This window comes from Taudactylus pleione, unplaced genomic scaffold (assembly GCF_031769625.1).
Source record: "Taudactylus pleione unplaced genomic scaffold, aTauple2 ptg000212l, whole genome shotgun sequence".
NCBI lineage: Eukaryota > Metazoa > Chordata > Amphibia > Anura > Myobatrachidae > Taudactylus > Taudactylus pleione.
The window spans coordinates 8,171,230-8,315,408 of record NW_028284614.1 but is presented as its reverse complement, the minus strand read 5'-3'; the positions used below and the strand labels follow the sequence as shown (position 1 = coordinate 8,315,408).

Sequence of the window (144,179 nt, the reverse complement as noted above, 5' to 3'; positions counted from 1 at the left end):
CTCGTACTACCCGACGGCGGTATGTTTGTGTTAGCAGCCAATGAGAGTCAGACAGACTCTCATTGGCTGCTGCGTCCACGGTCGGAGCCGGGCTGGAGCTCACTCATGAGCTCCGCCTTCCGGCTCCCGCAGTGGGGGATGGGAGAGACATCTTGACTTCTCCCCCATAATGCAGAGCGGGAGGACAGAGGAGCGGGGATTAAGGTAAGTATAATGTTTAGTGTCTGTCTGTGTGTCTGTTTTATGTGTACGGGGTACTGTATAGGGGGGACCACTACTGGGGGCACTGTATAAGGGGGACCACTGCTGGGGGCACTGTATAAGGGGCACTGCATAGGAGGGACCACTACTGGGGGCACTGTATAAGGGGCACTGCATAGGAGGGACCACTACTGGGGGCACTGTATAAGGGGCACTGCATAGGAGGGACCACTACTGGGGGCACTGTATAAGGGGGACCACTGCTGGGGGCACTGTATAAGGGGGACCACTGCTGGGGGCACTGTATAAGGGGGACCACTGCTGGGGGCACTGTATAAGGGGCACTGCATAGGAGGGACCACTACTGGGGGCACTGTATAAGGGGCACTGCATAGGAGGGGCCACTACTGGGGGCACTGAATAAGGGGGACCACTACTGGGGGCACTGTATAAGGGGCACTGTATAGGAGGGACCACTACTGGGGGCACTGTATAAGGGGGACCACTAATGGGGGCACTGTATAAGGGGCACTGTATAGGGGGGACCACTACTGGGGGTGTACAAGATGCAGTGTGCATGCGCGAACTAGTCCATACGATCGGGAAGCGTTCGCACCCTGCACACAAGACGCCTCACTAGAATGAGTGACAGGACGAGCCGTTTGTGGGTGGTGACGGATTGGTCGATGGAAACGGGGGTGTGGTGGTGCAAGCACAGGCTTGTCTGTGCGTCTTAACGTTTCAGGCGTGTATAATTTAGATGCAGCGTCATAATACACGTCACATGGCTGAATTACACACTGCAGCACTCGCAGTGCTTGCGGTAGGGTATAGTCAGCCACAAGTGCTGCGTACGGGTCTGATGTTACATCGATGTTACCGATTGTTGAATACACTTCCTGGAGATGACGTGTTATACCAAGGGAAAGTGGGCGTCTTAAGACAGGCTGGTGGGCGTCTACATACACACCACTATCACACGCCAAGACATAGTGGGCGTGCTAATGGCTTGCCTTGCGATCGCGGGATTTGCATATTTTGGCAGCTGATGGCTGCCTGCGAACCCATCTAGCAAGCGGGTGTGAATCGGGCCCATTATTCAAAGAAGAAATGATCCTTTCAATAGAAAAATGGATGGAAAATTGCAGTTTCAAAATGTATTTTTCGTACTAACAATCAGACAAACCGTCGTCTGACTTTTTAAATATTTCAACGAAGGTCCTACTAGTGGGCAGCATGTCATGGCCCTTTAATTTAAGACACTTGATAATTACAAATGTCCTCCTATTCTATAATCTCTTGTGAAAGACGCGCACGAGAAGGTCTATAATTACCGTGGTTGTCTGAAGGAGACACGTCCTTTGCAAATACAGTAAACACTCATTATCATTCAGAACCGGTTACTGAATATTTTCTTGTGTCACTTACTCCAAGAAGATTCTATTATAGATGCACTGATATCAGTGTCTATCATTCATTTTTGTTTAAACATTCCGAACATGTTATGGACGGCTCTGATGCTGCTTCGTACATTTATGGTTTTAGGTTAATGTGAGGCAGAGATAGAGCACTTATTTTTTTGTTGTTGTTTGTAAATCTTAGGCATTATCTGTAGCATAAAAACACATGCACTTTCGTATTGCTTGGTAAGAAGGATATCTATATATATAACCTTCAAGACAGCAAGGTACAATAAAGACCTAAGGGCCTGATTCAGACCCGCTCGCGAGCGCATAGCACTCACAAGTGGGTCGATGGTCGGGCAGTGCGCACGCGTGATCCCCGGAGCGAGTGAGAACTTCACTCGCTCGGGGCTCGCAGCAAAACGGGGTGGCTGTCGATACTGATCGACAGCTCGCCCTGCTTTGTAGGCGGGTCGGGGGGGTGGCTGCACAAACGGAGGCGTTCCCGGAGGTATGCCTGCCGTTGGTGGGCGGCCCTAGTGACATTACACGTGATGTCAATAGTGAACTTCCTGCTCGCATAGCTGTGGTCACCCACAGCTATGCGAGTGGCCTGGAGGCAAATTTTTTTATTAAAAAAATCTGCCCTGATTCAGAGCGAGTGCTCACAAATAACGAGTGCCTCTGAATCAGGACCTAAGGGTCTCATTCAGACCCGCTTGCGAGCGATGTACGCTCGCAAGCGGGTCGATGGTGCCCAAGTGCGCATGCGCACGATGGAGGGAGCTCCGTCGTGCGCATGCGCGAGACCCGGCGAGCGACGGGGTGCCGTCGCTCCAGGTCTCGCACCAAAGGGGGCGTGCTGTCGATGGTGAGTGACAGTCACTAGTGATGTCAGTGGGAGTGATTTTGGCTCTGATAGAGCCAAAATCACTCCAGGGCTTGCGGCAACGAGACCCTACCGCAAGGGTCTCGTCGCAAGCCCGATGGTCGTGATGGTCTTGACCATCGCGACCGTCATCATGGACGCTCGCATAAGCTGTGGGTGGTCACACACAAAAAAAAACAAAAAACGCCCTGATTCAGAGCTGGTGCTCGTTCAGAGCGTCCGGCTGTGAATCAGGCCCTAAGTCTGTTAGGTTCAAAGTATTCTTATTCGTTCTTTCCGTGTTAATCATACTTGCCTATCCTATCAGAATGGCCAGGAGGCTCCCGGCCACCTGGAAAGGTGGACAAGTCTCCCTGGGGCTGGGGCCACCCGGCCATGGCTGCCCACTTCCCCAGTGAAGTGGGAAGGACAGACGGCCGATGACGCAATTCACGTCCCCTCATGCTGCCTCTGCTCCTCGGTCGAAAAAGCCAGTAATGTTGACATTGCATAGCAGGGGGCGGGGCTACAGTTACGCTATCGCAACATCGCGCCCCTGACCCGCCCACATCTGCCGAGCCCCACCCATTGCTGCCCCCATGTTCATATTTCTATACATTGTATCAACCTGTGTGGTTGTTAAAATATATACACATGTTTATATATATATATATGCATGTGTGTATGTATGTAAAAGTTATGTGTGTATATATATATATATATATATATACATACACACAACTTTTATCAACAGGGGCCCCCACACGTTTGTTGCCCAGGGGCCCCCACAGTCCTTAATCCGGCCATGTGGCCACCAATGTACTAGCACGGAATGATAGGGAAGCAATGAAAGAGGGGGAATGTGCAAACCGCCTGAGATGGAAACCCCCTTTAATATAAACATGCTGAAATAGTGCAAGCCAAGAGCTTCATAAAGTACAAAAAGTTAAATAGGTTCTTAAACAGTAAGTGCTGCAGCCAAAATGATTCAATTTCAAAGTCATTTTCTGTTCAGCTCTTTTTTTTCTTCCCTAGTAGGTTTCTGTGACAGCGCTGGAGATTCTTCTTCTCACAGTATTTGACAAAAGAATAATTTCTCTGAGAGTAGAAGTCGCAGTAGTGGAGTTTTGTCTGCGGGGTCACACATGGATGCCCGCAGTCTTTCCTCATCATTGGTCTGATAGCTGCCACTGTCCGAGGAACGTCCTTCTAATGGGAGGAAGATTGAATGCTGAATGAAACTTAGCATTACTCCATTGCTCCCCGCAGGCTGCCCGGCCCCCAGGGTCTGGATGAGTATATTGTAATTGCGCTCACCTGACAGACCCTAGTAGCAGCTACTGCTGCATAGGCGGGATTGAGAGGCTCTTTCATATTGTATTCATGACTGCCTGAAGTTTTCTGACAAGACCTTTACCCAGGGCCGGCCCAACCCTAATAATCCTGGTAAGCGAATATAGATTTTGGGTCCCCATAGTGGAATAAACTACTGCCAAGTCGTGACATAGGACCTCATTCAGAGTCGGACGTTGCGGCCGCATGGTCGTACGCATACGATGTTTTTCTTTCTGCGCCTGCGCACGGCTAGCAGTGCGCATGTGCGTACGAGCTCTACCGATCACAAATACTGTCAGTCGTAGGGCTTCCGACACGGAAGTGGGTTGCTAAAGTTGATTGACAGGAAAGACCGTTTGTGGGAGTATACGGGGGTGGTGGTCTGGAAACGGAGGCGTTCATTCAGCGTTTCCAGGCATTTTAGGGGAGTGCATAAATTACCTGCTTCGTACGACCAAGAATTGCAGATGCATGAAAACGTCACTCTACGAACAGGCTGATCGTCCAGGCTAAGGTAGGCAAGAAGCGTCCGTAAGCCACAACAGTACAATCGTTAATCTGATGTTCCCTGCGATGTTTCGATTTTGAACCACACAAACCAAGCAGCTAAGATTCCTGCATTGTAACTATTAACACTGCTAATTACCTTGTAACTCATTTCACTTGCGTGTGCATTAGGGAATTCGTAACCAAAATGTTTCTTTGTGCTTTTTAACCAGTTTTTTGCTGAAACAGTTTTTAAAACATCTAGCATTGTGTTTTGCATAGCAGCCTTTTCAGATACCACACTGTTTAAACCATGTATACATTGAGATAGTTAAAGATAGACATTTTTGGTATGAATTTTTTTATTTTTGTGAAATTTGCCTTTCATCACAATGTCAAGAATAATTGTTTAGGCAACATTTGTATATAATTAAAATAAAGAAAATTAAAAAAATGTAAAAAATTTTGGGTTTTAAAAAAAAAGAGCTTGAGACATTGGTGACCAGAAATATGGGGACTGGACAACCGGTGAGGGAGGAGATATCCAGGGCTACTTGCGTCGTTTGGGCCGGCTCGGAGGAAGAGGTAAGCTACGGACAGCCGACTGGCGTGTAACACGCCGACTGGCCTGGCCAGAGGTAGATGGGATTTCCTCTGGCCTAGGCATAGGGCTCTCCATACTTGCGGGGGTGGCTGTTGGGCTGCCAGAGGTGGTGGTCCTGGGAGGAAGGGAGTCTCGCTCCATCTTGGCAGGTGGGTTGGCCTGCTCCTGGGTATTGGCCAAACGATCTAGGGCCCCAGCAATGGTCTCCAGGGCCACCGCCACCCTCACCAGAGTGGTCTCCATCCTCAGAAGAACACATGTGTTATCCTGAGTTTAGGAGACCAACCTGGTGAGGAGAGGCACTGCTCGGTCTGATGTTTGCCCTGGAGTAGACTACACACGGTCCCCAGATGGAGTACTTGGATCCTCCCCTGCAGAGTCCCCATCTGTGCTGGACCCAGACCTGACCTCAGGAGCAGGCACTACCTCCTCTGAGTCTGGAATATAAAATGAAAAATGTTATTTGTTTTCCCCCCCCAAAAAAAACAGAGACGTTTCAGCTTTATACTTTTTGGCTTACAAAATTAAATTACCTTTTTGCACATGTGGAGCTTTGAAGTCGGCCATGTCAGTGTCCATAGTGGACACGCCGACTATCTCCTCTTCCGTCACACATCCCTGAGCCAACGTCTCCAACCTTGTCAAGGCCAGCTCCTCAGGGATGGGACCACCACCTGTCCCCGCAGCATGGTCCACCCTACTCCGTAGCCTCCTCTTCAGTTGGTATTTGAAATCCGTCCAGCTGTCAATGTTATTTTTGTAAAAATAAGTGTGTTTTTTAAATAAGATCAAGCTTTGGCCTTCAGTACACTCACAATATCATGATCTAGAAAGTCAGAATTATATTCCTACAGCAATCTCACCACTTACACAGTTGTTGGCGGTGTTACATTTCTGCGCCTCAGGCTCCTTCCAAACCACTGTGGGGCTGGTGGGTGGCCTCTCCCAGCCCTCATTTTCACGGATCCTGAGGCGTGTGCTAGATGCATTTTTCAATCATCTAGCACATTTTATTAGTATGCCTTTGGATACGGAAGCCCTTGATGTGGTAAAGCAGAAGTTTTATGAAATTGCAGGCTTTCCACACGTCATAGGGGTAGTGGATGGCACTCACATAGCACTTCAGCCCCCTGCATGCAGGGAACAAATATATAGGAACCGCAAACATTACCATTTCCTAAATGTAATGGTGCTATGTGATGCCTCCCTCCAGATCCTCTCCCTGAATGCTAAATTTCCAGGCTGCAGCCATGATGCGTATGTGATCCAGCATTCAGGGATTTGGCCCAAATTAAGCACACTGCAAGCTGGTGACGCGTGGATTCTTGGTAAGTAAAAATCCAGTATGTCTTTCTATTAATAGTGTAAACAGGTTCTCATGGTAAATGTATATCTTTTGGTGTCCCATTTCCATCAGGTGACAGTGGATATCCTTGCACGCCCTGGCTGCTGACTCCTTATTTGACTCCCACACCAGGGCCACAAACTCACTATAATGCAGCGTTTACTGCCACCAGGCAGGTGGTGGAGCGCTGTATCGGCCTTTTAAAGGGCCGGTTCCGATGCCTCCATCACTCTGGTGGTGCACTCATGTACTCGCCGGATATGGTTTCTCGCATTGTGGTCCTGTGTGGGATTTTACACAACATTGCAATAAGGAGTCGAGTACGCATGCAGCCAGAGGAGGCCTTGCCAGAGGAGGGCCCCCCGGAGGAAGGTGTTGTGATGCTGTCGGTGGGGGGCAAGACGCGATGATGTCGTTTCACATTTTTTAGGTATGCATATTTACATTTTTTGGAAAAGAAAAATCAATTTTGCAAAATGTATTTTAATGTGTCCCTTTTTCTTTTGTTTTCTTTACCTACCAACAAAATCACAACACTTTCCAAAACTTGGATAAAAAATGGAACCCATTGGCAATACCCTGTATGTTTTTGGACAACTAAGACATTTTGCATGGATATCCCCCAACATGTTTAGTTAATTTGCCTTTTGTTTTAGTAATTGATTTGTTTTCCAGTCCAAAATCTGTTTGTTTTTTACTATACTTGTTTAGGTTTGACTAAGCCAGATGTTTAATTTGCCAAAACCATGAGGACATTTGTTATGTGTGAATCTGTTATGGGTTTTTTTTACCATTAAAAGACTGTTGGCAACATGTTTGTTATGTAATAAATGTTTTAAATGATGCAAAAATGTTGCTTGTTTGTTGTAAAAAATTGTAAGCCATTTTGAGATGTATAATGTATGCCAACCCATAATTGAAACATAATCAACATTACTGCAAATTTTCTAAAGGTTTACTAATACATGTTTTAAGTTCTTATGCTATGGAAAGGCACCCACCTTTGTTCCAAAAAATTTTCACATGCAGAATTACACCCTTTAATGTGTGGCAAAAAAGAGGACAAATGTTGGAAATAACACAACTTTATTTTTTTTTTTATAGAAATGTCATAAAAATTGAAAACAAATAAATAAAAAATACTACACATCCTCCAAACACCCCATTAATCTTTGGAGGCAGCAGTAGGTCTGCATTAAGTAGCCCGAGGTCTTGTGCAGCTCCTCCCGAATTTCCCTCAGGATGTGGGTTAGATCTGTAGAAAATTTTAAAAAAATGCGGATTAAATACTTCATTACAATTAGAAACATTTGAACATTACACATTATTCAATGAACCAAAAAGTGTTTAAACACACTGATGTTACGGTGTGTTTGAAAGTATCAGACACACAACATTGTTAATAGGTTTCTACTTTTCTGTTGTTCAAATAATTTTAAACCATAACTATGTGGCATAAGCCAAAATCCACTATGATGATGTTACAAATAATGGGAGGTGTATTCTTAAGTCATGATGGCCATATCCTTAAAACACAATGCATGTATTCACTTTTAGAATGTTGTTGATAAACCAAAATAAAATAAGATTTGTTTGCTATAAAAAACATCACTTTGCCTAAGTACATTAGTACATTTTAAACACAGTGTACACAACATCAACAAGGGTAGGCTGGTTCCTAGCACCTTGGCAATTTTGTTGACAGGTTTTTGTACATTGTAAAATACTAATCCAAATTTAATCATTAGTTCCTCAAACTCCAGAAATATTTAAATTTTTTAAAAAAACTATATTTTTGAGGACCCCAAAACAAAAAAAGGGCCAGACAATAAACATAAGGTTGCAAGTCTGAAAAACAGCATTACTGCGCAATGATGTTAAACCCCATACAGCAAATTTTCAAAACAACAAAAAAGCACAGAAAATTAAACAAATACATGGACAACAACAACACCCCAAAAAAAACAAAAACATACCCTGAGAGTGTTCAGACACAGCAACAGATGATGCTGGCGAAGCTTCGGGTGAGGGTGAATATTCAGGAGTGGGGGGAATGGTGGAAGGGGAAATGGAGGAGGAAAGATCACAGGGAGGGGAGATTTGGGACATTTGAGATGAGTGGGCAGGGGAGGGAGGCAGACTTACTGGGGGAGTATGGTGGTGGGGAGGGAGGGCTGGGTTGAGGAGATGCAGGTGACGGCTGCTGGTTGTTAGCTTGTCTTTGGAGTCGCCGTGCCCTTCTCTGTCTCCGCTGGGCTTCTAAAATGTAAACATAAAAACCCAAACATAAAGTTTAGAATTTTGGTTACACAATACAAGTACACATTCTGTACAATAAAGACAACATGCAGGAGGGTTTTTTAACATTGACTAAAATAATTGGCAAAGGAACAAACATTTTTAACAGTCCACTAATTAATACTTTTAAACAAACGCATACTTACGTCTGCATATTTGCAAACGCAAATTCCTGAGGAACGCAGGCGCCCGGCGGCCCAGCTCCGACCAGCGACGCTCTAATTGAGCAATGTTTCGGCGAAAGCCCGCTGATCGGAGGGCTCGCCTCACCTCCGCATTTGGCGTCCCGTTTTGCCCTATTTGAAATGGGCGGCACAGCCTGGGTGATCCACCTGTCCATTATATTGACCAGGACAAGCAGCTCTCTCCTGGTAAATGCTGCGGCTCTCATGATGGCAATGGGCGTTTTTACAGAAAACATGAAATATACATGGGGTAGAAAAAATATGATTGGCTAAAATATTTACACTTTCATCAAAAACAACGCTATTGGCCAATCCTTTAATCATGTGTCCCGAAAAATAAGGTCACATTTGATTGCAATTGCACACTGCGTGTTGTAGCCAAACATAAATGATCCTAACGCAAAATGCACATGCATTTATAAAGTTAACACAATTAGCAAACGGACATTCACAGTTAGTAAACCTTACTTCGTTTTTAAGATTGTGTGAAAAAATAAAAACGGAGAAAACAAACACGAAATGAACAATAAAGTTTATTGACACATGAGAAAAAAGTCGTTTGAAAGAACAGCAAGAGTTAAACACTTAATTAGATAATTGCCAACAAGCTAATAACAAGCTGATCGATAGTCCATGTAAACATGACATGTAATCATCAAAACAGTACATACGGCCGCAAACATCAGAACATAATTAGCATACAGCGACTGACAGCGCCTGACTACGATTGACTCGATCGTTCGTTCAGATCAGTCGGTAGCTAGAGGAGGCGCAGTGCTAACGAATGGGTGTCACTTTGTTTATGATCGCCCTGCCGTACGATCGGATTTTGCGGTCGTTGGTCGTACGACCGTGCGGCCGCAACGACCGACTCTGAATGAGGTCCATAGTGTGATCACTGTCCTCAATGAGTCTCAGGCCAAGCAAAATGTACAAATCCAGGAATGTCTATTAACCTCTAGGACTAACCCTTCATGTATCCCCAGACTTCCACCCTACAGCTACTGGGCATGGTTACACCCCTTCCCTGAGCGTTATGCCCCCATCACCACACATCACGTTGGGGGCAAGACCAAGCTGCTGGGAAACTCCCAGATATCTATACTATGTAGAAGCCGTTAGGATGGAAGGTCAGTGCCCCAACAGCGGGAATGTCTAACTCGGGATGGTTGTGTGTACCAGGCACGTTTACCTTCCCTCCAATCTATGTGACCACTGGGCATACACCCCAATCTCACTGGGTATTTGCTGAATGAGCATAAACACATTTCCTTCTTTCTGGGCACACTCACCCCCGACTCTGCACCCACTACACGTACACCCCCCTACATGTATGTGCCACAGCCTAGTACCCTTCCCTCTACTAGGCATGTGCCTACTGGGCTCACTTACTGGGCGGAATTCAATTGATTCCTGCCCCCATCGCGCCCGACGGAGCTATTCAATTCTTGCTCCTGTCGGGCACGATGAGCTGCCAGTGCTACATTTCAGCTCGCAGCCCCTGGGAAATGAGAGCTGAAATGTGCGAAAAGTGACATGTTTGGGCGCCCAAACATCACTTTTCGTGATCGCGCCCAGCACTTTGGTCGGGTTTAGCTGCTTTACGCGGCTAAACTCAACCACTGTCGGCGCGATCAGCACGAAAATCTGGAACAATTGCATAGCGGCCCGCAAACTCCTGTCACTTTAGACGGGAGATGTGGGCCGCGAAAACAATTGAATTCCGCCCACTGTCCAACTGTAGTATAAAACACCCCTCCCTTACTGTGCACACTTACTGTCCAACTGTAGTATAAAACACCCCTCCCTTACTGTGCACACTTACTGTCCAACTGTAGTATAAAACACCCCTCCCTTACTGTACACACTTACTGTCCAACTGTAGTATAAAACACACCTCCCCTTACTGTACACACTTACTGTCCAACTGTGGTATAAAACACCCCTCCCTTACTGTGCACACTTACTGTCCAACTGTAGTATAAAACACCCCTCCCTTACTGTGCACACTTACTGTCCAACTGTAGTATAAAACACCCCTCCCCTTACTGTGCACACTTACTGTCCAACTGTACTATAAAACACCCCTCCCTTACTGTGCACACTTACTGTCCAACTGTAGTATAAAACACCCCTCCCTTACTGTGCACACTTACTGTCCAACTGTAGTATAAAATACCCCTCCCTTACTGTGCACACTTACTGTCCAACTGTAGTATAAAACACCCCTCCCCTTACTGGGCACACTCACTGTCCAACTGTAGTATAAAACACCCCTCCCTTACTGTGCACACTCACTGTCCAACTGTAGTATAAAACACCCCTCCCTTACTGTGCACACTCACTGTCCAACTGTAAACACCCCTCACTTACTGTGCACACTTACTGTCCAACTGTGGTATAAAACACCCCTCCCTTACTGTGCACACTTACTGTCCAACTGTAGTGTAAAACACCCCTCCCTTACTGTGCACACTTACTGTCCAACTGTAGTATAAAACACCCCTCCCTTACTGTGCACACTTACTGTCCAACTGTAGTATAAAACACCCCTCCCTTACTGTGCACACTTACTGTCCAACTGTAGTATAAAACACCCCTCCCTTACTGTGCACACTCACTGTCCAACTGTGGTATAAAACACCCCTCACTTACTGTGCACACTTACTGTCCAACTGTGGTATAAAACACCCCTCCCTTACTGTGCACACTTACTGTCCAACTGTAGTGTAAAACACCCCTCCCTTACTGTGCACACTTACTGTCCAACTGTAGTATAAAACACCCCTCCCTTACTGTGCACACTTACTGTCCAACTGTAGTATAAAACACCCCTCCCTTACTGTGCACACTTACTGTCCAACTGTAGTATAAAACACCCCTCCCTTACTGTGCACACTTACTGTCCAACTGTAGTATAAAACACCCCTCCCTTACTGTGCACACTTACTGTCCAACTGTAGTATAAAACACCCCTCCCCTTACTGTGCACACTTACTGTCCAACTGTAGTATAAAACACCCCTCCCTTACTGTGCACACTTAGGGCCCATCCATCTCACATGCAAATGCAGAAAGCTGTGTTAGACACCTCTTTGCTGCATTTGTGATCCCAACACTGCGACAGACGTTGTAGGCTGGGATCACCATTGCGACCGATGTTCACTCCTATGCTCAGGCTGTGGGAGCTTGTAAGTGGCTGTGCAAATCCGTCCATCTCTGAACACCCCTCCCTTACTGCGCTCCCTTACTGTCCACTGTGATATAAAACACCCCTCCCTTACTAGGCTCACTTACCGTCCACTGTGATATAAAACACCCCTCCCTTACTGGGCTCACTTACTGTCCATTGTGATATAAAGCACCCCTCCCTTACTGGGCTCACTTACCCTCCATTGTGATATAAAACACCCATCCCTTACTGGGTTCAATTACCATCCATTGTGATATAAAACACTGCTCCCTTACTGGGCACACTTACCCTCCATTATGATATAAAACACCTCTCCCTTACTGGGCTCACTTACCTTCCATTGTGATATAAAACACCCCTCCGTTACTGGGCTCACTTGCCACTCACTGTGATATAAAACACACCTCCCTTACTGTCCATTGTGATACAAAACACCCCTCCCTTACTGGGCTCACTTACCGTCTACTGTGATACAAAACACCGCTCCCTTACTGGGTTCACTTACCTTCCATTGTAATATAAAACACCCCTCCCTTACTGGGCACACTTACCTTCCATTGTGATATAAAACACCCCTCCCTTAAGGGATCACTTACCATCAACTGTGATATAAAGTACCCCTCCCATACTGGGTTCACTTACCGTCAAATGTGATATAAAACACCCCTCCCTTACTGGGCTCACTTGCCACTCACTGTGATATAAAACACCCCTCCCTTACTGTCCATTGTGATATAAAACACCCCTACCTTACTGCACTCACTTACTGCCCATTGTGATATAAAACACTCCTCCCTTACTGGGCTCACTTACCTTCCATTGTGATATAAAACACCCCTCCCTTACTGGGCACACTTACCTTCCATTGTGATATAAAACACTCCTCCCTTAATGGATCACTTACCATCAACTGTGATATAAAGTACCCCTCCCATACTGGGTTCACTTACCATCCAATGTGATATAAAACACCCCTCCCTTACTGTGCTCACTTACTGCCCATTGTGATATAAAGCACCCCTCCCTTATTGGGCTCACGTACCCTCCATTGTGATATAAAACACTGCTCCCTTACTGGGCTCACTTACCCTCAATTGTGATATGAAACACCCCTCCCTTACTGGGCACACTTGCCATCCACTGTGATATAAAACACACCTCCCTTACTGAGTTCACTTGCCGTTCACTGTGATATAAAACACCCCTCTCTTACTGAGCACACTTACCGTCCATTGTGATATAAAACACCCCTCCCTTACTGTCCACTGTGATATAAAACACCCCACCCTTACTGGGTTCACTTACCGTCCACTGTGATATAAAACACCTCTACCTTACTAGGCTCACTTACTGCCCATTGTGATATAAAGCACCCCTCCCTTACTGCCCATTGTGATATAAAGCACCTCTCCCTTACTGGGCTCACTTACCCTCCATTGTGATATAAAACACCCATCCCTTACTGGGTTCACTTACCATCCATTGTGATATAAAACACTGCTCCCTTACTGGGCTCACTTACCATCAATTGTGATATAAAACACCCCTCCCTTACTGGGCTCACTTACCTTCCATTGTGATATAAAACACCCCTCCCTTACTGGGCACACTTACCTTCCATTGTGATATAAAACACTCCTCCCTTAATGGATCACTTACCATCAACTGTGATATAAAGTACCCCTCCCATACTGGGTTCACTTACCATCCAATGTGATATAAAACACCCCTCCCTTACTGTGCTCACTTACTGCCCATTGTGATATAAAGCACCCCTCCCTTATTGGGCTCACGTACCCTCCATTGTGATATAAAACACTGCTCCCTTACTGGGCTCACTTACCCTCAATTGTGATATAAAACACCGCTCCCTGACTGGGCTCACTTACCCTCCATTGTGATATAAAACACCCCTCCCTTACTGGGCACACTTACCCTCCACTGTGGTATAAAACACCCCTCCCTTACTGGGCTCACTTACCTTCCATTGTGATATAAAACACACCTCCCTTACTGGGCTCACTTGCTGTTCACTGTGATATAAACACCCCTTCCTTACTGGGTTCACTTACCGTCCACTGTGATATAAAACACCTCTCCCTTACTGGGTTCATTTACCATCCATTATGATATAAAACACCCCACCCCTTACTGGGCTCACTTACCCTCCATTGTGATATAAAACGCCCCTCCCTTACTGGGCTCACTTACCATCCATTGTGATATAAAACACCCCTCCCTTACTGCGCTCACTTACCTTCCATTGTGATATAAAACACCCCTCCCTTACTGTCCATTGTGATATAAAACAACCCTCCCTTACTGGGCTCACTTACCATCCATTGTGATATAAAACACCCCTCCCTTACTGCGCTCACTTACCATCCATTGTGATATAAAACATCCCTCCCTTACTGGAGTCACTTACCATCCATTGTGATATAAAACACCTCTCCCTTACTGGGCTCAATTACCATCCATTGTGATATAAAACACCCCTCCCTTACTGGGCTCAATTACCATCCATTATGATATAAAACACCCCTCCCTTACTGGGCTCACTTACCTTCCATTGTGATATAAAACACCCCTCCCTTACTGGGCTCACTTACCATCCATTATGATATAAAACACCCCTCCCTTACTGCGCTCACTTACCATCCATTATGATATAAAACACCCCTCCCTTACTGGGCTCACTTACCCTCCATTGTGATATAAAACACCCCTCCCTTACTGTGCTCACTTAACCCACCACGACTGTGCTAGAGACAACATGTATCTTAGCTGAGATTGCTCATTCCATCGTAACTACTGGTATCATCTGAAAGCTTTCTCACTTATTTATTTTCATACATCTCCAGGATTTCATTGCCTTTCCTATGAAACAAGTGTGGAATATTGCCCACTTTTCCATGAATGATCAGAGAGTGTGAAAGTCATTTTGATTGAACCTTGTGGATGTTCTCACAATATTTGATTGGTGTAGACACGGCTGCAACTAGCTGTATGTGAGTAGTGCCGCTGCCCAGGCTGCAAAGACGAGGAGGCAGTACTATTGCCGCCCAGTGGCATCTGTTCTTTGCTTGCAAGGTGCCTGGAAGAGAACTCTGCAATTGCTTATGCAGCCGCCCCGGCTTCCTTTTGTGACTTGAAGAGGTTCACACCATGGAACAGTCCAGGTTGACAGGTTGCTATTGTGGCACAGCAGCTGGAGAGACGCTTATTGCCCACTCCTTGTCTATATTCAGTGCTTCATGTTTTTTCCTCCTATTCAGACTCTGGCGCAGGTATACGAGGGTGTAGTAAAAATGGCCGATTTTAGAAATGGAAAATGCTTGGGTATGGAAAATGTTCTACCCCATGGTAGTAATTCATTGCCGAAGGTTCGTCGTCCTAGGTCAATATCTTCAGCTCCCACAATTGCAATCAAAGTTTTGAAATTTGGTCTGGATAGGCAATCCCCCATGAGTCCCACTGTGCCGCACATCTTGTCTCACATACAGGGGCGGATTGGGCCGCCAGGAAAGCGGGATAGTTCCCGCTGGGCCGGCCCCATTAACCCCTTTGCTGGGCTGGCCAAGACTGCCGGCCAGGCTGGGCAGACACTGCCTGCCGGCAGCCGCGCTTCTGGTATTTGCGTTCTGCTATGAAACGCAAACCGGAAGCTCCCGGCTCCACCGCCAGTCTGCAGTGTCCCGCCCCTCAGCCTCCGCCGCCCGCTGTCAGCTCCCCTCTCTGTGGCATGGTCGAAGCCTGGTCGGGCCTCTCCTTCTCCTGGGACTGCGTGAGATGATGTGGACCATGTGGGGACGGGTGTGCAGTGCAGCTGTGCCTGGGACGGTGTAGGAGCCGCAGGATCGGGACAAGGTGGCAGGGGCTTTCTCAACATACTTACTCTGGCTGTCAGCGCTGAAAGAGGGGCAGCTGACGGGGACCCATGAGCTGAGGTGTCAGTGGAGTGTGGAGGTACTTCCTGTTCAGCTTCTTCCACTCCTATCCTGCCCCCTTATTCCCAACACTACTGCTACCCTGCTCCACACTACTACTCCCATCCTGCCCCTGCCACTATTACTCCAATTCAGCCCCTTGCTCTGAATTATTACTACTACTCCCTGCCTGTCCCATATTACTACTACTCCAAGCCTGCCTCTGCTCTGCCATTACTACTACTCCCATCATGGCCCCTGATCCGCACTACTACAACTCCAATCCTGCCCGCTGATCTGTGCTACTACTACTTCCATCCTGCCCCCACTTCCAACCACTACTCCCATCCTGCACCTACTTCTGACTACTACTCCCATCCTGCCCCCTGATCCGCACTACTACAACTCCAATCCTGACACCTGATCTGCACTATTACAACTCCCTTTCTGCCCCCTGATCTGTGCTACTACTACTTCCATCCAACCCCCTGCTTCCCACTACTACTACTCCCATCCTGCCCCCACTTCTGACTACTACTCCCATCCTGCCCCTGGAGGGATGTATACTGCTTATGTTGCGGAGGTCAATGTGGTGTTATTGTTTTTCCACCAGGGGCCAATGTTGTTGTTTTTTTTCCTGTGGGGGCCATTGTGTTTTATTGATTTCTGTAGGAGCCAATGGGCTTGATTCTATTAAACGCAAAGTGAATATCGCCGGGAATGAGTTCCTGGAGATATTCAATTCATCGCGCTGCTAAGCCTGACTATGGATTTCTACTTTCATCTCTCATGCGCTGGGAAGTTTAGTCGGAGAATGGTCGTTCTCGCAACTAAACACCCTGTTTAAGGCGCGAGGGTCGGGAGAACGGGCATTCCCCAACCTGACAGCGTGCGGAATTGAATAGCTCCGGAGCTCATTGCAGGCGCTATTCACTTCGCATTTAATTGAACCGAGCCCATTGTGTTTATTTTTCTGTGCGGGCCAATGTATTTTTTTGGGGGGGCCAGTGTGTGTTTTATTTTTTCCTTGTGGAGGCGAATGTGTTTTTTTTTTTTACCTGTCGGGTATCAATGTATGTATTTTTTTTTCCTGTAGGGATCAATGTGTTTTATTTTATGTAGGGGCCAATGTGTTTGTCTGTTTTTTTTTGTGGGGGCCAGTGTGTGTTTTATTTTATTTTTTATTGAGGCTGTGTTTTTATTTTTTTCCTGTAGGAGCCAGTGTGTTTTATTGTGTCCTGTGGGGGCAAATTTTTTTATTTTTATTCCCTGTCGGGGTTCAATGTGTTGTTTTTTTTCCTGAGAGGACCAATGTGTTTTTATTTTTTTTGTTATGCATTGTTTTTCATCTGTGCAAGTGTATTAGAAATGTGTTGGATGTTCAGGGTTGGCTATAGAGATGCTGAATTTCCCACATTAGAGGCCATACTCTATAGTTCCAATGGTGCGACCGATAGTGACGTCTAAAGACGCACAAAGCATGATTGCAGCGTCTTTAGACACTGACAGTGGAGGTCTCAGCCCTTGCATATTCGGACGCAGGGCTGTACACCAGGCAAGGGCATTGTAGGTAGGCAGGGGCATATTTAAGAGAGGAGGGGGCTCGTGTGCAGCCTCCGTTTGGGCCCCCTCCTCTCTGACGGCGGCACTGAGCGCTGTAGATTTTGGCTTCATGCCAGAATCTACAGCGCATGCTCGTGTCTCCGGGAATATGGCGCCTCACCTCCTCAACAGACTCCGCCCCCATTAGGGCTGCTGCCATAAATTTCCCGGGCTGGTTTTCTTTCCCAATCCGCCCCTGCTCACATAGCACGGGAAGCATTTCCGGACACAAACATTACGCATTTACAAACAGCATAGCCACAGGAATCCTCACTCACTTTAAAGATGAAGAGCAAGGAAGAATTCTTGACAATGTGCGTGTCATCGGGAGCGATGACACGAACTCGAATACTGGCTGTGTGAGAGGTGTCATCACACTGATAGAAAATCGCTTGCAGAGAAATCTTAAATGGGCAATATGCCTTCTTCATTTCAATGACTTTCCACTTCTTCACCTCTTCGCGTTACTTGATGGGCGAACAACTGGTCCTAAAAGTTTTTCAGTTCCTATACGACAGAAGCTTGCTGTGAAAAAAGATTTTGCAAAACAGATACAGAACTTCCAAATATTGACACAAGTGACCTAAGAACTGACCAAAAGTACCTCCTAGATAGGTGCAGAGCCATTTCTGCTGGCTCCGTACCCAAAGATCTTGCTAACAGAGACCCGGGAACGCTACATCCTTCCAGACGGCTGGGAATCACACTCTTCGCTTGTACATTTCCACGTGACACCCCTTCACGAAACCTGGTAGCAATTACAAATTAAATTATGAAGGTATATGCCAGGCTTTGGTTCTCTATTAAAAGAGACTGGCAAATAAGATACGCAAGCATACATACCTAGAACGCTATACATTTGTCACAAGCTCTCGGACGGATTGTGGATGCTGCCCGTATTCAGGGAATTGGCTAGACCTATTCCTGAGGCGCGGAGTCTAATGTGCCGGCGGTTTTCACCAGGGACCCTCGCAAGAAGGTATGGGCTTGGCTGCGTCCGACACACAGGTCGCGGCCCTCAGGTTAGGTTTCCCTATACAGGTGCTGGCGAACTTGGTTGGAATGCAGTAGACTTTAGCGTAGTCGACTAGCCGGGTCAGAACCAAACAGACGAGACGGTACCAGGGAGCAGACTTAACAGGTCACAGGGAATAGGCGAGGTCAGAACCAGATATCAACGCAGAACCAGGGGTCAGGAAGAATCAGAGTCACGAACAAGCCAAGGTCAGAACCAATAGTCAGGATATGCACAGGAACGCTGGCGTATGGTAATGGAGCCTATACTCTGGCACTGGAGTGCTCCCAGGAACTTCCTTATATAGGTCACAGTTCACATTAGCCGCCAATCAGCACTTGCTAAATATGTGCCTGTCTCTTTAAATATTTTAGCAGAGCGGCACGCACACTTCTAAGGAAGCCGCAGCCACCTGCACACAGCCACCGGGGAAGCAGAACAGCTGACAGCGGGGCGCCGGGGATCTCCCACCCGCTGTCCCGCGCCAGAGGGACCTGGACTCGGCAGCGCTGTGACAACAACACTCATGATACTCACCTGACCCTGCACGACGAAAGTCGATGAGGTCATCCAGACTAATGCTTACTTTTTGCATCCAAAAAATTTAATGGTCAGTATGCTGTTCGATGAACGGTCAGATAGCAAAGATTTTATTGTGACAAGAATTATGAATGCTAGAGCCCAGGAAGATGCACAAAGTGTGAGACAGTTCCAAATTCCTACACTAAATTTCAGAGCCAGAAACTATACTGAGGTAATTGACTGGGAAACAACTAAAGTAACTCCACCTCCGCTCCTCAGAGACATGTCTGAGGAAGAACTGATGTTGTCAGTCACAGACCCAGTCGCACTTTGCATCACGGGGTATATGGCAGTTTCCTTGGCACACACAGGCCGTTGAGAGGACTGTGAAGCTGGTTTCCACGGCAGCAGCTTCTGTATGTGGCTTTAGAGCAAGAGACGGCATGATCAGAAATACTCTATAATCAAGGAAATACCAAAATTGCAAACAAAATTTTATTACAAAGATGCTACAAAATAACTTACCATCTCTTTCTTCATGTATAGATGACACAACACATGTACATGTAGTACATGCACAAACATTATCTCTTGCTCCATGGTTGGTTGGGTTGGGTGAGGGGTGGGACCCAAACTGCAGCCATCTCCTCATGATGGGTCCTGGATCTTTTCTGAAAATATCTTCAGAAAATAACTAAGAGCTGCAGACCAATATTACCAGAATTCCGCTAAATTATAGTCAAATTTACGTGATTTTTTTGAGTCTTCACATGCATAATGTTTTAGTGTCCGGAAATGCTTACTGCGCTATGCGAGACAAGATGTGCAGCGCAGTGGGACCCGTAATGCGTGTATTGTAGGATTGCCTATCCGGACCAAATTTCAAAACTTTGAGACAATTATGGGAGCTGAAGATATTGACCTAGAATGACGAACCCTTCGGCAATAAATTACTACCATGGGGAAGAACATTTTCCATACCCAAGCATTTCTAAAATCGGACATTTTTACTACACCCTAATGCTCCCGATTCCTGAGCTATCTAATTGAGAAAAAAAATGGCTGCAGTATGTTTTGCAATTACCAGAGGAAAATTTAAAAAAAATAGAAATTTGGGGAACAGCCTGTACTCATAAGATATATGGGATGTAGTTATATGACCGGGCCCGCAAGGCTGCCGGTCACAATCCCGACGCCAGCTAAGGAGCTATGACAGGCGTCAAGATACCGGCGCCTGTCATAATCCCGACGCCGAAATACAGAATGCCGCGGGCCCAATCGAGGTAACTACGGGCGCCCGTTCTATTAGCCGTGGGGGGTGAGGGTTAGGTTTAGGCCACCCCGGGGGGACTTAGGGTTAGGCTAGGGTAAGGGGGGGTTAGGGTTAGGCACCCCCGGGGGGAGGTTAGGGTTAGGCACCCCCCTGGAAGGGTTAGTTTTAGGGAGCAGGGAGGGAGTGTTAGGTTTAGGCACTAACGGGGGGAGGTTAGGGTTAGGCACCCCAAAAGGCAGGTTAGGGTTAAGGGGGGAGAGGGGAGGGTTAGAGTACTTACCTCAGCCTGTCGAGATTTCAGCCTGACGGTCTCTCCTCGTCGGGATTTGAACCGGTGGCTAAACAACCGTCGGTAATACAATCCCATTCCATTAGATATATATACTGTATGTATGTATGTATGTATATATATATATATATATATATATTTATATATATACAGTCAGGTGCATAAATATTGGGACATTGACAGAATTTTCATATTTTGGCCTCTATTCACCACCACAATGGCTTTGAAATTAAACAAACAAGATGTGCTTTAACTGCAGACTTTCAGATTTAATTTGAGGGTAATTACATCCAAATCAGGTGAACGGTGTAGGAATTACAACGGTTTCTATATGTGCCTCCCACTTTTTAAGGGGCCAAAAGTAATGGGACTATCAACTCAAAAGCTATTTCATGGACAGGTGTGGGCTATTCCCTCGTTATTTCATTATCAATTAAGCAGGTAAAAGGTCTGGGGTTGATTCTAGGTGTGACATTTGCATTTGGAATCAGTTGCTGTCGACTCTCAATATGAGATCCAAAGAGCTGTCACTATCAGTGAAGCAAGCCATCATTAGGCTGAAAAATCAAAACAAACCCATCAGAGAGATAGCAAAAACATTAGGTGTGGCCAAATCAACTGTTTGGAACATTCTTAAAAAGAAAGAACGCACCGGAGAGCTCAGCAACACCAAAAGACCCGGAAGACCACGGAAAACAACTGTGGTGGAAGACAGAAGAATTATTTCCCTGGTGAAGAAAAACCCCTTCACAACAATTGACCAAATCAAGAACACTCTCCAGGAGGTATGTGTATATGTGTCAAAGTCAACAATCAAGAGAAGACTTCACAAGAGTGAATATAGAGGGTTCACCACAAGATGTAAACCATTGGTGAGCCAAAAAAACAGGAAGACCAGATTAGAGTTTGCCAAACAACATCTAAAAAAGCCATTACAGTTCTGGAACAACATCGTATGGACAGATGAGACAAAGATCAACTTGGACCAGAGTGATGGGAAGAGAAGAGTATGGAGAAAGAAAGGAACTGCTCATGATCCAAACCATACCACCTCATCAGTGAAGCATGTTGGTGGTAGTGTCATGGCGTGGGCATGTATGGCTGCCAATGCAACTGGTTCCCTTGTATTTATTGATGATGTGACTGCTGACAAAAGCAGCAGAGTGAATTCTGAAGTGTTCCAGGCAATATTATATGCTCATATTCAGTCAAATGCTTCAGAACTCATTGGACGGCGCTTCACAGTGCAGATGGACAATGACCCGAAGCATACTGCAAACGCAACCAAAGAGTTTTTTAAGGCTAAAAAGTGGAATGTTATGCAATGGCCAAGTCAATCCCCTGACCTGAATCCGATTGAGCATGCATTTCACTTAATGAAGACAAAACTGAAGGGAAAATGCCCCAAGAACAAGCAGGAACTGAAGACATTTGCAGTAGAGGCCTGGCAGAGCATCACCACGGATGAAAACCATTTTCTGGTGATGTCTATGCATTCCAGACTTCAGACTGTAATTGCATGCAAAGGATTTGCAACAAAGTATTAAAAAGTGAAAGTTAGATTTAGGATTGTTTAGTTTGTCCCATTACTTTTGGCCCCTTAAAAAGTGGGAGGCACATATAAAAAACGTTGTAATTCCTACACCGTTCACCTGATTTGGATGTAATTACCCTCAAATTAAATCTGAAAGTCTGCAGTTAAAGCACATCTTGTTTGTTTCATTTCAAAGCCATTGTGGTGGTGAATAGAGGCCAAAATATAAAAATTCTGTCAATGTCCCAATATTTATGCACCTGACTGTATATATATAAATAGGATAACAGTAGCAATGTTTATTACTGTGCCAAATAAAAATATTTTGATATTTTGAAAAGTGCTGCAAATGGCTGATATGGGTATTATTATTTTATTTTATTAAAAGTGAAAAAATTTAAAAAAGCAAACCTTTGCTCGTTTAAATACAAACCAAAACCCCCTCCCGAAAATTGCAAAACAAAGGTGAATATCATCAGGCCTGAACTTCTCTCCTGCCAATGAATAGGAAAAACCACGCAGCTGCGGGAAAAACAGAGGTTTTTCTTTATATAAATTCCTCGCCCGCAATGGACTATGCCCCTGGGCTGATACAGATATGTAAGGCAATGCCAGCGCAGCTGCCATCCCGTACCAAGCTGCTGTGCGAAATGATGCAAGTGTCGCAGATGCCAAGGATGGTATCAAGATGGCCACCTGCGGCTTTGCAAATCTAAGCATCTGCGTGCAAAGAAGCATCGGTCGCAGATCCTTCGTTAATCGGAATACTGAGCAGTTCTATGGTGACACAGAACGGCTGCGTATACTGAGACGCAGGACTCACTTTCACTGTGTATGGGATCGCAGACCAGGGGCGTTTCTAGAGAGGAGGGGGCCCATGTGCAGTCTCCGACACGGGCCCCCTCCTCTCCACGCGGCAGCGCACTGAGCTGTGCGTGGCCAGCACTGGAGTTATAAACTCTGGGCTCTAGATGGTGCCCAGAGTCTATAGTGTATGCACAGGTAACCGGGAAAATGGCCACGGCGGCTATTTTCCCTGTACTGCGCATGCACAAGCGACGGGAAAGTGGCCACCGCAGCCATTTTCCAGTCGTTTTACAGCACTGGACTCCCGCGCTGACGTGGGATTCTGGAGAGGTAAGTATTATCAGGGGCGGATTGGGCCGCTGGGACGCCGGGCTGGTTCCCGCTGGGCCGGTCTCTTTTTATATTTTTTAAGGGCCGACAGCTAACCTTCCCTTACCACCCAGTGCTGGCCAAGCTGCCGTGATCGGAGCTCAGCTCCGACCGGGCAGCCAGGGCTGGACTATAGGCGGGACGGCAACCCCGAGGCCCCCACCCTTTCCCCGACGCTTACTATAAAAATCCGGAGGACAGCGTTTAGCTGTGTCACCTCCTGTCCTTGGTCTCCTCCTCGGCGGCTCAGCTGCTATTACCTATTACCGCGCCTTGTCACAGTCCCAATCTCGCGAGAGGGGACAAATCTCGCGAGACTGGTACTGTGACAGCTCCTCAGCGGCCACGGTAACAGGTACTAACAGCTGAGCCGCCAAGGAGGAGACCAAGGACCAGAGCTGACACACCTAAACGCTGTCCTCCGGATTTTTATAGTAAGCGTCTGGGCAAGGTGTGGGGGCTTATATATATATATATACTTATATATATATATACATATAAATATATATACTGTATGTATATATATATATACTGTGTGTATATATATATCTGTGTGTATATATATACTGTGTGTGTATGTATATATATATACTGTGTATATATATATATATATATATATATATATATATCACACTGTCAAGGTGTAATTGCCTGAGATTTAAAAAAGAAAAAAAATAGCTACAGTATATATACACATGTATATATACTTTGTGTGAGTATATATATACATATATATATATATATATATATAGGGGCCCCCACAAGTTTATTGCCCACAGACCTTAATTCGGCCCTTCGGGCAGCGTTACCGCTTCTACTGCACACACTGGCAGCCACCCTTCCTTCAGTCACCCCACTTCTGACCCAGCTGCCGCGATCGGAGCTCAGCGTTAAGCCTACAGACCTAAACAAAAATTGCCAATGGGGGAGCTGCTGCGCACGCCCAGCTGCTGCAGCTCATCCATAAGCCTTTGCGGAGCCTGTCAGTCACTACTGACGGCTCCACCTCCATGATGTCTGTGTTCTGCCTCAGTGCCTTCAGGATCATCTCTGTACCATCAGTGGCAAACGCAAGATTTCTAGAGGGGGGTTTCCAAATGCTTGATTTTAGAGTGAGTATGGCCTGTCCATGAAGAGGGTGGGATTACCACTTATCCAGCTTTAATATGTGTCATATAAAGTGTATTGTGTGTCATAATTCCAGCATATACAGGACCAGCAATCACAGTAAGCCATTATATGTGGCAGTAGGGCCATCCTGCCTGTGCTGGATGTATTTATTTTAGATGTGGGCACCATTCCAGAGCATTGGAGCAAGTTCAGGAGCCTGGGGGAGCAGCAGAAGGACCTAGCACTGCCCTGGACATATATGTACATATTGGGCTCTATAGCAGCACATCCCTAACAGTGAATGTTTTCCAGATCTCCTAGTTGGTGCACAGGTGTATTTATTACTGGCTGATACATGTTAAAAGATCTACGGGTGGTGCTATTTATTTCATTTATGACACTGAGAAGAACTAGCAGCGCTAGTAAAATTCCATTATATTACTATTTCTATTATGGTCATGGTGTGGGCTGGGGAGGGTGGTTTCCAGGCAGATGGAAACCCCCCCTGCATTTGCCTATGACCATGCAAGGCACACTGGCACTGTCTCCAACAACAAGCAGATGGCATACAGAATACACAGACGGCACAGCAGCAACCTGCACACCGACAGCCTGTGACTATGACAGTAAGTATGTCTGCCTGCCTGAATATATATATATACATATATACACACACACACCTAAAGTGCCGCCCATTCACTTGCTATATACTATGTGTGTGTATATATATATATATATCTATAATATCACTACGATGATAGGTGTATTATTGGAGTGACACAGGAGTGTTGCTGAAAGTAGGTGCGTGCAGAGACGCTGAATCACGCACGTTGGAGGCCATACTTGATGGATAATCTGCACCTAGCAGATGACGCATGTGATGGTAATGTCTAAAGACAAAAGTGGGTGTCTCAGCCCTTGCACATTTGGATGCACGGCTGTGCACCATGCAAGGGGTTAGTAGTAGCTGCAACTGCATCCAATTTAGAATCAGGCTCTATAACGAGGGCGTATCCTATTCCCTCAACAGACTCCGCCGTTTTAACAGAGCCCGCCCCATCAGGGCTGCTTCCAAAAATTTCCCGGGCTGGTTTTCCATCCCAATCCGCCCGAGTATCATTATGGGTGTCGGGTGTGCAGTGCGGGGACCCCCTGGCCCGTGTTCCCCACACACCCTGCACCCATTATAGATGAGCCCGTTGCAGACGCAGGCTGTGACCCCCCCCCCCCCCCCGAAAATGGCTGCAACACGTCTGCTTTCTTCGCTGCCACTCCCCTTTACCATCTACAAATGCTCTCTGACTGTCAATCACACTGAGAGCAAATAGTCTCTGCGAGCAACTGAATAGGGTAAGTGATGTACCGTGACGCATGCGCCATGCGATCTAGACGCATGCATAGATTATAATGACTTCAGATCACCACAACCTGTGGCTGAAGGAGTCAGAGCACAGCCAAGCTGAAAACTGGTGGGCTTTGTAGCTCCACAACAGCTGGTGATCCACATGCTGCATAGACAGCATAACCCCACTACATTCCTGTCCAGCTAGCCTGCAATCATGTTACATTATATTGCACTGCGCATGCGCCCTTCTCTCCCAGACTCATCAATGGAAGAGTCGTCATAGGACGCACGCGCGCTGGATCAACCAGAGCCCTGAATGGACAGTTAGACAGTACACGCCCCCTTCCGTCTCCAGCCGTTACTGCCGGAGCATGCGCACTGGCCGCTACCTGCCGGAGCATGCGCACTGGCCGATACCTGGCCGTTGGGCCGGCACACTGTTACAAAATGGCCGCCTGAAGCCGCTTCCCGCCGTCTCTCTCGTTACCGGGTGAGCAGGAGCTGGAGATGCGGAGTGAGTGACAGGACGGCGGAGATCCAGAGCCGGGGGCGCAGGGTGACAGCGTGTGACCGAGTCTGTGCGGAGAGCGAGGTAATAGCTCGGTGGAAGTGGCGGGAGTCAGGGCCGCGGCATGGCGGGGAGAGCGGTGTCCGGTCACCGTCTGACGGGAGGGCCTCCACACTGGGGGTACAGGAGCCTCTTTACTGGCAGCTCTGATCTCCTATGCCATGTATTATAGCCTCATTATATCCAGTATGCTGGGGGTGTAGTGTCTTATACCTGTACACTGTATATTATACCCTATATGTTATGTCTATATATGGTGTATTATACCTTCATTAGATGTCTATATATGGTGTATCACACCCTCATTAGATGTCTGGATATGGTGTATCACACCCTCATTAGATGTCTGGATATGGTGTATCACACCCTCATTAGATGTCTGGATATGGTGTATCACACCCTCATTAGATGTCTGGATATGGTGTATCACACCCTCATTAGATGTCTGGATATGGTGTATCACACCCTCATTAGATGTCTGGATATGGTGTATCACACCCTCATTAGATGTCTGGATATGGTGTATCACACCCTCATTAGATGTCTGGATATGGTGTATCACACCCTCATTAGATGTCTGGATATGGTGTATCACACCCTCATTAGATCAAGCATGCTGGGGGTGTAGTGTCCTAGGCCTGCGTATTATACCCTCATATGGCGTATTATGCCCTCATTATATGGTGCATTATGCCCCCATTGTATTGTGCGTTATGCTCTCGGTATGAAATATGGTGCGAGGCCTGACAATTGAACGCCGGCAGTGAAGATCCTGTCAGGTAAGTATTTTCCATATTTGCTAAACTAACCAAAACAAACCCCCCCCAACCCTCCCTTAGTGGTTCCCAAACTTCCCCCCCCCCCCCACCCACAGCCTAAATCGAAGTTTTCTTGGGGGTTGCCTAACCCTCCTCCCCCCCCCCCCCCCCCCCCCTTCGGGAGCCCCTAACCACCTAATGTGATGTTGAACAGCATCGGGATTGCGTGCCAGAAGCTATTTAATTGTCTTCATTGTGCCCGGAAAGTCAGGCCTAAGTGGCGGGGGTGATGCTGTTGGCGCACGCAGTAAGCCTGCAGCTAGCATCGTACCACCTCGGGGGCAGAAATCCTCTAATCTGGATTTACAGTGAGGCCCAATGATTAGCTCTGGGCACTCCTTCCCCCGTTATTCAACATTACTTTCAATTGAATAACCCCCATTATGTCTGTATATGGCGTATTATACACTTACATCCGACCATGCTGCAGGTGTGTCCTATGTCTACGGCGTATTATACCCTCGTAAGTCAGTATACGGCACATTATAGCCTCATACGTCAGCATGAGGCATATTAAAGAATTTGTGGAATATCCCCAGAAGTATCTTGGATTGCTGTGATCCCTCGGTTTCTGACCTCAAAGCAGCCCCCCTTATGTTTCTATCTGAGGAACGGCTGTTAGGGGTCCCTCTCATCTTGCCCTTGATGATGCATGCGATGGCTGCACATGCGCATTGGACGCAGGGGATAAAAAGTGCTAGTGTAAGCCATCACATCACTATTCCAGCTCTTCACTGAGATAGGCTCTTATCAGAGCCCGTCTCCTGGCAAGGACATACTAAATTCACCTTCCGAGTTTAGATAACGAGTTTTCGCATTTGATTTAAAAATGCGGATTGTTATAAATCTTGCCATATCGGTATGGAATTTAATAGAAATGTATTGTGGTTACGTATAGTAGCTATTATTACAGATTGCAAATGATACTGCGTTGTAGGTGTTTTAATAATCTAAAGCTACTGTAAAAAAATAAATTTGCTGCCCTTAAGGCAGTGGTTTCTTAACTGGGTGCTGTGGTGCCTCGGGGCACTTGTGGGAGTTCCACTGGTTGGACCACTGGACCAACATATCAAATTATTTAATCAATTGATCTAAATCACTTAAGTGAACTATTTTACGCAATCCTAAAATGTCCCCCAGTCTCTATCGCTTGCCTCAGCTACTGTATCCTCCTCCTCTGGCCTCTTACCAGTGTCTCCCAACGTCAGTCCATCCTCAGCACTTATGCCCAATTTATTTTCCCCTCTACTTCTACCAACACTCCCTCTTGCCCTTCCTGATCAGCCAACAATTACCACCCCACGCTACACCTTTTTACTCACCCCCAATACTTCTCCCGTGCTGCTCCCTACCTCTAGTACACATTGCTGTATCCAATTATAGATATATATATATATCTATAGCCATCCAATTATAGACTATGGCTTCAAGACCTCAAACAAGCATTAAAGCTTATCTGTCTAATGGTGCATACACACGGTCAGATTTTTCCTTCAGATCTGAACGATAACGATTTAAAAATCGTTCATATCTGAATTAAAATCTGACATGCCTGAATGATGGACGATGAACGATGCGCGTTCCCGTTTGTCAGATAACGATATCTGACATCTGATGTGTTTGCAGTCAGACTTGGACGATTCCATTCATTTTAATGCAGTCAAAAATCGTTCAAATCGTTCAAAACTTTGGTAAAATCGTTCAAAACTTTGATAAAATTGTTCAATCGTTCATCTGACAAATCTGACCGTGTGTATGCTCCATTACACTCCTTCTGTGTTACTGTCTGTGTCTGTCTTCTCCCCTGTAGATTGTATGATCTCACTATCAGGGCACCCTTGCCTTATGCCAGCCTTCATTATCCTGTTTATCTCTTTGGACAGAAGCCATATGTCACCATCCGGCCCTCAGGGACTAGCTTTTTTTTCTTAAGCCCATGCTCCTGGGCACAGCCTGCTCGCGCTGGTACGCTTCCTGTTTTGCCCACATTCCCCCTGTGTAATATACACCTCATTACTTTATGCTCACTCGGGGCAATTAAATTCAGTGCGGTTTAAATAGCGCTGAGATTTAGTTCCCGGAGTTATACAATTGTCCCCATTGCACACTGCCCTTAAGTCAGAGAATACAGGTTAGCACGACTACACACCATGCTTAAGGCGTCCTGACTTAAGTGCCAACTGTGGTGCTGGTAACGTATGCGCTAAGCCTGAAAACAGCATTGCCGCTCTAGTTTAGTCCGATTTCTGCTCGCACCCTCCTGAATCCTCTAGTCATGATTAAGTGTGGTCAATTGAATAGCTCTGGGAACTCATTCACAGCGCTATTTAAACTTGCACTGATTTGAGTCGCACCCTGTGTGTAATATGTTCTGATTTTTGTAGTTTCTGTTCATTTTGTTAGCTTGTAGTTTTTTTAAACCAGCAATATACTGGGCTGTGGCCCTTGCGGTTCCTTAGTAATAAAAACATAGTAACAGCTGCTCTACACCCCGGAAAACGTTCAGATGTATTGTTTTCTGGCATACAGTTTCCGGTTTTGTTTTATATATATATAAATGAGATGAGCTGAATGTGGTACTATAACCATTCCTGAGCCTATGGTAAACTTACATTTGTCCTTTCTGATTCAGTGCAGGCAATATGGCTAAAAGAGTTGCCGACAAGGAGCTGACAGACCGAAACTGGGATATAGAGGAAGAGGCTGAAGATGTAAGTGTGGGGTTTAATACGTAGAGCAGACAGTTATGTAAATAGTGTCAGTACATTCTGTTTCACTTAAGCCGTGTGTACACTAGACGATATGTCGTTGGATCGGCTGACATCATCCACATCAGGCAGTGTACCCGCTATGTCGCTAACTATGCGCGACATCGCCCTTCGGACCTGCAGCTGCCGAATGATTACACTTCATAGGGAAACGGGGATTTGTTAGATGAAGAGAAGGGCTACATATTGTACTTTGGTTGGCCAGGTGCAAAGGCAGGCGTCAATGGAAACCTGCATACGTCTATAGGCCAAGAATACAGTACCTTATTAATGCCCTTGATAGCAGAAAGTCTATATACACAATGATTAGTTATAGGATAGAGGTTATATTTGCAATATAGGTTCTGTTTAACTCTGACAAAAACACACCTACTTAGACCCTTTATATTATAAAATCAATGCCGCAACATGGGAGTTTGAAGTTAGGTTCTTGTCTGCCACTAGCCAGGAACACCTTTGTTTCATACTAGTTCTCACTTTAAATGTGCATAGAGTGTTTAATACTGAAAGTTTAAGAATGCACATTAAAGACTTGAAATTAACACCAAGTTGAAAAGACAATAACCTTTTTAGTAGGGTACTTGTGTGTCCTAAAAGCTTGTAACATCTATGCAAATAGTTCACAATTAAGTTATTTATAGGCAGTATTTTCTTTCCTAAATCTCATTATGCATCTTAAGTTGTATCTAGTTACGGATTACTCTAATCAGTTTTTTTTGGGGGGGGGGGGGGGGGGGGGGGGGGGTGGTTTCCCCTCAATTCACATGTGTATGTCAGTCAGGAAGGCTGTATGTTTATGGGAAGATGGGTTCTGCCTGTTACATCCTTGTGTTCATCTCCTAGGCAGGAACGTTCTGTGTGGCAAGTCAGGATGTTTTGAAGAGCAGAGAAATTAAGAAAGCAAAAAGGAGAAACTTTGGAAGTGAGGTAACACTAAGCGTAGTTTTTGGGGTTAGCGTCTGTCGGAATGCTCACATTCCATTTAAATTGCTTGTAAGACTAAACTTCTCCTTGAAACAATGCATGTTTACAGTAGCTGGAATATTGCAAGTTATGCAACCATGAAAATACTGGTCTATGTATGTCTCTTGAATACAACTTTTTGTATTTCAGTCTGAAACTGGTGGAGCCTTTAAAGGATTTAAAGGTTTGTTGGGAGTTGGCGGAGCCGTTGCTGGTTTCGGAAATGAATCTGAAGTGAAACCGGCACATGGTGTGACCAACGGAAACGGCAGCACTTCCCTGTTCAGCTCAAAGCTGGAGATGGAAATCAAACCTTCGTTTGGTGAGTTTGCTGAAGCCTTGCTTTATAATGTGCTCGGTTAGTAAGTATCAGATGTAGCTTTGAAGTAGTTGGTTCAGAATAAGAGTAAAGGCAGATGTCAGTTGGGGAGCCCCCTACCCCAGGTCCTCCCAATCGGCACCTTGGAGCTCCAAGCCATCCATGTGATCTTTAAAACTTTGAACTCTTGAAGAGCGAGATCCATGGACAGTGCTAATGAGAGAGTGTAACCATTAAGGGTACATCGGTAGTCCCTGGATGATGAAGGTCAGATTTCTTGTTCTGCAGTGGCCACAATGGTTTTAGAAGGTTTTTTTTTTTTTGGACAGTAAGTGTAAGTAACACACGTTGGTAGGTGGACCCTTGCTTACAAAGTTGGGTTTCTCTGGTCTCCGGCATGGCTTTCAGGAAGAAATTTGTGTGCTTTAGTATAGATAGCTAGCAAAGTAGAATGATAATCACACATGTAAGCACTAGAATCAGATTGTAAAAATTTACTAAATCCATCTCTACTGCTACCTTAGTCTTGTTCATAGTGTTGTAAAGTGTTTTGTATGAGGAACCAGTGGCCAAGGCTTTTTCTCTATCTTCCGTTATAACTAAATTATACTTTATTTGCCAGGTACTCTCTTTAAAAACGGTCCAGCCTCAGTCTCTGACCGAACTGCAAACACCAATGGAGAAAGACCTTCATCTACATCTAGTTTGGGTCAAAACAGTGACTACAACAAACAACTAACATCCCTCAACTTCTCTGTGCGTGACTGGATTGTGAAACATGTGAACGCCAATCCCCTGTGTGACCTTTCACCCATCTTCAAAGACTATGAAAAGCATTTGGTCAGCATCGAGCAGAAGTATGGAGCGAGCACCGACAGCGGATCCGAGAGCGATGGCTCCAAGACGACCCCGACCATTCTCACGTTTGGCACCCCAAAATCTGAGACCAAGCCGACTTTCTCTTTTGCAAGCAAAGCGAATAGATCGGAACAGTCGGGTCAGCCTACCGCAGAGAAGAAATCTCAGCCAGCCCCCCTCTTTTCGTTTGGCCCAAAGTCAGGCTCTGGGACAGCAGCAGGGTTTTCCTTCACAACAGGGGCTGCCAGTCTCTTTGGTAAAGATTCCAATAAGGGCACTACTGGGACACTTTCACGATCTGTCCAAGCAGACTCCAGCAGCAAGAACGAGGATTCAGGTAATCTTGATTGATGTACTTGCAGCAGTCTTTCAATACAGCATTAAAGTACATATCTTCATTTGGACTTCCTCTGACATGGGTACTCACCTGAGGTAGTTAGGTGCAGTCCCTCCACTGGGAACACTTAGATACCATAAATTGTACCCTCTACAGGCATTGGGTAGCTGCAGCTTTTCAGCCTAAAGTGGCTGCTAGCTAATGACGAGCATCTTTTATCTTTAGGTCTCCAATTTGTAACTTCTCCCAGCCTGATTTCTGTAATGACTATAGAACCGTTGGGTGAAGAACAAGCATGGTTACTGTCCGCTACCCCCACCTGACTACATCTTGAAGTGGGAGCACACACATTGCTGGAAGATGTTCAAATGTGACATCTCCTCAATTTACTTATGCTTTTGCGATGCCCTTTGGCTTGTCTGAGAATTTGCATTTTAGGTCTGGGAAAATGCCTGTGGTCCCTATGGCTATTTAACCTAACTGATGTGGGTAGATCACATTTGTATCACTAGCCCAATTAAAGTTTTACCAGTCTATAGATGTTCCTGACTAAGCTGCTCTTTTGTTCACCCTGTCACGTGGACATCCCTATACTAAATGAGAGCTGTCGGTGATATTTGAGGAGGGGAATGGAGGCAGCAGGAAGCCACGGACTGAGTTATATAGTGGGGGAAGCAGTGTCCCCAACAGCACAGAGTATATCAGGAGATGAGTGATGTGTTAGTGAGGACAGGGCTGCATGTGACAGGGGCAGTGACATGTGAGCAGAGGAATGGGAGGCAGCAGGAAGCCACAGACTATAGTCTAGGTATATAGTGGAAGGAGCAGGGTCCCCACATATCTCACAGCCTAATGGGAAGTGTTTGTCAAACCTCCTGTAAAACATTCTATACAGTTGGCTCAAGGTCACACCTTTGTTTCTTAGCCTTCTGGATTTGAAGCACCCATTATACATGTTTTGTTCTGTAACATACTTTCTGAATTGTCTTAAAGTTCTGTACATGACTCGTTGTTTTTACTTTCCCAACTGTAACAGGAGGTGGAGAGGATGAGGAGGAAGAGCCACCCAAAGTGACCGTTCAAGCCGTAAAGGAAGAGGATGCTTTCTATTCTAAAAAGTTAGTTTAATATCTTGTTTCCATAGCACTAAATGAAAGGTAGATAAGATACTTGGGGAAAACCATGGGCAACACTTCCTAAATGCCATTGGTAAATATTATTCTATGTAGGTGTAGATAGTTACCTCTACTAATAACATTAGAACACTAATAGTGTTTACTTGGTGAGCAACCGTAATCTAATGCTTGTTGAATAAAAACCCCTTAACCGTAGAAATATCTAGTGAAATGGTTTCACTTTAGGTTCTAAGCTCATTAATTAGGAGATAACAGAATGTAGGGGGGCCATTGTGTTTTGGCTAGTGTGCAGAGTCTTCTCTTCGTGATGTGTTCTCCAGGTCCCTGAATCTAAGGCTGTGTACGCACTTCTAGATATGTCCAATCTGTCTGGTGAGAGAATTTATTCAGTCGTTCAGTGTTTGGGAGCAAATTTCTATTTGCTCACATACATTACCAGATTTTCCATCTCTTCAGACAGATTGGACAAATAGATGTGTGTGTATGCAGCCTTAAGTGAGTGAGACGTTCAATGTGTCTATTGTTGCTGCCTAAAGCTTGTCCTAAACACAGCGTCCGTGTACCCGATTAGCTTAACTTCTTAAATAAAAGCCTGTTGGCTTACGTTTCACCGAGGTAACTGGTTGTTTTTCCTCCTAAAGGTGTAAGCTCTTCTACAAGAAAGACAATGAATTTAAAGAGAAAGGCGTAGGCACTCTCCATCTGAAACCTGTAGGCGATCAGAAGACTCAGCTTTTGGTTCGTGCGGATACAAATCTTGGTAAGTAGCAACTTTCCTCCTCCTGGATATTACAGTGCTTGCTGCGGTATATTGCATACTATGTCACTTATGCAAGCGTTAAGATAACCAAATGTTTTGTCCCTCTGCGTTTGCTTGACCTCTGCTAGTATAGTCAGCCTATAACTTATTTTTTTCCCAAACACCCCCGGGCAGACTCTGCTGCCCTATTCTGCCTGCTCCATAGGAGCCTTCGGAGGGACCTGCCACAGCCGGCACAGGTTAGTGTCCGGGTCCCTGATCGCAGTGTTTCGGCTGCAGTAAGTAGGACCCTTTCTCTGGCTAACAGAACTGGTCTCCTACAAGTTGTGGTTGTGCCCCAAACCTAGAGTGTCAAACCCCCCTGCTATTTTGTAATTGTTCAATGAACCCAATGTCGGGCTTTGGTTATTCCACTTGTCGCTTTTTATCGGCTGAACCTGTATTGATAGTGTGTCCCTGTTGTCCGCATTAGAAAGAGAGTGGCTAGTCTGCATTATCATTAATATTCAGATGGCAATATGGGTACCCCCTCTGTGAGAAGGCGTCAGAACACTTCTGTTATCCTGTCACTGCAAGTAACGTTTGTGCTTACTGTAATATTTGTTTGTTGCAGGCAATGTCTTGTTGAACATTTTGGTTCAGCCCTCCATGCCGTGTTCAAGAACAGGGAAAAACAACGTAATGATTGTATGTGTTCCTAACCCTCCCATTGATGAGAAGAACCCGACCGTTCCAGTCACCTTGCTGATCCGAGTGAAATCCTCGGATGATGCAGACGAGCTGCACAAAATTCTCCTGGAGAAGAAGGGGGCTTAGAGACCAACATCCTTCGGGGGGTTGTTTTTTATTTTTGCCAAGTTGCTGCTTATGACTGAACTGGAGGTTTGCCATTCATTGAGTACTCTTTATTCACCCGAACACCTAAGTACAGAAAGATTGTTTTCATAAGTTTTGTCAAGAAAGGATTGAAGTGTTTAATAAAAGCTTTACGGGAAGTGGTGTACAGATTGTCTAGAATACGCGCTGCGGATAAGAACGTCCTATCACAAAGCCTTAGCTGGCCGTCGCGCAAGACGAGTTTACAGCAAAATGGACGAGGCCGGCAGAAACCATCTTGGCTAAACTTTTTTTTTTTTTTTCCCCATTGTCTGCAATTCAACCTTATTCCTAGATTTAAGTTGTTTTCCGACATGGTTTCGTTTTCTTCCTTCCTATTTTTTTTTTTTTTTAACTTTAAAATTTATCTTTTGGATAATATAACTATGTGAAAATGGACTTGTCACTTCCAGGAACGGCACTGATGTCTTAAAATGAAACTTGTTCAATTGACTGGGATGGGAATGAAAATCTATTTGCAAAGCCCAGATGTTAAACGCCCGACTAATCCTTCTACACCCTATCTTATACTGGCAGCCATCCTGAGAGTGGTGAGGGCATTCCAATAAAGGGAAGAGGGTTAGGTGTTAATGCTGCGAATTGTAAAAGGAATTATTTTAAATGTATTTTTATTTTCTTAGTGTTTGTGGCTGACAGGTGTGTTGCGATTAGGGTGGGGGGCTGAAAGTCCCAGCATGTGCTTTTATGGCGTGCATGGGCTGGCCTAGAGACATGTGATGCCTATACCGCAGATTGCCGCAGTTATATAACCAAGATTCACATGAAACCATCATAAATGGGAGCTGCGTACCTGGACATGAGTTGTGGTATATCCCCCTGTATGGTTATGGTATTTGTACTTATCAACCTTTTGTCCGTCGACATATTGCCAGTCTAAGATCTGGTGTCGTCTTGTTACGGTCTGTCTCTAGTCCTGATACCATAATGTCATTGCTATAAAACAACATATAAACCTGAATAGTGTTCAACACAGCAGATCAACAGCCGTTCTGAGCAGGAGGCTGTGCGCAAGGTGGGGGGCGGGGGGTCTGATTTGTATTTCTTCACTAATAACATACTATATTCCTACACTCCAGCTACTTAAACTTTGGGGGCAATCCTATTGGGTGTGAATTGCGAGATGTGAGTTGCGATTTTCACTTCGAATTCGCATGGTGAATTCATTGTGCAATCCAATTAGCAACTCTCACTGATCAGTCAGACTAAATTCGCAAATTTCCACTCGCACCTCCCTGAGGGTGAGAGATGGAAAGGAAAATCTTTATTTTAAGGTTAAAATGTGTGGACACTGTGCCGAACCACTTGGACACCGCCCTCCCCAGGCATTTGGAAGTTTCCAATTGGCTTATTTAGTCCAATAATTAAATTTGTTTTGGGGGGGGGAATAAAAAAAAAAATCCTCAAATTACTCCAAAATCAACTTTTTCATTAGTTTAGGCACCCCAAATTTAATTACAATTTTTTTTTTTGTTAAATTTTTTAATTTTTCAAGGTGACCTCAAAGTACCCCAAAATCTTATTTATTTATATATATATATATATATATATATATATATATATAAATAATATAAATTTTTAAATTTTTTTGTATTTTTCGTTTAATTTGTTTGAGATTAAACAGTTATAATTTTCCTGCATTTAAAAAAAAAAAAAAAAGCACAAATCAGCCATTTGACACCATTTCAAAACCTAACAGTAAGTTCCTAATAGCCACAAACAGCCGTCTATACAGTCCTGCTATCGAAATTATCCATTTTGAGGGGGTCCAGGATGGTCTCTCCATATTTTCATGCATTTCTCGTAAACCTTATTTGGCAGTCAGTTCGCACCCCTCCGCTGCGAGTAGTGCAAAAAGGCATTTTTAATTGAATTGGAGAATTCTTGGGAGCGCGCTTCGCGGTGAAGTGCGAGTTTTAAGAAACTTGCAATTCGCACCTAATGAGATTGACCCTTTTGTCTTTCTGCAATAATTTAAGCATTTGTGTGTTCTATAGGCAGGGGAGTGTCCACATTTATTTCTAAGAGCACCTCTTTTAATTTTAGATATCTAAACTGATGGCTCTCGAGCTGTTGTAGAGCTCAATGTCCCAGCATGCCCTTAGCATTGTACTCCCACAACAACGGGAAAGCCTCTGTGTTCCTGCGACTAATTCTAATCACTTAGCTCAATAATTCGCCCTAATGCAGTGTTGGCTAACCTTGACACTCCAGCTGTTATGGAACTACATAACCCAGCATGCACTGCTACAGTTTTGCTATTAGGGCATGCTAAAACTGTGGCAGGGCATGCTGGGATATATAGTTCCACAACAGCGGGAGTGTCAAGGTTAGCAAACACTGCCCTAATGTCTGTCTTGCAAGATTTATTTTTCCCCCCTATTTTTTGTCTTCCAGTCCTTCTCCTGCACTTTAGAACAATCCTGCTGTAGGACCTTTATTTTAGTATTTTAATTTGCTTAAAGCCTGTTGTAACTGATGTAATCACTGTGAGTTTGGGCTGTTTCCTGTGTGTTTGAGCTGAAATGGAATGTACTAAAGTTTGTTACTTTTGAAACTATTCTTTTAGACTCTCTTTGTGTGTGTATGAGAATATGCTCTGCTAAAAGGGGTAGGACACTGGTAAAGAGATTCCACGTAATATGCTGTCTCTCGTTTTCCAAAGCTTACTTTTTCCATTTTGTAATCCGTTAAACTGACCTAACTCGCTAGGGTGCAATATACTGAGGCTGGTAGTAATGGTAGTCAGTGGGTTACTGGAATCCTTTTGTAAAGGTAAAAAAAAAACAAATCTATATATAATTATGCCCTGCTGTACAGAGAATATGGTCACTGGAGATGAGGGATTGTAGACTATCACACCTCCCCTGTACACCAGTCTTACAGGATCACCAATGGCTGTTTGCACTCTACACTAAAATTAAAGTTATTTTGGGTTCCTAACCTCTGTCCTCATGTCACCTTAACAGTCCAGGTTTTAAGAATATCAATGCTTCATCACAGGTGACTTAATCAATACCTCAGTCAGTTTGATTGTATTATCTGTACACAAGCATGGATAGCATTAACTTTGACTGATTTTTGAGAACCGCCGCTCTTAAGCTGCATACACAACGATTTTTTGACCGATAATCGTTAAACGATATTGTTTGAAAAAATCGTTCACTTTCTGAGTCAAATGATCGATTATCGTTCATGCGCGTTCACGTTTGTAGTTCAGTCAGACTTGTCAACTGAATGATTTTCATTAAGGGAATATGCAAAAATCATTTGTAGTTCATAAAAATCGTTCATTACACTTTAAAAAATCTGACAGATAATCTGACAGAAAATCGTTGGTAACAAAATCGTTGTGTGTGTATGCACCTTAAGGAATAAAGATTTAGCAGTATATTTACTAAGCATCAGATTTTGGTAGTTTTGCCTGGGATTTAAAACGAATAGTATTGAATGCAAGTCACGTGTGTATTGCATCGAATTTTATTGCAGTTGTAAATCCTGGGGGTGGAAATTGGACATTCTGAAAACAGCTTGTTGTAAATATGATTTTGTGGAGATTAGTACAGCTGTCATTTATCTTCTCTTTCCCCTAATAACTTTCTCCCTTTAACTGTGGTGTGAGGAGTCTCTCTCTGTACCAGCTTGTGTTTATTCCCTGATGAGAGGGATGTGCTTGGAACAGACAGCTCAGACAAAGTGGTGGTGGGCACTCATAGCATAGACAGAGGAGGGGGCCGTATCCAGTCCTTTTGTGAGGGGTGCAAATGAAGCTTCCAATCCATTTAGTGCTGCCAACAAATAAGAGTAATCTGTCGGCATTTACTAATTCGGTGCAGAGATTGGTTTATCGGACGTCCTGGAAACCACTAGGGGGCAGCATAATGTAAGAAACTGATTCATTTTACATTAATACTAAAACGTTTTTCTGTGACAGGATGTGGTATTGTCTCATGCCACTCTTTACCATAGCTTTGATTTTTCCTTAGTGTTTCTGTTAAAGAAATATTTGATGCACAAGCTGCTTGTTTGAGGAGTCGGACTATATACAAGTTTCCAGTAGTGAGCCATAATTCCTACCATACACCATCTTTTCTCAGTGTCCGCTGTGTAAGTGATCTCCCTCTATAATGCTGGCTAGGAGCAGGGTCTGTACCAGATGTATGCAGGTATATACTGTCATGGGGAAAAAATTAAAAATCTATCTTTATCCACAAAATGCAGATGCACTTAGGACTCAATCCTATGAATCCTGGGAGTTGTTATCACAGCGAACTTGCAGCACAAATTACATTTGTGCTTTGATTTTTCAAAGGAAAAAATATATATATTTATATTCGTACGGATCCCCCTTAAGCAACTGAAAAGGTTGGTACACAGTTGAGAACCTCTGGTGCATCCCACCTAATGGGATGCACTTGAAGGGGTTTAAATTGCATAAATTGTCCGCTGTAAATGATGGGGGACAGACATGTGGAGATGTATTGGTATGGGAGGGGTTTAGTTTGCACATGAGAGCTAACTGGGTTTATGCTAAGATTTTACAAACTTGTATAAAAACACTGAAAAATTTAGACTGTTTGTGCCCCAAAATTCTAGGAAGACTAATTTGCTGAAAAAACGCTTGCTATCGTTTCTTCTTCAGGGTCCACAGGGAGACAATGCAGTGTAGGTGGGACTTGGAGGACTGGACACCAACAGCAAAGCTTTTCATTCCCAGGATGCTTCGGTCTTTCCCCCTATACCCAGCCCACAGCCTGAGGTTAACTCAGTTTTGTTGGTGGCCGGCAGGAGCTGGAACACCGGTTTAAGCTTATTTTTATGACTTAATTTTAGTTTTATTCTACCAATGAGCAGCAGCACGAGACCGTCCTTTGGACGCCTGCACTGCTGCTCCATTTCCCCTCCGTGGTGCCGTAACACCAGCCCTCGGCGGGGCTCTGTCATGGGGACCTAGCGAGTCTCCCTGGACTGCAGCAGGGACTCAAGGGGACAGGTAAGGCGGATCCCCGCTCACGATGTGCAGTCTTACCTTTGGTCTTAGGAGACAGACCGGAGGTGCTGATGTGGACACTGGTTCGTCCGGGACCACTAGGCCACCAGGGCATTACAAGCACTGGTGCAGGGCATATGTAAGGCCAGGGGACCCGGTGGTTAAAATCAGCATAGGGGAGAAGGCGCTCTCCCTTCGGACCCTCCCCCAGCTCGGCACCATTCCACTGCGGTCTTGCTGCTTCCTGAGATGCTCCTCCCTCACCCTCTGCCCCTCTCAAACTCACGGCAGCCATGTTCTGCAACGCTGGGTCCAGTCTCCCTGTAAACCTTTCCCAAGGGCCAGGTTATACAGCACTATAGCTCACCAGCCACTGCGGTCTGTGTAGTTGATTTTAGTGCCCACTGCAGTTATATTGTATATTCTGCATTGTATGTGACTTATGCTAGTGCTGCTATATGTTTTATTTTTCCTGTTACTGTCAGCTTATACCTTTTCCCTTTCTTTTACTATAGCCCAGGCATACTAAAGGTGAGGTACAATGAACCCCCTATACATCTCCATATATTTGTGAGGGCTATCGCATACTATATATTGCTGTTGCGCACTTCACTGTGCCATATTCCACATACAGCTAGGTTGTTCACTGCACTGTGTGAGATTGTGTTACATTATTCAAGCAGCTATGTCTGGCAGAGGCAAGACTGACAAGCAGACTGCTGCCCCCACTCTGGTATCTTGTAAGTCCTGCTTAGCAGGCTTAACTCCAGAGGACCTCATTCAGGATGGTCTTTGTGCATTGTGTTATACTGCCTGGGCCCATCCTGGTGCAGTTTGCTCAGTTTCACTCCAGGCCCCAACAACACCTGATCCTCTCCAGGTGGAATGGGCTGCCTCATCTGCTCAGATCCCAGATGATGAATCTCTCCCCGGAGGTTCGCCTGTCCTTAGCCTGGTGGCTACAGACGTCCCACTTGAACAAGAGACGCCCCTTTTAGATCCTGGACTGGGTACTCCTACCCACGGACGCAAGCCTCCTCGGGTGGCCAGCACTCCTTCCAAGGCCGCTGAACTCCAGCCGAGGCAGTGTTACCAATCAATATCCTAAAACTCCAAGCCATCTACAGACCTCTCACTCTGGTTCAGGATATCCTTCAGAGCAGGCCAGTACAAGTACAGTCTGGCAACGCCACGGCAGTGGCCTACCTCAATCACCAAGGAGACACTTGAAGTCGGGCAGCGATGGCAGAAGTGTCTCGCATTCTCACATGGACCAAACGCCATCTCCGCAGTGTTCATCCCAGGAATTCTCAATTGGAAAGCTGATTTCCTCAGCTGTCACGACGTGCATTCAAGAGAGTGGTCTCTACATCCAGAAGTCTCTCAGCTTCTGGTGAAAAAATGGGGTCTACCAACTGTGGTTCTCATGGCCTCAAGTCACAACCACAAACTTCCAGTGTATGGAGCCAGGACAAGAGACACCTTCGTGGATGCATTATCTATGAGGTGGACCGACCAGTTGGTGTACTTCTTCCCTCCATTATCCCTTCTTCCTCGAGTTCTTTGAAAGTTCAAACCGGAAGGGGGCAGGGTCCTGTTGTTAGCTCCAACTTGGCCCAGATGCCATTGGTACTCCGACCTTCTAAGTCTCACCATAGACATTTCTCTTCAACTTCCTCTACGACTAGACCTTTTGTCTCAGGGTCCCTGTCTACATTCGGACCTGGCCCGTCTGTCTTTAATGGCTTGGCTCTTGAGACATCCCTCCTAAGGTCTAAGGGATATTTTCTAGCTCTGTGGTACAAGACCATGATCCGAGCTCGTAAACTGGCCTCTGCCAGGATTTATCACTAGGTATGGCATACATATTTCCAGTGGTGTGCCCCTAGAAACTATGACCCTGAAGTTAAGGTTTCTAGAATACTTGCCTTTCTTCAGGCTGGATTGGATCTTGGACTCCGTCTAGCATCTCTGAAAGTGCACGTCTCTGCTCTGTCCATGTGGTTCCAGGGCAGAATTGCTCCTCTACCGGATGTTCACACCTTCCTGCAGGGTGTTCTACTTATACAACCTCCCTTTGTCCCTCCTGTGGCTCCATGACATTTGTCAGTGGTTCTCCACACACTTCAAGAACTTCCATTCGAACCCTTGGAATAATGGATGTCTCTTCTGGTTATAGCATCTTCAAGTAGGGTATTGGATTTAGGGGCGATTTTATGTCGCTCCCCCTTTTTAATCTTTCATCAGGACAGGGCTGTTACGCGCCTGGGCTTACTTCCCAAAGTGGTTTCTTGTTTCCACCTAAATGAGGAAATTGTGGTTCCGGCCTTTCAATCACCACGCCTCATTGGATGTGGTCCATACTATGGATTCTATAAGAAGGGATGGCCAGCTAACAAACAGACTTGGACCAGATGCATTTGAATGACTATCTCACAGGCTTACACACAGACAGGCCTTCCAGTGCCAGCTACAATATCTGCTTATTCTACTCGCTCTGGGTCCCTTGTGGGCAGCCTGGAGTGGCGCCTCTCCTGAACAATATGCAAGGCGGCCACGTGGTCTTCTGTCCACACCTTTCTTAGGTTTTATGCCATTGATACATTTGCCTCTCAGGATGCTTCATTTGGGCACCGGATTCTCCCCTCAGCACAGGAGCGTCTCCGCCCTTGAACTGCTTTGGGCCATCCCCATTGTCTCCCTGTGGATCCTGAAGAAGAAGAAAATGAGAGTTATGGTAAAACTTAACCTTGTTAACTCTTTCTTCGAAGTCCACAGGGCACCCCCCCTGACGCTCCTAGCTTCTGTGGGTTTCTTCTCTTGGTCACTTGTTTCCTTCTCTGTGTGAGATTCTTCAGTGTACCAGGCTTCTCTCCTATCCTACTCCTGCCTTGGGCTTCTTTAGAAAACTGAGTTGTCCTCAGGCTGTGGGTGGAGTATAGGGGGGGAAGAACCAAAGCAACTGCGATTGAAAAGCATTTCTGTTGGTGTCTGGTACTCTAAGTCCCACCTATACCCCCATTGTCTCCCTGTGGACCCTATGGACTTCGAAGAAAATGGAGAGTAAACAAGGTAAGTTTTACCATAACTCCTTTTTTTCACCATTAATAAAAAGTGCAAAAAACAGCATTTTTTTCACTTTAAGATCCTCCAGTACTTTCCTTATGGCTACTAACAGCTTCTATATCGTCCTGCTATCTCCATGGATATTTTGTTTTTCTTTTTTAGGTCCATATGGTTTCCACACTTTTTCATGCGCTGCTCCCAAGTCTGTTCTTGTAGAAAAGTCACATAGCAACTGCTGTAGGTACCGTGAACTGGCATTTCTAATTGCACACACCTGAAAAGTGTGAGATTCGGTCATGCAACTTATGCATGTTTCTTTTTCCTACTTTATAGCAGCCATTACACTGAGATTACATCCCTTAGTCTTAGACAGGAAGTTTTTTTTTCCCCACTTTAGGTTCCGGCCTCTTTGGGTATACAAGTTCCCTCCCCCTATCCATTCTCAGTCTTTTTTCTGTCTCTTAGTTAGGAGAGTAAAACTTTATATTGTTTTTGTAGGGCTTATCTTCTATTTGTTCCCAGTAAATGGCGATCTGGAGGAAGGTAGCACCCTGGGGAGTGGCTAAGGTTGATCTTACGGGCCCCTGAGTCACCCAATGTACCCAGCTGTCTGCCCGCTGCATGAACCGGCTGCCTGTCTGTACCTTCCCCACATGTTATGGTGGCCGGAGGTACTGGGGAGACTGAGCGTACAGAAGTGGTGCAGGGGTTGGCTAATGGTGGGCGGAAGTACCGATGAAGGGGTGGTCCCAGTAGTCTCTGCGGCATGACTGCACAGAGGTCATTGGAAAAGGATTTAAGGATAGCGCTGCGCACCAGAGGGAATGGAGCAGCTGTTTCCTTCCAATAGAACTATTTGGTTGTTGCTGATTATTTGCCTCTGACAAGCAATGGAAAAGGAGCCTTCTCCCCCAAAAGCATCAAAATAAAAAGGGTAGACAGCGCTCGTACACAAAATCATTTCATATAAAGAAATAAATCAACAAATTATAAAAACATTGAATAAAACAATTAACCAAAACCATATTTAAAAAAAAAATCAAGTTATACTAACTGGCCGGTGTAACCACTTATCTATAACAGCACCATAAAATATATATATATATATATATATATAATCCAATGTATCCAAAAAGCGGCACTCAGAGACTTGTATGTAGCAAAGAAAGGACCCCCTCCGGGGTAACTTTATTCAGTCATGGTCGACAGTCCCGGATGCTTCCCGGCGTCTGGAGCTATGACAACCAGAACACCATAGTAACATTAGTAAACAACAAAGCCGGGAAGCGCGACGTCATGTCCGGTTCATGCGGTTTTGCTCTTCCGGGTGGTGACGCGTGTTTCTGGCGGTGGATGGAGCTCTGCACACCTGATTAGAGGTATTACTGAGTGTTTTATATATTTATATTTGGTGTTTGTCTTGTTCACTTTATTGTTGTCTTGAGAAAGGGGACAAGCATCCCGAAACGTCGACCATGACTGAATAAAGTTACCCCGGAGGTAACATACAAGTCTCTGAGTGCCGCTTTTTGGATACATTGGATTATTTGTGGGGAAATATTACCCTATTGGAGGGCACCAGAGCAAGTTCATTATCTAAAAGGACTGGTGAGTGCCAGGTTCCAGCTTGCTATATATATATATATATATATATATATATTACTGGACAGACATGATACAGATCTGTATACTTTTATCCAACACTGAATGCTGAGGAAGTTAGTATCCTTTGTACACTGATTTCACTTTCACTTTGGAGCTATTTATGTCAGCACAGATCCAAAGAAAATAGTAGTATATAGCTTTTTTGTTGCTGGAATTAGTAGAAAGGCATATATGCAGTTCGTTTTTTAAGAAGCAAAGCAGTAGTCAGTGCATGAACGATGTTTCATTAGGTTTTTTTTGCCAGTAGTTCTTAAGCAAAGATTCAACAGGTATATTTACAATTCAAAGTTTTATACTCCTGTTCATTGTAGCACCGTTGTTAGTTTACGCCCATATGGTTAGTACAGCTGCAGTCCACATGCATAAAAGCTTCAATCCACATCCGTGGTCACTCAAAAGTCAACTGCTTATTATGTCCGCATTGTTAGTAGAAACCTTTCAGCCAGCATACAAAAAATACTTTAGTCCACAACTTGTGTGCGGCCAGTCGCTAGTATGGTACCGTCCTCTGACTTTCTGAGAGGCGTGTACTCGCGATTCTCCCGGGAGATATGAGCAGAAACAACCAGCTGGTTATATAAGTAGCGCAGCCCTTTAGACGATTCACCGCCTCCTTACTGCTCGCCAGCTTCCTCAGAAGTATACTGCTTTGCTTCTTAAAAAACGAACTGCATATATGCCTTTCTACCAATTCCAGCAACAAAAAAGCTATATACTACTATTTTCTTTGGATCTGTGCTGACATAAATAGCTCCAAAATGAAAGAGTGATAAGCAGTGTACACAGGATACTAACTTCCTCTGCATTCAGTGTTGGATAAAAGTATACAGATCTGTATCAATTCTTTCCAGTATTATATATATTTTATGGTGCTGCTATCGCTAAGTGGTTACGCCGGCTAGTTATCACTTGATTTTTATTTTAAATATGGTTTTGGTTAATTGTTTGACTCAATATTTTATTATAATTTGTTGATTTATTTCTTTATATTAAATTATTTTATGTTAAATTATTTTGTGTACGAGCGCTGTCTACTCATTTTATTTTGATGCTTTTGTCTTTTTAGGTTTCTTAGCATACACAGCAGCTTAACGCACAGTACCTTAATATTCAATCCTTATATTGTTCTTGTGTTGGGGACAGAGCGCCTGGTTTTCGCTTTACTTTTGTTCTCCCCCAAAAGGCTATATACGTGCTGAAAATAGGTAAATCCTCCTAGAGAGCACTTTGGTTATTTATAAATTAGTGTTAGTTAGGGTGTTTAGTAAAAGAGCTATTTCGTTCTGCAATGTGTCTCCATTGTTGGAAAGAGCTAGGAAGAAAAGCTGTAAGAACAAGCATCTTAAGAGTATAAAGCCTTTACTAGTATCCAGAATGCTAAAGTTCTGCAATGATTGTCAGAAAGATTCCTCTCATTTGGCTAGCCAGTCTAAACAATCACAAGTCCATTTACCTCTTTCATATCGCAAATGCTGGGTCGCACCTAGGATTTGTACACAAGTCCATCCCGGCTGAGACCCCTTTCAGACTGGCGGCCTGACCCGGCAATAATGCCGGTTCGATGACATCACTGCTGAGCCGGTGCTTGGCGATGCGATAATCTCTAAGCGCCAGCTCCTCCTATGCAGTGAATGCGGCCCGTGTTGTCTCGTGCCGAGTTACCTGTTCCCACTCCACCGCCAGCCCGGCTGAACTAGTGTTCAACCCTGCTCGTTACCAGAGTTGAAATTCTGGGTTGCTTAACCTGGGTTATTTGTTGGCAGTGTGAAAGGGGTGTTAATGGACTGAATGAAAAGAAAAAAATATATATTTTGTTACTCATAAAAAATTCTTCCTTATGCTGGGCATACGCTATACAATTTTCTGTCAGATATCTGTCTGGTTGGAACCTGGTAATGTATGGGAGCAAATGACAGTCGACCATTTGCTCACAAACACTGGAAAACAGACAAAATGGTCGTTCAGACAAACTGGTTAAAACATATAAATTTAACCAGTTTGAACATTTTTTTTTTTTTTTTTGTCCGTTTTCCAGTGTTTAAAACCATATGATCGACTGTCATTTGCTCCCATCCATTACCAGATGTTCATTCCAACCAGCCAGATATCTGACAGATAATTGTATAGTGTATGCCCAGCATAAGGAAGAATTTTTACAGTCACAGGGAGCTAAAAGATCTAGATCCCAAACTAGTTTGGACTTTAATTTTGAACCAACTTCACCTGAGTTTGTTCTTGAACGTGAGGAAGAGGATATGTCTAGCGAAGAGTCTGGTGAACTTGTTAGAACATTCAATATTGTGAAATATTGGATATTGTGGACAGTTTATTAAAGAATATATAAATCGATGATTTGGTGAGGAACAGGATTTCCTATTCGGAAATGGGACCAAAAGGAGCAGGCATTTTCCAGTACATAAAGAAGAGCCCTATCGCTGCGTTCGTGTGCAGCTGATAACCATTGAATAAAATAGGCTGGTTTCCTTACCATTTAAGGGTTCCCTACTTTGTTGGCAATACATTGGAAAAATTTTACTGAAAACGACGGGAGGTAAAAATTTAAAATTACCTCAGGATAAACTAAATAGGAACCCTATGCCATCTGCAAAGCAGCAGTGTAAACAAGCCAGAAGTTATAAACCTGGGTGACAATACAGTGACAGATACCCTTCAGGGATGACGAGACAATCCTTTCGCCAATCCTACAGGATAGGCAATCGGAGACGATGACTACTCCAGGATCCCAACATGTGCCAGTAGGGGGCAGGTCCCTGGAATTCACCAGTCCGTGGAAGGAATCTGTGAGATTGTTGGGTTCTGGAAGTAGTGTCACAGGGATATCAAAGAACCAGACAAATTTGTGGAATCAGGGGTTCTAGGGTCAGCTTTGGAGGTCAAAGTTTTAGAAGACGGCATAAGAAAGAGATCAGATCGAAAGCTGTGGAAGTTGTCCTGCGGTCAGAAGAAAAGTTTTTATTGTCCAATATTTCTGTCTGAAAAGAGCTACAGGAGGATTCCGAACCATCTTGAATCTGTCTTATGCCCATCAAAATGGATTTCAGGGTTTCCATATGAAAATTTCTTTACTCTGACACTTTTGTTCAATTGTCTAAGACAAAACTATTTCCTAGCATCAATAGATCTAAAGGATGCCTATTTTCACATTCCGGTATGCAGAATATATCGAAAGTTTCTGAGATTCTGGATTTAAGGAAAACTTCTCCAATTTACTTGCCTACCTTTCAGTCTGGCTACGTCTCCAAGAACATTCACAAAAGGTGCTGGTGTCTCCTTGTATATTGCCTGAGAACACGAGGTAGAGCAGTATGGTCATATCTAGACGATCTACTAATTGCCGGAAGCTCAGCAGAAATAGTGAAAGAAGCCGTGCACGGAACCATAAAGTTTCTGTAGTATCACAGCTGAATAATAAATGGGGAAGACAGTCCTGTAAATCCATCACAGCAAATACAGTTTCTGGGTGTGCAGATAGACACTTGAGAATACAATACAGCACTGGTAGGAGAAAGATGTGCAAAGATCCGAAGACAGGTTTCCTTAGTTCAGGTATGCGGCAGAATACCGGTACGTTCTGGGCTATGCCTATTGGGAATGATGTCATCTACCATAGATATAATGCCGTGGAGAATGAGGAAGTTACAGTGGAACCTACTTCAGTACAGCAGGAAAGTGTTTCCTGTATATTAACGGATAAATCTACATCAAGATGCGAGAGATTCTCTAAGGTGGTGGATAATTACAAAAACAATAAACTCAGGAACAACAACATTGTCAGAAAAGCGGTATTTGGTTCTAACTACCTGCGCAAGCACAAACAGGATGGGGAGCAGAGCTATTAACACAGTGGGCTCGATCCAATTAGGTGCGAATTGCAAGTAGCGGGTTTGTTTCTTTAAACTTGCCCAGATCACTGCGAAACGCTCTCCGGAGAATTCTCCAATCCAATTAAAAATGCCTATTCACACTACTCGCAGCAGAGGGGTGCGAATTGACTGCCAAATGAGCTTTGTGAGAAATGCATGAAAATGTGGGGAGACCACCCTGGAGCCCCCCAAAATGGATAATTTCGTTAGCAGGACTGTATAGACGGTTGTTTGTGGCTATTAGGAAGTTACTGTAGGTTTTGAAATGGTGTCAAATGGCTGATTTCTGCTATTTTATTTTTAAATGCAAGAAAATGATTGAGATTAAACAAAAAAATTTTTTTCTTTTAAACGAATTAAACGAAAAAAGCAAAAAAAAAAATAGGAAAGGGTGATTTTGGGGTACTTTGAGGGCACCTTGAAAAATGAAAAATAAATTTTTTTTTCATTTTTTTCCCAACTAAAAAATTATTGTGATTAAATTTGGGGTGCCTCAACGAACGAAAATGTTGATTTTGGGGTAATATGTGGATATTTCCCCCCCCCCCCACACAAAAAAAATTACAATATGAGCTAATTAGAAACTTCCAATTGCCTAATTGATCATTTAGAAGGGGGGGGGGGGGGGGTAGCCAAGGGGTTCAGCACATTGTCCCCACATTTTAACCTTAAAATAAAGATTGTCTGTCTCAGGAAGCAGGATTTCTACACATCAATAGCCACATCTAGGGATATATTTAGTAAAGAGTTTTTAGAAGTGGAGATGTTGCCCATAGCAACCAATCAGATTTTACTTAAGATTTTCCTAGCAGCTTCTAGAAGATAATAGCTAGAATCTTATTGGTTGCTATGGGCAACAACTCCACTTCTAAAAACTCTTTTTTAGTAAATATACCCCCTATAGTCCCTACACTATACCTGCCAGGTGCATACGCAGCTATAGTGAACATTGTTATAGCAACACAACTTAACACGTGGAGGATAAACTTGTAACTGCAGCAAAAAAAAAAAAAGACCACGTAACGAAACGAATGTATTAATTCCTATGGCTTATGTATTTATCTTTCCAAAGTGTGCCTGGAGAGCTGCCCTTACAGGAGAACAAACAGTTACTACCAATGCAGGATTCAGACCACTGGCCACAGGAAGAAATGAGGATTATGCAGATTATTTGGGGACAACGCCTTGTTTCCCATGTTGGCTTAAAATAAAAAACAAACAAACCTGTAAATACCATATAAACATGCTGGCTGCAAGGAAGATAAAATGCATACCTTAAAGCAAACTGTTTTTATTAAATTCCGAGCATCTGCCTGTACTGAAATCTGTGTGTATAATGTACCGATCTTGTAAATGGAACACAAAACAAAGATATTAAAAAGTTTAGCCACAAGCTCCTGCATTCACAAATCATGTACGATCAACATGACAATTTTTAACTGCAAATACCCAGCGGCAAATGAATGATATGCTCTCGAGCAGGCTTAGGCAATATCTAGATCAGCATTGGTTGTGGAGCCACAAGTCCCAGCATGTCCTGCAAGGGCTTTATATTCCACAGCCTCAAGGGCAACAGACTGCAAGACTTATACCTTGGATGGTCAGTCTCAGACATTACTTAAGCGATAGCAGCAGCCATAACTGGCATTTACTTGCAAACACACCATGGTAGCCATTACGACTGGGTAAACTTACTAGTCGCCTGAGTAGAGCCAGGAAACTGTTTAAGAAGGATGAAAAATATATATATATATATATATATATATATATATATATATATTGACCTCCTCCTTTTCCTGCTGCCTGAGAATCTTCTCATCGAATGATCCTGATTGATAAGCTTTCCCAGGACCCCGTGGAGGTGGATACAGCAAGGAGTCATTGAGAGGCCTTTGGCCCTGCTTAGATACTTACCACTGAAAGGATGAAAAGACTTGTTATACCACCTTCAGACAGGAAAAAGCCGAAATCCTGGCTTTTACCTGCCGGGTTGTTTTGTCAGTCCCTGCCTGTACCCCCCTTCAGACAGAAGAGCAAATTACCGGGGCAAACATTTCAACCTGGTAATTTGCTGATTAACATGGGTATTTCTTCTGGGATTTTCAACCTGGGTTGACCCTTTCAGACAGAAAAAGGACCCGTGTTAATTGGCAAATTTCCAGGTTGAAGTGTTTGACCGAGTAATTTGTTTTTCTGTTTGAAAGGGGTATTAGAAACACACTGCCAACACCTTGACCTGTGTAGGACGGATGAGGAAAAGGTCTCGTTCTCCTGCCTTGTGGTGGGATTTTCCTCCAGGGACTTTCTGAATCCTCTTTTGTCACCAGACAGAAAATTGCCTATAAATGGAAGCATGGTCACAGGATTCTTTGACTGCATTCATTTTTTATGACTTGTAGGGATTAAGGTGCAGCAGTTAATCCAATTGAAGCAGTAATATTGTTGGCATATTCTTTTTTTTTTATTTCTTTTAGTACCACATAGTTTTAAAAAGAATAATACAACTATGAATTCACTGGTTACTGGTAAGGAATGGCTTTTTTAAATGCATGTGTCTGACACATTCATGTGTGCATCTGTTTCTGGGTTGCACTACATGGTTTTTGGCTTTGTTAGTGGTAATACAAGAGGGTGGGAATTAATACAGAGGCCCAGCGAGGTGTCTGTGCGTGAGCTGCTATTTTGATGTCCACTATTGCATGAGAAGTTGTCATTGATCGCAAGTCTTGAAAAAGGTCCTTTGAGAGGACCGAAGCGTCAACGTTGTTTTGCGATCATCTCTTTGAGAAGTCTGGCAAGTGCCCTTGGATGTCACTATTGATGATGCTGCTTTAAAAATAAATAAAAAGAATAATATGCAACTGTGAACTCATGTGTCGTACCTATTGATTCATCAGAACGTGGTGATAAATACCATTTTAATCACAATAGGTTGGCGTGGAGAGCGGGAACAATGCTAGTGTGTGTAACGCATCTTGTGTGAATTTGCAGGGAATTAAAAGTTATGTTTTAATTATTCCTTGTGCGCCTGTTATAGACATTCTTCTTCTTTGGAGTATTTGGTGAATTTGCAGGGCACCTGGTAAGAAAGCAAAAGCACTCACATCTGCAATAAGGACATACAAGTCCTTATAACTAGAGTGGCGGAAGGGGGGGGGGGGGGGGGAGGCGCACTTTCATATATATTGTGTGCTGTCAAAAAGTGAACTTGCTGTCTTGGCCGACAGCTGCTCACAGTTATCGGAATGAAACATGACTGAGGCATGAGGCACTTTGAATGCCTCAATGGAGGTATCTGGTCCCTAGTGAATAGCTGCTAACCGCTGTGAGAATGTTTATTATCACTAGGAACCATTGAGGCAAATTGTGCGTTAAAAGTAAGTGCCTCATGCCTCATTAATGCCAGTGACTCCAAGTGATCTGATCTCTAATTATTGGTGCAGCCAGAAAATGGCTTCCTCCCATCTTGCAGACAGCACGTTCCCAATGTAAGAGTTTAAATAATAAATACATTCCAAAATAATTTAGCAGAGATCAGTAACAAGGTATATTTATAAATTTACTGGTAATTAGAAAACACAAGATAGTCAGGTTACTCAGCAGGTTTAAATTTATAATACTTTTTTTTTTTGTTAAAGAGTGAATACATTGGAAAATTATATTTTAACAAATAAATACATTAGCAACTTCTTTAATTGTCTGATACCTGTGAAAAATACGCGTTTTCAATTAATAAGTGAAAATCCAAATTTTAACGCTAGAGGACATTTGATGTCCTTAAAGTGTGTACAAGGCCAAGACACAGTGGAGGCGGCCACATGCTGTGGGCTAAACATTCGTTCTACTGCAGCCTCGTGCCCTTGTGATGTCACTAGTTCCTTGTGATGTCACTAGTTCCTTGTGAAGTGATAAAGCTGAACATTGGTCTAGCTCGCGGACTGACTCTCTCCCCGGGGGTCACCTGTACGATCTAAACAATTATGGCAATGGCATTTAAAACCAATATGCCATGTTATTTTTAACATTCTATTTAATTAATTTAAAAAAAAAAAAAAAAGTTTGGGGATTCCTCTCCGTACCCCCATAGGAGTTTAAGTGCAGCAGTCCAAGCTGCGTATTTATTATTTTCTGGTTATAAACAAACAAAAAAAAATAATATATAGGAAAAAAATAACCTCCTACAAGGACAGTGCGCGCGTCTTATGAACTGGACTTGAAAAAAAATAAATAAATAAATTATGGGCAAAATAAACGCAATTAGAGCTTTTTAGATGTAGATGGGACCAACAGACGCGCGGCAGAGTGCATACTCCCAACAGAGCGGACAACCCAACACAGAAACAACCAAGACCCAAAGAAATCGACAAACACTGACATTTACATCACGTCTTACTTCCAAGTCCCCATTAATATACAAATAAGTCACTGGCTTCTTGTCAGTACAGAGAACTCTACGTCCAGTTCGATGTGACCTGTATATATATTCTGCAAAAGGGACGACAGAGAATTTTTTACATTTAAAAAAAAAAATAATAATAATAAAAAAAAAAAAAGAAATGGTAGATCAAATTTTTCTTCTCGCTTTCCTTTACACTAAAAAAAATAAAAATTATAAATTATAAAATGCATAAACAAATATACAGACTCGTACATTAATGTAGTACTTTTCCATGGAGAGTACAAAACTTCTACGTTACACGTTATTCTCACGCACTCCTAGGCTGGATAAACACACATATATACAAAGTTAGTTTATAGTCCACTGAATCACGTCATGACATTCATTGAAAACCTTTACCAACCTGCGTACATACATTGGCGCGCATACTGTTCACTTTTGTTCGCTTTGCGCTTGCAGTAAAAAGTTGGTATAACAAAAAAAAAATGTTCTCTTTATAAAGCACAGTTGTTCTACGACAGCCCCTGTTTTGTTTTTTTTTTTCAGTTACAAAGTCTCCCACCAGACGACTGAACGATGTAAGCGAGCATACACCAGCGGAGGAAGGGTTAAGAGAGGCACTTAAGACTAGCTGGTATTTTTTTTTTTTTAAATTAACCCCTTTCCTACTGCAGGTACCAGCAACAGGTATTTCAGCCTCCACACTTCGTATACAGAGCTTGTCTTTTGTCCTGTGCATGTTCGCTCCTGGACACTAGGTGGTAGTGTTGTCTAATGAAACCACTGCAGATCAGGTAGGCACTTTGGCAGTGAAATTTCGGTTTTCCCCAAAGGCAGTGCCAACGTTCCCTGCTATGACATGAGAATCGGCTTCTGTCGCACCTCCAAAATATCTGCAGGAAAGAGACAAGATTTAATAGGTTTAATATGGACTATTTTCTGAGCAGAGATTAAAGGGCCGTATGAAGTGAAGAATAGATGGGTGTGCAGTCCAATGCTCCGATACCTAGCACTATCACATATAGCATATTACAAGATCAGAGAGCAGGAGAGCTGTATGGAAATGAGGCAAACATACTAGGCAGACCACACCGGTCAACCGTGGATAACTGGTATAGTAGTAATGGGCAGGTCACAAAACCTTACCCGCTCCCAACCGTTATACACTACACATGAACATGCACCCAATGTGCAGGGTGACATCCGCCCGGGTGCAGTGTTGCTTGCTACCAATGGCGGGTGCAGTCTACAGCTTGGTAGTGTTCACTCTAGCACCCTTCACTTGTCACAACCTGAGTAGTTCCTGTTTCCTGCCTGGGGTGTCGCTCTCTGCTCTGGTGCTTCTAGCACACTCTGGTCTGCATATCAGCAGTTTGTTGCATCCGCTCTGGTGGTCATATACAAATGGTAGTGTGTGTGTGTGGGGGGAAAAGAAAAAAAAAATGGAGAGAGCAGGAGGCAAATGTTTGGTTATTATTTCTCCCTAGGGGGTTCTATGGGCATATAAGCAAATAACACTCTCAAAACACAGAGATGCCAAGACTAACGATCAATCACATTCTGCAAAGAATAGCGCAATCCTTGCTAACATTCTGAGAGCAAACCCGGCAGCCTCTGAGGAGGCCTCTGCCAAAAGGACGGAATAATGTGTATTACTGCAAGTTCCTCAACCCAATAGGTTCTAATATGAGAACGGCTCTGGTGTCAGTGACACAGATTCCACAAGATGCCGGAATCATTCAGGACGCAGCTGCTGCAGATTTGTCGGCTGCACATTCATGCTGCAAATCTCCCGCTTCCACTACATTCCTATGGTGCTGTATTGTACTGAGATCTGGGGACTCTGGAGGCCATTACAGTACACTGACCTCATTGTAATGTTTGTGGAACCAGCTATGGAAATGTAATGTATTATAATAGCAGTTATTGCCCACAGAACTGCCGATAAATAGATGTTTTTTGTTTTATACATCATTCTCTGTAATATATATAGTTGTACATGAAATTTCCAAGAGATCTGCAGTTTCTGAGATACTCCCACCACCCCTTCTGCCACAAACACCCTTTCCAAAGTAATTTCTTTCCCATTCTGGCATTTGGTCTGAACAACAACTGAACCTCTTGACCAAGTCTGCATGCGTATATGCATTGAGTTGCTGCCACATGACCTGCTGTTATAGCTTTAAAGTGCACAAAGGAGAAGAAAAATATAAACATAAAACAGCAACTTCATAGGGGGCGATTCAATTTACTGCGCTGTTTTCTTAGTCGGCAAGAGGTTAAGACAGGGAATGTCGGTTCTCGCAACTTAACCTGGGTGTTTAGTTGCGAGAACCGACATTCTCCAACTAAAGTGCCGGTCGCGCGGCTGTCATTCTCGCGCTAAGCAGGAAAACAGCCGGGTGGCCGGCACTTTAGTTGGATTACTCCTCGCATCCGCCTGAGGGTGCGAGAAGAACTCCTTAAGTCCGACCAAACAGCGCGCCGAATTGAATCGCCCCCATAGTTCATTAAAAATTGGGACACCAATTAGAGTAATGTCCCTTTCCCCCAGCGTTACCTGACAGGATGCGCTGGAGCGGCAGAGTGACGTAGGTCAGATGTGCATAGAGTAAGAAGTTCTCATCGGTTCTGTTCAATTTCAGCCACGATCCCACCAAAGATCTACCGGTTCCGGAGAGGGAGCGCGATCTTAGGTTGCTAGCGTTATGAATATCTGTAGAGAGAATCACAAGCAGACATATATATATATATATATATATATATATATATATATATATATATATATATATATATATATATATATAAAAATCACATACCATCCACCTAAAAGCGATCTAATACAACAGTGTGACCATGGAACTCCGCAGTTAGTGGGAATAACAGAACGCAACCTCCTGACCAGGCTGCAGCGCAAAATGACAAGATGGTGCCAACTGTTGGCAAGTTATTGCCCATCAGCGACATCTTGAGGAAGTCCCCAGGCACTCAGCTATTTAGGCTGCAAAATTCTCCAACCACTACGGCCTGGGGGATTGATGGAGCAGAGCAGAAGTATATAGCGGGTAAGCAACTTAATAGCGATGAGAATCCTTAGCAATGGTCCTACACAGCTTTACGTAACATTAGTAAGGATGTGTCTGTTAAAAATAATAATGCAACAGGGATACCAACTGCAGTGACACAAGGGCTTATTGTGAGCGCGTCTAAAGCTGGGTACACGCTAGGACGACGGATCAGCCACCCGGCCGATCCACCGTCCTATCTGGCGATTTGGCAAGTGCGTACGCACTTACCAATGGCCGGCCTGATGCTTTGTGATTGACGTCGCAAGTGGGCGGGATTTATATGTGCCTGCCCAGTTCAGCTGTCAATCACTAGTGGCCTCTGCAGCAAGTGTCAGCTGACCGCCCTATACACAGCAAGATGCACCAATATATCTGCAGATATACTGGGCATGGGCTGTGCTGCACAGCTGACATGTCTGTGAATGACGTAGTTTACAGACATATCGCTGGTACACACTGGCCGACGCTCACCCGATATATCGGCCGCTCTATATCGGCCAGTGGGCAATCACCATAAGAGTTTATGCTCAAACTTCTGAGTATCAGATCTACTTTTTACCAGCCACAAAAAAGGAGGCGCAAACTGTAATCGCGGGGGAAATTACTATTTGGATATTAAAGTATTTTTGCATAATAGTGATTACAGACAAACGTTTCCTCACACCTCCCCCATCGTCACTGTCACGGAAGAACTCTTCACTGTCATTGGCTGAGTGAGACTTCTTCATCTCGGCTATTCGGTTCCTGGGCACTTTCCTCTTGAGAGATGGCGAGAAGAAGGACGGGCGGTTGTTGCGCTCTGGGGTGGGAGGCGTGCTGAACGACGTAACCTGGAAAGGAAGAATCGCCATATATAAGAAATGAATAAATACCAAAACCAATACATCAGATCACGTCCCATTCAGAGAATGGCACTAAAAGGGAACCAACGACCATCTATTTAATGCCGTGTATTTATAATCAACAAGCCCGGAAACTCTATAATAGTCTTTATTCAATATAAATCTGCATCTCGTCACATTCACAAATATACTATATAAACGTTAAAGGAAAATGAAATGCATAAAACAACATATATAATAGAGTATTATTACATGAGACAGCCCGTTCGTAGATGCCAATACCGCCTAGTGCGCGTTTAGATGCCGCCATCGGTCCCTCCATGGTAACTTACACCAGCCCTATGATAAAGTCTGCGTATGGCCTACGACGTGAAGGGTTGGGCATCTGTGTCTGCGCAACAACTTTCACCGACACATCCGCGAGACTCCTATAACACGGACCATTAGCGCGCAAGCGCTAAGCCACCTCCCAATCATCCCGAAAAACACCCATCACTTTTCTAAGGCATTGCTGATACGGTCTGCCTCCATCGCATGCGTCTTAGGAGTTTTTAGGGATTTTCCCGAACACACAGTAGGAAAATAACGCTCAAATACATGAACATCGCCATTGCGTGCGGCCCTGAATCAGGCACATAGCCACTGCAAGCCCTGGCCCAATGGGAAGAGCTGGAGCCGGCTGTAGTGACCTCCCATTCGTTTCTACCCGGAATTCCGCACCATAACTTCCACGTGATATGGAGACCAGTCAGTATTTCTGCTCTGAACGTAATGTGGAAAGGTTGGGAAGCGCAGGTGGAGAAGTTCCCCATAGCAACCAATCTAATTCTAGCCATTATTTATCTAGTACAGTCTATAAAAGGACAGCTAGGAGCCGAACGGTTATTATGGGCAAAGTCTTCACTTTATCTCTCCCCAAGGTTGTTCCATCGGAATCGGTATGCAATGCCGCTGGATGTATTGCCGGCGGACTAAACGCAGACGCTGGAAGCCCGAACCATCAGGATCCCGACTGGGCCTGGTAAGTACCCTAACCCTCCCCTCTACCCCTAACCTCTCCCCCGGTGGTGCCTAACCCTAACCTCTCCCCGGTTATGCCTAACCCTAACCCCCCTTCCCGCACCCTAAACCTAACCCTCCCAGAGGGGGTACCTATCCCCAACCTCCCCCCGGTTATGCCTAACCCCCCTTCCCGCACCCTAAACCTAACCCTCCCAGAGGGGGTACCTAACCCCACCCTCCCCCCAGTGGCGTCTAAATCCCTCCTTACCCTAGCCTGACCCTAACCCTCCCCAGGGGGTGCCCAACCCCAAGGTGCCTATAACTAACCCCCCCCCCCCCCCTGCTTACCTTCGTTTGGGATTTCGGTGGCTGGCTAAAGATAGGAGTCGGCATTTAGACACCTATCTTTAGTACATAGCCGGGCTTCCAGCTTCAGGACGACGGTAAATAAACTGCATCCCTTACCATCCTACCCAAAAAGTGTTCACCTCACCCCTCCTGACAAATGACACGGGGCACAGAGGTCCTCAAGTTATTCTTATCCAAGTTGATCTAAAGACACCAGGAGACCCGAAAGACGGTTATAGGCACAAGCAGGAGAACGTCACACTAACCCGTTCGTGCAGTGGTGAGCCGGGGTTGGAGTCGTCCTCTGTGCCATAAGGAGACGTATCGCCGGTGGACACCCTGCTCACAGCCATCTCAGCGTGGCCTTTCCCTTGAGGTCCCTTCATCCTCACAAACTCCATGTTGTTATACTTGTACAAACCAAAGGACATCTTCTGCGCCATCTTGGCCGCCACGCTGACCTGCGCACGTTTGTGAGAGAACACAGCGGATTGAGTACGGTTACCCCTAGATATATGGTCAGGAGGTGTACGTAACTACACTTTGCTGAAGAGCTTGCAATCTGCAACCCGAGAAGCCACGAAGGCGCTAGTCAGCGACTAGACTGGGCCAGGGTTTGATTATTCAGCGCAGTAAGTGGTAGAACGCTAACCGTGTGTGTGATCATAGTCATAGGCTGCTTTTCTTATGGATTTAATGGTCGTGAATATATAAAACTTGTTATTTCTTAGTGTATTTGTGTCATTTATAAAGCCGAATCTGTGACTCACTCTATATAAAGTCACTAATCAGTTCTGTTCTCCTGACGTATTAGGGGTCTATTTACTAAGCCTTAGATGGAGATAAAGTGGACCGAGAAAGTACCAGCCAACCAGCTCCTGTCATTTTTTTAAACAGTCTGTAACATGACAGTTAGGAGCTGATTGGCTGGTACTTTATCTCCATTAATGTTATCTCCATCCAAGGCTTAGTAAATAGATCCCTATATCTGTCAAATCAATAAATGTCTGACCAAACACCACCTAAAATCTCCCGAGTGGAATGTCCACGAAAAATTCACCTCCAGTCCCAGCAAAAGAAAATTTATATTGCGCCAACGAAGTAAAAATGCTTTTGAATTACAAATTAAAGTTCTTTTTCCAACATTGGCCGTAGCAGTTCCCAGAGTGAATGACAGACTGTACCTCTCTGTACCCATCAGAAGCACAAAACCTACCCGGTTGTCGTAAACTTTCTTCAGAGCCTCGTACCGGATGGACCCCTGGAAAATGACACCTTGGAACGTGTTTGTTTTGTCGCTGGCCACAAGCTCAACACAAACCATCTCGCCTTCGCCCACGGTCATATCGCTGAACACCTTGAACACAAATGAGCATTTTATAAAGCATTAGAATATAGTCTCAATGTTGTCACTTATCGCAAATATTATAATGACTCAGTGTTGTACCCGGGTCCAAGCGACGCGTTTGGCCGGTGTCTCATGGATACGGTTTCAGGAATGAAACTCTCAGCTTACACTGGAAGTCCCAGACGAGCTGCAGAACATTAGTGGACTCAGCACAATCATCCTATTTGGGGACGAGGCTTTGACTTGTGCTGGTGCACTTAGATATAACCAAGAGTGCATGACGGAGCTGCAGAAGTTAGCAACGGGCCGGTAGGAGCTAGCGGTTAATGGTTCTCATCCTGTACTATTACTGAGAAGTATTCAGCACCTTCCAGATGCGCTAAAGTCATTTCTAGGCACATTTTGCCCAACATCAAAGTATTGATTAATGAACGAGGTTCTAAAGTGGTAGGAGGTTGGACAATAGCGTGAGGTTTAAACAGGATGGAGGTGTGCTGGTGCGCATCCAATGAGCTTCTTTAGTGAGCTCTTCAGTATGCCAAAACGAGCAGCAGGGCACCCCCGGAACGCTCCGTGAAGACACGCTCTATCCTCACTCAATTTCCCACTCACCCCAAATAGGTGTACAGAAAAATGAGCACAGATTCCTTACCCTAATAAGTCATACATCGCGGTGATAAAAAGAGATCAATGTGATTACCTCTTCAAAGTTGTCAATCATGAAGAAGATATTGGGGTAACTAATCTTTGACTCCTCCCCTTTGCTGTCCATCGGGTGCTTGCTTGGAGAGGCAAATACTTGCTGAAACAGTAGGAAATACAGCCAGTGAGACTCGTGCACACAAATTGCAGCCCCACCCCCCAGCAATCCTAAAAACATGGCAGGCGCACCATGAGGTCTGCAGGACGTCAGTTTCTTACACAAATGGCGGGCTGCCACTGTGTTGTCATCATCGATGACATCGTGAAACCACTAGCTCCTAGTTAATTGAGTGGCGACAATCAAAAAATACTGGTTCAGCCCAAGAAAAAAATGGCATCAGTTTACCTAGGGGAACTTCCAAAAAGGGGGTGGCGGATATTTTAAAAGCAAGCATCCTTTCCTCCTGTGCCATTCCTGCCATCAATGCCCAATTTATGGCGGACGGGGCAGTTATTACAGCTAGCAAACATCGGGAAATACAGAAGGGGACTCGGGACAGAAATATTACCGCAGTCAGCAGCACAGCAGCAAGTATGCCCAGCAATTCATTAGTGATGTCTGTTACAGGGAAGAGGTGGGGATACAAAATGTGTTATTACACAGGTGAGGGAGGCGAAATGCATTACAGGGGCGGGGGCATTGCTTGTTCCCTATGTAATATGACCACACCCCCTGCATGTAATGACCACGCCCCTCTCCCACTTTTCAGCAGTGTAACTATGTTGAGAAGTGATCAGATGAGCAAAGTAAAAAGTTCCTCTTGTCTGCAGGATAATGGACAATGACAGAGACCACAATGAATGTGTCGGTGTACAAATAAACATTTATACATCAGTATTGAGTGTAAATGTGTCAGGAATCTATGTGTAGCTGTGAGCGGACAGGAGGCAGGTATAGGGCAGCACAGCACAGTCCACAGGGATATGGCTATACGTTTGGTTCTCCGGCAGTTGCGGCTTAAAGAATAAAATATAAATATCCGCGTACTAAGACCTATGGTTCCACAGCGTTTGTAAAGCCAAAGACTGACTAGGCCTAAACAAATCATGTGACAGGCGTGGGTGGGGACTGTTTATTTAGTCCATACAGAGGGTGCAGATCTAATGAGAGCAACAGACCTTTATTGTATTAGGCAAACGCCAGCAGAAAATGAGAATTACGCATGATCTTACAGATGTGTCCTCATACATCTAGCCTCCTTGCGCGTTAAACAGCCCTTCTAACCGCGCCATGCCGTGGCTCAGTAGCGCCAAGCGTCTTATTATGCCACTCTTTACCTCCAAATGTGTCTTATTCACACAGTGATGCAAATAGCTAGCACATGCAGCTTCTGCTGATTAAAATGATATACAGCAGGCCTATGTTCTCTGTGCGTCTGCGGGCGTATCTGCATGTGAAATGCTACGTTCCACAGTGTTACTGCCGCTGACACTGTAACGCATACTTGCCTACCCTCCCGATTTGGTCGGGAGCCTCCCGAAAAATCGGGTGCCGCTCCCGACCTCCCGGGAAGGCAGGCAAGTCTCCCGGAAGCTGCAAACCCCTCCTGCCTCCCACCACAATTACAGTAAATTCCTCGAAAGCGGGGGGCCTGTGACGCGATTCGACGTGAATCGCGTAATTTTGGCCCCGCCCCCTGCTTCACGCTGCCTGTAATATCGGTAGTGTGTAGCGGGGGCAGGGCCAAAGTGACGCGATCACGTGGCTCCGTCCCCCCGCATACTCTTTTAGTCTGGCCAGCCCCCTTCCCCCGTAAAGCCGATCTGGCTGCTCCCTCCTGGAAGGGGCAGCCAGATAGTCGGCAAGCATGCTGTAACGTAGCGTTTCGCTTGCAGATACAGCCGCACAGACAGAACATAGGCCTGCCGCATATCATTTTAATCAGCAGAAGCTGCTTGTGCTAGCTATTCACATCACTGTGTGAATAAGACACATTTAAAAGGTAAAAAGTTGCACGAAAGGCGCTCTGCGCTCCCGCGTTATGTGTGGCGCGACTTGTAGCGCATGGAGGATAGATGTATGTGGCCACATCTGTGGGATGGAGGAGCTGGCAGAGGCCTGAAATGTCACCATGTCCCAAGGTATTCACTTCAACTAACTCTCTCTATGTGGACGTCCTTGGGACAATATGGTGCTTATAGTTATTCCTCCTACGCACCTGGGATTTCTTCTTATGGATGTGAATGTCGCCAGCGTCGGAGCGGGTGCACACTGCGCACGTCACCATGTAATCCAGCTACAGGTTAAAAAAAAAAAAAAAGAAAAAAGGTCATCTCCGTGCGTGATGGTGACCGCCAGAAAAGGCTTCCTATCCGCAGCCTATTACACAGGTCAGTGACACCGTTATCTGCAGGCTCATTAAAAGAATTGCAAAAAAGTGCACTTAGGGAGTAGATTTACTAAAGATTCTAAAACAGAAAGTGCTAGTGTTGCCCATAGCAACCAGATTCTGGGGGAGGTGTATCAAACCTTGTAGATGGATAAAGTGGAGAGAGAAAGTACCAACCAATCAGCTTCTAACTGCCATGTTACAGGCTGTGTTTCAAAAATGACAGGAGCAGATTGGTTGGTTCTTTCTCGCTCTCCAAGCTTTGATAAAGCTTCCCCCTCTATCATTTTCTAGAAAGCAATAGAGAAATTATAACTACAATCGGTTTGGTTATTATGGGCAACACCACTTCAGTAAATCTACCCCTTGGTCTTCCATAGGAGGGGGAGGCGGAATAAGAATTCTCCCATAATGACAATGAAGATGATAAAATCCTACATCAGCATGGTACCATTTTGCCATCATCTTAATGCATGTAAGGAGCAGGAGCTTGCCGGACTTACGTCAGGTTTATCTCCACCTGAGATAGATCAGGTAGCAGGACAGCGCCATCTACTGGCCAACAAAGCAGAAGCGGAACAACCACAGAATTTAAAAATCTATTTTATTGCCAGCTTAGAGTTAAACAAAAAGAGGAAGTGGTAAGCGGTGCTTCCACCAGGAGGCTTATAAACGGTGGGCCACTCGAAACCAGTCACCACTTGCTGTATTTTCAGGTTTAAATGACAAGGCAATCAAATAGGCGGTCTGCAGTTGGTTCCTCCAGCATCTGATTATCTGATTGCCAGCTGCTGTATGGCAGGAAGCTTAGAAACTAACACTTTTCGAATTTAAATATTATATTATATATATATATATATATATATATATATATATATATATATATGTCATGCTGCATTCTACAGCATGGCATCATTACGGACATCCCCCATCAGTAGGGCCAATGGGCGATGTCACTAGCAACCCGCGAGAGCGCACACATCACGGGTACTAACTAGAAGATACACCCAGTATGTCAATCCAATACGCGGGATTGGACAACATTTCATCTACTGTGTACCCAGCAATGTGATAATCCTTAAACATAGGATACATCTCCCCTAACACTGGTTCCGTTTGATGTGTGTAGGCAATGAACTTTAATAAAACTAGAACTCTAGGGGGGAAATTTATCAAAGTTTGGAGGAGAGAGATAAAGTACCAACCAATCAGCTTCTGTCATTTTACAGGCTATGTTTGAAAAAAAATGACAATTAGGAGCTGATTGGTTGGTACTTTTATCTCCCTGCACGCTTTAGTAAATATACCCCCTAGGGAGAGATTTATCAAAGTGCAGGTTTATAGAAGTGGAGATGTTGCCCATAACAACCAATCAGATTCTAGCTATTATCTTCTAGAACGTGCTAGTTAAAGGTTACATAGAATCCTATTTGTTTGTTATGGGCAATACTTCCACTTCTAAAAACCCGCACATTGGTAAATATACCCTTTAATTGACTTAACATTTTTCCACTTTAACTGCGCTAATTAAGATCCTTAAGGCCGCTGTGAGGGATCTCTTCAGCTTCGGGAAGAACGAACCGCACTGAAAGCAATTTGCAGCGGTCCCAATGATACTGTGGCCCCCCCCCCTACCACCTTATTAACCTCTGCAAAATTTTCAGAAATCTGTAATCTTGTAAGTACGATCGCATCCGCAGTCTTTTACAAACCGATGCACTGCTCGGGTGGTTGTATGAAACCGTGAGCATAACTGTTTTGTAGCTCCGAGATAAGAATTTAATTAGGAATCGCATCGACTTTTAAAAAACAATTTTTTAAAATGTTTTCATACAATTACGCTCGAGTGACACCAACGGAAATCTCACTTCTCTAATCAGAGACCCCACCAACATAGAGTGAGAACTGAAACCTGCTGTCTTCTAAACCACCAATGGAATTCACCTTTTTTTTGTGTGTATACATATTTTTTTTTTTACCCAGAGATCTCGGGTAGCCAGCATTGAACAATATTTTATGATTTTATGCGATCAGTAAAGCTGGGTACACACGTAAAGATTTTCTGTCCAACCATCCAACTAGTTGATTAGTTGGAATGAAAATCTGGTAACGTATGGGAGTAACTGATGATCAGTAATTTGCTCCTAAATGCCAGAAAACAGATGAAAATGATCGTCAGACAAGTTTGTTAAATGTTTGATTTAAACAATTTGTTCAAACAACAGTTTTTGTCCATTTTCCGGCGTTTGGGAGCAAATTGCTGATTGTCATTTGCTTTCATTCCTTACCAAATTTTCATTCCAACCAATCAACTAGTTGGCTGGTTGGACAGATAATCTTTTAGCTTAAGTCTAGAAGTCAGCTTGAACTTTCGTAGGACCAGGAGACAGATGCCCAGGACTCCCAAAATGGAGGACATCAGGAATACAATTCTAGATGCTGTGGTGAATTTGCTCCAGGAACTGTCAACTCCCTGGTAAACACTTATCTAATCAAGGATTCTCAATGGCCTTTAATAACCATTACATATATCCCGACACTCCTATCTCCCCAACTACGGAGCTGTGGGCAGTCTGTGTGCTTAGATGTGCAGTGTCATCTCTCTTACCACACGGACCGGTTATAGTCACTAGGCCACCGTACTGTGACCTTCTGCTGGTCAGACGTCCACACACAGTGTGTACACCACTTGTGCGGCAGTGCACGCCATGGCTGGCTGGGTAGAGATCATACAGTGAGGGCACCCAAGTCATCTGCTGCATTGGCAAACCTTGTGCTGGGATTTTTACATCACGTCCACAGTTCCTTGGGTGGAGCTTTAAGTAGGATTTAGAGGTTCAGATAGGGGTCTCACATGATTCTGCTTTTTCCAAATCAGGTCCACTCCACCCAAATTTTTTAACCTGCAGAAACTCTTGAGGAATGCAAAATTAACAAAATCAAGTTGGAACTGGTTCCTATGACAGCCATTTCCTTTTTTGGGCCTAAAATGAGGTATGAGGTGGATTTTGTAGCCTGGTAAACATTAGCTCACTTGGGTGTCTTTATTGTAAATGTTGGGAGTGCTCGGATCAACCAATCTTTGTAGAACGTAGCTAATGCAGAAGAATCCAGAAATCTGTAACTTGTGATGCCCATATAAATGGGCTTCCCCAATACCAGTCTCATCCCAACCATGGGCAGTTACTGACCTTCTGTAAAATGAGGTTCAGGTAGACGCTCTCCTCCCAGTCTATATCAGGGTCTCCGAGGCCAGGAAGCTTCTTAGAATCCTTACGATAGACCTCAACCTCTACCTGCTGAAACCATCAGAAGCACAAAGGCAGATTAGAAAGGCGGATTAATAAAACCTAGTCTAACATCACTATGTTATGTATACTAGGCACGGTTATTTCATGACAAAAGAAAATCTGAATGAATTCATGGACCTTCTGTGGATTATGTCAGGGCTCGACAAAGTCGTCATGGCGGCCAGATTTGGTTGCCTGGCGACCAGATTTTCAGCAACACCCGGGGCCTCTAGTGCAGACCGCGAGCGGGGTCCACACTACAAAGTAACAAACACACAGCCACCAGACAGACTCTCATTGGCGGCTGCGTCGGTCACGGAGTGAGCCGGGTTGGAGCTCATGCTCCACCTTCCGGCTCACCCCGCAGCAGGTGATGGGAGAGACGTCATGACGTCTCTCCCATAGTGCAGAGCGGCCAGGAGGAGTGGACAGCGGCGGTCGTCAGCTGGAGCATGGATCAGGTAAGTTGCGTTTTTTTTTGTTTTATGTAAGGGGCACTGCATAGGGAGGTGGCCATTACTGGGGACACTGCATGGGGGGGGATGGCCATTACTAGGGACACTGCATAGGGGGGGGATGGCCATTACTAGGGACACTGCATAGGGGGCACTGCATAGTTTGGGTGGCCACTACTGTGGGGGCACTGCATAGGTGGGGCTGGCCGATACTGGGAACACTGTATGGGGGGGGGCACTACTGGGGCACTATACAGGGTGGGGCCGCTAGTAGGAGAAATGCATAGTGGGGACTACTACTGGGGGCACTGTATAGGGGGGGCCACTTCTAGGGGCACTGATTAAAGGGGCACTACATAGGGGGACCACTACTGGGGGCACTACATAGGGGGGGTGGCTGCTACTGGGGTCGCTACTAAGGGCAATGCATAGTGGGGACTACTACTGGGGGCACTGCAGAGGGGGGGCTACTACTGGGGGCACTGCAGAGGGGGGACCACTACTGGGGGCACTGCAGAGGGGGGACCACTACTGGGGGCACTGCAGAGGGGGGACCACTACTGGGGGCACTGCAGAGGGGGGACCACTACTGGGGGCACTGCAGAGGGGGGACCACTACTGGGGGCACTGCAGAGGGGGGACCACTACTGGGGGCACTGCAGAGGGGGGACCACTACTGGGGGCACTGCAGAGGGGGGACCACTACTGGGGGCACTGCAGAGGGGGGACCACTACTGGGGGCACTGCAGAGGGGGGACCACTACTGGGGGCACTGCAGAGGGGGGACCACTACTGGGGGCACTGCAGAGGGGGGACCACTACTGGGGGCACTGCATAGGGGGGACCACTACTGGGGGCACTGCATAGGGGGGCCCAAAGCATATTCTTGCATCTGGGCCCACCACTCTCTGGGGTTTTTTGGCTGTGGAGGGGTGGTCTTTCTGGGAGTTGGTTGTCTGGAGAGGGGGGTCAGCTGCTCAGTAATGTGGCCGCGGTAGAGTGGTTTACCTAGGGTACCCAGTTAGTGGTGTGGCCATGGGGGCTGGTTGTCAGGGGCGTAGGTGCTCAGTAATGCTGCCCCGGGGGAAGGGGGGGGGGGGGGGGTCTGGCGCCTACACTTGCATCCTGGCTCCTAGGTTTTAGAAAAAATTGTCAAGTCCTGGATTTCATAAGCTGTCCATTCAGGAGATCATCCTTCCACTCAGGTCTACTCCCAAGTGTCAGGGTCACGTTCCTATCCGGCCACCATTGTCATTGGCTAAACTGAAAAAAAGATCCAGTTGCATAAACAACCGTATTAACTACACCCCAAATGACTAACACCTAAAAAGAGACGTAAAAAAGCATTATATGAAAATAAATAAACAGGGCCTCACAGCTTTAGCAGCGAAAGTGGGTACCGTGGCTTAATTTGCACATCATATATGTAATAAAACGGGTTTCGGCTAATGAAACCACCGTGATCTAATGCAATGAAGCTGGGACAGTAGCAGCTTCAACTAATGGCATGCAGCGGAACGTGGACCACCTGTTAATATTTATTATCAGTGATCCTAAATTAAGAATGTGATCCTTGTATCCTTATAGCAGCAGAGACTGTACCCAATGTGATGCCTAGACTTCATGGGCTACAGGGCAAAGTGTTAGCATGCCCCCCTCCACCCTCAGTGACAGCATGACCCACTCCCCTAAAGAAACGCCCTTGCATTGCCATCTATACCTGTTCGCTCATTGCAAGCTCCTACCAGGCTGACAATGGGGGAGGAGGACCGCTTTCAATTACGCAAGAACTTTTTATCCAATTAGATCTCTGGATATTGATATTTAGAGGACACATGACATTGCTGGGCTCCAGTGTCAGTTGTAGACTGGAAGAAGGTGGTACGCAGTGACAACACCCCCCCAGACTGCCACAGAGGAGCAGAAGGCGGGAACACTGGGGTGCAGTCACCCTCCTGTACCAGCACAGTCAGCCTTATTATACCAGCAGTACCAAGCTTACACCACTAGAGGCTGCAGAGCCAACTACACGCCGTATGGGTTTTAAACAATACATTCTGGAAGCAGAGAGATGGCGAGACGAGGTTCTGCCACACAGTCACATGACCACATGTACTAACTAATGGACGAATGAAGGCATGGAAATCTAGAAACCTATTTCTGCAATGTAGCTACAGCGGGAGAGGGGCTTTAAGTCACTCCTTGGCCCTCAGGCAGAGGTTGGAAGGTAGCGTCTGCCAGTTCAAGTTGCGACTTTGTAGATTTCGGCGAAGAGTATATTTATTTGGTTAATTTATATGAAGATATTTTTTTTGTCCCCAGCTGAACGCAACGTGTGTTGGCGTCTTCAGTCGCCCTCATTTCTGAGCAGAGACTTCAGGTTCTCACTAAAAGAAAAGCAATTTGGATAAAACATCTTAATGCCTAAATAGCTACAAACAAGCAAGATAATCCATCAGCTAAATCTGTCACATCTGTTTAAGTACCCCATTTCCCGGGACTGAAAACACCAGCACAAGCAGCGCGGGACAGGAAGATAAATAAAATTAAAGCATTAAATGCGATAACCAGCTCACATTTAATCTTAGAGTGCTAATTGATTATAAAAATGTAGGGTGTGCGTCTTGCTACATAGTACAGTCGTGTGTGTGTGTGTACACACAGGGCCTGATTCAGCAATGTGCGCTAACCTGATGGTTATCACGCACAAACAATGCTGTACACAAAACCTTGCATCTTTGTACACACATTTAGCAAATTTTATCGGTTACACACTTTTGTGGCTAGAGGACCAAGTGGCCGCCTTACACAGCTGTTCAACTGAGGCACCCTGTTGAACTGCCCAAGAAGTGATCACAGCAGAGTAGAGTGTGCTCGAATGGGATCCGGAAATAGACTCACCCACAGCTATAGAAAAGCCCGCTTGATGGTTGCAATAATCCATTGAGCAATGGACGCTTGTCAGCCTCTTTTATGGGCGTCGTAAAGCACTAAGACAGTTTGTCTTTCGCAAAGCAGCAATCCTGTCCCCATATATATACAGAGTGCTCGTACCCCATCCACGAATCGACGGGGACTGCAAGACTGGAACAATAATTTCCCGATTCAGGTGAAAGCGTGAAACCACCTTCGGAATAGCCTGGTCCACATGGAAAATGAAAAGGATATTTAAGTTGTGGACAGATGGGGTCTGCTAAAGATGGACCTCATTGCATCCAGGTGGAACATGAAGCTTCCAAGGTATGATGTAGGGACCCACTACCCTGGGTGAACCATGTGTTGATTGAGAAAGTCTACTTCCCAGTTGTTCACCCCAGGGATATAAATGGCCGATATACATTTTCTGCCCATGTCATTATCTGGACGGTTTCCTTCATCGCCAAAGGACTCCTGGTTCCTCCTTGTTTGTTGATGTATGCCGCCACCGCGGCATTGTCAGATTGTACATGTAAGCGCCTGCCCCTAAGGATATCTTGTGCCTGGACCTGAACACGAAAAACCGCTCTTAGTTCTAGCGCATTTATAGAGAGCTTCTCTCTTCAAGTGACCAAACCCCCTGGAAGTGGAACCCAAGAGTCACTGCACCCCAACCTGGCAACTGGCATCTGTGGTGACTAGTGTCCTTTTGACTACCCCATGACAGGTTTGGCAGCGCTGAGCCACCAATCCAGGGATTGACGCATCTGTACAGAGAGGAAAAAAAACTGCCCATCTAGGCAGGGATCCCACCTCCTCCAACGCTACAGGATAAAACGCTGAAGGGGCCAGGAATGGAAGTGTGCAAAAGGAACCGGCCTCATTTGCAGCGACCATCTTCACCAATAGCTGCATGCAGCGTAGTATGGTCACCTTGTGAAGACTCTAAGGGCCTGTTTCAGATCAACTCGCGAGCGATCAGCGCTCGCAAGCGGGCCGGTGGTGGCCCAGTGGGTATGCGCACGATGGAGCCGGCTCCGTCGTGCGCATGCGCAAGACCCGCATAGCGACGGGCAAGCTGTCGCTCCGGGTCTCGTACCAAAGGGGGCGTGCCGGGGGCGTGGCTGCCCACACGGAGGCGTTCCCATGGGAACGCCTACCGTCTGGGGCCGGCCCCACTAACATCACAAGTGATGTCAGTGGGAGTGCTTTCGGCTCTGTTTGAGCCGAAAGCACTCCAGGGCTTGCGGCCACGAGACCCTACCACAAGAGTCTCGTCGCAAGCCCGACCATCTTCCAGCCCGCTCGCTGTAGCTGTGGGTGGTCACCCACAGCTATGCGAGCGGGCAGGAGGCCATTCAAAAAAAAAATAGCTCGGCCCTGATTCAGAGCGAGCGCTCTGTCAGTGTCCGGCTCTGAATCAGGACCTAAGAGTACTCGTACCAGGCTCTGCAATTCCCTCATCTTGTCCCTTGGCAGAAACACACGCTGAGAAGGCTTAGAAATACCATCCTCCGGAGCTGGGACTAATTATGTCTAATTAATTAATTGATAAAATATAGCAAAGAAAGGAAAAAAAGAAAGAAAATAAATTAAACCAGCCACGGGTATCGGGAAAGCAGCACCGGAATAACCAGTAGTGTGAGCCCATCTCTGTGGTACTTTTACAGGGTCCCAAGCACCCACGTGTGGTGACCTCTTCTGGAGACCAGGAGCTGAATGTGGTAGGGAAGGAGACAGACGCCGGTAACCGCTGCTGGTATATTGCCCCCTGCTACCTAGTCTGACCCCGTAAAGGGGATTCAGACACCTAATAAGTACAAGCTAGAAATAAAAATAAAGTCCTAAGTTTGTGCCTTTCCTGCAAGCACTAATAAAATAACTGAGGAGCTTGGGGAAGGGGAGGGTATATAAAGGGAGGGTGAGTTTCAGGCATAAACTATTTTATTGTCTACTCCTCGGCTCCCCCTCATATCCCAGCGTCAGTGTTCTGTTCCCCAGATTAGGATAAAAGAAGAAGTAGTATGACAATTATAGTGTATTGTTATATTATATTGTGTCTTTTACCACAGTGCTATACTTATCAGTGCTGCCTTTGTACTATCCAATTTAAACTGTTCTGTGTTGTATTCGCAATTAGCAAATGTGTTTGCCTCTAGCGTGATCAGCCTATTACAGATGTGTCCACATACAACTTACCTCTGTGCGCTACAAGTCGCGTTAAACATCAGACGTGAGCCTCCTGCATCTCGCCAGCGCCACCAATGTTTTTGTGCGACTTTTTACCTTTACATGCATCTTATTCGCAAAGCGATGCAAACAAGACGCACACGCGGCGTCTGCGGATTAAAACGATTCTGTTCGCGTCACTTTGCGAATAACAAGAGATATGGTAAGAACTTACCTTTGTTATCTCTGTTTCTACGAAGTCCATAGGGTCCACAGGGTTGACCTTGGGGTATAGCTGGATCTGGATCCACGGGCACCACGCAGTTAAAGCTTTGCTGCTCCCAAGATGCACTTGGGTCCGTCCTCCTCTATACCCCGCCCCCGGCCACAGGCACCTCAGTTGGTAAGCAGCTAAGGCCGGAGGAGGAGACTAAACAGAGAGAAGGAAGACTGGAACACACAAGAAACCATACTCACAGAAATGGGAGACAGAAAACCGGTGACCAGCCACACAGCCCATTTGAAGCCAGGTGCGTCAGGGCGGGCGCCCTGTGGACCCTATGGACTTCGTAGAAACAGAGCTAACAAAGGTAAGTTCTTACCATATCTCTTGTTTTCTACTTCAGGGTCCATAGGGGGTCCACAGGGTTGACCTTGGGGATGTCCCAAAGCAGTTCAACTAAGGGCGGGGACGCTCCTGTGCTGAAAGGAGTACCCGGCGCCCAAAGGATGCATCCTGAGAGGCGAAGGTGTCAAACGCATAAAACCTCAAAAACGTCTGAATTGAAGACCAAGTAGCCGCCTTACACAGCTGAACAGCGGAGGCGCCACGTCTAGCAGCCCAATAGGGACCCACAGAACGAGTGGAATGAGCCTTAACAGAGGCTGGCACAGGTAAACCCTCCTGTGCATAAGCCTCACAAATAACTGAACGAAGCCAACGGGCTAACGTTTGCTTGTTGGCAGGCCAACCCCTCTTGTGAAAACCGAAGAGGACAAACAAAGAATCCGACTTCCTAACCGAAGCAGTCCGGTCCACGTAGATTCTAAGTGCCCGGACTACATCTAAGGAAGCCTCACCAGCGAAAGATCAGGTGACTGAAAAGCTGGCACAATAAGTTCCTGATTAATGTGGAACTTTGAGACCACTTTGGGCAAAAACTCAGGACGAGTGCGGAGCACCGCCCTGTCCTGGTGAAAAATCAGAAAAGGGGGGCGACAGGAAAGCGCCCCCAATTCTGAAACCATCCTGGCAGAAGCAATTGCCAGGAGAAAAATGGTCTTAAACGTCAGCCACTTGAGCTCCACCGACTCAAGCGGCTCAAAAGGAGGACCCTGCAAGACCCGCAGTACCACCGCCAAGTCCCACGGAGCCACCGGAGGCACGAAGGGAGGCTGGATCCTGAGAACACCTTGGAAAAAGGTGTGAACGTCTGGCAGTGTAGCAATCCGTCGCTGAAACCACACGGACAAAGCAGACACATGAACCTTCAGAGAGGCCAGGCGTAAGCCGAGGTCCAAACCCGATTGAAGAAACTCCAAGATTCTGGAAAACCGGAACACCTGCGGATCATAGTTTCTGGATTCACACCACTGAAAATAAGTGCGCCACACCCTGTGGTAAATCCACGCGGAAGCAGGCTTGCGTGCCCTAAGCATGGTACCAATGACCGAACTGGAGAAACCCCTAGACCTCAAGACGGCTGTCTCAAGAGCCACGCCGTCAAAGACAGCCGACCCAGATCCGGGTAAAGGCAGGGCCCTTGAGACAACAGGTCCAGACGCTGAGGAAGAAGGTACGGAGCGTCGATGGAGAGGCACCTCAGATCGGAGTACCAAGGACGTCTGGGCCACGCCGGAGCCACCAGCACGAGCGCGCCGCCGTCCTGCTTGAATTTCCGCAGAACCCGAGGAAGCAGGGATATCGGAGGAAACAGATACGCCAGGTGAAACGTCCATTTCACCGACAGAGCGTCTACCAGACAGGCGCCTGCGTCCCTTGTCCTTGACCCGTAAACGGGCAACTTGTGATTGTGACGGGAGGCCATCAAGTCCAGATCCGGCAGCCCCCACCTGTCCACGAGTAGCTGAAACACCTCTGGGTGAAGCGACCATTCCCCGGGATGCACGTCGTGACGGCTGAGGAAGTCCGCCTCCCAATTGAGGACTCCGGGAATGAAGACTGCAGAGATCGCTGGAACGTGACACTCCGCCCAAGCAAGAATGCGAGACACCTCCGACATTGCTGCCCGACTGCGAGTTCCCCCTTGGTGGTTGATGTACGTTGTCGGACTGCACCTGAACCGCCATTCCGTGAAGAGCGGGGCCGGACGACTGCAGGGCCCTGTACACAGCCCGCAGTTCCAGGATGTTGATGGGGAGAAGTGCTTCTTCCGCGGACCAATGACCCTGAAGCGACAATGAGCCGGTCACTGCCCCCCAACCCCGGAGACTGGCATCCGTCGTGAGCAGGACCCAGTCCGGGATCCAAAAGGGGCGCCCCTCGACCAGATGCGCCGTCTGAAGCCACCAAGCCAAAGACTGCCGAACCTCCGGGGACAACACCAGCATCTGAGAGCGGATCCGGTGAGGTAACCCGTTCCATTCCGATAGAATCAGCCCCTGCAGGGGCCGGGAATGGAACTGGGCAAATTCCACCATGTCGAATGTCGACACCATGGACCCCAGAACTCTCATAGCTGAATGGACCGACAGGCGGCAACTGCTCAGGCAACTGTGTATCCGCAGCTGCAGGGAGGAGACCCTCTCCGGAGTCAGGAAAATCCGTTGCTGACGAGAATCCAGCAGGGCTCCCAAATGAACCATCCGCTGTGATGGAATCAGGGAGGACTTCTTCCAGTTTATCAACCACCCGTGTGCTTGAAGACAAGCAATGGTCAGGTGGAGATGTCGAAGAAGCACCTCCGGGGAGCTCGCCAGCAGCAGAAGATCGTCCAGGTACGGCAACAGACGTAGACCCTGACCCCGAAGGTGGGCAGCCATAACTGCCATCACCTTGGTGAACACCCACGGAGCCGTGGAAAGGCCAAAAGGCAACGCCCGAAATTGGTAGTGATGGTTCAGGATAGCAAACCTCAGATACCGCTGATGTGCCGGTGCTATGGGCACATGGAGATAGGCGTCCTGGATATCGAGGGAGACCATATAATCCCCGGGTTCCATCGCCAGAATGATGGAACGTAACGTTTCCATCCTGAACCTGGGAACTCTGAGGTATCTGTTCAGAGACTTCAAATTCAGGATAGGGCGATGAGAACCATTGGGTTTCTGCACCAGAAACAGAGTAGAATAGTACCCCGTCCCGCGCTGAGACTGCGGAACGGGAACAATGACCCCTGCTTGTAGCAAGGATTCTATAGCTACCTGAATCTGACCAGCTTTGGTCTTGTCCAGAGAAGGACTCGTACAGAAAAACTGGTGGGGCGGCCTGAACCGAAAAGACAGGGCGTACCCCTGAGAGACTACTTCTCGAACCCAGGTATCCGTGGTGGTATTGTGCCAACACTGGGCGAATTGGAGAAGTCGGCCTCCCACTCTGGGGTCCCCCAGAGAGAGGCCCGTCCCATCAGGCAGCAGGCTTATCCTCCTGCTTGGAAGAAGGGCGCCGAGCACTCCATGCCTGCTTCTTGGGCAGGGGTGCGGCCTTGGTCGCCGAATGTCTCGGGAAGGACTGGCCCTTGGCCTTACCCTGAACCCGAAAGGACCGAAAGGCAGAGCTCCTCACTTTAGCCGGCGCAGAGGCCGAAGGGAGGAAAGCCGACTTGGACTTAGCCAAAGTATCCACTATTTTGTCCAAATCCGGACCAAATAGTAAATCACCATTAAAAGGCAAGGCCTCCAGACCCTTTTTGAATCTGCATCAGCCCTCCAGGACCTCAGCCACAGGGAGCGCCGAGCAGACACCGCTACAGCCGACACCCTAGAAGTGAGCAGGCTGGCATCCAAAGACGCTTCCCCGATATAGGAAGCTGCATCCCGCATCTGTCCCACTAACGCTCTCTGGATATCCGGAGCCTCATCAGGAAAGGTATCCTCCAAGGCATTGGCCCATGCCTCAATGGCTTTAGCCACCCAGGAGATAGCCATGGACGGGCGAGCCACCGCCCCGGAAAGAGAATAAATGGACTTTAAACAAGTCTCCACCTTCCTGTCCGTGGGATCCTTCAAAGAGGAGATAGACGGCAATGGCAGCGTCGCGCTTTTGATCAAGCGGGTAACGTGGGAATCCACCGCCGGCGGAGTCTCCCATTTCCTGCAATGAGCTTCAGGAAAAGGATAGTTCGCCGCCAACCTCTTCTGTGGATGGAACCTCTTACTGGGTAATTGCCAGGCCGCCGCCATATGATCCGATAATTGATCAGACAGGGGGAACACAGTTGAAGTCACCTTGGTCTTTTTAAAATTAGGAAACTTCGACCTAGGAGCCGGCGCATCATCCTCAACATGTAGGATAGCCCGCACCGCCCTAACTAAGGCTGGAACATTAATGGAGGACTTAGCTTCCACCTCCTGCCCCATGACATCAGAGTCAGAGTCCTCATGGATTTCTCCATCATCTGAGGACACTTCCGAGTCCGACAACTGCGCAGCTAGTGAACTCACAACCGGACGTTTAGACGCCCTTGGTGGCACATCACCTTGCAACATGGACTGAAACGCCGAGGATGAAGCCGCCAGACTCTGTACGGAGCTGGAGAGAACATCCACCCAAGGCGGAGGAGCCGTCGGAGCAAAACTCTGCAAAGGCACTACAGACTGACGCGTCACTGGGGAAGACTGCACATACACAGGCAGTCCCGAGTAAGGACCCACAGTCTGGGCCCCGGGGGGAGACCGCAACATTTGTGGAACACCCGGGGAATGGGGGATGGTGGGCTGCGGCAACGCCCTAGAAGGGACCGCTGATGGGACCGATAACCGGTCCGCAATAGACGCCATCACCTGTGAAAACATCGCCCAAGGAGGGTCCTGTGATACAGGGGGGTTGGAGGGGCCGGGTACCAGCTGGCACCGCCCGCACAGACCATCCTGAGATAAGTCCTCCCCATCAACTCCAGCAGCACAGCGTCTGCAGGAAAATAGCACAGGAGCCACAGAGCGCTCAGTCTCCTCATCAGACATGATACCGTAAATCACAAGAAATAGGTATCACCAGAGGAATTACGGTTTTAACACCCGCGCACTCACCAGTATGCGACACAACAGCCCAGATATGGTAATGTGTAGCACACAACAGTATGTGACTGACCCCACAAATACGTGTTTTATATAAGTGAGGGTCTCAGAAAAACGCCCTTCCCCCACACACCTGCCGGGCCGTAGGAGAAGGAAAGGGATAGTTATAAGCTGACAACAAGGAGAGTAAGTCACAGACAGGCAGCACTAGCAATAGTCACATACAATGCAGAAAAGTTAGTACACACTGCACCTTCCGCTACAATCAACCGCCCAGATTCAGTGTCTGGGAGGGCTATAGCGCTGTGTACACTGTCCTTTAGCAGGGGAGAGGTACACAGGGGGACCGGCCCACTTGATACCGCCTGGGAGTCTGCGATGTGCCAGTAAAGATGGCCGCCGGAGACCTCAGAGGAGGAGTGGCCGTAAGATAAGAGCAGCTCAGCGACGCCAGACTGCTTGTTGAAAGGCGCGCTGAGCTGAGGGGAGGAGCCGCTAGACAGGGAAGGCTGCCTCCCCTGGCTAGCAATTAACCCCTGGGTTGCCGGTCCCGCTACCAGCCTGTTACCCTGGTGGTCTAGCGGACACGTGGGGTATTCCTCAATTGAGGGGGAGCTCGCCGCCGCCGCTAGCGCCTCCGGTTTGTCCCCAGAGACCGGAGGCTTCTGACTGCTTACCTGATCCCCGTCGTGTCCGGCAGCAGTCAAGGGAGTCCCCAGAGCCCGGCTAGTACAGGCTCTGGGGTCCCGCCGCGATCCCCAGAGCTGTACTGGCGTCGCGGCGCCAGCGGGGAGAAGGAGCGGCAGCGTGGACGTCCTAAAGGACAGTCTGATGCTGCCGCTCTAAAAGTGTAAAAAAAGTAGAAAAAAATAAAAAATTTCTCTTTTAAAATAAAGCTTAGGGGCTGCTCCTGCAGCCCCACTGCGACAGGGTGACCCGACTCCGGTCGGGCACCAACTAAAACTGAGGTGCCTGTGGCCGGGGGCGGGGTATAGAGGAGGACGGACCCAAGTGCATCCTGGGAGCAGCAAAGCTTTAACTGCGTGGTGCCCGTGGATCCAGATCCAGCTATACCCCAAGGTCAACCCTGTGGACCCCCTATGGACCCTGAAGTAGAAAAGACGCATTTGAATGTAAAAAGTCGCACGAAAAGACGCTCTGCACTGCAGAGTCACGACGCGGCATGGCGCCAATAGAGGTGCTGGTTAACGCACAAGGAAGTAAGATGTATGTGTCTAAAAATACTAATTCCCCAATTCTGAAGCAGGGAACACTAGGGTTGCTATGGCAACTATTGTTGTACGAAGCCCCAGATATTCTCTTTGTTGCAACTCAGCCGCGTGATTTCATATCACAATTTCATTTCGCATACCACCCAAGTTTACTCATTTAGATGAGGCAGTCTTCATTTTTGGGGATTGTGCAGTCATCCCGATTATCTGGTCTCATTTCTGCCACAGATGGCATATACGCCACCCACTGATTAATGCCCTTTCCGTCCTGAGCGTGCTAGCCGAGTATTGGGGAGATATTTTTAGGGGAGGGGCATTCAGGCCACTTACTGATTTGAAAGCGCTAGGCCGGCCCAGGGGCGTGGCCACATCACTGAGACATGAACACGCCCCTTTACAGAAGGCCGATGCATTAATATAACGTACCGGCAAGGCCAGGTTATTTATTTTCTAAATCACATGATTAATAATGTGCAAAACTCCATTTAAAGGGGGGAATTTAAGGGAGGGGACATTTCAACATTTACCCTGCGGTGTACTCCTCTGCTAGTCACCTTTTCGCCCCCATTGCCGTTCGCGCTGACGTAAGCAAGTTTCCGTCGGACGTAGAACAGCATGTCGTCCTGTCGCGGAGCCCATTTTTCCATAAAATACGTGGAATACATCCAGGTCCAAAACACGATGCGGTCATCTTTAAAATAGCCTGAAATGAAAGGAAAATAAATATAATTAGAAAAAAAATAAAAATAATAATCTATAGAGGTTTGATTTCACTAAATGAATGTGAATTATTAGGAAATCCAATTATGTGGAGAATGAACATACACGGCCTATAAGTGAACAAAACTGAGGCGAAGACATGAAATTGAGGGGGGTTAGATCGCAGTTGCTACAATATGCTAATTCCTTCCAAAGCACAGCCGCCATAAAGACCCCACTGCTGCCTTCTCGGATCAGTCCATTGTCGCTCTTCTGCATAAACATTGGTACCATCGATGTATATCGGTCAGTCACGCAGCGTTTACAACAAGCCTGACCAGCCGCAGACACTGCAAGTCACCTCGCATTCAAAGAGCTCTCATGCAACTGCAGTGGACAATTTATGCGCCTCCATGAACCGGCGTCAAAGCGGACAGACAAGCTTTAATTTTTACGACCCCCCCCCCTCCCATACGCTGCCAGTCACTAACTTTGCGATGGACTCCTGTGTGTCCGCAATCGCAATGCGATCACTGCACTGGCGCAGTGCGGCTTATACAAATGCGTGATGGCTAACAATCGCTCGATCTGCGTCCGTCTGAACCAGGCCCATAATAGGGGACACGCCGCGAGTTTATATTCATCCTTCCAGTTTTCTCTGCAGCGCATGTGATGTCTCGTCGCTGAGAGCAAAGAACAGGTGGTCAGCCATAGACCGTGAAGAACAGAAGACAAAAAGAAGAAAAAGAGAATAGTACAAAAAAAAATGGATGAAAAGGAGGGGGGTTGGGGATGACTCGCTCTTAAAATCCCAACGTGAATACAATATCTCTGATGTTCCATGGGATCACATTGTTTGAAAGAGGAGACTCATCGCTGTCACACGAGTCCCACTAATCCTTAGCAATGAAGGGGATACAAATATATCACATGTAGTGGATGAAATCATGTGATTATGCAAAGTGGTTATATGTAGTTACGACATAGAGTTATAACCCTACTTTCCCCAGCTATGTGTAAACACACACTCAAGATCTCATTAAGGGGGGAGATGGTTCAAGCCTTGGAGAGGGATAAAGTGGAGAGATTCCCCATAGCAACCAAACAGCTTCTAACGAGAATTTATCTAGTCCAGTCAATAAAAGGACAGAAGCTGATTGGTTGCTATGGACAACTTCTCCAGTTTAATCTCGCTCAAAGGTTTGATACATCTCCCCCTGTATCAGTCATTTATAAATCGGGGAAGGTGGAAATTTGACGGTGTAATCCAAATATTCATGGGAATGTGGACGGTCCCTTCGCTGAAACCTGCTTCCTAATGAGTGGACAGAGAAGCTGCATTGTTATGACTGATATGGCCCACAAGATGGCAGCTTCTTCCAAGGCCGCGGACCAACTTCCAGACTCACAACAAGTTGCCTATTAACTAAGGTTGTATTGTGTATAAAAAGGCTGGATTGCCAAACCGTGCTAAAGATATCTGTGTAAAAGCCTGAAACACAAACCCATTTTTATTTTAATTTAGGTTTATTAGAGGCAAAAAGGATCGATGAGTTCCAAACCAAAAATTTATTCAAAAAGTGATAATTGTTACATGGGGGGAGATGTACCAAACTTCGGAGTGAGAAAGTACCAACCAATCAGCTCCTCACTGTAATTTTTCAAACACACCGCCTGTTACATGACTGTTCAGAGCTGATTGGTTAAGTACTTCCTCTCTCTCTCTCCAAAGTTTGATACATCTCCCCAATTATAATGATCAGATTATTAACTCAGTTTCTTTGCGCCCTAGATTTCTTTTCTGGTATACAAAGCATTCCGATAATTAATCTATCTAGAACAAAATGTAACAGTAGATGCTCTAATTAAAGCTTTAGAAAAAGTCTTCAGTCTACGGCACAAACACCGGGGCCATTAGCTGGCACTTCAATTAAAGCCTGCGACCAATGCACAGTGTCATGATGTCTAACCTTGTGTTCTAACTACATCTTAGTACAGAGAAGGAAGTTCAAGACCTCCAATAAAATATCTCCATGCATGACCAACACAGAACTAATGCTGGGCTTACACTGACAGATTAATGTGTGTCAGACCGACAGCCTGACACTCAGCAGATACACTTGGCCATACATTTGGGCAGTATGCACCAAACATCGCATTTTGAATGCGATACATCCCGCAACCGATCCCATGCGTAGCAGCATTTAGTAACGCCGTATGCATGTACAATTGTGATTAAAGCCACAAAAGACCGCGCTCCTCCGATAAGAGCTGTCCTTTGTGGTTATATGACCAGAGAGTCCTTCTGCGCATGTGGGGGTCACTAGGGGGGATCCCTCTGGGGGGGAATGCAGCCGAAAGAATTCCATAGGCTTCTATTTGTCATTGTCATCAAGCTCCGGGAATGACACATATGGGAAATGCAGTGAATCCTTTTGACCACATTTTGGGCCTGATGCAACCCACCCGCTGTGAGAGATGTCACACTGTGGGCCGTATTCAATTAGAGGCGAAAAGTCCTAATCCGCGGAAAAGTATCACGGGTGACGTCATATCACCAGGCAAAAAGTTACGCAAAAAGTCGATGGAATGTAATCGTCGGAAAAGTTTGTAGGTGAAACAAGTGCAGAATTGTGGTTTTGGGGAGCAAACTTGGGGAAACCCCCCTGCAGCCTTGGGACAGTGCCCCCAAAAGATAAACTGTCAAAACAAAACAAAAAGACGACTTTAAAAACACCCCAAAAAAGTACTTTCATTTTGGGGGCAAAAAAGTGAAAAGTAAGGGAATGAAATTAAAAACTATCAAAATAGACTTCTAGGGGGTCCCCAAGTATGGGCAGGTGTTTTTGTGTGTGCAGGTGCTTGCGGCAGGGGTATTATTTACGTGATTTAAAACTTCACTTTATCAACTTAAAAATAAGCTAGCACCCATTTTCAAGTACCCCAAATGTGCTGGGAGTAGTAGTTATTTTCACAATAAAATACTGCTTAATGCTATTCTTCACCACTTATGTTAATGCGCTAATTGGTACCAATTGGTAAAACTAAAGTACCCCAAATACCTTCATTAGGGCTAATCGGGGTCATCTATAGTGACCCCCAATGTTAGTGCATCTTTTGGGGGGTGTCAGGCTGAGTTCCCCATTTTTGACGCGACTTTGACTGTTTCAGTTTCGCCGGGTGCCGCTTTCTAATTGAATAAGGGGAATAGCGGGAGTGCGCCCGATACTTTTCTGCCTACAAAACCAGCGATGTAGGCGAAAACCTCGCCATGCGAAAAAGTATCGCGGATGTATTGGCTAGCATTATAGACGTCTTCTGATAACAAAGAACATATCAAAAGTAATCACTGGCTGTCTACAGAATGCAAAGCTGAACCGGGTGTGGTATGAAATGCCATTATTCAGAATTTCGACATGGACATAATGCTGACCTTGCCAGAATGTAGACAGTTGGCATGTCGACAAATCGTTTTCAGCATATTTCAAGCCCAACCCGAACGCTGATATGGACTGTCGACATTTAAAATGTCAACATTTTATCCATGTAGACATAATGACTATATACCGCTCAACCTATAAGAGGCTTTGGAGCCATATCAGTCTAACAAAAAAAAATAAAAAAAAATACTAAGGCATCATAATCGCCCGCCCACAACAGTCCATGTTTTCATGTGCGCAAAATTAGTTCTGGGGGTGTTAGGATGTGGGGTGTAGTAGCGCTGATCAAATCAGTCTGGGTCGGCAAGGATATAAATTATTTTGCCCGTATGTTTTAGGTTTAATTGTTGGACAATAACAATATACTACTGAATTTCCTTTTATCATAATACGTTACATTTTATACACAGGGAGAAAAAAGTGGGATTAAACAGTTAGCTGACTCTAGCTGCAGTCTTACAAGACTATTTAGTTCAAGAATGGTATAAAACAAATTGAAAACTCTCATTCCCATACACACAAGTCCAGCGCCCATCACACAGAGAGCATCTAAACACAACATATGAGAGGGCGCATTGCATGTCAGACCATCTGCTCACCATTACTACCGTTCTCAGCTTGTGAAAAGAACAAGTACTCGGAAAGCCAATATTTTGACAAGAAAATGTCCAGAGCTGCACATTACTGATTGGAATAAAATAAAACACAAAAAACCAATTGTTTAGACTTCATAAAAATGTCCGCCAGGCTCTCTTCCCCTGGGTCGCCCTGTTAAGTGGGTGGTACGTCTTCATCTGAGCCAGAAGTGGGTGACACAATCTAACCGACAGCAGTCTCAGCTTCCTGACATGTATCAGATCCCCATAGGATTCTATATAAAGCTATAGATATGACTGTTAGGCGTATAATGTACTGTAAATTCTAAGGATATTATAAGTCATTGAGGCGTTCCATGACCATATAAAGGCAAGGGGCCACAAGTCTAATGGTCTTATATACAGGAGGTCACGGTTCTCAGAGTGGACGACCAATATCCACAATGACTTGTAGAAGGGGGTGCACTAATCCTTACAACACAGCAGGTTTCCCAATAAATGCTGAAATAATGAAACGCCCCAATTACACAGATATTTCATATCTCCCAACCAGGGGCGAAACTATAAATGGGTGCATACTCTGCACCCATATTATCTATTACTTACCTCTCCGAGGTCCCATGTTGGATGTCTCAGCCCTGCACAAAACGCTGGAAAATGGCCACCATTTGTATGGCGTTTGGCGCATGCGCAGTGAGGAAAATTGCTGGGAAAATGTCGGCAGCGTCACTTCCCCTGCGACCTGCGCAAAGTCTCAGTTATCCCCTCCTGTGCATGAATCTACTCATTCAAACCATGCTTCTGCCAACAAAGTCTGACAAACCAAAGGGGCCTATCCATTACCCCAGGAGGTTTTGGTTGCATTGTTCACAAAGTCGTGTAATGGATAGCCGGCAAGGACCAGCAATGCGTGTGCATGCTGGGTCCTTGCCGACCCCGACTATCTGCTGAACATGCCCGCCTTGACGACAACGATCATCAGGTTCGGCATGTTCAGAGATAGGTCGGAATCCTGCACTGAATGACGTTCGGTGCACGCCGTTCAGTGCGGGCACCGCACCTCGGCGACCTGAAGGTCTGAACGCTAGACGTTCAGTCTTTCAGGTCGCCTAGTGGATAGGCACCTTACCAGTCATTCTGTGTCTGCTCTGTTAGAGGGGAACCTCACCCCTCACACAACGGAATCTACTGAAGAGTAGTAAAAACGGTGACGGTGAACAGGTTTTTAGACCTTTATAATACAGGGCTTCCTAGTTATAATGGCACCATAAAACACAGTTCGAAAAGATGTTACTGCACCCTTTCCCCTGCAATAACACTATTAATATACTGTAATAAGCCAAGCAGTATGTGGAATTATAAAACCTGTGGTACATAGATCTATATAATAAGCGAGAAAGTGTGTCTGTCTGTCTGTCTATTTGTCCTTTATGCATTGCCAGAGTTTTGGACCTAGCTCCACCAAATTTGGCATGGTGGTGTAGTTTGACCAGGATTAGGTTTTTGTCTAGGTCTGAACTTAGTCAGGGTTACACACTGTCACACAATCTCTAAAAATGAGGACACCTGTGAGAAATCTACAAAAAGTATCATTTTAACCTCAAGGTCTGAGCAAACTTGATGACTCATGCAAGTTCATATTAAATCCAGAACCTCTGTGTTTGCATTCAAGGGCGTAACTAGAACTTTGGGGGGGCCACATAGCGAGATCTTAAAAGGGATCCCCCAGAGGTAAAAATACTCTTACATTTGCCCCCACACAGAGCCCATTCATATAATGCCACAGAGAGCCCATTCAGGTTATGCCACACAGTAGTACCCTTTATACAAATTATGCCATGCTGTAGTTGTGCCCCTTATATATTATGCCACACAGTAATGCACTTTATAGATTATGCTACGTAGTAGTGCCCATATAAAACACATTATTCCACACAATAGTAGTGCCCTTACACATTATGCCCCCCCAGCAACTCACCTCCCAGTGTCCCTCCAGCAGCCTCTCGCCTCCCCCTGTGCGCCATCAGCAGCCAGCAGGGGTGGATTTAATTAATGCCAACAACTAAAAGGTGGAGTTGTCCTTGAACACCAGCACAAATCAGTGATGTGGGTCTCACTACATAACTGACGAAACGCGTAGTTGCACACATCTGTTTACCCTAGCAGGCTCTCCATTCTGGCTTCATATCCCGGATACCAGAGGTGAGTTTGGCTGTCTTTTCCATCATCATCCCAATCAGATTAAGGGGGCAGGGCCACAACTCCCTGTGCTTCCCTCTCAGTGGCCCTGGCTGGAGCACACTGCAGCAGCAGCAGCTTGGCACTAGGACCCAACTGCTCTCCAGGGAGATGCGACCTCCAACATACACCTTCCGCACATGTCCAGCACCCCGCTGCATCTTCCCATTTACCCCAGCTCCCCCCCCCTCCATTCATCCACTGTGCCACCACCAGATCGGGGTACTGTTCACCAGAGAGGGAGTGTCGGAGGAGTGTGAGTTGGACTCCCTGTCTTAAATGCCCCGGGCCCCATGAAGGGTTAATCTGGCCCTGCAAATGATTCATTTTTCCCTATATTAAACATTATTTGTCTTTTCCCAAGTTGAAGACATGCAAGCAAGGGAATATTCCAGAGGATGTATACTGTATATACAAATCTGGATGACCGATAAATACAGAGAAAGATGAATTTTTATTTAGTGCGAGCACATACTGCACTTAATTGAGCACAATGATAACCCATCGTTTTCCTTCACCAATCATAAATGCATCAGGGGACCCGGTAAAGCCGCGCATGGCAGACAAGAGACCAGCTCAGAGAAAATTGTTATTCTATTACAGTCATGATCCAATTCCATTTTATTTTTGGTAAATCCGTAGAAAGGCAATGCTTGCATAAAAGGCAAAAATCAAACTATGAGTATAAATATAAAACTTGTACAAGCAGCTAACAGTCATTCTAATCACACACTGCGCGTCCCGGAGCGGAATGAGCCACATTGTGCCCGGCCTATAAATATTCTCTGGGAGTGCAGAGGATTGATCTAAATCTCGCAGATAACACGGCTTCATCCTATTGTCTCGCACGTAATTATCTTCCACCAGCCTCCAGCAATTTCACTCTGCAGCCAAATCCCAACTCGGGGCTCTGCAGAAGTGAAATGCATTGATATGGGCTAATTACAGACACCCTTGTATCCTCTTCATAGCCCACTAGTGTATTGTGAGGGAGAAATCGAATTCTCTCTTCTGCCTGGAGGAAAGGATTGTTCATTACACTGCAACAATGTACCAGGTGGCTGTAGGAAAACAAAAAAAAAATCACTACGTATTTGTAATACGAAATAATGAAAGCTACAATGGACGCTCAGGCACAGCGAGCCTTATTCTGAGTTGCACGCTGCTCCGAATGCAGGCGCATCTAGAGAATTTGCATAAACTGCACCTATGCCGGAACAAGCGTAGCTCTATCTGCGCAATTCTGTGGTCGAACAGATCTCAGCTGATTCAACATGGAAATGGTACCTACTGGGCGGATGAACGGAACCATTTGGTGGGACACTCCCACGCCAAAGTTGCGCCTATTCTGAGACGCACGTATGGCGAGGGAAACGCCTATTTCAGACAGATCGCTCGCACGTATAGCAACTAAACATACGTTACCCTGGCCATGCTTGGCCTAGGAAACAATCTATTCTTTTTGGATTAGAAGTAAAGTTGAGGCTTCAAGGGTTAACAAATGTGTTGAGTAAGCCTATAAATATTAGAACCAGCTCCGTCATACCATCTGTGTCAGTCGCCAATACGGTCATTGCGCAGCACGCATCCAAATTTCCCCGGAAAGCTTGCGGGATGTTGAGGTCAGCGGAGATGACGTGACTAATAGGTGCCAGTCATGGATTTTAGTAATAAACACAAGCCAATGTATTATTCACAGGAGGTTTATGGGAGAGATGAGAGGAAGCTCATCCTGACGAGGACGACTAATGGCTGCCAAATTGGACCAATCCCAGAACTACACAGGAGACAGATCAGAAACGTGTGCGTTATATACCGTGAGTTCACGTAATATAACAGGATCTCGACCTCTTTCTCTCGCTATCTATCTCCCTCTCGCTATCTATCTCCCCCTCCCCCCCCCCCTCCCCCTCTCTCTCTCCCTCTCTCTCTCCCTCTCGCTATCTCTCTCGCTATCTCTCGCTATCTCTCTCTCCCTCTCGCTATCTCTCTCTCTATCTCTCTCTCCCTCTCCCTATCTCTCTCTCCCTCTCGCTATCTCTCTCTCTCTCTATCTATCTCTCTCTCTCGAGAGAGAGAGAGAGAGAGAGAGAGATGTCTCTCGATATCTCTCTCTCTGAGGTACTCGGCACTACCGTAGGGTAAGTTACGCAGCGCCTGCTCAGTTTTGCGCTTCATAAATAAATGGCCCAAGTGCGTCTTAAAAGCTCCCTAACTTCAAAAATGATCCTATCCTGTAGCACAAATGACTGAAAACGTTAATGCTGACTATGATAGAAAGGATTCAGGACACACAGTGCATCGCAGCTTGCTGCGTATGAGGCTGCGGTGCCCATGCAGACCTCTGTCCACCGCCAAAAGCACCTACAATGGTCACGTGAGGGTCGGGACTGATCATGGAGCAATGGATGATGGTGGCCTGGTCTAATGGATCATGTTTTCCGTTACATCATGTGGATGGCAGGGTGTGTGTGCATCGTTTACTTGGGGAAGAGATGGCACCAGGATGCGCTATGGGAGGAAAGCAAGCTTGCTGAGGCAGTGTGATGCTCTGTGCAATGTCCTGCTGGGAAACCCTGGGTCCTGGCATTCATGTGGATGTTACTGTGACACGTACCACCGCCCAAACATTACTGCAGACCAAGTTCAACCCCCTCATAGCAATGGCATAGTCTTAGGAACATGAATAAAAGTTCAAGGTGGTGACTTGGCCTGCAAATTCCCCAGATCTCAATCCAATCGAGCATCTGTGGGATGTGCTGGAAAAAAAAAAAAAAAAGTCTGAGCCCTGGAGACCCCACCTCACATCTTATAGGACTTAAAGAATCGGTTGCCAACGTCTAGATGCCAGATACCACAGGACACCTATAGAGGTCTTGTGGAGCCAATAACTTCACGGGTCAGAGCTGTTTTGGCGGCACTGGGAGGGGGGGGGGGTCTACACAGAATTAGGCACGTGGTATTATAGGTCTATCCTTCTCACAAGGCTATGAACATATTGGGAAGTGCCATTTTGTCATTTGTGCCTGCTAGGTCATATTTTCAGGACTCCTCCAAGGATGTAAAATCAAATCCAGAATGTTGATATACCCAGCACAATTACAAGCATGAATATCATGGAAGTACTATTACGTGTGAATAACACAAGGGAAGATGAGACAGAGACCAACAGAAGGACATTCCGCTGAAAGGAGAGCTCTGCAAGCACACATAACCAAGCTCCTCCCAGTACAGAATTCCCAGCATGGTTAGGTCTAGACTCTAGAGCGCTGATGGACCTCTGACGTCACACCCACGTGACCCGGCCTAAAAGGGGGAGGGGCGGGGATGCCAGCGGGGTACCAAAAGTGTCCCCTCGCTACGCTCGCCACGCTTCAGACACGGTGGCTCGCTGCACTCGCCACAACTATTTATTCCCCCTCTATGCCCTAGTGGATGGTAACGCAGGAGCGGTCCAGCCTCCTGCAGCGGTCACATGGTGGATACGTCACAGAGGTCCTTTAGCCACATAGGAAATAGCAGCAACCTTCCCAGCATGCTAGAGAATTTAAAATGTCCTTTTCTCTTCCCAAACTGTATTAAAAATGAAGCTCTGCTTTGGCTTTGTCTGCAAACTTGTAAAATGAAAACGACAAAAGCAGAAACGGCTTTTTGTTTTGTTTTTTTAAACAAACAAAAAAAAACACATAAAAAGAATCACTGAAAAATGTTCTATCTTAAACCTCTGTCCTGTTCAAACACATTCAGCAGGCAGCTCTGTAGGGCACGGATAAATAAATCTACATCTAGAGATTTGAGACAGAGGAAAACCTTTCGGAGACAAATCTTCAAGCAATTGGCCTAATAAGCCCCGCAGTGAGTTCTACATAGACGGCGCTTTCGGCTACGCAAATGTGAATTTTCCTTCCATAAACAGACATCGAACAGATCATTAGGCAATGCAGTAACGGAACAAAATGCGTAATAGAAATACACAAAATATTAAAGTGTTTAGGTGCATACACACACAACGATTTTTTGAACGATTATCGTTAAACGATATCGTTTAACGATAATCGTTTGAAAAATCGTTCACATTCTGAGTCAAACGATGAACGATCATTGTTCATGCGCGTTCACGTTTGTAGTTCAGTCAGACTTGTCAACTCAACGATTTTCATTAAGTTAATATGCAAAAATCGTTTGTAGTTCATAAAAATCGTTCATTACATTTAAATGAACATAGTAAATGAACAACTTTAGTAAACGATTTTAGTTCATTTTTTCAAGGTAGAAAATAGTTTACTAAAATCGTTCATTAACTCAATCGTTGTGTGTGTATGCAGCTTTTGTGGTGTAACGATCAAACTTACAAAATCTCGTTTAGGCTGCTTTACGCATACTGCAATTAAATAGCATTTTTCCCGCATGGTTAACCAGGTGTTTAAGTGGAATCAGTGGGCTAGTGCACGTTAAGTTAGAATCAATGGATTTGGTCAGCCGGTTAGCGTTAACCCCTGCAGAGGCCTTTTCTTTGCAGCTCTGAAGCTGTATTGACCTCTGTGATTTAGGAGTCTATCTACTAAGCAGTGTTAGGAGACAGAGTGAAAAGTGATAAGGTGCCAGCCAATCAGCTCCCAACTGTCATTTTTCAAACACAGCCTGTGAGATAACAGTTAGGAGCTGATTGGCTGGTACCTTATCACTTTTCACTCTGTCTCCTAACACTGCTTAGTAAATAGATCCCTTAATGTGGGGGGTACACAGACACTGCAAAACCTGCAGCTAATTAATTCACTGCCTTTGAGTTGCATACGCTCTAAGCAAACAATCATATCATACACCAAAAGAAGGCCTTACAGCAGGGGTATTCACACTGGTGCCCTCCAGGAACTGTGGAACTACACAAGCCAGCATGCCCTGCCACAGTTTTGCAATTAGTGCATGCTAAAACTGTGGCAGGGCATCCTGGGATGTGATGATCCCTCTAAATGTGGGCTCTAGGCCGTTTTCTCTCATTTAACCAATACCCCTTTTCAAACAAAGTCCCAGATCTGACCCGACTTCACACCCCGTTTCCACGGCACACATGGGCAGTGGCACTCTTCTGTCGGCGCTTGGCGATGACATCATCTCCAAGTGCCAACCAACCAGGGTTACCCGTTTATACTTCCCCCTTTAGCTAGGTACATATTAGACGATCGGCAAACAATGCGATGGTCATCCAGATTTCCCTTGAACTCCCTGACGATATATATCTTACATCGTTTGGCGATTATATTGTTAACTATATAATGTAACCATATCACCTGGTCATCCGTAGTGCGTACACACTGCACGATTTGTGGGAAAACGTTAACGAGAATGTCAGATTGAGCTGCATGTAGGGGCAACGGACGCTGCCACAGGATCGCGCATAGTGCGTACACACTTGGCGATTTGTTGTTCCGATCCGTCTCAATCGGCCAAATCGTACAAACAAATCATCTAATGTGTACCCAGCTTTAAACCGGTTCTTACCCGGGTCCAACCCTGCTCGCTTCTTGGGTCGGATTACCGGGTCACTGGCCCCGTATTTTAGCGGTCTCCAGAGGCGTCCGTTCCCGCGGTGTGGGGAGGGATGTTGTGTGTGTGTGGCCTAAAAGGGGGTGTGGCCTCGTGAGCAGAGGCGTGGCCATGCAGGAAGGGCGTTGTTTTACGGCCAAAGCTCCATGGTCCCGTCACAGTGTTTATTACTGGGGGGCAGGGAGAGGGGTGCCGGAGGTGCGGACTGCCCTGTGTGCAGTGCCAGCCGGCTCCCTCACTGTGCTTTACTTAATTATACAGTGCAGCACCCGGCTCCTGTCACTGAGGGAGGGAGTCTGCAGCTTGGTATCACTCCTCGGCGGATGACACCCAGGTGCGGCCCACAATGCACTTGTGATGCTACTGGCCGTCTCCACTGAGGCACGACCCGGGTAATCTTGGCAATAACCCTGGATTTTCAGGCAGTGGAAAAGGCGTACAATTCTGTCATGCAAAATTAAATCTTGCACTTTTTTATTTACATGCACTTATTATAATGCCAGTATGTTCAACCCCTGTACAATTGGGAATACAATTGTGATAAAACAGGACAGACAAGGAGGTAAAAGGGCCCTGCTCGCACGCTTATATCTATAGGGAAATGGGCACTGATACACATGGATAAGTGCTACATATTCCAAATGGCCCAGCCTGATTGCAGAGGTTCCTGGTGGGCTGTATGACCCAGTCAGCGGGATGTGAGAGTGTAGAAAGAGAACATATGTAAAAGTTATTTGTGAACTGTATAGAGGGGATGTACTTAGTAGAGTAGCTTACGGAGGTTACGTGTGTGGGTCCTGTGATGTGATCAGCTGTCTGAAGCGGGGAGTTTTCGGGGAACACTTGAAGGTTTGGAGATTTGGGGGTCTATTTACTAAGCACTGTTAGGAGACAGAGTGAAAAGTGATAAGAAAGTGATAGGGTTGCAGCCAATCAGCTCCCAACTGTCATTTTTCAAACACAGCCTGTGAGATGACAGTTAGGAGCTGATTGGCTGGTACCTTATCACTTTTCACTCTGTCTCCTAACACTGCTTAGTAAATAGACCCCTTGAAGAGTAGGGGGCAGCCCAAAAATATGCCTGTAACTGGTAAAGGAAGCAGGTGCGGCATGAGGCTGAGACCCCAGATCTTGCTTGGGTACACGTGAAAACGTACAACCGGTGAAAACGTTTGCACCCAACCCCACTGACGCTACCATGTCGTTCCCTGGAGGAAATTTGTACAACAGAAGGCGCTTGATGTAACCAAGGAGCAGATGCACTTTTGTGGTTAGTAAATGACCTGTTAAAGCAAGTGACCTGGCAACGTGGGATAGTATAACCATGATTTGTGCTGAAAGCCCACTGCAGCTCCGGTCAGATAGACCTACACGGTGCTGCATTTACCTCTAGCAGAAGCACAAGTGTAAACACACGTCAAATACAAGCGCCATCGTTACTAGCGCACAGAGCTCATTGCAGGGCTCCTCCAATGTGTATGACCATTAATAGAATCAAGATCCTTTCCAAAAAAATTCCATACACCAGTTCCCATGGATATAAGGAGAGTAAAAAGTCTACACCACCAGCGGGAACGAGGCCTCATGGCCGGAAACGCATCAATAAATCAAATTATAATAAAAAAAATTTAAAAACAAAAACAATGAGCATGTACCCTAAAACAGGGTCAAGACCAAAAACAAGTAAAAAAATAAATGCATGATAATGTAGTTTATAGGATTATTTCCATGTTAACAAGGTTTAATTTTTGTTTTCAAAACGTTTCAGACCTGTTTGTTCATAATGGACTCCGAGAAACAGCCCCATCTTCTAATGTCACATGATCACACCTCAAGATATACAACATGCAAATCTGGGACATAAGCCCCTCCCCCAATTCGGCCCACTGCGTCAGAACAGTCACGACAAATTTCGGGACGGTTGGGAAGTACAAATGGTTCCTCCTGACAGTGGGCCTGATTCAGAGCCGGACGCTCTGACCAGAGCGCTCGCTCTGAATCAGGGCCATCCTACATGAAAATGGAGCGGCCTCTGGGACGCTCGCATAGCTGTGGGTGAACACCCACAGCTATAGCGAGCGTCCATGATGATGGTCGCGATGGTCAAGACCATCGCGACCATCGGGCATGCGACGGAGACCCTGCGGTAGGGTCTCGCTGCCGCAAGCCCTGGAGTGATTTTGGCTCTATCAGAGCCAAAATCACTCCCACTGACATCACTAGTGATGTCAGTGGGGCCGGCTTCAGACGGTAGGCGTTCCCATGGGAACGCCTCCGTCTGGCAGCCACGCCCCCGGCACACCCACCAAAGGGGGCGTGCTGTCAATCAACATCGACAGCACGCCCCCTTTGGTGCGAGACCCGAAGCGACGGCTATCCCGTCGCTATCCGGGTATCGCGCATGTGCACGACGGAGCTCCCTCCGTCGTGCGCATACGCAGTGGGGCACCATCAACCCGCTTGCGAGCGTCCTGCGCTCGCGAGCGGGTTTGAATGACCCCCGGTGTTAGTTCACTGGTGAAATGTGTAAAAAAAGGCAGGAAAATAAATATTTCCTTATATAGAACCCCCTCACAGGTTGTTTTCCGTTCCCTTATCGCGGAAGAACAATACACCTCATTCAAAACTATTCTATTTTGCAACAGATGTCTCATTACAATTATTTGATGTAGCTTTAGGACGCACGCCCGTAATAAGCAACAAACCTCGCTGTGCGCTCTATTGTAAGATCCTGCTTTCATGTATGAATTAACAGTCGGCAGGTGCACAGCACAAGCGCAATATCCTACCAACCTGTCACAGACTATTCAGGCACAAACTGTCATTAAACCAGAAACTACAGCAACACAGAAGCTCAAACACTGTTTATTGTTCGAGGAATCAACCAAATCAATGGAAAAAAGTGGCAGTCTGCTTATAGCACACTTAAAAAAGGGAAATAGTCTTCATTCTAGCACCCTGCACCTGTCACAGCACATGCAGTTCCCTCTTTTCTGCCTGGGGTGTCGCTCCCTGCTCTGGTGCTTCTAGCACACCCAGCTGATGCAACAAACTTCTGATATACAGACCAGTGTGTACTAGAAGCACCAGTGACACCCCAGTCAATATAGTATATAATAATAATATAGGATAGGTCATGTCTCTTAAACAGCCTGGAGGGAGCCATTTTGGGGGCAGGACCAGCAGTCATGAGTTCACATGAAACGTGACATCGTACAGGCACAATATTATTCATGACGCATGATCAGACATTATTCCTGAAATGGAGGGCTACTCCATCCTTTTAGTGGCATATCTATAATGGGTGAAGGGTGCAGTGCACATGGGGCACTTTATAATGGGAGACCCTGTGGCGCATAACCTGCACCCAGGACAGACCTCACTGCCCACCCCTCCCCAAAATACCTGCTGCTGGTACCATCTTTTGGCTGAGGCATTATGACACCCCTGAAAACATTACACGCAAAAAAAGATGGCCGCCAACAGGTGGTGTGTGGGGGTGAAGGGAAACATTGCACGGAGTGGGGGGCACTGTACATGGGCCCCCTGGACATTAATAGACCTCCATATGACAACAAAAATCCCACTACACAACGTACCAGAGCACTTCTGCTATATGGCGTTATCAAACCATGCAATCAATATATAAACACAGCAGTGGGCACTTCTATATTGGGTTCAATAGTCACTTCTCATAAAATTATTGAAATCAGTCAAACACACCGGCGGCGCGATAGGTACTGTACCAAAAGATATGTTGTAAAACACTTATTGGGAATCTTTGGTCTGTATCTGGGTCCTGGAAACCAACAAAACAGACTCCAAAGTCTAGTAATGCATCCACATAAGGGCATGGATTTGACTGAATCAACAATTTTACAAACTTGAGAAGAGACTATGTAACCCCAATACAGAAGCCCCTACTACCCTGTATTATACACCTCTGCCTGATTCCCCATTATTCTCTGGAAGACTGGACGCTTTTTTTGTCTTTATTGTTTTTGTGTCGTCCCCCACAAAGATTGGCAACCCTGCAGCCTATCATCGATGGAGGAGATATAATTACTGTACAAACAGCAGAATCACAATTTAAAGGTCACTTTTCAGCACCCATTTCCGCTGAGCTTGCCAACTGTGATGATATCAGGGTGTATCGTCAGCTGAATTCCCTGCAGCCAGATACCCAGTCCCAGCTATGAAATCATTGCATATTGCGCAATAATAGAAAGATTATTATTATTGTGGTGTAAAGCGAGATCTTTTCACAGATTGGCAGAGATGTACTAAACCTTGCAGAGATGCAAAGTACAGGGAAAGTACCAGCCAATCAGCTCCTATCACTTTACAGGCTGTGTTTGAAAAATGAGAGCTAGGAGCTGATTGGTTGGTACTTTATATCTCTCCAAGCCTTGGTACATCTCTCCCAGTCACTTTTATAAAATGACGTTGACATGTCGGATCAGTGTCACGCTGAGCGACAGAAGTTGTGTACCTGAAACAGATATAGCCGCTAAAAACAATTCGGTGGAACCTTATTTCCTCTTTACTGAAATAATTCCGCCGGACAGCAGCAGAAAGAGGAATATTTCTGTGGCATCGGCGACAAGCGCCGGCCCCCTGACAATCACAAGTGAAGTTGTGCTCTTTATTCAACACTCAGAGGAGGGAGGGATGATGCGCTGTACACGTATACACCCATTAATAACACGGAACATGCCAGACACACACAGATGAGGTGTGCCATTCCCCATGATGCAACGAGAGACCCAAATTGTCTGTAAATTATGAAACCTCCCTCATTTAAAAGTAAAAGAAAAAATATACAATAAATAGAATAAAGCCACTATGAGGCATATGTATCAAAGCTTGATGTGAGATCAAATTGTGAGATATATATCACCAACCAATCAGCTTCTAACTTACATTTTGCAGGCTGTGCTTAAGAAATGATAGTTTGGAGCTGATTGGTTGGTGATATATATTTCACAATTTTATCTCATATAAAGCTTTGATACATATGCCCCCATGAGCCTCATTCAGGAATGCGCCCAAGTGAGCATAGGAACAAAATCTGTCTGCTCACGGTGTTGTGAGCTTGTGGCATCTATGTAGCTGTACTACCCAAGTTCATCGGTTCGCCAAAGTAGCCCTCACCGTCATCAATCAGCCCGTAACTGCCCCAGCCATATACCTGGTGCAATGAATCCATTCTCCATCATAAGGCTGTGTGTGTACACTGGACTCTCCATCATACGCCCACATAACTACGACGCGTCTTTGCCTACGGGCGACCGTCCAGTTACACCCCTTCAGCCGCAAGAGGAAATAGGGATGAAATTAAATGTATACGACTATGATTCACCCGTAGTTGCAGATGCTTGGCTCAGAAACACGCGCAGGACGGAAAAATAAAAATCGAACGATCAATCCGAAGCGCCGAAACGCTGAATCAGCCCTATATTTCTTTCCCTAGCCTCGTTCTCTCCTGCCCCTAGCTTCCAACCTACCTCCGTCGAGCATCCTGCGCTCGCGAGCGGGTCTGAATGAGACCCTTAATCCATATTTCCTTAACCTGATCACTGGTGATCACCAGATCACAGCTATTGAGGGGCCACATAACTTTAAAGAGACCCCCTCTTTTAAGGTGAGCTCCTGAATGAATGGAGACCAGGATGGAGGTGATCTTCAGTCATCACTGGTTTCCTGCAGTGTAGGAGGGGTATTGTCTGGTGATCACAATTACTTCTATGGTGACACCTAACCGGTAGACAAGGCTGCCCTAATCCTTGTATATGGAGATACGGGAGGGGGGGGTGGGGGGGTGGCTTGCCGTTCCCTCCCCAACATTCCATAAATATATTTTCCACAATTGGATTCAGTCACAATTGACAGTTACCATGTCGACACTACAGCTGTCAACATTATTCATCCTCAGAATGTCAACATGTTCACAATGAACAAGTGAAATGTTGACAGAATGGCGACGCTTAGGGCTAGGCGCTGCAGAGAGGTAAGGGGCAGGATTAAGTTTAGGAATAGAGGTAAAATGCTCACAGAGGCCAATCCGTCAGACATCTCCGCCGGAAGTGCTGGTCACGCGGTGTCTGGGCCACTGAAGGAGACGCTGCTACTGCCGGGTCCTGGCAAGTGACAGCTGGGCCACCAGGAACGTTCGTTTGAATTTACACTGCGTGGGGTCGTTGGCCGCATCGGCAGGTTGGCCTGCATTTAGGGTCAAGCTGACGATGCGGCCAACGACCCCACGGGAGCTCGCACCGCACGATATAGTGGGTACACACTAGACGATTTTGACAAATCGCTAAGAAAAATCGCCAAGTGTGTACCCAGCCTAAGACCAGCAGCGCTGACAAAATTCTACACTTACACAACAATGACCTGGTGCATTATTATGTAAGTAATATGATCACATGTTCCGTTACTCTCTGCGAGGATGTGAATTCCCCTTTGTACCGTACAACGCCGCCCTGTATGCTGGTGCTAACTAAAGGATAATAATAATGATACTAACAAATAAAGTATTTCTGACACACAACCCCACCCCCCAAACTACATATTTGCCTTATTACTCAGTGTAGATTGTTGCAATGACCTGTGATGTGTGACAATTCTCCTCACCACCATCCAGCTGTGCACACAAGGCACACTCTTAGTACTCAGCTGTGATAATACAAAGTAAACATACTGGAGAAGTGTGATATGGCCCAGTACAGCCCCACTGCTGTGGGCGTCCAGATTAACCCTGAAGTGGAACATGTTGAAGCCGGGTAATTGGCTGAGACCTAAATTGTAAAGATAATAACGGCACACCGCCATTTTGCGAATGGCTACACAACGCTATTTTGCGTTCTCCACACAGTGTCAGTAATAGACGGCGCTATGTTGTTATTTAGTGTCGTGCGTTTCCTACACAATAGAACACAGTTAAAAGCCTTCATTATATAAATACATACATTTACTAAAACATATAATATTAACAACCCCACAAAACACGTACCAAGGTGTACTCCACAAACACGTAGACGCACAACGCATACTAGCGTCTTTTCTTAATATCCCTTCACTTATATTCTGCACACTTACATAGAAAGGTTCCCTAGCATTAAGATTAATACCCAATGTTTTATTCATTATTAATTATGTTATGAAGTGACTGTATTGGAGATCTAAGGTTTAGTACATGATAAACAGACCGTGTTTGGTGCTATTCTAAACCATTGTTTATTTGCAGATCTCCGGTTCCATCGGCGAGGAAATCGCAACATGCGTCTGCAAATTATGAATCATAGCGAGTTAGGCATTGAAATGTACTCTGTAATGTAATGTTTGCTAGCCAGTTTAGACTTGTTCTTCGGCGGGAAAACACACACAAAGAGCCGTTGGAGGGCTGAACCAATACTGTACAAACTGGCCTATGGACTGCATCTTTACAGAAGACCCAAGAGGAAGAACCAATGGGATTACGCCAACTCGTCCTATTGTATTGCTTATCTCTGTGAGGGTATATATGCAAGCGTTCTATATCTGGTAGTCAGTCATCTCTTTCTTTCTGTTGGCGGAGGTTTCATAGTTGATGCCGGGAAATCTGTATCCAGAGCGCAAGCGTATGTATCGACTGTACCATATGATTGTATAATCTGTTTGCGCTAATTGTATTTAGATCACAGCGTGTAACTATATGCTTATATGTGAATATTCTCTTTTTGTGCTTTGGAACCACAATCAAAGTCTGGAAAGCAATAATTTCTTGGGCGACTTATAACGCTAAATAGCGACAATTTGGGTATAGAGATCATGAGGTATTCATACACATAAATACAAGAGCACAAATTCGAAGTTTGTACGAATGAGGAATCTATAACATATTTAAGATTTTTTTTAAATTAAATTATATATACACGCACATTATATACATATATACACACACATACACCACTTCTTGATCCAGGCCTCTGCCGTCCAAAATGAGTAACAGTGGCCAGGGCAGACCACGCAGGTGCGCACACCCCTCACTCAGCGTGAATGTGAATGGTGTGACTGTGTGAGGCAACTGCAGCAGGTCCCTCACATAGAAGTCTGAGCCTGACTGAGGAGAGCACACCAGCCGAATGTGGCCCTGAACTGGGGGGCACTGTGTGACACAACGCTGCAGCAGTGTCAACCATGCTGCAGCTTGGGGGGGCCGCAGGCGCAAACCCTTAACCATCGGAGGTGTATGTTAATAATCGTATTTACGTACATCTCCGGCTCAAGCCCTTAAACATCTTGGTTAGTGTGCCGCAAGTTGAACAAAAGTTGCAGATCTCTGCATTGCACACTGGAGAAACCAGATTGGATAGGTGATTGATAGGCAGCACTCAGGGCCTGATTCAGACCCACTTGCAAGCAGGTCGATGGTGGCCCAGTGCGCAAGCATGGCGTGCGCGAGCCCCGGAGCGAGCGCAAAAAGCACTCGCTCCGGGACTCACTACAAACGGGGTGGCTGTCGATGTTGATTGACAGCTCGCCCCGTTTTGCAGGCGTGGCTTCACAAACGGAGGCGTTCCCAAGCGAACGCCTGCTGTTTGTGGGCGGCCCCACTGACATCTATTAGAGCCAGAAACTCTCTGGGACTTGCGGCCACGAGATCCTACCACAAGGGTCTCGTCGCAAGCCCGATGGTCGCGATGGTCTTGACCATCGCGACCATCATCCTAGCCGCTTGCAATAGCTGTGGGTGGTCACCCACAGCTATCCGAGCGGCCGGGAGGCCACAACTAAAAAAAAAAAAAACAGCGCCCGCCCTGATTCAGAGTGAGCGCTCGCTTTTTGCGAGCACCTCTGAATCAGGCCCTCAGCACCATGCAGTGAGTAACTTCAACAAGAGTTTCCTGGCAAAGCAAAAGGTCACTCACACACTCAAAAGAGGAAAGAATTTTTATTTTTTTTAAAAACACCACAAATCGCACTGCTCCACAGATAAGGAAGGAAGGGGAAAAAAAAAAAATAATCACTTTTTTATACTAGTTCCTCTAAGCTGCTACCGATGTCACATACACGAACCAGACAAACAAAATCAAGGGAAAGTTTTAGATGAAAAGGGGAATTTCTCCAATATTTAAAAGATTAAAAACAGATATGCGAACCACAGCAATAAGTGTACTTTCACCCTTCAGCGCTTCCAAACACTTTCAGAGAATAAAATATTAACTGTGGAATTAACAAAGTCCTTGTTTGTGCCAGCTAAAAAAGACGACTTCTAGAATTCTAGTGTGGTCAGTGCTGAAAACTGTCCCCCCTTATAAGAACCCCTAACATTCGGCTGGTCTGGCCTAACAATAACAGCAGGGTTAGTGGTTATGATCATTGCACATCGAGCCAAAGGGACACATTAAATGGTTAAATACACACAGCTTAATTTTAGTTAGCATTCCATGGGCGTTATTCAATTGTTTTATCGCGCTCCGACTCCCGTCTGAAGTGACGGGAGATCGCGGAGCTATCTTCAATTGATTCAGATTATCGCACCGATTACACCCAATTAGGTCGGGTTTAGCCGTGTAAAAAAAGTGCTGGGCGCGATTGCGAACAGTGCGTGTCACTTCTCGCGCATTTCAGCTCGCCAGCCCCTGGGGGTGCGAGCTGACATGCCGGCACCGGCAGATGTTCGCACCAAACAGGAGCAACAATTGAATAGCTCCGCCAGGCGCGAAAAAGGTACAGCGGCCGGCGCCAACAATTGAATACTGCCCCATAATCAGCTGTAGACATCCATTGGCACTAGTACCACAATGCGGCAATCGGGGATGCTTACAGAGGCATCTGCAGGGTCAGTCCCGGTCCTACTAGGTGCACTGCTCCCCTCCTACTACTACACCTCCATCCCTCACAGAGACTTCTAGACCCTCTGCAAACAGAAGACCCACAGAGAGGCCTGCATACTCAGCGAAGCCTGGGCCACTGGTGAGTGCACCCTGTCATAGCTCGTCCTGCTCACAGCTGAATAACCGTACAAAGGGACAGATGTATGAACATGTGTCACCTGTATTTTTGGTAACTGCGCATGTTATGTGCTGCATACAGCTTCCTTGCATTTATTAATGCAGGGAAGAAATCAGAATAACGGAGACGCTATGCGCTATAACTAGATAGGGCGCCGATCTGGATTTGAAAGTTATATCGTTCCAATGAGTGCAATTATCGATTTTCAGGGTTCGCAGCCAGGGATTGTGCTTAGAAATAAATATATATTTTTTTCAATATTAGTCGGTCACCCGCGGGTCGTGCTGGGAAGTTTAGACCGGCGCATGTGCAGATTCACTGCAAGCGCCGGTCACAGGCGCTGAAAGAGGGACCGTGCGATTCGCTATAGAGGTGACTTATGGGTCTACGTACTAAGCCCTGCAGAGAGATATAGTGGGTGGAGATAAGGTATCAACCAATCAGCTGCTGTCTTTTTTCAAACATGGGGGCCCATTTACTAAGCCTTGGAGAGAGAGAGAGAGAGAGAAAGTGGACGGAGATAAAGTACCAAGCAACCAGTTCCTAACTGTCATTTTCAAACACAGTCTGCGACATGGCAGTTAGGAGCTGATTGGTTGGTGATTTACCCCTCTTAACTTTATCTCCAGCCAAGGCTTGGTAAATAGACCCCACAGTCTGTACAAAGACAGTTAGGAGTTGATTGGTTGGTACTTTATCTCTCTCCAAGGCTTAGAATATCCTTCTTCATCAAATACATTTATAATACATTTTTCTATTATATAATAATTAACCCTAATCCTCCCCCTAGTGCCTAACTCTAACCATCCCCTCCAGCAGCCTAACTCTAACACTCCCCCGAGTGCCTAACCCTCCCCCTAAAAATGTTGAAAACTATTTAAAAAAAGTAAAATAAAGTAAAATAAAGTAAAATAAAGTGCGTCTTCAGTCTTCTATCCGGATACCATTTTTATTACTTTCATAAATGTTTGTAGAGTTCCCGCTAGGCTGTTTTAGCAGGGCGCTGCGCCCTGCCCAATGTCAAAAGGGCAGAATGTGCCCTGCTCTTTTGGAGGCGTCCCCCTAAAACAACATGCCGTGTGCCGTTCCCCACCCGCGGGCCACAGTGTCCCGTGGGTGGGAAAAATTGCATTGCAGCGATCATCGCTGGTAAACAGATGCCGTGAGCAGGCACATGGCATCTATTCATGGAGAGGGGAGAGCTCGAGGGCAGCCCAGATTGTCCGTAAACAGACGGTCACACCCTCAAAAGTGGTCACAACCCAATTTTCGGTCGGGTGCTAGAGTGCCCTTTCTACGGTCCAGCGCCCTGCCCCTCGACGGACCTAGAGTGAACACTATTTGTTAGTATATGTTGTATCGGTGCTGGCACTCTGTTTTTCCGCTTGCAATGTTGAATGTCCAGCACCCAAATAGAAACCCTGCACTTTCCGCATCACAGGACAGAAGTAGGCAGTGAGGAACCCGGCAGATCACATGGAATGCTGAAGTTCAGTAGGCAATATTATGCCTTATTTTCGTATGTTACATTACCCACTGAGCCAACCAAACCTGAAAATTCTGCTAACCTTTAAGAAGAACTAGGGAGGGCATTCAGCCACCAGTGATGTGCCGCGCACGTTACCATTTTATACGGCAGGGAATCTTCGCTCATTTTCTTGTTTGCCTCTATGAGGTGCGAGGGAAGATAAGTGAGGATGTTGAGCGGCTTCGCCCGACCGACTACATGTGGTTATGACCCTGATCGCACCCATCAAGGCGGAAAAGAAAAATAAACCTCGATGACAAGAACTTGTTACTTTTACTGACGCTCTATAAATATTCAGCAAGACGTCATTATATGCAGAGATTGTCATTGCTCTGTATATTCATGGACAGGCGCACAGAGCAATGGGTTACAATAGAAAAGTGCCCAGGGACCAAAATATCATAAGTCTGTCAAATCCTTCTCATTACTAGGGAAAGGTTTTTTAAAAAACAATATTTATTAATGACAAATCGGAGAACTTGTATTCATCGAAGAAAATTATGCAACACAAATTTTATGCCACAAAAACCAAATGCAACAGAACAAGTACAGATATGCCCTCATACGCCCCGTTTGTCTACTGGGGCGCCCTAGTTTCATCGCACTGCGACTTATGGCCATATCCAATTAGCCCCGAACACTGTTCGGGCGCTAATGGTTCCCTGCAATCGCCGAAAAACGGGGATTTTTCACTGATTATCCTCGATTTTCGCAGATATTTTTTTTTCTCCCTATCCTTTTAATTCGGGTGAAATAATAGGATAGTTCGCCCCCGTTAACACATAGCAGCCGCGATTAGCTCACGGACCAATGTGTTCTCGCCCTCTTTTGGGCAAAAAAAAGGCATTTATCATGGATTATTTTTCGGGACACATCAGACCCGGAAAACCCCCTGAGAAGTGCCGTTGTCATGCAGACTTCGGATAGCCCCGAGCGAGCTAATTAGCCACGGTAATTTACAGCGGCTAATTGAATATGGCCCATCAACGCATTTTCTGCAAAAAACAAAAAAACGCCCCGCGCTAGCAGAGTCTCAAAGGACCTGACGTGCCAAGAGGGGCTTTTAGCGCAAGTGCAGCAAAGATGTTTAAGGACACAATTGTAGACTTTACTGTACTTTCTGCAACACACAAGCTAACACACACATGGCAATGGAAAATGGTCATGCGTGCTCATGTATCTAAATAGTACTACATCGGTGAGAAGTTATTTAATTGTAGTAACAAAGATTACTCCATCTGTAGACGATTATGGAACAGAACGTTCTAATCGGATGGAAGTTAGCAGTACTACTACTTAAAATAAATGTAGCACTTTGGTGCAGCGTTTCCCTTGTACGCTCGGATATTTCCACAATGGTCGTGAAAAACAGCGCTGACAATGTAGAACTAAACCAGCGCATAAGCTCAGATCTTAACCCCGGTGACTTCGCAAACAATTATTTTTCTTCCAAACAGAAGAATGACAAATCAATAGCAGTTTCATGAGCTCCCGAGCACAATCATTTCACTATTGCTGAGGAAGAAACAATCCCAAAATCAATAGGCGTCACATGGAAACAAGGCTTCCGTTACAGCCTGTGCAGCGGGACAATGAAATCATTTGAATTTATCTCTATAGCGCAAATACTGATATACATTTAGTCTAAAGGGCTGGAAGACGGTGAAGTGGGACTAATGCTGGCAATTAAAAGTGGATACAAAATGAAAAAAAATAAAATAAAGAGTATCAATGACAGTAACCGCAGTATTTCAAGCAGAAGTCTTGCTACGCTGGCTTATCGTTGACTGTTTATATTTTTGGTTATTTTAATAGACATATACAGAACCCGGTACAAAATAAAATGAAAAATCTGGGACTGATTTCCATCATTTAGAAGACGCAATGCACTCTAGAAGCTTATGACTCCTAAAATAGATCAGTTTTATTGTAAATAATCCGCAGACTTCTTGCGCTTGTCAGATAGATTAATCGGGAACTTCCATTACTTGGTGATAAACTAATCGGCCTGTCCAAAGCGCTGGTAATGTAGGACGGAGCGCAGGATGGATAAAGAAGTCATTGCCCGGTGACCATATACCTGACCTGTGCATTAAATGAGGACAGATGAATATACCCTCTGTCTACAGACAAAGACCGTCCTGCATGTCTGATCTGAGATCAGCTCGAGCTGCAGCCCCCTTCTGTCACTGCGTAATAATATATGCGGGTCACCGCCGTTAGGAGATGGCTGTAGACAGGCACCTTAGTGCTGTGGCGACCACTACGTGACATATGGAAAATCATGATTATTGCAACTCTCCTGGACACAGCTGGACTCCAGGTTGTAATTGGATATAAATGTGCAGTTTCCAGACACTCACCAAAATAACAAGACTGGGGGAGGGAGCAGACTATTGATCACAATAATCAGGAATGTAAAAACATTAAATAATAATAATACTAAAATATATATATTACAGATGAACGGAAACAAAGATCTGATCCCAATAGTAATCAGGAGAAACAGGGTGGGTCCCTGCTGGCAATCCATATAAGGATGGACAAATAGAGAGTGCAGAGGGCTCAGTGATTATCGTTCCTTTGTGCAAAAAAAAAAAAAAAATGTAATGTCTCTGTTTAATTTAAAATAATTATGGGAAATAGGTCGCAGAACGTGACTCTCCTCCTTTAACTTCATCTTCTATTTTCTCTAATATTACAGTCAGTCCCCCCAAAACTACTATACAGATATGTCCACATACATCTATCCTCCGTACGCTACACATAACGCGGGAGCTCCGTGTGTCTTGATAGCGCCGAGCATCTTTTCGTGGATTTTTTTTTACTTCAAATGTGTTTTATTCGCAAAGCGATGGGAATCTAACGCACAAGCAACTTCTGCTGATTAAAATGATATGTGGCATGCCTATGTTCTGTGTGCGACTGCGGAATGCTACGTTATAGTATTACAGCCGCTGACACTGTAACGTAGCATTACGCATGCGGATACACCCGCAGTCACTCACAGAATACAGGCATGCCGCATATTTTAATCAGCATCGCTGTGCTAATAAGACGCATTTGAAGGTAAAAAGTCGCACGAAGAGACGCTCGGTGCTACAGAGTCACGCCACGGAGTGACTTGAACACGCAAGGAGGCTAAATGTATGAGGACACATCTTCTCTCACCACAAAGTCTCTCATACATACATAAAAATAATTAAAAATAAAATCATGTTCTCACTACAGGACTCCTTTCGGAGACCCACCTATAGAATTCACCCCATAATACAGCCCTAGCATATGTTTATTATGAGAGAAATATCGTTCCTAATACCCTAGAGGTATCATGCTGCCAGAGACCCCTACCATGATGATAAGACACAGAAGACAGACAGATGCCCCAATTACATCATCCCAACTAGATACCCACCCCCAAATTCAGTCAGCATCCTGCCTTAGCCCCTTATTAAAGAGATCAGTACACTGCCAGAAAACAGAGCACCCATGCCCATCAAAAAAAATAAAATAAAACTAATTAAAACAATATAAAAATAAAATACAAACAAAGCTAAAAAAAATAAATAAAAAAGAACACAAAAAAAGGAAATAAAAACACGAGGATGTGAACGCCCCCTCACTGTAGAATCGGTCTATAGTGAGAGTCCTCCCTGCTATATATGGTGCCGCCAGAGACCCCAGACAGCCCATTACAAGGCAGAGAACCCCACTCACACTAGGATCTGTATTCCATTACATCCTCCCTATCCCTGTAAGACCATACCCAGGATTCTCCCACGGTGCCAGACACCCCCCCCCCCCCAACAGGTCCCCCTGATGCCAAACACTCAACCATTCAGAGCTCCCACCGATGCCAGGCACTCAATCAGAGCGCACCCAGTGACAGGCACTCACACAGTGCCCCACCTGTAACAGATACTCACCCAACCAGAGCCCCCACCTATGCCAGGCACTCAACCAGCCAGTGACATGCTCTCACCCAGCCAGAGTCCACCAGTTAGTACCAGGGTAACCAGGCACTTACCCAACTAGAGTCCCCCCCAATGCAATACACTCACCCAGCCAGAGCCCCACCTGTGACAGGCACTCACCCAGCCAGAGCCCCACCTATACAAGGCACTCACCCAGACAAAGCCCCACCTGTGCCAAGCACTCACCCAGCCAGTACCCTCCCGGTGCCAAGCACTCACCCAGGCCGCTGATCTCCTGGCGAATATTGAGGCGGTTCCTTTCGTCCACTATGGCTGAGATCATTTGCTGGAGGGAGCGGTCCAAACCCCCGTTCTCCTCCTCTCTCTTCCCAGCCCGGCTGTGACTCGTCTTCACCGCGGCCATCCCTCCGGGGCTGCTCTCATCGCACTGATTCCTCCTCCTCCCCGGAGAGGTCCGGTCCTGTCTGTAACACCCCACCACAGAGCCCCAGTCAGGCGACACTTCCGCCTCCCATAGCGGATAGACAGGGCGCTTCCTGCAACACGCCGCCGCCCAGCCAATCAGCGGGCAGCTCGGTTCAGTCGAAGGCGGGGCGAAACTGTAGCGTGCCAATCAGCACCACGAGAATTGTTAACGGGGCGTGAATAGCCAGGCACAGCAACCAATGAGGCGGTGCTTGTGGTTTAAAGGGCTACTGAGGGGGAGGAGCTGCTGGCGGTCAGGTGCCTGTACTGAGTGAGTGGAGGGTGAGCCATGTGTGTGCTGCAGATGCAGACAAGTCTGCCTCAAGGTGGCCTGGGCAGTGTGTGTGATCTGAATGTATCATCAGTGTGTCTGGGTGTGGTCCCCTGGTCTGTATCATATCTTCTATTACATCTCCCAGTCCCGGACCCACCACCAGCTCTTGGTTGGGACCAGCAGCAAGTCACTCCTAGCTCACTGCTCAGTATAAATCATCTCTCTCGCCACAAACAGGCACTTTACAAAGTGCTAAAATGTAAAGTAAAAGTATATTGAAATATTCTCTGTAAAGTGGTGCATAATGTGTGTGCTATATAAATAGCAATAAATAAAGTATGGAAACCACATTTACACATAATGATATGGATATAATCCGAACAGAAGTGTATACTGACAGTGCCTTGTGCTCATGAGCTTCACTAGTAATAATATAGGATAAATAGAACACAGGAGGGCAAGGATAAAAAATACCACTTAGCACACTACAGGGAAGTACGGTTTGCAGTAGTTTATCTCATTACACTGATACTGCTTTTATACCGAAAAGCCGGGTCTGACCCGGAGGTTGGAACAGGGTTCCAATCCGGATCACACCCGGAATTTCCCTGGCGGCGACCCAGGATGTTCCCAAGTTGCCACCGTTCACACCGTGCAAAACACCTTGGACCCCCCAATGACTAATTAGACAATTGGAAGTTTCCACTTAGCTTAATTAGTCCAATAATTACATGACATTTTGGGGGTTTAAAAAAAGGCCTCAAATCACCCCAAAATCAACTTTCGCTGCTTTATGCACTCCAAATTTGGAGTATTTTTTTTTCCCGCAAATTAATTTTTATTAAAGAATTTCACAGTACAAGTACATAGACACAATAACCTGTGAAAGTATTCAATAAACATATCACTATACAAAACAAAATAGCCCAATTAATGCAGTATAAACACTATACGGACTCAAAACATCCACAATCAATTAAAATGGCCATTTATAAACCATCACATAAAATTATAAAATTAAACTAATTATCTAATATAACATAACAAATACAAAATAATAAAAGGAGAAGAAAAGAAGAAAGAAAATAAAAAAGTGACAAGATGGGAGTGGGAGGGGGGGGAATTTTCCACTGGGAACCTAAGGACCAAGACAAAAAGAAAACTAAAAACAAAAATCAAGTTCAAGTTATCGAGGCGAATGGGAAATAGAATTATAATAGCCCCATTAGGGATTTATAGCGGACCGACTCGCAAAAATGTAACGAATAAAACCAAATCTTTAGGTAGTTTTTGGATTGGGCAGCGGAAAACAATATAATATCTTCCATTGAGCAATATAGTTCAATTCTTTTGAACCAATCTACTAGAGTCGGGGGGGAGGTAGATCTCCATTGCACAGGAATAACCGCCTTGGCAGCACTATTAAGGTACTTAAGATGGGATTTTTTGTAAACAGATAAAGGCATAGAGATTAAATTCAGGAGCCAAACTTCAGGCCCATCCGGAACTTCCATGCCCAGAATCTCCCGTGCAACCGAGACCACCCCATCCCAACAAGGCTTAAGAACCGAGCATGACCACCAAATGTGAAGAGAATTACTGAAATCCTCACCAAATCTCCAACAACAAGCTGACACCCCAGGATACATTTTAGATAAAACTGATGGACAACGATACCAACGAGAGATTACCTTAAAATGAGTCTCAATAGTTAATATGTTGGTAGAGCTACTCCAGGATTTCTCAAAAATAGAAGCCCATTGAATATCGCTAATGTCTGTACCAAGATCTGTCTCCCACTTTTTAGTAAAGTCTGGCAAAGAGGAAAAGCGATATTCTATCAGTAGTGTGTATATGGTGGATACAACGTGGGATGGGAAAGTTGAGGATAGGACCAGTTGCTCAAATGGTAGAGATTTACGAGTTCCTGAAGAAAGGAGACTCTTTGATTGGAGAAAATGTTTAATCTCTAGGTATCTCCAAATCTCATTACTGGGTAAATGCCATTGATTTTGAATATCCTGAAAAGACAAAACTCCTGAGGTACCCAACAATTGACCTACCCTGGATATCCTGTATTATTATTTTTTTTAATAATTGCCTTTTATATATATATATTTTTTTTTAAAATTTTTTTAGTCACCTAAAAGTACCCCAAAAGCATCTTTTTTTACTTCTTTTTTTTTTCATATGAAAGTAAACAAACAAAATTAGCTTTTTTTATATTATTTTTACTTTTTAAAAAAAAAAAATGCACAAATCAGCCATTTAACACAGTTTAAATACTTCAAGTACTTTCTTTATGCCCACTAACAGCCTTCTGTATGATTCTACAAACAAAATTGTCAGTTTTTTGGGGTCCAAGAATGTCACCCCACTTTTTCATGCACTTCTCTCACATCGCATTTGGCTGACAATTTGAAAACCCTTGCTGTCTGTACCACGAATAGACATTTTTATTTGAACTGGAAAATTCTCTGATGCTCGAATTCATGCGAAGCCTGCGAGTTTCATAAAACAAACTCGCAACTCACACCTAATTGGATTGACCCCTTTCTGTACTCTTAGGGGTTAACAGTGCAGCGTTTAGCATTTTAGGACAGTAATACCCCTTTTCCACTAGCTCCAATAACCTGGGTTTTTGCACATGAGCACGCAGCAACCCGTGTTATTGTGCTATGTGAAAGGGACAGGTTGAAATAAGGCGGGTCGAGTCACCAGGCATTTCAACCCTGGTCACGAGAAGGGTTGAACGCGTGTTCAACCCTTATCATGTTGCAGTGTGAACGGGTAACCCGGATCGATGCGACCCAGGTCCCATTCTCTGCATAGGAGATGAGATCATCTCCAAGGGCCAGCTCATCACTTGTTGACAATGGCATCATGGACCCGGCATTAGTGCAGGGTTGAGCCGCCTGTCTGATAAGGTATCAGCCGGGTCGGACCCGGGATGGGTGCGTGAACATAAACCCGGTTGCAAACCGGCAATCTAGTGGAAAAGGGGTATGAGTGAGACAGTTATTATGTACAGTCAACCACTAAGTTTTACCTCTTTTATATCTGTATGCTGGGTCGCTCCCGGGTTTATGTTCATGAGCTCATCCCAGGTGTGACCCGGTTAAGACCCCTTTCAGACTGGCGACCCGACTCGGCACTAATGCCGGGTCGATTACGTCACCGCTATCAGGTGCTGAGCCAGGGCTTGGAGATTATCTCATCTCCAAGCGCCGGCTCTTCCTATGCAGTGAATGGGACCCGCGTTACCCATTCACACTGCATCACATGCTGGGTTGAACATGCGTTCAACCCTTCTCGTTACCAGGTGTCACGACCAGAGTTGTTGTACCTGGTGAGTCACGGTCTCTGCCTGTGCGGGTGCTTTGGCGCGGTCCTGCCGGTGGGGGTGCTGGTGCCTGGAGGTTGGCGCAAGGTGCGCGTGGACGTCTGAGGGGTACAAACCATGTGGTGACAGGTAAGACTGGCAGCGTTGCCAAGCTGGAGATTGCTGGGCGCCGCCATCTTGGTTTTGGGCATGTGACCTGAATGGGCCAATCAAGTTGGAGCATCTTGTGTTTACTCTCAGCAGCCTATCAAGCACTTTCCCATGGTACTTAAGGGTGTTCAGCACGCCCTCTAGTTACCAGTGCAACGTATACACAGCGCAATCTGTGTGAAAGTTCTCTGTGCTTCTTAGCTCGGTGTGATTATTGCAGTCCCAGCAGTGCTCCGTTTCCTGCTCTGTCTCCATCACAGGCTGGTCCTTGATACCCGCATCTACTCTGCTATACCCCATTACTCACCCCACGGTTTGTGTATCCTCCAACACTTCAGACTCAAAACCCACTCCAGTACTTCAGACCTCTGTTCCTCAGTCACACCTCCATTGGACTTTTGTTTTTTTCTTTCTGACAACTGCTCCCAGCCTCACTAATACCCCTTTTACACCGGAGCTAAAACCCGGGTTATTGCAGGGTTAACCCGGGCAGCTCCTTGGTGTAAAAGGGGAGAGGGTTGGATCGCCGGGTCGGGTGATCCGGCAATCCAACCCAGGTAACTAGCAGGGTTTAACACTGGCGTAGCCCGTGAAACCCTGCTGTGAGAACAGCGCAACTCCGTGTCACGATGACCTGGAGTGCGCTGCAAGCCGGCCGATTGGTCCTGCTTCAGTGGCGCCTGGAGATGACGTCATCTCCAAGCGTCCACATTCACGCCAGGAAAGCCGAGTCTATGCAGACCCGACTCCGGTGTGAGCGGCGCTAAATTCTGGGTCTGATCCGGATAGGAACCCTGTTCCAACTCCGGGTCACACCCGGAATTTTGGTGGAAAAGGGGTATAATTGTGCTTAGTTTTTTCTGCCTGACACCTGTTTCCAGCCTCATTAATTGAACGTTGTTTCCCTGCCAGACATTTGTTTTCAGCCTCACTTCACTTGGACTTGTTTATTTTCTGCCAGTTTATATATTCATTACCACTTCATGAATAATAATACTCCTATTAAACCTGCTGCATTCCAATACTACAAACCCATTCCTGCTTCTTCTCCTGCATCCATCCCGGGTTCAAAAAATAATCCAGACCTGACACCAGGTTTGAAATGCGGGGTCGCTCCACACGGTTTATTTCAACCCTGCCCTTTCACAAAGCACAATAACCCGGGTTATTACTGCAAGTGTAAAAGGGGTATTATCTAGTGATCTCTTAGGCCAGCGCTGTTTCTGAATTTATGGCAGTTTTTACAAATAGTGGGTCGATCATGGACTTTGTTTGGGGGGGGATGAATCAAAGACAAATGGGGCAGCACTGCTTCATCCAGGATAGTGTGTTAAACATCCTAAATCATTTAATTATATTATTGGGATACCCCATTAGTATTTTCTAGGTGGTATGTTTTAAAGCATGTGCATGTACAGTATTATGCTGCTTGTCAGTTCATCAGCTTTTGATATTCAATCTACAGTATTACATAAATTAAGATCTCTGGCTTTTGTTTGCTATCCATTATCCCTTCCCCAATAGTATTCTTCAATTAAGAGATAATTAGACAACCTGACCTATTTACAGATTAATTAGGCCATGTAACAGGAACACGTAATATCTGCTGTCAGAGTAACATACATCCCATCCACACGTGAAGCTTAGATCACACACATTCAGTGTTTACCATAAATACAGCTAACATCCTAATGCTGTATAACCCAGTGTGCTTTATACTGCCGCCGTAATACAAATCAGATGTAAAGTCCCAAGATTCAGACTTGTTTCCCTATTACCCAGGAGACCCTAACTTTTGCAGTATCTTGTTGCCATCTATTCTCTTATAAATGCTTAAGGTCAGGTGCTCACAGTCAGGGCCGTAGCTAGGGTAGTGCGGCCGGTGCCATGGCACAGGGCACCACAGGTCAGGGGGCGCTGATTGGGCCTGTCAGATTTCTGTTTATTATCATTCTAGCTTGTAGCTTCCTCTTATTTCATCCCCAGCAGCTCCTGGCCTCTCCTATCTCTTCCCTGGCCCTTCCCCATGAGGCCATGGCCCTTTTTTGGGTGCATTATGTCCCTTTGAAAAATGAGGGGGACGCCAATGCTCTTTCTGGCACAGGGCACCAAAAAGTCTATTTACGGCTCTGCCCACAGTCACTGACACTTGAACAGTGCAAGCTCAAACTGCAATTAAACCATTTGTTAAATGCAATGTGTCAACTTGCAGTTGTTAGCTTGTAGCTTTATTCCCATTTAGGATAACAGAACAGGCAAGTTTGTAAAACTAAATATCTAGATCAGGCACAAAAATGTATATATATTAATAATATTAAGTGGTTTTATTACACGTAAGGTGTAAAATATATTTTAACAACTATGTTATATTAAATTCATTTGTAACTTTTTATTATAGCGCTCCCTTGTGTGTGTATTTTTTCTAGTTTGTAAAACTGCAACTCTCCATTCATTCAAGTGACACGGCCAGTGGGTAAGTTACAATTGGAAACGATGGGTACCGTTTTCACACCCGTTCTCCTGCTCTCTATTTGAGTTAAAAACGTTATAACAGTGTACTGTGGGCCTCATTAAGAGATGGACACGGTGCCCATATTTGCGCAGTTGAGTGATTATCGGTAATCTGCACATGCACTGAACATTCATCAAGGTGCATTACCGCCTTTTCGGTCGCGACTTTTTACTTGGAGTGTGTTTGACAGTCAGGGACCGTTTGGCGGAATTAACGAGGAGTGGCAGCCAAGAACGCAGACGTGCCGCAACCGTTGATGGGGTGTGTCACCGCCTGTGTCTTTGATCCCGTCTTGGTACAAGCAGCCATTCTGTGTGACCTAACAAAACTGGATCAGAACCTCTATATACCCCTGCCTATACCTTCTAAAATCCTTCCTATAAACCTCTTAGAATAACGCTAATTTGCATACGCAGTATGACCGCAAATAAAGACAGGAGTGGAATCTGTGGTTCCAAAGCACAAGTATTATTCAGGTAAAAGTACAGTCAGTTACACGCAATTGATACATACACAATTTAGGCGTAAAAGGAAATAATACAGACCCAAGTACAGTATACATACGCTGCGCCTCCGGACCCAGAGATAGGCCTCAGAATAGAGACCCTCAGTTCATACAGCATGGACTAAAAAACCAGTATTCGGGCACATGTATTTATCCCCCTCAGACTAAAACAGGACAATGGGGAAGTTTCTTGCTGATGTCATTGGTTCCCAGAGGAGAAGCATATGTTACAGCACATTTAACAGGCTGGTTCAAATAGACTCTCCCTGCCTCTAACAGCAGGGGAATCTTTCTAGTAACGCCTTCTGTACATTCCAACAGTTAAACATTTTGGTGCTTGTAAGTTCTGCGATCCATAACTTGAGTTTGCATGATGCGATCTCTCCACCGATAACACCGGAATGCTGTAAAAAGCGTACGCATCAGAACAAGACCAAACACAACTTGCTTATCATGTATAATACCTTAGTTATCAAAAACCTTTATTTCTCAGCATTTAAACTAACTTAACCAACTTAAATCATACATTTTGATGCTTATTGAATCTTATGTGTGAATATAAAATGTGTGGGTATTCAGGGTTTGATATAAGGATGCTAGTTAACTTGGGGCAGATGCGTGCGCATAAAGCTAATAAAACAGCGGTTTCATTACAAAGTCTTATGCATTCGCTAATATGCGACTAGTTAATAGCGCTCTTGTGAGTATTATTGTGTGTATGAAAAATGATGAAAGAAGCGATCGCATAGTGCTAATATAAATATCGCCACATGTACTAAAATGTGAGTTTACCTAAAATGGCGCTTAGGCGGCCATTCGCAAAATGGCGTCTTGCGATCTTATTTCTAAAATGGAGTCTTGCGGCCATTCACAAGATGGCGTCGCTGCGATTAAATTTTAAACTGAACTTGTCTCAGCCAATTATTCAGCTTCGACAGACCTTAGGGTTACTCAGAAGGTCGATGATCAAAAGATCTGCAACTGACTCAGCTGTTTGGATTTGCGACGCTGCCTGTGGGCGTCTCAGTACAAACCCCGACATTTGTATATTTTCATGCAGCAGCTGTACACAAATTTACAGCTGCAGAGTGTTCCAAGGGTCACATGAGAGAATAGCAAATGAGCCGTGAAGCCCTGAACAGATTCTCTACAGCGCATGCGTCAAGGCTGGTGGAGGTCTTGGAAGGTGGAACGGGGCTCTGCGCCCCTGCCCGCAGCAGAAATAAAGCCCGCCTCCCGTCATTCTAACCAAGCTCCCTGTGCTTCCGCCAGCCCTGAGAATGAGGCCTAAAGGACAAGTAGCTTCAATATAAAAAAGAAGACCCAAATGAAATGCTTTGTTTAATCTCACAGTGACTTTCCACAACAGCTTAACAATGAAGGTGGGAGGGAGAGCAGATACATTGTCATGTATTAATGTGGGCACAAAGACGATGCTGGATGCTGAAGACAATTCCTAAAATGCAGCTTAGGTGGGATTGTCATGATACCGGGGCACCCACCAGCTCTTGGACAGAGCCAGCTGGCATAGAATGAACCCCGTGATAAAGCTTCCTGCTGGCTTTGGATATAAGGAACACGAGCTGTTGTCTCCAGAGACAAGTGGAGCATTTTCCTGGCAATCTGCTCCGTGGCCACTTGCCACATTCCGGTCCATGGCATCACCTATGACCAGGGGAAATACATAGAGAAGGCTGCTCATCTACCTCTGGTCTGCCCCACTTCATACACTGATTTCCTCCAAGGTAAATGGGATAGACTCCCATAGTTATGCTAGCCTAAGGAGGCAAGGTTGCTTCGGAGACATTGGGGTTCTTTCACCCAGCATCTGGCTTCATTCCTCTTAGTCATACACTATGGGGAGATTGCTATCCGTTACACGCAGTGGGAGACCCACCTCTACTTCTCAATGAGGCTGGGATCTACTAATCTCTCTGCTATTGTGGCAGAGCTCAGACCCATACCAACTACTGGGGCCACCTCACTATGGTTCTCCTTTCTTTGGACACTTCCCAATTTTCTGTACCCTTCGAAATATGAATGCTTCCTCACCAATATAGTGCTTAGGGGGATCCCACTTCAAGTCTACTGTTGGAGTCACTTGCCCGAAATCACAACCCAATACATAACTTGTGCTATTTATGTACGCTAACCAATCCGGCACCAAGACAGACCTTAGCTCTAACCTATTGCTGGTGTCACTTATCCTGGATCCCATTTATGGGACATGAACCACTTCTTTCACCCTAGCCCAATGCCGGGTTCAACTCTCTAGAAGCTCCCTTGTGGGTCATAACCCAATAATCCACACTGCTCATAGAGTGAGTACTCCCTCACTGAGTCAGTACCTACTTTGGATCCATACACGGGACCTGCAGGGAGTGAAGAAGAGCTTCAGTCTCCGCAGGAAAGCTTCAGAGTCACCCCACTCTCCGCAGGCACACACATCCACAAGACCTGCAGGGAACAAAGATGAAGGAAGTAGAGCTAATGTCTTTTTGCTGTCCTGCTCTGTGACTTCCAATCATTGCAATGTGTCGTAAAACCAAAAAACAACCTAGAAAGATACTGTAAACTGCACAACATTCGGATTGGCACAATGTAAAGCAACAATCAGCCAATGGTGTAGCCGGATCATTGCACCATGTTACAGAACACGATTTGTCAGTAACAATTTGTTCTTACCGACAAATGTAGATATCGGACCAGTCATGTATTCAACAGATTAAATGACGTTATCACTTCAGCTATCTCAGATATATTATTAATCCCAATAGTGGGTTTAGTGGCACTGTAATATGTTCCCTGCCCATATACTTGAAGCCTCTGTATTCTGCTGTCATATTATAGGAACAATGATCTTATTTTCCCTTTGTATTTGTAGGCTATACATTCTAAAAAATAAATGTAATACACAAGTGTGGTTTAATAAGTAAAGTAACAAGACCTCTCACATGTGTAATGTTCTCTATTTCAGTCTAATTTCCCACCAGGCCAGAGCAGGTAGACCACGGCTTCCCCTCACGGCCATTAGACTGAGCCTCATATCAGTCATACTGTCCCCACATTAGCTGTAAGATGGCGGGGCTGGCGGAGACATGGTCACTCACAGGTGCATAGTGCGATCAGATTTCTGTGTCTAAAGGGCTCATCAGCAACTGAAATTCATCGCCAACTTGTGGAGGTGATAGCGTCATGTCACGGAAACAGGTTTGGATTTGGGGCACTGCCTTTGATAACGGCAGGACAGAATATCAAGATCAGCAGCGATCCGGCCGGAAAAGCACGTCCACTACAGATGGCAATTTGTGGAACATTGAAGTTCTGATTCGGGAGGAAAGACACATTAGAGTTAGTGATATTGTTGATGAACTGAACATCTCAGTGGGTACTGAGAATGCCATCATTCATGAGCAACCGGGGTCCAGGAAAATGTGTTCACACTGGCTAGAAGTTCACAAAACCAATAGGAGGTGATGGTCTCTCATGCAATTGATGCGGTTCCATGAGGGAGTACAGTTACTGTAGCGTATCGTTACAGGTAATGTAACATGGGTGCATCATGTGACACTGGAGACGAAGCAAGCATCCATGACATGGAAACACGCATCGTCCCCACCTTCAAAGAAATTCAAAACCACAAGGGCGTGCTTCTTGTTGATTTCCTCACCAAGGGAGATGCTGTGAATGCTGTCCGCTATGGTGAGACATTGAGCTGGTTTCGTTGCTGCGAACAGGTGCCGTGTTGCTGCACGATAAGACCAGGCCACACTCAGTCACCCGCACGCGTGAGTTGTTATGGCGCTACCATTGGTAGGTACTGGACCATCCTCCCTACAGCCCTGACCTGACACCGAGTAATTTCCATCACTTTGGTCCACTGAAGAAGCACCTGGGTGGAAGGCGATTCGCAACCGACGGTGAAGTTCAGCAAGCCATCATGTCCTGGGTTCAGGCGCTTGATACTGATTTCTTCTATGCCGGGATAGATGCCTTGGTGTCCCGCTGGAACAAATGCTTAGATAAGTATGTGGAAAAATAATCTGTACCGAGGCCATACTACATATATGTACGAGTTGAATAAATTTACGCAATGTGAGGTCTCGTTAGCTTATTTATAGAACCACCCTTGTAATAATCATGTTGCAAGAATTTCACAAGCTTCTAAAAAGCCGTAACTAGACTTTTTGGTGCCCTGTGCCAGAGAGAGCATGGCGCCCCCTCCCCCCCATTTTTTAAATCGGAACATAAGATAGTGCACCTGAAAAAGGGCCATGGCCTCATGGGGAAGGGCCAGGGAAGAGATAGGAGAGGCCAGGAGATGCTGGGGGGTAAAAGAAGAGGATGCTACAAGTGAGAACGATAATAAACAGGAAAAGTGACAGGCCCAAATGGTGCCCCCTGCCCTGGCACTGGTCGCACTACCCTAGTTACGGCCCTGGTGGATTCTGTCCACCTACAACATTTTCTAGTTTGGTACTATGAGTTTTTAGTCCTATCTTTATACCTTCAGTCCAGGATTTTGATTTTCACTATGTTATGATAGAGACACAAAGCTTCTTGGTATACAATTGTATCTAATGCAGACGGTGGACCTGTTTCAGATACGAATGTAAGGTTTACATACATATCCGATGTTTGAGAGTCTGCGTATGCGCAAGACCCATTCTGCGTGATCGCCCGCAGTTCCCCCTTAGCTGTAGCAGGATTGACATGCTGCAGCCTTTAGGGGGCGGCGACCAGGACCGTTCTACAAAACGGGGACATGTCTCCTTTTTTGTAGGTGTTCCAAGCCCAGGATCTGTGTCATTGGACGCAGACTTCCTGGACCTGGCAGAGGGGTTCTGACGGCCAGGCTGAGTAAACTGACACGGTGCCTGATTCAGTAAGGGTTACGCACGCAGTCTCACTATGAAGATATGCTAATGTCTGCGATCGCAATGCCATACGCAGCCTAACATAAGGACACCCACTTTACCTTACACACATCCGTAACACTTTGCAAGACTGCAAAACCATTGGTAACATAGAGTACCATCCAGTGGCGTAACTAGGGCAGGGCGAGCAGGGTGCGTGCCATGGGCGCGGGGGGGCGCCACCGGCCACGGTACCGGCCCGCCCTAGTTAGCCAGTGTAGCGCCGACTGCAGTGAGTGCGGTCAGCACAACATATTTACACAGGACCGGCGCTAGGCTTCCAGCGCCGGTCCTGTGCTGTACAGCTGAGCCCCTTCCCTCCCCCTGAGCGCTTGCCCAATAGCGCCAGGAGGAGGGTGGCAGGCGGGCAGGCTCAGACTGTGCTAACACACACATCGGCACCAGCACGGCAGCGATGTGTGTGTTATTCAGCAGCCAAGACTCTCATTGGCTGCTGCTGCTGCACACACTTCTCCGCCAGCGCCAGGAGGAGGGTGGCAGGCGGGCGGGCTCAGACTGTGCTAACACACACATCACCACCAGCACGGCAGCGATGTGTGTGTTAAATAGCAGCCAATGAGAGTCAGATAGACTCTCACTAGCTGCTGCAGCACCCACTGCAAGAGCCGGGCTTCCGTCATGACGTCTCTCCCATAATGCAGAGCGCGCCAGCCCGGGAGGGCTGACGTGCGGACGTTGCGGCGCCGGGAGCCGGAGCGTGGATGCAGGTAAGTTTTTTTATAATTTTTTATTTTTTTTGCTATGTATTGGGAGGGGGGGTACCACTACTGGGGGCAGTATTTGGGGGCACTGTACAAGGGGCACTACTGGGGGCCTGCATAAGAGGGACCACTACAGGGGGCACTGCATAGTGGACTGTATAAGGAGCACTACAGGGGTTAAGGTGCATATGGAAAGGAATGTTAAGAGTGACGAGAAAGGGTATATGTGTCCTGTTGACACGCCCCATTGTCAAGTGACCCTGCCTCTTATGACCACGCCCATTTTTGTTGCGTGCGCATATGGGGGGACCTTATAGTAAGCAATTCCTGAGTAATGTCAGACCTTACTCAGGAATTGCTAACCTCATCGCACGCCCACGCTGCATATGGCATTGCAGTGGATAATTTATTCATGCCCCTGTAACGGCGTACAAATGCTCTGGCACGCCTGCGTTTCGCCGACCCCTACCCCCCCCATCACCAGCCACAAACAATACTTCACTATGATGGGTCTGCGTGGTTGCCCGATCATAGTGGAGTCTTCTCGCACTGCGATGCATATGCATGCGCAGAATGCAATAATTGGCCAATTGCGTGCGTAATCGCACTTACGATCGGTAGTAATGATACTGCCTTTGAACCTCTATATACCCCTGCCTATACCTTCTAATATCCTGCCTATAAACCTCTAAGGATGACACTAATTTGCGTACGCAGTCATACAGTAAATAAAGACTCCAGACCTAGAACCTGTGGTTCCAAAGCACAAAGTATTATTCAAGTAAAAGTACAGCAGTTACACGCTATGATCCTCATATAATCTTAGCGCAAAGAGATTATACAGACCCAAGTTCAATTATACATACGCAGCGCTCTCTGGTCCAGATGTAGGCATCAGCAAGAAACCCCTCGTCAATCAGCATTCAGCACGAAGACTAGGAACCCAGGGTCAGAGCACACATATTTATACCCTCCAGGAATAAACAACACAATAGAGAAGTTTGTTGCTAATACCATTGGTCCTAACGGGGAGGGCATATGTTACAAGGCATCTAACAGGTTGGTTCAAATAGACACAGTCCAGCCTCTAACAACTGGTAGTCCAGCCTCTAACAACTGGTGGTCTCTGGTTTCCCGCCTCATGCAAATCCTAACAGTTGTTCATATAATGTACATTTTGTTGCTTGAAGTCTCTGCGGTCCATAAGTTGAGAATGCATGTTGCGATCTCTCCATCGATGTTACCAGAATACTGTTGAGAGAGTACACATCAGTACAATACCAAACATGGCTTACTTATCACGTATAAAACCTTAGTTACAAAATAATCTTTATTTCCTAGCAATGATAATAAATGTGCATACTCGAATCTTATACCTTAAAGCTTATGGAACCTTGTATGTGAATATGTAATGTGTGAGTATGTGGGGTTTGATGTAAAGACGCTAGTTAACTTGGGGCAGATGCGTGTGCATGGAGCTAATATTCAGCGTTTTCATACAGGGTCTTATGCATTCGCTAATATGCGACTAGTTAACAGCGCAATTGTGCGTATTAATGTGTGTATGAGAAATGGTGAAAGATGCAATCGCATGATGCTAATAGTAATATCGCCACATGTACTAAAGTGTGAGTTTATCTAAAATGGCGCTTAGGTGGCCATTCGCAAAATGTCGTCTTGCGATCTCATTTCCAAGATGGCCAGTTGCAAGATGGCGTCGCTGCGATCCAATTTTAAACTGATCTTGTCTCAGCCAATTATCCAGCTTCGACAGTAGTGAATCAGGACCTCTGATTGCAGAGACATACAGGAGATGACTATTTCCTACAACGACTCCTGCTGCATTTGCATTGTAATTGGCCAGATCATATAAAGATTTGGCTGGAAAAATACGGGGGGCTGATTCTGAGTTGGATACAAGTGGCAATGTGGAATGGATCTCACGGAAAATCAGCATGCTCCACAGTAAGAAATCGGCGACTGATCAGGCGTGCGTATACAGACGGAGATAAGGAAGTAAGTAGCCTGCACCACGCCCAGAAAGTGCTGAGGAGCAGAACGAGTAAGTGGAACATTTGGTACAAGTTGCAGGATAGGAGATGGAAGTTCCAAAACTTTTGTAATTGTCTGAAGATGGACAACTATTAACCTGGAAGTAATCCTCCATGGTTCCAGGTGTCAGTGCCCACTCATGTTAAGCCACGGAAACGCGAAGATAAAAGCAATTATCAGATCGCTAACATTAAGAAAATAAAGATAACAATTAATCTTTCATTTGCTCATTATTACGGCAATTAAGTGCACAGTTTGTGGGCTTTTAACTCTGTTAGAAAACATTTCACTCCCACGTAAACTAATTTGAAGAATTAAACAGTGATGATTTTATCCCTGCAGAAAGGAAACCACTGACAATTGAATGTTTTGGGAGCCATAACTTACACAAAACAAGACAAGAAGATGCCCCCTTCCTATGTCTGATGTTTGACGAATGCCAGTGGTAGGAGCCAAAAGAGGAACTTAAGTCACTTATTTTTAGGTCTGTGCATGGGGCACACACGTGATGATGACACAGGAGTATTTTATTGTGAGTTACGGTCTCACCAGCTCAGCCACACTAGGAGCTGCAATAAGGAAATCTCTCACCGAGGGCAGCGTTGCTCTTTTGACAGTGTATGGCGAGCAAAGGACGTTGTAGAATAATGGAAATGCTCTGGGAGAGATGTATCAAAAAACTCTTACAGAGAACAAGTAGAGAAGTTCCTGAAAGCACCCAGCTATCATTTTATAGAAAGTACTTGATTAGTGAAAGCTATGAGCTGATTGGTTGCTTTAAGGTGCGTACACCTATGATATCGTTATTGTTCTTAGATATCGTACTGATATCTATGAAAGATAACGATATCGTTCAACGATAAATTGTTAATATCGTTCATTTATATGCAGTGAACGACCAACAAACGACCAACGATGTGCGTTCCCACATGGACGATAACGATATCTATGGTTGTCTGTACATGTGGCAAGATGACTTCACTGAAAGATATCTATCATAGATATCTGTCAGTGTGTACACCCAATATCGTTTGTCCTGCACTACAGAAAAGTCCAAGGGAAATCGTACAGCGATATAGTTGGTTGTGCAGATCGTACAGTGTGTGCCCAGCTTTAGGCAAGTTATCCTCGTATCCTATATAGAATGTTTGATACATTAAAAAAAAGGAACAAAGATGTAAGTAAGGATGTCCCTTCTAACCTGGACTGATCCCAGGGAGGCAGGTCTCAAGCTGAGGCTCTCCCTCCCATCTGGGGCTCACCCGCTGTGGCTACTAAATAAGAGGTTCCTCCATAAGCTGGAACATAACAGGGAGATGGCTCAAGCAAATGAGGACTATGTTGTCCTCAATTCCTCTCCTGAAATCCTCCAAGCCAGTCTGTCCTATGGGAGTTCATGAAGACACTATTTGTGGTGTGCTCATGGGTTCATACATGGGACCGATAAGATCAGAAGCAGAGCAGATGGAGAACAGCATATTGCTACCCTAACAATTACGCACCAGCGCTTTCCAAAGCGCGCCATGTGCAACTGTCCCATCTCTCTCCCAAAGGCCGGAGGAACCGGCTACAACCCCGGCAAGGCAACCAAATCACTACTGTGGCTCAAGTAGCATTTTTACAAAGAGGAAGACAGAGAGGACACGCTCTTATCCCAAAAACTACCAGCAAAATGTACTTGCAACAGGATCATAGGAGTAAAATATTCCAGGGGCCTATTTCTATATGATCCTAGTAGAATAGTTAACCATTAACGTGGACACAACAATTAGCTTTCAAAGTCAGAGCATATATTGGAGCTCTTCTCATCCCCCTCACCTCATTCTCCTCTAAGCTGAAGACTTAGGGCCTGATTCAGAGCCGAACGCTCTGACCAGAGCGCTCGCTCTGAATCAGGGCCCTCCTCCATGAAAATGGAGCGTCCTCCTGGACGCTCGCATAGCTGTGGGTGACCACCCACAGCTATAGCGAGCGTCCATGATGATGGTCGCGATGGTCAAGACCATCGGGCTTGCGACGGAGACCCTGCGGTAGGGTCTCGCTGCCGCAAGCCCTGGAGTGATTTTGGCTCTATCAGAGCCAAAATCACTCCCACTGACATCACTAGTGATGTCAGTGGGGCCGGCTTGAGACGGTAGGCGTTCCCATGGGAACGCCTCCGTCTGGCAGCCACGCCTCCAGCACGCCCACCAAAGGGGGCGTGCTGTCAATCAACATCGACAGCACGCCCCCTTTGGTGCGAGACCCGGAGCTACGGAGAGCCCGTCGCTATCCGGGTCTCGCGCATGCGCATGACGGAGCTCCCTCCGTCGTGCGCATGCGCAGTGGGGCAACATCGACCCGCTTGAGAGCATCCTGCGCTCGTGAGCGGGTCTGAATGACCCCCTTAATCCTGATGTCTCGATGGAAGAAGTTACTGAAGCTATTAAAGAGCCTCAGAGATCTCTCAGTCCTTTACTGTAGAATATAGTAAGCCTATTTATCTGTATTGTTAGGGGTGTCGAATTTGATGGAGCCACCACAAGTCCGAAGATAGTGGTAATTCCAAAATCAGTATATGACCCAAGTGGTTACAGTGGCTGCAGACCAAGCTCCCTTCTCAATGTACTGTAGTTCATAAATTATCTGTCAAGATCCTGGCCACCCGATTGTGCTCAGTGATAACATCCCTGATTTACCCAGACCTGATGGCTTTATTCCAGGTTGCCAGGGGTTACACAGGATGAGGAGGGTCTTGGCTCTAGATGCATAAAGGGTTATGGACCAAACCCTTTCCAGTATGGGAATTGGAGGTGCATTCTGTAGGGGAACAGCAGATTTATATCATACTCCCTCGGCACTTGCTAATGGGTTATTTCATTTCAAAATAAAAATTTAACCAGACAGGACAGTTCCATGGCTTCCTTGATAAATGCTTTGGTCACGGAGCCCCAGCCTAGAGAGTCTGAAGCAATACCAATATTTTGGGAATCAGAGCTGACCTGTGAGAGCATAAAATAGTGCTCAGAAACAAGTAATTTTTTTTTTTTAAAGTATTACCAGTTCCAGTGTCTCCAAAGCTGCTAAAACATATCCAGAAACTTTTTGGATGCTGCAAATTGCAGACACGGACCAAGCAGCGCCGCCTCCCCCCACTTCAGACACCAATACAGTATGGCTAGTCTACAGAATGGAATACATCACAAGTATACTACATACTTTTACGAGCACTTGGCAATCACAGATGACTTATCTTGCCAAACATACCAGCTCCAAATATCTGACCTCACAAACGCCCCTTCTCTCACTAAGCCTTCACTACGAGTTACAATATAGAGCCACATTCACGTTTGGTCTTTCAGCATCCCTAAACTCTACAGAGCTATTACAGGGCCTAATTCACTACCGATCGCAACTGCGAATGCAATAGTGATTGCGCACGCAGTTCAACTGCAATAGTATGCTAATCCATTGCGATCACTATGCCGCCGCAGCACAACATAAGGACGCCCACTTTACCTTACACGCATCTGTAATGTTTAGCAAGACTGCAAAGCCATCAGTAACATCGAGTACCATCGCAGCCTCACGCACACTTGCACAAGCCCTGACCTTACTCAGAAATTGCTAACTTCAGCACACGCTATCAGGCCTCAGGCTGCATATGGCATCGGAGTGGATAATTTAAGCATTCAAACACACTGGCACGCCTGCGTTTCGCCAACCATCCCCCCATCACCACTCCAAACGGTACTTCCTGTCAATCACTCTGCAATGGTTCTGCGTAGTCACTGCGATTGCCGTCCCGCAGTGTAGCATACAGTATACTGTTGTTAAGAGTGTTACCCCCTGCAATTGATATACCCCCATAAATGATTGGTAACGCTTCTGATGGCAAAAAAAATTAAGCATATGTTCAGTTGTTTCTAACTTATCTACTAGTTTGATGGCGATTTCAGCTGTCACGTTTCCAGCTGGAAAGAAGGCAAAAAATGTTCATGACAAGAAGGGGTGAGCGGGTTCGGATTTCTGAAATCCGAACCCCCCCGAGCCCCCCCGATCCGAGTCCGATCCGAGTCAGGCTCGACTTTTCCCGCCTGACTCGGATCTGAAATCGAGGCAAAACGTCATCATCCCGCCTTCCGAGTCTCGCGGGTTTTGGATCCTATATAAGGTACCCGCGTCGGCGCCATTTTCTCACTCGGCTGTGGACAGTGAAGAGGGAGGGTGGGAGTTAGGGCTGTGTAGTGTAGTGTAGTGTAGTGCTGCTGTTGTCCACTACTTCAAAGTCCATAGGGGCTGGCTGGACTGTGTTGTGCAGTCAGTTCTCCATAGGGGCTGTGTCCACTCCAAAGTCCTGTGCAGTGTCCCAGTCCTAAAGGGGTGCTGTAGTGTTGTCCAGGGGGTGCTCTGTCCATCAGGGGTGCTCCCCCCAAGTGCTAAAAAAATAATATATTTTCTGTGTTTGTGAATTGTGTGCGCAGTAGCCGCACGTGCATCAACAAAGTAGTGCCAAGCGTGCGCCTGTGTCATAAGTAAAGGGCCGGCTGGCTTGACCGTTAAAGGGTGCTGTAACCCCCAAAGTACACTCCAGTCCAAACTAAAAAAAAAATTATTTTCTGTGTTTGTGAATTGTGTGCGCAGTAGCCGCACGTGCATCAACAAAGTAGTGCCAAGCGTGCGCCTGTGTCATAAGTAAAGGGCCGGCTGGCTTGACCGTTAAAGGGTGCTGTAACCCCCAAAGTACACTCCAGTCCAAACCAAAAAAAAAATTATTTTCTGTGTTTGTGAATTGTGTGCGCAGTAGCTGCACGTGCATCAACAAAGTAGTACCAAGCGTGCGCCTGTGTCATAAGTAAAGGGCCGGCTGGCTTGACCGTTAAGGGTGCTGTAACCCCCGAAAGTACACTCCAGTCCAAACCAAAAAAAAAATTATTTTCTGTGTTTGTGAATTGTGTGCGCAGTAGCCGCACGTGCATCAACAAAGTAGTGCCAAGCGTGCGCCTGTGTCATAAGTAAAGGGCCAGCTGGCTTGACCGTTAAAGGGTGCTGTAACCCCCAAAGTACACTCCAGTCCAAACCAAAAAAAAAATTATTTTCTGTGTTTGTGAATTGTGTGCCCAGTAGCCGCACGTGCATCAACAAAGTAGTGCCAAGCGTGCGCCTGTGTCATAAGTAAAGGGCCGGCTGGCTTGACCGTTAAAGGGTGCTGTAACCCCCAAAGTACACTCCAGTCCAAACCAAAAAAATATATATTTTCTGTGTTTGTGAATTGTGTGCACTGTGGCTGCACGTGCATCAACAAAGGAGCAGCGCGAAGCGTGCGCCTGTGTCCCATAAGTAAAGAGCCGGCTGGCTCATTTCTTAAAGGGTGGTGTAACCCACAAAGTGCACTACTCTCCAGCAAAAATAAAAATATATTTTCTGTGTTTGTGTGCGCTTTAGCCGCACGTATATATCAATATAACATAAATGGAGGACCAAACTTTCTCCGTCAAGAACCACTTCCTCCTAGTGCTGTTGCTGCTGCTGGGAGTTGTTCATCATCCCAGAGAGGAAGTAGGAACATCACTACTTTTACTAAACAATTGACCCTCCAACAGTCCCTAGCGATGAGGATGAAGTACGACAGCAGTCATCCTGAAGCAAAACGTATAACTGAGGCCTTGACTGCTATGTTGGTGTTAGACGTGCGTCCGGTATCCGCCATTAGTGCAGTTGGATTTAGACAATTGATGGAGGTAGTGTGTCCCCGGTTCCAAATCCCGTCTAGATTCCACCTGCATCCTCAAAGCAGCAGCGACAAGCGTGCGTCTGTCTGTTAAAGGGTGGTGACACCCTCAAAGTGTGCTACACAAACAATAAAAGTATTCTTTTTTTTTCTGTCTTTGTGAAATGTGTGGGCTGTAGCCGCACCTGCATCCTTAAAGCAGCAGTGACAAGCGTGCGTCTGTCTGTTAAAGGGTGGTGACACCCTCAAAGTGTGCTACACAAACAATAAAAATATTGTTCTTTTTTTTCTGTCTTTGTGAATTGTGTGGGCTGTAGCCGCACTTGCATCCTCAAAGCAGCAGCGACAAGTGTGCGTCTGTCTGTTAAAGGGTGGTGTAACTCTCAAAGTGCTCCAAAAAATAAAAAACTATTTTTTTTATGTGTTTGTGACTTGTGTGCGATGTAGCCGCACATGCATCAACATAGTAGCAGCGCCAAGCGTGCGCCTGTGTCATAAGTCAAGGGCTGGTTTGGACATCTGGTCCGGATTGAAAGGACGTGCCAACAATTTCTGACAAGTCTACTGTCACTGCATATGATACTGTCCTCAAAGCAGCAGCGACAAGCGTGCGTCTGTCTGTTAAAGGGTGGTGACACCCTCAAAGTGTGCTACACAAACAATAAAAATATTGTTCTTTTTTTTCTGTCTTTGTAAATTGTGTGGGCTGTAGCCGCACTTGCATCCTCAAAGCAGCAGCGACAAGCTTGCGTCTGTCTGTTAAAGGGTGGTGTAACTCTCAAAGTGCTCCAAAAAATAAAAAACAATTTTTTTAATGTGTTTGTGACTTGTGTGCGATGTAGCCGCACTTGCATCTTCAAAGCAGCAGCGACAAGCGTGCGTCTGTCTGTTAAAGGGTGGTGACACCCTCAAAGTGTGCTACACAAACAATAAAAATATTCTTCTCCTTTTTTCTGTCTTTGTGAATTGTGTGGGCTGTAGCCGCACTTGCATCCTCAAAGCAGCAGCGACAAGCGTGCGTCTGTCTGTAAAGGGTGGTGTAACCCTCAAAGTGCTCCAAAAAATAAAAAACTATTTTTTTAATGTGTTTGTGACTTGTGTGCGATGTAGCCGCACGTGCATCAACATAGTAGCAGCGCCAAGCGTGCGCCTGTGTCATAAGTCAAGGGCTGGTTTGGACATCTGGTCCGGACTGAAGGACGTGCCAACAATTTCTGACAAGTCTACTGTCACTGCATATGATACTGTCCTCAAAGCAGCAGCGACAAGCGTGCGTCTGTCTGTTAAAGGGTGGTGACACCCTCAAAGTGTGCTACACAAACAATAAAAATATTGTTCTTTTTTTTCTGTCTTTGTGAATTGTGTGGGCTGTAGCCACACTTGCATCCTCAAAGCAGCAGCGACAAGCGTGCGTCTGTCTGTTAAAGGGTGGTGTAACTCTCAAAGTGCTCCAAAAAATAAAAAACTATTTTTTTAATGTGTTTGTGACTTGTGTGCGATGTAGCCGCACGTGCATCAACATAGTAGCAGCGCCAAGCGTGCGCCTGTGTCATAAGTCAAGGGCTGGTTTGGACATCTGGTCCGGACTGAAGGACGTGCCAACAATTTCTGACAAGTCTACTGTCACTGCATATGATACTGTCCTCAAAGCAGCAGCGACAAGCGTGCGTCTGTCTGTTAAAGGGTGGTGACACCCTCAAAGTGTGCTACACAAACAATAAAAATATTCTTCTTCTTTTTCTGTCTTTGTGAATTGTGTGGGCTGTAGCCGCACCTGCATCCTTAAAGCAGCAGCGACAAGCGTGCGTCTGTCTGTTAAAGGGTGGTGTAACTCTCAAAGTGCTCCAAAAAATAAAAAACTTTTTTTAATGTGTTTGTGACTTGTGTGCGATGTAGCCGCACTTGCATCCTCAAAGCAGCAGCAACAAGCGTGCGTCTGTCTGTTAAAGGGTGGTGACACCCTCAAAGTGTGCTACACAAACAATAAAAATATTCTTCTTTTTTCTGTCTTTGTGAATTGTGTGGGCTGTAGCCGCACCTGCATCCTTAAAGCAGCAGCGACAAGCGTGCGTCTGTCTGTTAAAGGGTGGTGACACCCTCAAAGTGTGCTACACAAACAATTAAAATATTGTTCTTTTTTTTCCGGTCTTTGTGAAATGTGTGGGCTGTAGCCGCACCTGCATCCTTAAAGCAGCAGCGACAAGCGTGCGTCTGTCTGTTAAAGGGTGGTGACACCCTCAAAGTGTGCTACACAAACAATAAAAATATTCTTCTTCTTTTTTCTGTCTTTGTGAATTGTGTGGGCTGTAGCCGCACTTGCATCCTCAAAGCAGCAGCAACAAGCGTGCGTCTGTCTGTTAAAGGATTACATCGGTGACAGCATCCAAGTAGGCATATCAGACAGTCCGTACCTGTACTGGCAGGAAAAAGAAGCAATTTGGAGGTCCCTGTACAAACTGGCTCTATTTTACCTGAGTTGCCCCCCCTCCAGTGTGTACTCCGAAAGAGTGTTTAGTGTAGCCGGGAACCTTGTCAGCGAAAGGCGTAGGAGGTTGCTTCCACAAAATGTGGAGAAGATGATGTTCATAAAATGAATTATCAACTCTTCCAGGGAGACCAGCCTCCAGAACGTACAGAGGGACCTGTGGTTCCAGCGGGGACGAATTAATACTCTGTGAGGATGAGGATGTACACACTGAAGAGGGTGAGGAATCGGTGGATGAGGATGACATCTTGCCTCCGTAGAGCCAGTTTGTGCAGGGACAGATTAATTGCCAGCTTGTTTTGTGGGGGCCCAAACGAACCAATCATTTCAGCCACAGTCGTGTGGCAGACCCTGGCGCTGAAATGATTGGTTTGTTAAAGTGTGCATGTCCTGTTTATACAACATAAGGGTGGGTGGGAGGGCCCAAGGACAATTCCATCTTGCACCTCTTTTTTTTCTTTGCATTATGTACAGTTTGGGGCCTAGTTTTTTAAACTGCCATCCTGTCTGCCACTGCAGTTTCACGCCTAGAGGGGTCACGTGTTTGTGCCGCCCACTTGTGTCGCTTAGCATAGTCATCCAGCTACCTCGGTGCAACCTTTTGGACATAAAAACACTATTGTGAGGTGTGAGGTGTTCAGAATAGACTGGAAATGAGTGGAAATTAAGGTTATTGAGGTTAATAATAGCATAGGAGCAGAAAAACACACAAATTCTGTGATTTTAGCTGTTTTTATGCTTTTTTTCAAAAAAATACAGATCCAAAACACAAAACCCAGAACCCAAAACACAGAAGGGTGGTTTTGGCAAAACCAATCCAGATCCAAAACACGAAGAAAGATCCAGATCCAAAACCAAAACACAAAACACGAAAAGTGGCCGGTGCACACCCCTAATGACAAGTAAGAAGCCTTTACGGAGTCTTTCCACAGATTTGGTGCATAATTGAGAAACTAAAGACATTAAAGGCATTAACAATTATGGAGCCTCCTCTCAAATTGCGCTATGATCAAAGTCTAATTAAATATTATTTTTATTATACTTTATGTATATAGCAAAGTCATAACACAATAATAAAAGGAAACGCTAAGCACTAAAGCCACCAAAAATTCCGGTCTAGATGGCTTTCTGGTGTCTTATTACGAAACCATTTTCTAGTCTCATGCAAGGAGAGGAGACCATTGTTATCGAGATATTACACGGTCTAACATAATTGCAATTCATAAGAGCAATAGGGTCTGATTCGGATATATGTCCGCAGTGGAGGCGGCGATGATATGCAAATGCTAGTTTCAGCCCTCCCCTTGTGTACTAGCGTGCACCGGAATGTGCAAGCCCTGAAACGCCCACTGTCACTGCTCATACACGGTAACAACGCCGGTGGTTCTGGACACTCTACCATTGGCGCATCATCCATACTTGCATAAGCCCTATGGCATATGCAGTTATCAACAAGTTTTATTCACAACAAGTGGTAAAACTCATTGCGTATGATAAGTGGTGCTCCAGCCAATCAGCTCCCAACTGTTATCTGTTTGAAAAATGACAGTTGGGATCTGATTGGCTGGAGCACCATTTATCATATGTAACAGGTTTTATCGCTCGTTGATAAATGTGGCCCACAGCCTGTAAACTGACAGGAGCTGATTGGCTGGTACTTTTTTTCTCTCTCCACTTTATCTGTCTTCAAAGCTAAAGCCAGGTACACACTATACGATGTGCTTACTCGGCCGACCCTCCGAGGCGATTAACGACATGGCACGGTCGTTTGACACCGCGCTATATGTCGTTCAACAGGCCCCTGTAGTAGCACGGGGTCGTTCATCAAAGAGACAGATCGAGCATGCACGCAGCTGAGTCTGTCGATGCGATGAAGCACCACCCCGCGGGAGCATGAATGTGGCCCATAGTGGGTACACATTTGCTGATGTGGACCCTGTGTACCCACCTTTAGTACATCTACCCATCAGTGTCTTGGCCTTGTGATCCATGAGCAGAAGAGGCAGCAGACTTGTTTGGCTGACTCCCCGAGATGATTGCAGGACCGTGCTGGCGATATCTCACACTCTATATCAGGACTATGCTGTCATCCTGACTCAGTATTGAAAAATGCAGCGGAGATCCACACAACATAGAGTCAGCATCTTAATCTATGTACCATTAAGCAATTCTCTCTTTAATGTCTGTACTAGAGAAATACAGTGAATTTAGCTTCACCCAGCTAAGAGAAACATAGAGCACGTATGTATTATTTATAATGCACCAGATGTCTTTTAGATCCACATTCCAAGTAAGTGGTATGCATTCACCAAGTCCACATTCACTATATCGACATTCATACTGTCGACACCAGAATGATGTATGTTACGATGTTAGTGTCGTTAAAATGTCGACATCTGACATGTTCAAATGGACAAAATTGAATAGGTAGGGAACCTGTGGCTCTCCAGCTGCTGTGGAACTACACATCTCAGCATGCCCTGCCACAGTTTTACTGTTAGGGCATGTAAAAACTCGATCCAAGCTGAAGGCCCTTAGTCTTATTGTTCATTTTTTGTTTTCTTTTTCTACTTCGTCCTTACCATGCACATATTTTTACAGTAACATATGGGAGAGGGTTTTAGGCTTGTGCAGTGCACAATTACTGTTTACCATAATCACAGGGTAACACGGCAACCACTCAGCAATTAGCTATTATGTACAATATCTAGAACAAATTAGGCAAAGAAAGCGTAGCATAGGCGTTGTCTAATTGTTATGCATCAATGCAAATTTTGCTACCTACTTGGATTGTTCATAAATAAGAATCAATGACTGTAAATACAGCCCGGATTCCGGCTCCCACCTTCCTGTGACAGCATAAGAGTTACATTCCAGCAATAATTTCTAGGAAAAGTAAAAATAAACCATTTTATTTGCTGTTGCTGGTAAAGGCTGAAATTACCTTTTTCATATTTTGGGCCTAATTCAGACCCAGTCGCAAGCGCTATGCGCTCGCAACCGAGTTGATGGTGGGCCAGTGCACATGCGCACGACGGAGCCGGGTCTGAATCAGGCCCAAAATATGAAACAGGTAATTTCAGCCATTACCAGCAACAGCAAATAAAATGGTTTATTTTTACTTTTCCTAGAAATTATTGCTGGGGCTAAGTTATCATATAATTGCATTTGCAATGCAATCTGGGCATGTTACCTTCACCCAAGATCGCGTTGCAGGATGCGATCTTAGCGCATACTTGCCGACATCCAGATTCTCCTCTCCGGGAGCTGGCTGGAGAGGAGATGCAGGTGGGTGGCAGTGGGGGCAGGGCCAGACAGACTGCGCCATTAAGCCCCGCCCCTCATGGTAAAATTTTGCGAGTCCCGCATATTTGAATAGGGGGTGGGGCTAAATAACGCAATTCTCATAGAATCGCGTCATTTGGCCCTGCCCCCCACTCGCAAACTTGCCGATCCCCGAGAAATTTTCCCCATTCTGCCCAGTTTACTAGGAAGTGGCTAGAATGCGGGAGAAATGCCATAGGTGTCTTCATAATGGATGCAAGGTGTGCGGTGCACATGGGCCCCTGGGCCCACAACGCACACCCTGCACCCACAGTTAATAATACTTACCTCTCCGCAGATTCCAGTGTGCTGCTCCGCAGTGCCGGACCAGCGCTGCAGGGCAGCAAAAAAATCACTGGGAAAATGGCGGCGCCCATTTTCCCGGTGATCTACACATGTGCAGAAAAGATGTCCCCGGAAAAAGGTGCAGGCGCCATTTTCCCGGAGACTCGCTCATGCGCAGTAGATTCTGGCATGAGGGGGCCCAGACATCGGGCTTGGCGCACCGGTGAAATCCAACTTGCTGGATGGTAGGTTCAGAATGTCCCACTGAACATGGCTGCTGGTGTTAGTGCAAGCCGGCGTCACGCCCACGCATTTTCAATCTGTGTCTGTGCGGTAACCACCCGGTCTCATGCACAGTGCAGCACAAAGGGAAACCATCGCCCACTTGCGCCTGATGGCTTCCCTGCATCCACCTCTGAATCACCCCCTTTTGTACAGAGGGCCTGATTCAGACCCGGTCACAAGCGCTAAGTGCTCGCAACCGGGTCGATGGTGGCCCAGAGCGCATGCGCACGACGTTGCTCCGTCGTGCGCATGCGCGAGACCCGGATAGCGACAGGCGATCCGTTGCTCCGGGTCTCATACCAAAGGGGGCGTGCTGTCGATGTTGAGTGACAGCACGCCCCCTTTGGTGGGCGGGCCGGGGGGGTGCCTGCCCAAACGGAGGCGTTCCCATGTGAACGCCTCCGTTTGGGGGCGGCCCCACTGGGAGAGATTTCGGCTCTGTTAGAGCCGAAATATCTCTGGGGCTTGCGGCAACGAAACCCTACCACAAGGGTCTCGTCGCAAGCCCGATGGTCGCGATGGTCTTGACCATCGCGACCATCTTCCTGGCCGCTCGCTATAGCTGTGGGTGGTCATCCACAGCTATGCAAGCGGCCAGTAGACCGTTCTAAAAAAAAAAAAAAAATAGCCCGGCCCTGATTCAGAGCGAGCGCTCTGTCAGAGCATCCGGCTCTGAATCAGGGCCAGAATTCCAAAAGCAGACTCGCAACTATCAGCAGACTGCTCATGCGCCGAAGAGAGCAATCGCAGTACGGCACCAGGTATGAGCACCTTGATGGAGCATGTGAGAATGGCCTCTTCCCTTAGTTCCTGAAATAGTCGTTTCTGGGCGGTTACTGTACAAACGCACGGAATTATTTTCTTAGGAGTGTCGGGGGTGTCTGAGGCGTGCAGGCGGAGATAAGAAGCCGGTTTCAGACTGGTCATTTGCAATCAGCGCTGGGTGGGTGTATGCAGTGAGCACCGATGCTAATGACAAGAGCTACAGAAAAACAGTGGATAGTGCGACCAGGATTTGCCCGACTCTGTCTGAGACCCAAACTTTGTACATCTGTTCCAGAATAAATTGTGATGTATCAATGCTGCACAAAGTTCCATGTAGTGTAACAATGTCTGAATGTGCTTTAGGTGCATTGCTCTATAAGAAACTCCTGCTGCTACAACGTCGTCAGTTGTGGATCTAGGGGTGGGCAAGCAGGGCTCACCCAGGGTGCTGCGGCCTCAGGGCGCGGCCGCAATCACGCTGACGCCACTATCTGATCTGACTGCGCCAACTCGCTCTTGCCCACCACAATATTTGCAACCTACTGCGATGCTAGTTGTTTCCTCCTATTGGGAATCCCAGTCTCCCAGAATGACGGTGCCAGGCGTGACGATTTTGTCACGCGTGGCATTCTGGGAGTGGCCGCGGGAGAGAGGACAGAGGAGCAGAAGCAAGGATGAGGGACCCGCCTACCTTCACAAGGTAAGATTTAGGCAAACGGTGCCAACTCCTGGCCAACGGCCTCTGCCCCATTGCAAACGGCACCCACCCCATAGTAAACGGCGCCCCCCTCCCACCCGTGCAGCAATTAGTATTTTGTTTGCCCTGATCTACACAAAGGCTAGATACGGCCCTTAACGTCATCTTAAATAGTCTAACAAACTTAATTTAAATGATGGAGCTATTTATTACCCTTTCTTTATAAGACCCCGCTCTGTTACAGTTTATAGTTTAAACTCAAAGCTACGCAAACCTACTGTATAAACCTACCAGCATGATTTTAGACTGTGGTAGGAAACCCACACAAACACAGGGAGAACATACAAACTACACAGTTGGAATAGAACCCATGGCCACAGTGTTGTGAGGCAGCAATGCTAACTACTGTGTCCCCATGTCGTCAGCTCATTTTAGGCCCCGCAGTAATGCTTAAGAACAACCATGGTTTGTGTAATTCTGCAGGAAATGTAGGGCCCAATACTGTAATTCAATTGTTTCTATACAACAGTTATATGACCTCAGGGGGTCATTCAGACCCGCTCGTGAGCGGCAGTACGCTCGCAAGCGGGTCGATGTTCCCCCACTGCGCATGCGCACGACGTAGGGAGCTCCGTCGTGCGCATGCGCGAGACTCGGCGAGCGACAGGCTCTCCATCGCTCCGGGTCCGATGTTGATTGACAGCACGCCCCCTTTGGTGGGCGTGCCTGCCAGACGGAGGCGTTCCCATGGGAACGCCTACCGTCTCAAGTAGGCCCCACTGACATCACTAGTGATGTCAGTGGGAGTGATTTAGGCTCTGATAGAGCCAAAAGCACTCCTGGGCTTGCGGCAGCAAGACCCTACCGCAGGGTCTCCGTCGCAAGCCCGATGGTCGCAATGGTCAAGACCATCGCGACCATCATCATGGACGCTCGCTATAGCTGTGGGTGGTAACCACAGCTATGCGAGCGTCCATGAGGACGCAACAAAAAAAGGTAGGAGTCCCTGATTCAGAGCGAGCGCTCTGGTCAGAGCGTTCAGCTCTGAATCAGGCCCTCAGTTTGATAATCATTGCAGACCATTGTGATTGCTTTTATCTCACTATAGGCATTTGTGCTGGTTCATAATATATACGGATGGGTGCTAGTGACACCTGCTGGAGACAACGTGGAACAAGAGACTCTACAAAATAATGCAGGTGGGATTTTCTGGGATTATGAGTGGAAATGTAATAGGTTTTCAGGGTTTTTTTGTTGAGTTTTTAGTCACCAGAAATCGCAGCGGCATTCTGACGGCTTTTCCATTGAGAGTCGCAGGATGTAATAGAAAGGCGATTCTGAGGATTAGTATAATTATCGATGACAAGTTTCAGTGATTTGTGGTAGGTAAGAACGGACAAACTCACCAAGAAATTTCTCTGGTCAAGGAGAGTGCGCAAATTATAAGTACATGCATTCCGAGCCACCTGTCCGGGCAGAACATTCAATATGCATTACTGTTCTCAAATACGGGCCCCCAAAAATAACAAAAATATTGATGAACCGTTATTATTGAAAGATTTCATTATTGGGGGAAATAATGTTTAAAAACAATAAAATATAAAATTATTCGGACAATAATATTTTTATGTTAATTAGGGCCATATTAATGAATAATGTACTTCTATCACCACATCGCCACCTAGTTAATTATATATAAAATAAATTTGGTATTCTCTGTTTCCTAGATGATTATATGAAAATCTTCTTGTGAATGACAAGGATTAAATTGTTCTAAGGGGTATCCATGGCCGGTGCTACCATTAGGCAGCTGCATAAGGGCGCAGTTGAGGTGACTGAGGTCGCCAGCGTAAAAATTAAAGAAGTCTCCGAAAGAGACATCCTTTTGCTACTTAGTACTTACAGCAGAAGCGGATCAATTAGACAGTTGCTGCCCCCGTACTTTCCCCCTGCTCTTCTATCAGAGACCTGCAGGCAGAGCCTCACCTGTCATACTCCAGAGATTTGATATAAAAATGATTATAATAATTCAAAGAATATATTTATAAGTTATAAACATGTTTATCGTAATAATATTTCTAGTAAACACTCACCAGCTTTGTGGAGCTTCCAGGGACTGTAGGGAGACGAGAGATGAGGCAGCAACAGCTCAGCCTCGCTTCTGTATAGTCAGACACTGCTTGCAGAGCTGGGGGCGGTGCTATACAACAGGCAGTAAGCTGCACAGAAAGAGAGCTAATAGAGGCATGCCTCTGAGTATTGGGGGCTTGCCTTGAGCACTGATGGACCTTGGATGTGTCATGTGATCAGCAAGTGCACTGCAAAGAGATCGGAGCTTGGAGAGTGTCATGTGACCAGGAAGTGCCCTGCAGTGTTTAGAGATCGGTAGCAGCAGCAGCAGCAAGAGAAGACACAGTGATGCAGGTAGGAGAATCAATTGACACTGAAGAGTTACAGTGAGTAGGGGGTGAGACAGGCGCCCAGAACTCAGACCCATCTCCATGTCTGCTTCCCCAGCCATTGACCTCACTGCACGTCACTGCCTTCTATTCATGTATAACATGCATGGCTGGTTCAGCATTGCAGGCAGGTAGCAGGGTCTGTCCTTTTCCCCTCTTTGAAGTACACAGGTGACCTGAGGTATTTATAAACATTTGTGGTATATTCAGCCCAAGCAACAGTCATACACTTTCTGAGGCAGCTCACACATCATGTGGGATAGAATTATTACAGAAGTTACATTAAATATTGGATGGCTCATAACTTTATGATCCGTCTAATATTCAGTATCAGTCTAGAGCCACGGCTGTTGCAAAGGTGAGGAGACTGAAACTGCTACTGTCAGTAGGAGGAGGCTTGACCCCAGGCTGCTGCAAGCACACAGACACCATGTAACTAGAAGGGCCAGTAGTATGGCAGTAAGCACTAGAGTAATGAATAGGTAAACTGGTTGCTGGGGGTAAGGGTACGATGTAATAAGTGTGTGTGATTACAGGGGCAGCGACAGGGGCGGTTGCCCCAGGGGCTCCCACACAGCGGGGCTCCCACACAGGGTCGGTGTGACCCTGCTGAGAAAAGGTGTCCAGTGGCACCTATTCCCGGATGGGGGGATCAGCTGCCGTGGCTCTGAATTCTAACGCACACAGCACAGAGCAGCTCCTGTCCCCAGTCCGAGTCCTCTCACCGGCTGATTACTCACCTGACCTGAGTGAGCCGGCAGCGCTGCTCCCTCTCTAGTCCCCTTATCAGTGTCACGTGACGTGATGTGTTACATGATGCTGATGAGTGGACTAAGGAAGGGAACAGCTCTACCTGGTTCACTCAGGTCAGGTGAGTAATCAGCTGCGGGGATGGAGCAGTAGAAGTGGCGTAACTAGGGTATTTGTAGCCCAGGACAAATTAAAAAATGGAGCCCCTGCTCCCCCTATGTGCGTGCGCCTTAGGCTCGCGCGGTGAAAATGGGCGTGGTCAGAAGGGGCATGGTCACTTGAAAATTGGGCCAGGGGTGTATCTAGGGGTCCGAGCACCCCTGGCAAAGGAAGGAACTAGCGCCCCCTCATACTGTAAATATGGACAGCGCGGTCTGAAAAATGGGCGTGTTCTTGTGGGGAAGGGACGTTGCCATTCAATAGCTTCCCAAGTTCAAATTACACCACACAGTAGTGTCTCTTACTTACCTTATGCCGCATTCTAGTGTGCCTTGTTCATATTACACCACACAGTAGTGTCTCTACACATTACACCACATACTGTGGTAATGTCTCTTATTCACATTACAACACACAGTAGTACCCCTACACAATAGTACCCCTTTTACACGCTATTCTACACACAGTGTATGTACCCGATAATAGGCAGTTTATATGGCATCACAGATTAGTACATACCACCTAGAGAGGGGAATAAATCCCCCTAGGAGTAAACAGTAGTCATTGAGGAGGAGGGGTATAATATATACATGGGGAGGAAAAAAGCCTTCAGACAGAAATAGCAATCAGTAAGGAGGTAGGAGGTGGGGGTGTATAACTACATCGTGGGAAATAAAGCCCCTCAGGAGGGAGCAGCAGCTGATGGAGGAGGAGGGGAGGGGGTATAGCACATACATAGGGATAAACCCCCTCCCACCCCCCCGGGAGGAAGCAGTAGTCAATACATGGGGAGGAATGGGGAACAGTGGTCTGTTGGTCTGTGGGGGGGGATAAAGTAGCAGTCAGTGGGGGGGGGTATAATCCATATAGAGGGAACAATAGGGCAATACAGCCTGGCAAGATAGTGCCTAAGTGCATGACGTCATGCCATCGCACAGGGGGGCGGGAGTGTTATCACCTGGAAGTGCAAAGTGCAGCACTACCGGGGGTATCTGTCTGAGCAGCACTGCATCAGCGATACTGGCAGCAGGGTGCTGTTCCAAGCAACCTGTTTGCCAGTGTCAAGGGCCGTGGAACAGCGACGGTGCTGCAAACAGTGCACACCTCTAGAGTGGCACTTATACAGTCAGGAACGGTGGCTCTCACTTTCGCCATGATTGAGAGAACAAAGGTCTATGATCAACATTTCAGTCCTCTGTGGACTTTTACCAAGAACACTCCACAGGACTGAAACATTGATCGGGCCAATAATTAGATAGTGTATATGCAAGAGGGCTAGCCAATAAACATCTTCAAATGCTCCTGCAATGGTCAGATAGCGTGTTCTGCATACACTATCTTGTTCCCGGAATGATATTTAAATGCTGGCAGCTGTTTAGCCAGTTCAAATACCAACTGCGGATGCCCGACAGGATGAAGATCCCAACTAGGGCAGGTAAGTACTATTATCCTCCCCTGTCCCCCCCCTTAACCCTCCCTTAGGGGTGCCTAACCCTAAAACTCCCGGGGTGGCAGCGCCACGCAATAGGCCCGTCATGAATTTCAGCTCCAGGCCCATATGGACATTAATCTGGCACTGGAGACAGGTGCCCGGCATCCCGATCGAAGTGATGCCGGGCGCCACGAGCGGACAGCCTCGGGGGGGGAGGGTTAGGGCACCCGGGGGGGACTTAGGATTAGGTACCCTCCCGGGAGGGTTAGGCTAGGGGGAGGGAGGGTTAGACACCCCCGCGGGGGACTTAGGGTTAGGCACCCCCCTCGGGTGTTTTATTCAGCAGGGAAGGGGGGGGGTTAGGGTTAGGCACTTGGGGGGGGGAAGTTAGGGTTAGGCACCCCTAAGGAGGGTTAGGTTAGTTTATACTTACGTTAGCGACGATCAGGATTTCCAGCGCTATCGGGCTTCTGCTGCCGGGAACTCCATGCGGCCGGCGGTATTTCATACCGATTCCCCCAGTAGTGGTCCCCTTATGCAGCTCCCCATTAGTTCCCCTTATACAGTGCCCCCAGTAGTAATCCCCCTTATGCAGTGCCCCCAGTAGTGGTCCCCCCTATCAAGTGCCCCCTGTAGTGGTCCCCCCTATCAAGTGCCCCCTGTAGTGGTCCCCCCTATCAAGTGCCCCCTGTAGTGGTCCCCCTATCCAGTGCCCCCTGTAGTGGTCCCCCCTATCCAGTGTCCCCTGTAGTGGTCCTCCTTATTCAGTGCCCCCAGTAGAGGTGCCACTAGTGCAGTGTCTCTTGTGCCTCTTATAGTAGTAAGCCCCTTATATAGTGCCCCCAGTTGTAGACCCCCTATGCAGTGCCCCTAGTAGTGGTCCCCCTGTAGAGTGCCCCTTATATAGTGCCCCCAGCAGTAGTCCCCCCCTATGCAGTGCCCTTTATAGTGCCCCCAGTAGTAGTCCCCCCTATGCAGTGTCCACAGTAGTGGTCCCCGATGGAGGTCCCCCCCAGTAATCCCCTCTATTAGTGTCCCCAGTAGATGTCCCCAAAGTAATCCCCTCTATTAGTGTCCCCAGTAGAGGTCCCCCCCAGTGGTGCCCCTATTAGAGGTCCCCCCCCAGTAGTGCCCCCAGTGGAGGTCACCCCCAGTAGTAGTCCACCCCGCCCCCTGATGCAGTGCCCCCAGTGGTGCCCCCAGTAGTAGTCGCCCCCCGGACAAATACACTCCGTAAATAAAACACAGTAAATAAAAGAAAAATACACTCACCTGAATCCCCGCTCCGGCTACAGCTCCCGCCGCCGTCTGCACATCAGTCCCCCCGGGCTGGCGCGCTCTGCAGGAGCCGGAAGGCCGAGCTCATGAGTGAGTTCCAGCCCGGCTCTTGCAGTGGGCACAGCAGCAGCCAATGAGAGTCTGTCTGGCTCTCATTGGCTGCTGGCGGCGATGTGTGTGTAAAGCACAACCTGAGCCCGCCTCCCACCCACCTCCTGGTGCTATTGGGTAAGCGCTCATGGGGAGGGAAGGGGCTCGGCTGTGCAGCACAGGACCGGCACTGGGTGCAGGGAAGCCTAGCGTAAATGTGTAGTGCTGACCGCACTCACTGCGGTCGGCACTACATTGGGTAACTAGGATGGGGTGGTACCTTGGCCGGCAGCCCAAACCCCCCCGCGCCGCCGGTTACACCACTGAGCAGTAGTCTCCACATGGTTTGGGACGGAGGGGAGGGGGGTATGCTTCATGTGGCTTGTAGAGGCCCCCACAATTTTGATACCCTTTGCCGTCGGAAAGGGGTGTGGCCTCATGGACAGGGGGCATGGTCACTTGGGAAGGGGTGTGGCCTTGCCGCCCAAATCCCAGTGGTCCGGTGTGGTGGGGGGTGCCAGTGCCGGCTCCCTCACACTGTCAGGAGCCGAGTGCTGCACTTAATGCTACAGTGCAGCACCTGGCTCCTGTTACCTTGGTGTCACCCCTCAGCAGGTTTTTGGGGCCCCAGTCAGTTTGAAAGTCTTTTATTACCTATATGGTAGTTTCTCTGCAATGGGAATCCCTGAGGATTTTGAGCCTCACTGGGCAGCGTCTTCAGCCGGTATTCACTATTCATGTAGGAGATAACATTGTCTGGAAGATGCCTGTTTACATAGAAACAAAACATATAACATTTCCCTGTGGGCCCATAATGCCCCAGTACGACACTGAGTACATAGACTCTTCAGTGTCTTATGTAAAGGGTTAAGTCCCTGTACTTTCTGATAGTTGATGTTATTAACAAATTATATGTTCTTATAAGGTGACCTATTGATACATTCTCCAATAATAGGTAATAAATTCCAAATTGCCGACTTCCGGTGGGCGGGGCACCTAGAGTGGCCTTATATGCTATAAATGACCCAGACTTGGGCTTCTTCACTCGAATTTATCAATCAAAAGCTGCTTACTGCAACGCCACTGTACTACAGAGTGGCTTGTTTCAGTTATTGGGTCTGGAGTCAGAATCTATTCACCGGAATCCAGCCTGAAAAGTTCTGGCGTATATGACCGCCCCCGCCATCTTGGGCGCGAAGAGCTGGGAGAAGACTTTCCTCTTCTTGCTATAACGGCCATCCCTGCCTACTCTAGAGTCACATCGCATTGATTGCTAGCCCCCTTAACGACTATACCCACCTGGGATAATTGTCCCGCTGCTGAAGTCGTGGCCTGAAGTGGTTAACATACGGTGGTGCTATACCTGTGACCGCTCCCTTTGATCGGCGGTGAGGGTACTCGGGCGGTGCGTTGCGGAACCGGGGCCTTTCCTCTAGTCATTGGCGGCGGAGATCATCGACCCCCTCCGATACTGCACCATAGCCTGAGGATATTCTAATAGCTGCCCGCTTCTTATACTAGGTGGGACTTACGCGGGCTGAAGTTCCAGGGCGCGATATCCGGGAGATAGGGGTGCGCTTGTTCAGTGCATCTCCTGAATCCCACGGCATACTCAGCTGCTGGCCGGGCCGTCCCTCCGGGAACTTCTGCTACAAGCTGCGTGGCCTGATGCCCCCTCCGCTGCTATCCCTGAGGCGGTGTCTCCCCAGCTGTGACTGTCGGTGTGGCTGGTGATCTGTGTGGCTCCGGTCCTTTGCTGGATGCTGGCGGCGATTTGCTGAAGACTGCTGCACGCATGGAGACCTGTTGATACCCTTGGGAGTGCACGATGGGAGCTACATCTGTCCGGTTCCCTGCTTGGACGGGAGCTGCATCTGTCCGGTCCTCTGTTTGGACGGGAGCTGCGTACCCGCCGGCCGTCCGGAGCTTCCGTCTGGACACCTCTGCCGCGAGCCGCGCGGCATGTCATCTTAATTGCTGCTGTTCCTCGGGCGGTGTTTCCCCGGATGTGGCTGCTGATACTATCCGGTGATCTACTGACGATTGCTCCGTGCTTGGAAGGTCTGCTGATATCCCTGGAACTACACGGATTTTGAGGATCTTTCCTTAGGTCTTGCGATCCCTTTTCCTGCACCCGAGAGAAGTCGTCTGACTGCCTGGGGGTGTGCTGCTCCCCACTTGGCTGTGACGGCCGGAGGATATTTGCTTGAAATTAGCTGCTTGTCTCTCCCTCCCTGGTTTGTCATTTTAGTTCTCTACCGCCCCTATTCCTTTTTATTATTTTTATTTTACTTTCCTTGTGTTTCCTTCCGTACCCTGATCTTTATCCCTCTGTCTCCCTTTCTGCTCTCCCCTTGGTCTCCTTTTTTCTCTCTGTCCACACCGTTGACGGCCAAATATCGTGTTGCCGTGGAAAAAGAAAGGACTACAAGAGATTTCATTTCCAAGGGACTGTGAGACGGATCTACTACCCTTTTGTGTTACCTATTGTCTGGGACTTTTATCTCTTATTGGTTCTGGACTCTCATTTCCACACAGAAGTCCGCTTTCCAGTACTGGCTAACAATTCATTACAGGCTTGTATGACCTAATATCTCATTTCTGTTCTTTGTTATTTTATATGGTAACTTGTGGTTGAAGCAGGGGCGGGAGGATTAAGGGTAGGAAATTCAGAGAAAAATTTATAATGTATGTTGCTGCATTTACCCAATATTGCTCAGCCAAGGCTGCCCTCTTGTGGTATCTGTGAATTATTGCATATGTCATTCTTTCTACATACTGAATTCTTTAAACCATAAGAGCTATAACAATTGCTGTATTTTTTCTCATCTGTTTATCTCTCTTTTATCTTTTACTGTGTTTTGCTTGTGCAATATATGAAGTGATTTTATCAATTTAAATGTGGGAGCCCCACTCCAGGTCTACTATCATACTTGTCATGCCATAAATTTTCGGTATTTCAAAATATTATAGCAGGTGACCGCAATATTTTTTCCTCTCTTATTGGTCGATCAGTGTGGAATGGATAAATACTTTGATAAGTTAACAAACCCCGGTGATATATCACAGGAAACTCCATCAAAAATGGGCAGAAACAGAGGTACAAACAACAAAGCCTCATCCTCACAAGGGGCTTCAGGTCCCTCGAATACCTCAGATAATGCCCACTTACAACGGGGAGTTGTTGTGGCTCCTGCGTCAATCGCAGAGATGGTGGAGGCGATAACCAAGGCTTTTCATCCCCAAATAAACAAACAATTCGATGTGGCTATGACTAAAGTAGACTCCAATACCTCCCGTATTTCTGGTCTTGAACAACGTTTGAGTGACGTGGAGGACACTATACACTCTCTACAAGCCACTATTGAAGCCCAAACCCAATCCCAAAACTCGATGTCTGAAAAACTAGACGACCTTGAAAATAGGAATCGAATAAATAATTCGCGTTTTATTGGAATCCCCGAATCAGTAAAAGGCCCACACTTAACATATTATCTTAGTACTAAA

General features: G+C 46.2%; 2 protein-coding genes across 4 annotated transcripts; one reads left to right on the top strand and one right to left on the bottom strand.

The window, feature by feature from the left end:
- Positions 1–26,106: 26,106 nt before the first annotated feature.
- Positions 26,107–35,234, top strand: NUP50 (nucleoporin 50). The gene is made up of 8 exons (XM_088478297.1): positions 26,107–26,304; positions 29,731–29,809; positions 30,710–30,793; positions 30,980–31,151; positions 31,771–32,343; positions 33,380–33,461; positions 34,121–34,239; positions 34,853–35,234. The coding sequence occupies exons 2-8, from the start codon at positions 29,741–29,743 to the stop codon at positions 35,053–35,055; spliced, it is 1,302 nt and encodes a 433-aa protein (XP_088334423.1). The 5' UTR covers positions 26,107–26,304; positions 29,731–29,740; the 3' UTR covers positions 35,056–35,234.
- A 17,079-nt stretch (positions 35,235–52,313) lies between these two features.
- KIAA0930 (KIAA0930 ortholog) lies at positions 52,314–106,544 on the bottom strand. Of its 3 annotated transcripts, none has more exons than XM_088478373.1 (10): positions 106,273–106,544; positions 78,563–78,738; positions 65,969–66,076; positions 62,607–62,684; positions 60,446–60,547; positions 59,614–59,754; positions 58,664–58,858; positions 56,870–57,035; positions 55,698–55,853; positions 52,314–54,030 (listed from the first exon to the last, which is right to left on the bottom strand). In XM_088478373.1, the coding sequence occupies exons 1-10, from the start codon at positions 106,415–106,417 to the stop codon at positions 53,990–53,992; spliced, it is 1,308 nt and encodes a 435-aa protein (XP_088334499.1). In that variant the 5' UTR covers positions 106,418–106,544; the 3' UTR covers positions 52,314–53,989. The 3 variants fall into 3 exon arrangements, with proteins under 3 accessions (XP_088334499.1, XP_088334500.1, XP_088334501.1); XM_088478374.1 differs by having other exon boundaries at positions 65,969–66,073; XM_088478375.1 differs by having other exon boundaries at positions 78,590–78,738.
- Between the last annotated feature and the right edge of the window lie 37,635 nt (positions 106,545–144,179).

Bases quoted from the DNA above. Each gene is read 5' to 3' on its own strand.
- NUP50 (XM_088478297.1), top strand. From the start codon at position 29,741: ATGGCTAAAAGAGTTGCCGACAAGGAGCTGACAGACCGAAACTGGGAT. The intron at 30,794-30,979 runs GTAACACTAAGC...TTTGTATTTCAG, and splicing joins GGAGAAACTTTGGAAGTGAG to TCTGAAACTGGTGGAGCCTT. The intron at 33,462-34,120 runs GTTAGTTTAATA...TTCCTCCTAAAG, and splicing joins GATGCTTTCTATTCTAAAAA to GTGTAAGCTCTTCTACAAGA.
- KIAA0930 (XM_088478373.1), bottom strand. From the start codon at position 106,417: ATGGCCGCGGTGAAGACGAGTCACAGCCGGGCTGGGAAGAGAGAGGAG. The intron at 62,685-65,968 runs GTCAGTAACTGC...TTTAACCTGTAG, and splicing joins TGAACCTCATTTTACAGAAG to CTGGATTACATGGTGACGTG. The intron at 54,031-55,697 runs GTAACGCTGGGG...TCTTTCCTGCAG, and splicing joins GCTCCAGCGCATCCTGTCAG to ATATTTTGGAGGTGCGACAG.